We start from the raw sequence: 144,179 nt of genomic DNA on the forward strand, positions 1-144,179 counted from the left end.
GGACAATTCACTGTAAATGTTTAATGAAATGAGTGAAGCATCACATGGTCAAGATTGGAATTCAAATTTAGAGTTAAACAAATCAATTCATTCACAAAGGTTTCAGATTGTACTTGGTGATGTCCTCCGGTTCGATCAGCAGTTCCCCCCCCGACCCCAGGACGTGTGAGGAACAGCAAAAATCTCATCAAATATGCGAATGGCGAACCATAATGTCGTCCTCTCACGAGAGCAGCAGAAAGACAGCAGATACAGAAAAAAAGGAGAGAGCGCCCCTCAAAACTCCGATTGCATTATTTTAATTTTAATGAGAATCTGGTTGTTTATGTTTTGTGATTTCAGGATCATCCACATTAATTACAATTTGACAGATCCAATTAAAATTGTGGGCCCATAATGATGTGATGGGTTTGCCACCAGGGGAGCAGCTTCAAAACAAACAGCACTTGTTTAATGTAAAGGTTGCGGAGCTGGATCACAGATCCTTGAAGAGGAGGCTGGAGTGGGTGCGAGCGCACGTGCACGCGGGCCTATTTTCCCATACTGTCGCTCCTCTCATTCCCCGGAACCCTCATAAAGCTCATAGACAATAATGATCCTGCCATAGACTGTAATGACCCTGCCATTTCATGGGGTATTACACTATAATGATGATAGTCCTCGACATTTGCATCCCATCCAGCCTTTAGCTGCTGTGCCGCACCTCCATCTTACCTGGCACGGGTAATTTATAGAGCAAAGGCATGAATAAGCCGCTCTGGAATAATACAACCCACACTTAGAGTCAACGGAAAAGATTTATTACAGGACTGTAAACCCAAAAGGCAAATAGAATCGTCCGGCTCGAATGTGTGTGTGTGTGTGTGTGTGTGTGTGTGTGTGTGTGTGTGTGTGTGTGTGTGTGTGTGTGTGTGTGTGTGTGTGTGTGTGTGTGTGAGTTTGTAGTCGGTGTTCGAGAATGAAGACATCCATGAAAACCCACCAATGACAGCACATAAAGGATGATGGGGAGGTGGGTGTGAGACCTGGGAGGGGAGGTGGGCTGATGTGGGTGGGGATGTGGGTGTGGTTGAATCATAAAAATATTTGTCTGCAAAGGAGAAAAAAAAAAAGGTAGGAGGCACAAAAAAAAGCTAACTCCACCATAAATATGTTCCTCGCCCAAGAAATTTTTCACCACTGTTCTGTGCAAACAGAGAGACGCGTAACGCAACACAAAGACGACACACACTCAAACACACAAAATCACTGGGAGGGGGGTGGGGGTGGGGAGGGTGGGGGAGAAAAACAACAACCCTGTGCGTATTTTACTCTGAGAGTTAATGGGAATAAAATACCTTGGTGGATGAGTGCAGATGTGTTTGATACAAATAGTCATTTTCCTATTTGCTGCCTCATTGAGCATGATGAATGATGGGAGTCAGGGAGGCGGCGTGATGAATGGCAGCACCTTGGCTCCATTGCATGCCCTATTGATTCTCCTTCTTTATTACTCCTACAACCCAGCTGGCTGCTCCTGCCCTCCCTACACTCTCTCCTCTCCACTGAGGGGGGGGATGAGCTGGAGCGGGAAGGGCTGTGGATGGGGGGGGTTCTCTTTCCTACAGTAAGGCCCCACCTCTTACAGCAAGACTGTGTGTGTGTGTGTGTGTGTGTGTGTGTGTGTGCGTGTGTGTGTGTGTGTGTGTGTGTGTGTGTGTGTGTGTGTGTGTGTGTGTGTGTGTGTGTGTGTGTGTGTATGTGCTCGCAGGCTGCTGGGAGTTGGTGGATGGGGGGAAAAATGAGTTTTCTGATTAGCAGATTTAGAGGCCAACAGTGGGGACATGTCTGGGAGCTGCTTAGTTAGAGGGAGCCCTCAGATGACAGAGGGGAGGCGGGGGAGAGGAAGCGGAAGCAACACGAGATAGAAATCAAACTGGGCTTAAAAAGTGTGAGACGTGGTTATGAAAGTTAAGAGCAGCCTGTAGGGGATGAGGGGATAAAAAGTCCAGTATTTCGATTAAAGTAAGTATTGGGATATAGGTATAGATAGGTATATTTTATGGGAAATAGAAATTGATAAGCACTTGCACTAAAATTTGAACTAAACTAGTGGAGGGCCCGTTGTAAATCTGCTTTTTATAAACAAGTCTGTGGTGCAGTTAGAAAACTTTGAGTTCATCCTACCTGGTTTATCTGCGATGAAGATTTGATATATATTACAGTCAATGTTTTTCATAAGTTAAAACCGAAATTTGCTTTGTTACTGTTTATGTTTGTTGTTTATATATAAGTTTTAAGGATTTACTTAACTGCTGTTATATTTTCATACATTGCATGTTGACTATTTCAGAGGTCTGTTACGCAACCGAAGGAATCTTCAGACCCAAGTTGCCAACATTTCAAAATAAAAGCTCTGTAACTTCACTTAGTATAAAGCATTGCTGCAACAAAACAAGTACTGTGCTTTTACTTTAAGACAATTTGCTAAAGAGAAAGTGACTCTAAGTAAGTAAAGCACTTTGTAACTTTGTTTTGAAAGGTGCTATATAATTAAAGGTTATTATTATTATCAATATTATTATTATAGCTACAGAGTACAGCCTTACTGTATGTGATGTTCGAGATTTCCATGTGCACAGTTTCACTCAGGTCAATTAGCTACAGAAATATATATTTGTAGATTTGGGACAGAGAACAAATGCCTGTAATGTTATGTTGTGATGTAATGTTAATCTTCTTATTGTCTAACCCTAACCCTAAACCCTAACTCTCACCAATATTAAAGTATATCTGAGCAAAATTTTATATCAGAGGAATATTTGGGGGATGTGGAAAATGAAACTGTATTTTTTTTCATACATGTAGAACCGTAAACATCAAACCTGGTGAGTATGAACTCTTTACTTTATGGTTTAGTAAAAATGGTAATCTAATGCCATACCTACAGTACTGGATTGTAGGAAATGAAAATCCTAATTATACAGACATAAATCAGTGAAAATCGAATTTTAGTGAAGTGCAATAGGAACTGTGTGTTTGGTCAAAGCCTGATCTATCTCATTCCTCTGTCACTGAGCTCCACTGTGTCCAAAATGTAGAAGAAACAACCCAATGAGCCACACTGTTGCATTGAGTGTCATGTTCCTCCATTACCATGACGATGGGCACAGTAATTTGTTTTAACTCAGTCCCACTCACATTGTTTTGCTGCTGGAAATACTTAGCAGCAAAATGTGTATTCGTCTGCTGCTAAAAATAGTCCCCAACAAAGGCATGATTTAGTCCATTTAATTTATCCATGTTTCATATTGCAATGATACATTCATTTTCAATAGAAATAACAACAACAATAACAATATATATATAGATATATATATCTATATATATATAACACCATATCAACTGTGCAACACTAACATCGAAGAAGGAAGAAAGGCTTTAGTTTACTGTGGGAGACTTTTGTTTAACTTCCTGTAATGCAGGTTCAAATGAATCCAATGTGCATATAAAAACAACCAGTTGAACAAAGTAAGTGCATGTAGAACAATACAAACAAATGTAAACAAATACAATTTTAGGTGTTGATCACGTATTTATCAAAAACACAAAACTAATGGAGCAGAGGAGAGAGGGTTGATAAATAATTACACGCAATTGAGCGACAGTGGATGCTAGCAGTTACTAACTCTGGCCAGAGCACTAGTTGCTCATTACGTCATTACGTCACAGCGGTGCGACTAGACTGTCCAATTTCGAAGGCTCCTTCAAATATGGCTGACAAATGCTTTCTTCCCAGAGTAACTAAGGCTCCAACGGGTGGATCCCTCCAAGCCAAACCTATCCCAGGATTCCTTGTGCTTCGGTGACAAACCATATTTTAAAGAGGTACGGCGCCAGTATGTGACGAGACGTCCAATGCTTGAGTATTAACCTGTAAACCCTTTCCTGTTCGGATGAGTTGAAGCTTGATACGATGTCTCTTCGCCTGTCGGCACCATTACCTCTTTCCAAAAAATGGTTTGACACTGAAGCGCAATAAACCAAGAGGAGTTAAAACTTTCTCGATGTGTCCGACGTCAGCTCTCTTGCTAGGCAACAGCAATAAGAACGGGACGAGCTGATGATGCCAATCACGGAAATCAGCTGTAGACCAGACCATCTCATCAGAGTCTAGGCGGCCCACGAAGGAGGTGGTCTTCATGGGCCAGATGCTGTTACAGTTCCAACCAAATTACCATGGTAATAACAATAAAGATTGAAATGGTACAACAAACTGTCAGGAATTTTACCAGGATCTACCATTTCAAAACCGTTTCATCCCTAATCTGGGTGTTCTACTATATAATTGTGTTTGCTGACAATAATTCAATGCATTATTAGACAATTACTTGATTAATGTCCTAGCTTTAGAACAAGCTTCATCTGAACCTGGTGGATCACACAGAGCCTCGCGGTGTGTTAAGTGAGAGGTAACACGTGTCAGAGCCGTCTGAGTGACAGCGCTGTGTTTCCTGTCAGACTGGAGCCTTTAGTAGATCAGAAAACACATCTTGCCAGGGACTGTAACCCCAGTCCCACTGGATCTGTCAAAACAAAGGCCTGTTCATTCATCCGTCCTGTCGTCTGAGTCCACATCTGAGGGACTGAGGCCTCGTCCTGCACAGCAGCCCCATGGGGGTTTGGACGTATGATTGTGTTCTCACTGGATTGTCTGTGTGACAAGTGGAGCGACGCTGGTCTGACTCCAGTTTAGCGTGATGTCACTGGGCGAGGGTTTGACACAGAAGATTAGGTGAAGGTTGTGTCAGGAAAGACGCGGAACTTCTAGTCCAACTGATATTTTAGTGTTACGCTGAAGCCAAGCATGAAGAAGGCATGTCAGGTTTTGGTCAATTTCCTTGAGCAGTAGCTGCAGAGCATTTGAAAATACCACAGTGTTCAGCAGAAAGAATATTTCTGTATGCATCACGCATACTGAAATATTCCCATTCAACCAGGGTCAGTAAATCCAGATCCACTCCCTGATTTGAAAAACAATACTCATTGAAAATAATGGGCAATCTCTGCAACTGATGAATTAAATTTCGATTCATTTCCTAAATGGGATAGGCAGAGATAGAAATGATCCCAACCAATAATATGCATACAGATATTACCCTCAGAGGCTAACACACACACACACACACACACATAACGGCTCTCACACACGCAAGCATATACACACAGCCATCTTCCTCGCAGCATGGCCTGTGCAAAGCTTCCCCGACTAAATTACAAATGTTTCAGTGGATTGGAGTTGCAGGACATAATGAAGCAGTGCGGCACGCTGAGAGGTAATTACCCAGCAGCACTCCTGCTGTTCTGCAGCCCTGCGAGGTGAGAGAGAAGATGAATAGCCAAAGTACAAAACCACTGACCCCTCAAAAGTTTCATTTACCATCTCCCCCTTCTATCTCCCTCCCCCTGGTTTTGGGGAGCTTGGAAGAGGTAATCATCTAGGGACAGTTTTGGTAGGTTGATGAATGGTGTGTGTGGCTTTGGTGCTCGTACACAAACGCACACCTATTTATCTGCTCCGGCCTAAACTCAGCCGAGCAGGGCCAGAGATGTGGAGCATGCTGAGCCTTATTGAGTCACCAGGGCTAGTTGAGTGGAGAGACAGGCCGGTTGAGGAGGAGGAGGAGTAGGGGGAGGAGGAGGAGGGACGGAGCGATGGAGGGAGGACAGACCGCCTGGCTGGGAGACGTGGAGCCGATCAATTTTCCCCTCCAGCCTATCAGTCATGTCCTCTCACTCTGTCCGTTTCTGCTGATGACACACTTTCTCTGCCCGTCGGCCCATTTCCAGGCCAGGAGCGAAAAAGAAAGTCTAGGTGTGTCTATTTGTCTTGAATGTGCATGTTTGTGTGTGTTGTCAGTCAGAGGCAGGGAGAGAGAAAGAGCACACACCAGGGAGGGTTGTCCGAGGGGATCAGTGTCGAAGGCGGCGGCGGCGGCAGGAGGGGAGGAGGCTGGCTTCTGTCAAAGTTTCCTCTCCCAGGAGTGTGAACGAGGACTGAGGACGGAGGAGCAGGGAAGGGAAAGCAGAGCCGAGGCCCCTCAGGTGAGCCCGACTCAGCCTCCTCTCCCAGGCGTGCCAGTGAAGGTGGCAGGATCCAAAGCCTTGTCAATGCATAATGCATTAGAGGCCTCCTTCTACTGACAGCCCCCTCTGCCGCCTTCCACTCCGGCAGCCTGCCCGCTAATCAAAAACGACACATCCGAATGTCCAGACATACACACGTGTGCACGCTCGCACACCCAAACAGACGCACACACACACACCGGCAGAAATTTACTAATCAAAAAGTGTATTTCCTAGAGGCTGGCTCCCAAGAGAAATCCAGCTGGAAGAAATTGGAATAATTTATTAGCTTACAAGTTTTCGTTGACAGTTAGCCCGAGGCTATTTATCTCAGTAATAGAGAACGTCTCCAATGTGGCAAAATTGACCAAATCAAACAGCTTTGATCAGAAAATGAATCTGGCAAGGCTGTCTGTCTCCGGGTGTCCCACGAGGCGAGCGGGAAACAAACAAAACTGAGAGGCAGAGAGGGAGAGAGAGAGAGATTATTTAACAAGTCGCCAAAAACGAGAGTGAAGGATAGGCTCACATTGCAAGAGAAATCTCTCACTATATGAATGATTATGAAGCCCCCCCCCAAAAAAGGGCCCTGGCGATATTTAAAACAGAGGATAAATAATGTGACAACAGCAGAACATCGGAGCAATTTGTGGAGTTTACAGTCTCTCTTCATTGAGTTTCAGATGGCAAAAAAAATGTTCTGCTTTTCCATATCACCGCAGCAGAATAGCTAATTCACTTTGTCAGCTACAAAGGCAGCGAGATGGAAAAAACAAAGACAACTGTCTGACAGAGAAAAGTTCACGTCAAACCCAGTGCACGACGCTCCGCCGCTCTTATAGGTGCTTGCAAATGTTTCAATTCAGTTAGAGCAAAACAATGTGTGTTCTCCTGTCCACTGTAACACAACCCCCCCACCCCCACCCCCCATCTGCAATCTCTAAACTCCTGCAGGGATTTTCGAAAGACACTTCTGAGTCAAATCTATTTCCACTTCTGCACAGTGTATATCTGTCACTCTGTCTCAGTGACAAAGACACTGAGGCGAGCTGTAAAACATGCTTTTGACATGATCCCCTGGCATGCCTCTCGCGGTGAGGGACACATTCATTTGTCGGGGAGACTGACAGACGGTTCAAAGGGTCGTCAGGCTGACACCGAAAAAGGGGACAGTAAACACACCACAGCAGTCTCAATTAGCAGCCGGGCCTTTGATTCAAAGCCATCGCGAGGGCATCCCGGAGATAGGTCTCATTATGTTAAATGCATGTCAATCACACACGCCGCAGGGCAACACGGTGAAGGAGGCGGTGATGGAGTGAGTTGCCGTGGTGGTGGTTATAGAAAACTATGTCCTGATGTGTGAGTTTAAAGAAAAAAAAAAAAAAGATGAAGTACATATGTGCAGTGTTTGAAAAGATCAAATAAGTTCCACTGGAGCGGAGTAGAAAACTCAACTCGGGGGTTTGTCTTTTGACCTCGCAGCCGAACGCAGAAGTTTGCAGCGCCACAACAAAATTCGGTCCATAAGCGAGGAGAGCCACACGGTAAAGAAACAATGATTGGATCACAGTGGGAAATTTCTCCATGGACAGGCATCAGCATTGACCCCCATCCTCACCGCCCCCCCGTTCCCCTCCTCTCCACCTGTTCCGCTCCGCACCCCCTCCCTCTCCTCTTCCTCTCCAATCTATCCGCCTAATGAATTTTTACCTGGCACAGACTGTTTTAAACTCCATTTGGACTTGTGCCTACAATTACCTCCTCAGAGTCTCCAAAGTAACCGCGCACGGCCTAATTAGTATGCATTATCAATTAACAAACTTAATAGCTGGCAGATTGATTGGATCCTCTGTAGAAGGGGGCAGAGCTGGAGCGAAACACAAAATGAAAAATCATCTCCCTCCACACTTCTCATTTCTCGTGCACACAAATCCATGTATGTGTGTTTCCAGATGGGAGCAGTTGCATAATGTTGTGCATTTGAACACGTACATTGCTTTTATCAAGTAGACTTTGTACTGTATTGTATCTATATGAAAATACAGAAAAAGTATTCAGGGCCTTAACTTCATTTTAAGGAATATTACCACATTGTAAAAATACATATACATACATGGTGGATTAAGAATTGTATTTATTAATTTTGATTAAGAATTATATTTAATTATAAATAATTAAGTAAAGTACTATCAGCTAAATGTAGTTCAGAATCAAAAGTAAAACCACTCTATATGTAGCAGAGTGGCTCCTGTCAGTGTTATATTTTATATTTGATGATGATTATATTATTACTATCATACTATTATACATGTGTAAGCAGCATTTTAATGATTTAGCTAATTGCGTGGGAGCAATAATAAGTTAATTGCAGGCTTAGTACATATACATTTCACAGTATCTAGTAACTAGTGCTAAATGTGGCACAGTACAATATTTTACTATGTAGTGTAATGTAGAGCAGTAGATGTCTATAATGTATAAACTCCAGTTAAGTACAAGTCCTTCAAAACCTAAGTACAGTAAAGTTACCACAGCTGTGAAATACAGATTTAAGTAAAAACACATACACAGAAGTAAATTCTTATCAACTGGATTTAAGCATAAAAACCCAATACTGCAATATACATGTACTCCATCACATGTAAATGAATGCAATGAAAATGTACTTGAGTGAAAGTACATAAGTAGCAAGAAGCAAGCCTCCCCACAAATAGAAATACTTGTAATCTGGGAAAATCCCATGCCATTAGTAATACTATTATTTAGACTGTTATGTATATCTATCAAAGTGCTTTCAATGCTACATTCAATATTATTTTCCATTCTGAAATGTAGTGCAGTATAAAGTCACGTAAAATTACATTTTCGAAGTAAAGTTCTCAAAATGTCTTAAAAGTTATATTTACATGAGTAAATGTCTTTGCTTCCAACCTCTGTATAATATATATATATACTCTACATATGATAGAATACACATTACGTGCATGTACTCCTTGGTGGTATTCAAATACTCTACTAGTGTGAAAGTAACAATACTGCAATATAGAAAGACTATCCTGCACTAAAAATGGCATGTATGTGTTATTACTAATACAGATCACATTTAATGGTTTATCTTCTCTGATGCATTAGTGTGTAGTATTTAGCTGTTGCAGCTGATCAAAGTGGAGCTAATTTCATCTGTACAGTGGTCGTATCTTAACACTGTGCTTAAGTGCAATAACTGGGTAAATGTACTAGGTTACGTCCAACCAGTGCATATCCTTAATAAGTTATGTCGTATACAGTTTGTCCTCACACTATAAACACAAGTCTGTGCTGTGTAAATATAAGATGAGGCAGTAAAGAGGTGATTCAGTGTTACGAGCTTCATGAAGGAGGAGGGTGGACGACGGAAGCAGCGTCGGTGAAAAATGAGAAACACCGTGTGCTTCCTGGGAGACGTTAAAGTGGCAGCCACGGAAGGTATGTTAGGCAAAAGATTCCAATTTGTCAGGATGATGAAAATCATCGTTAAGGCGAGAACTCGGCCACTGACGTCGCCATTAAATTGTGCTGCCTGACATAAAAGTCGCTGAATGGAGAGGAACGTGTGCATTTTTCACTCTTCTCTTAATGAACGCCACTCGTTTCTCCCCAAAAACCTGTTAGCACTGATCTGAAGGAGAAAACATCCTCAGCTGTGATTCCCGGTGTGACTGCAAAGCCTCAAATCTCAGATTCCAACGGGACTGTTATGTTTGAGAAAGTCTTCATTTTCTCTTATTATGTTGATGCCACTTGGAGGAATGTTCCTCTTTGTCACTGTTAGACTCCTTAACTTAAGGCCACTTTAGTGCAGCTACTTAACAACACTCTACCAGTCCTGACTATTTAACTGCAGCGAGGGAACATAATCCACCTTAATATTGCTCCTTATCCGCGGCACTAATGCCTGAATAACACTCATAAACGCATTACCAAAACATGCTTGACAGAGTCGTTTTAGATGCAAATGGGCCAATACGTCCTCAGCTTTAAGTGCCGCTGTCCACGGGCCTAAAAATGAATGCTGCATTGATTCTCCGCATGCGCCTTATAATGAAATCCACCTGATTCCAATGGTGTGATTAAAGAAACTTGCTTATTTACATAAATATCAATAAGAAGACATTATGACAATTACCCGCCCTATTGGCCACAAACTTTATATGCTTGAAAATATACTTTATTTTCATTAGGAGGCATGAAATCCAGTCATTAGTGCATTAATTAAGGCCACTATAAACAATTATCTGGGTTAGTTTTTTCAGTTATCCTGTAATGGGTCATTGTTGTGATAGAATCAACACCGCAGTGGGACTAATTTCTACACAACGCCACTTAGGGCAGAACAAAGGCTGTGGATTCCTACAGCAGGAAAATGAACAAATAGAATAATGTTTGGTCTTTTACAGGGAAGGAGGGGGGGGGGGGGGGTCTGTGGTAGAAATGGCATCTCAGCACATCAGCAGTGGGGTCTTGAGGATAAAAAAAAACAAAACAATCCATTACCTGGTGCAAACACCGGTTGTCCAGATAGTTCATAGCGTGGTAATACGGTGGCAGAAATGTGCTGTAAATGCGGGGAAGCGGTGAAATTGAGGAGTCACATACAATGAGTGTCACCTCAGAGGGCTGGGTGTGTGTGCGTGGGGGGTGAGGAGGGCAGTGGCCTGAGGTTGGAAGGAGGCCGGGGGAGTTGGGGGTGGGGGGGTTCAGCAGCACCTCCTGAAACACTGCAGCAACTTTGAAGGAATCAGGGAAACTTATTTTTTCTCTATGAAACACAAACAGAAGTGTTGACGTTGGCTCAAATAAAGAGAGTAGAGTGTGAGACAGGGGACACAAATTCACTCACAGGAAAACACTGAGGGAAATGTGGGTACGTTTTCCTCCTGATTACTTTGTCATTCGACTCAGTATTAGAACAATAATCAATCTGCAACAATTTTGATAATCGATTAATCATCTTTATTAGGCAAAAGTACTAATTGTTCTCTGGTTCCTGCACAGGTAAAAAAAGAGTTTAGACATTTCATCAAAATAAAAGTAGCAAAAACAGAAAGTAAAAATATTCTGCATTCATAATATTAGGTCAGTTAAAAATACTGTGTCAAATATTTGTCATCTTGTTGGATCATTAGTAGCAATGCGATGATGAGTATAAGTTGCACCTTATTAGGTGGAGTTTATTTGAACTTGTATATTGCTGAGAATGTAAAGCATGGTAAAACATGTTTATATTGTTTTTAACAATTGTTTTCTGCAATTCAAACAGTTGGCTACCTATACGTAAAGTAACTATCTACATATAATGAATGGAAATACTCAAGTAAAATACAAATATGCCTCAGAATCAATAAATGTGCTTATTCACTGATTAAAGACCATTTATTTGAACTTTTTTAGCTAAAAACAATACATGGTGAGCAATTACCAAGCACAAACACTATGAAGGTGTTTTCCTCCAACATCATCAATGGCAGGTCTCCATGGTGCATATTGTTTATAGGCTGCAGAAAAAGTGGTGTAGAGCACAGACCAATCCAAAAGGAGGCCCACAGGTCCCTGTCCAGTTTAGCTTTTAAATTGTGTCTAATCGACTGCGAGCACATTTAAAAGGCACGAATGAAAGACTTGAAAGACTCACTAGTCCTGATTCGATTTGTAGAGCTAAATGAACATGTGAGGGTTTAAAATGGCCGAAAGGGCTTGTATAGCACAAACCCACAGATGACTAGAAATATAGAATCACAATCAGGATTTTTTTTATTAGGAAAAACTGCATGAAAACATCAAGGCCTAAGAGAGAGTGAGCACTCCTTAGGATAAGATAAGATAAGTAAGATCAGATAAGGAAAGATAAGATCAAACTTTACTGATCCCACACCAGGGATATTAACTTATAGCAGCAGAGAGTGAAAATGAGGTGGACAAGAAAATAAAAATTGGCAATAGAATAAAAATAAGAAATAAAAAATTATGAGTACATAATATTTATCTTTTACTAGACAGAAATAATGTTTGTAGATAAAACTTGAGCAAAGTGCAGTGGCTCATGAAGACTGCACGAGGATGTAAACTGTATTTGTCATTAGTATAAGGAAATATTGTAATAGACAAATAGACAGACAGACAGACAGACAGACAGACAGACAAACAGACAGACAGACAGACAGACAGGTAGATAGATAGATAGACAGACAGACAGATAGATACTTTATTGATCCCCAGAGGGAAATAAAACAGATATATCTATATACATGCATTTAGACTGCATTTAAACTGGGCAGGTATGGTATACAAAATAAATATTAGTATAAAATGCTATGTGCTTTATAAAGGTTTATATTATAATGTGTTTAAATACAAATAATTGTATGATACAGTATATTGTATGTATAACTATATAACGATGTATGTGTGTGTATATATATATATATATATATACACACACATACATACACATATTTTATACTCAAATGTTTTTGTATACCATACACATATATACACACACGCACATATATACTGTATGTATACACACGCAGATATATATAGGTATAAATTCACAATAATATACAATATGATATATATGTATATAATGGATTTATATATTGGTTCAAATGCTTATACAGTGGCATGTGGCTCAGTCCTGTGTTATAAGAGCCTCCCTCATCGTCACTTTTTGTTTTCTTTCTTTCCCTCTTTTTCTCCCTCTTTCCCCCCCTTCCTCACTGATGTATATTTCGTTGTCCGCCGGCTTAATTTTGATTTATAGTCCGTCCATAAATTAGAAAAATATGTTTTAGAATTCCATCCCGGGGAAAAAGCGCGGCCCGTGATGTCAGGGGATTGGCTGATATTTAAGATGTCAGAAATACATATTGGATTAGTGCGCTTTGTTCCCGTGCAACAGCAGGTGTTTAATCATGGCTGATGGCTGCAGCGAAATGCGTTAGGACAGGCCGGGCACCGACAGAAAAAAAACCTGGAGCTGGGTTCCCATTGCGATAAATCATATACAAGCCAGTGTTGTACATTTACACACACACACACACCCCACCCCCCACCCCCATCTCCGTCTCTATCTCAGGTATGTTCACTGCGTCATGCGCCGGCCTCTCACACCTCCTGCACCTGCGCGTTAAACCAACGGATCAGCGGGGTAATGGTCTATTATCAGAGCCCGGTGCCATGACACAATTACGCACTAATATTGCCTTTAATCCGGATTTGCACAGGAACCTCCATGCTGCGTAATCTGCTTTAAATACCTGTTGTTGTTTTGTTCTTATGGCAGTGATATGTGCAGGGGTCTGCTCTTATGTCCTCCTGTTAGCGCGCTTAAAAGGCCATTTAATACGCACATAAATCTAAATTACATAAATGAATCATGCCAAGTTTTAAAGATTAAAAAAGACGTGGATTCACGTATATTTGGAAGTGCAAATCATTATCCATTATTATTATTATCATTAGCCTATTGTTATTATTTGTATTATTATCATTATTATTATCTTTGAGGTGATTGCTGCGGTGCCAGGTACCGGCACCGCCGTCTGTGGCCCGGTCTGAGCGCGCATGTGTTCTCCCCGGGATCACGCAGCGGGGATGGATGAGAGGAGGGAGTGCAGGGAGCGCACGGAGCGCGGGGAGGGAGAGGGAGACGTTCAGGAGAGCAAACATTCTCAAGGTCACCCGGTGAACTGGAACCAGGGAGGGGAGATGCATGGAGAAAATAGTGCGTTTTGACACCAGCGCGCCGTTTGATTAAAAGGCAAAGTAATGGGTTTAAACACACGCACCGAGAATGCCGCAAGACTCTGTTGGCTTTTTTTTCCTCCCTCCGCAAATTACTTAACGGTGCAGTGATGGAAATAAGGTTGTAATGTCTGGTAATGGAAAAGAAAGCCTATATATTCTCCTTTTTTCTGGTCTTCTTGCTTTCTGACACACACAGAATAAATTGCCCGAGCTAATAACCATGGCGCATGAGATTCTTTTTCTTTGTGTGTCTTTGCATTCGTTACCAATGAACAATCATGGTCAAAATGATGAAACATCAATCTTGTAATGTAACATTAACACACATCGGGACTGGTGAGAAACAAAAGCTTCTTGCGAACTTGAAAGAGATGGAATTAAGGAATAATAGAAGAAAAAGAGGAAGGGGGGGGGGGGGGTGTAAAACGTCAAGGTTTGCGTTACAAGCTTGTGTTGCAGGGGGTGAGATAGAGGGTGGGGGGGTGGTGGGGGGGCACCTGCAGAGTGAAGGAACCCGCAGAGCAGAACAAAGAGGATTGCAAAACACAATGGAAGATGATTTAATGGTGGCTGCGTGGGGAAAACAACTTGGAGTATATTAGCTTCCAGAGAAAAGTGCTAATCATGCATGCTCGCCATGTGGGGATATCCAGGCCTGCGAATCAGCGCTAAATATAGACTTTATTGAACATGGAAATTCGATAATCAAAGCTCCCTGAGTGGAGGAGGAGGAGGAGGCAGAGCAGGAATCCACTGAGGGCCTCTGAGGCCGCCGGATGCCTCTGCGCCTTCTCTGTCTGTCTGTCCGTCTCTCTGTGATGGCTGCTCTGTTTATCCTGGAACCACCTCTTCAACGAGTCTCTTAATTCCTCTCTAATTCCGCGTGTCAGGGCCGCGTGTCCCCGCTGTCCCGCCCAGTGGCCCCTCCGTCGCCCCGTTCTCAGCTCTGCCCCGGCAGCATTACTCAGCTCAATGACACACGGCAAATTGCATTTAATAAATTAGCTTAATGGATTCGACGATCGGTTAGCGGGGACAGTGTTTCCTCTGGTTAAGCAAAACATTTATATCCCACAACCTCTCTCCCTCTCTCAAACACCACTTCTGTTACATCACACGCACGCACGCACGCAAGCATCTTTGCAGGAACTCGGACGTGTGCGTAATGAGGCCACGGAGCCGTCCGCAGTCATTTTGTTTGGCTGATTCGGAAACAAATCCAATTCATTCATGAGTTCAGATCTTTTCATACACACTGTATGATTGTGCGTCACGTGGCTCCAGCTCAGCGCACATGTGTCACTCTCCTTTTACGCATGCGTCATTTAAACCCGTGCGTAAAAGTGATTCCAAAACCACCACCATCATCATCATCATCATCAGTGTGAGCGTCACCCTCCTCTCTTGGTGCCACGCTGACTGCTCGCGGTTAAATGTCATGACACACACGCGCGCACACGCGCGCCCCCTCCATCTCTCCCTCCTCCCATACCCGCCACAACAATCCTTTATGGCCTCTGCATGTTTGGTTGCGCAAAACAATCTCATCGGACATTATTGATGTTACAGATGTTGTAGTAATCAAATTATCGGCCTGTGAAGGGCCCCTCTGTCAGCTCGCCGTGTGATGAATTATAGTAAAGGTCACAGGCTGCCGGTGCTTTATGGCGGGTTTGTACGGTAACGCTCAGGTGAGCGCCTCCAGGGCCGCTCGCCCGGTGCCTCACGCACAAACACACACATGTGCACATGTATTGGTTCAGGTTAAGGGGGTCTCGGCCCGCTGGAGACGAGGGGTGGAGATGGGGGGGGGCTTTTTTTCCATAACACAACTTTACCTTTTGCATTTACAGTTAATGGAAGGCTTGACTTCCCATGAGCCTTTGGGCGCTCAGAGAGAAGTTAGTCCGGTGGAACAGGGAAGGTGAGGTTTTCTTTACTTGTTGTTTATTCATTGTTGGTTTAGGTATTTTTGGTTTAGGTATTTTCATAGTTGAAAACTAACAATACATGGATTATTATACTGACTGATATACTTTAATCTTCTGTGCCTCAGAGCTCCACTAACTTTTAAAAACACATCACTGTGCCACAGTGTTGCACTGGTAAACTTCCATCGTTACCATGAACACTGACACATCAATCCCACATATAGGCTATACAAACTCAGAGCCTCTCACACACAGTTGGGGTAAAGTTTATTAAAATACAATTATTATTTTTGAAGGTACTTTTTTTCTCCAGTTTTTAAAGATTCGTGTCTTTAGAAGGAACTGATGGTCACATTCTTGGTTTCAGTATTTTCATGGGATTTGTTGATGAGAAAATATAGAAAAATACCAGCATCAAAGAAAGACAGCATTGTGTTACTGCACTATTTAGGTACTTCAGACTTTTTAATTCATTTCATTTTATTATATATTGCATTATTTATTCTTTAATGCATTTGCCATTCTCATTTGCATAATTTGCTTCTGTGTACTGTGCTGTTAAATATGAAATAATAAATTATATTAAATCTGTACACTAACACCAATACTGATAAAACACACAATCATTACAATACAAATCAGTGGGAAACACTAAGTCTTTTGCTATGTTAGGACAAAAATGAACCTTCACTTTTCAGACAAAGCAGCATTTGAGGATTAATGCTGCCTATTGTTTCAGTCACTTATTAAAGAATCGTGCCAAAAACGAGTATGAATCTATCTGAAGCTTCTCAAATGTGAGGATTTTTATTAATTAATTTTTTTAATTTCATTTTCTGATGAAATTAAAATCTTTACATTTTCGACTGTGGCTGAAAAAACATCAACAATATAATTGTGGGCAAACAGTGATATTTTCTGGTATTTCATTTAATACACCATTAGTTGATTAATTGAAAGAAAATCTACAAACTAGAGGAATGAAAATAAAATAGTTATTTATTAAAGAAGAGAAGTAAGTTGATCTTCTTTTTTTTGTATTCACTGTTATTCAAATTGCAGTCACTTAAGTTTGATCTCATCTCAGATTTGTTAACTTCTCCTCTGACACATTCAGTCCTGTCCGACCAAACTTTAATCATTCAACAAGATCGTTTAATATAAAATCCATCTTTACAGCGACAGTCTCTCATCAAGTTCACAAATATCTTTCACACCAATTGAGGAATGATGATGTGTGAAGGTGATGAAAGAGCTACTCAGAGGCTGCTGGCTGCAAAACACATGATGCTACTGATATGTTTAAAGAAACGGAACACTTTTTTTTACTGTCCACAGCAATGAATGCAACCACGAAAATTCAACAAACCTACAGCTTTCATTTTGATCCTTGATGGTTTTGAGCACTTCTGCTTCTCTTTAGTGTCATTTTACTGAATTTAGTCAATTTAAACTTTTTATAGTTCAAAGTATGTCAAAGTCAACTTTATTGTCAATTCTAATACAGGACAGATGGGATTGAAATACAGTTTCTCTCTGTGTAAACATATATAGGTATACAGGATATAAATACATCTGACGATCTATTGTCTGTATTATTGCACAATAATGTTTTTTCCCCAGTTTCTTTTTTGTTAGTTTGTCTCTTTTTTCTTTACATAATTCAGGTTCTTATTATATAATCCATTCATGGCTTGAATCACCAACTCAGTTATCGCCTTCTTATTCAAGTGTTTACATATTCAACCAGTTGTCAATAAACCTGACATTAGCTGTATATCTCATACAATACTAACTCCTAACAGCTTTCCATCACTGAGCTCCTGCTGAGGCTTGTAGGAGACAGGCCCAGTTGACTGCAGAAGTGTCCCCTGCTTTAAGAATCAAATGCAGAGGACAGATTTCCCCTCTGATGTAAACCAGCAAATGACTATCAGGTGTTTCCAACTAAATAAGGAAGAATTAGTTGGTTTGATTATTCTTTAATAAAGAGTCTGTGTCTCCTGGAGAAGGACAGAAACAACCTCAACACTGATGTTGAGGAGAGTTTGAAGATTATTAAAAGGAATATAAACTCCTAAGGATATAAATGTTACTAATACCTGACCATATGCTTTCTATCACTATTAAGTCATTTATCCTTTCTATCCGTCATCATAAATATGTTTTGCTTTTGTACAGTTTAACAACATTGTGTAACTTTTTTAAGAATATAAATATTTGCCCAAATTTCATATTGTAAATCTTAGTTTATGAATGTGATCATTAGCATTTTTCATTGATTGTTTAATTTATTTTTTTGGCAATTTTTGACTGAGCTGAACAGCAGATGCAACCAATGACTACATGATAAATAAACTAAATATTTAAAATTTTCAGGAAAAAAGTGTCTTTTGATTCACATAACTTCGATACTGTATGAGATGTTATGTTTATATCTATTATAAATCCTTGTATGAGTTGAAATACACGTGTGATATATGATCTAACCACCATAAATCAGCCATGAAACCAAAAGTGACATTGTTAATTTTGCCATGGCTAAGACGCTGCGCACACCTGCACCAATATGAATCCATTGCTGTGTGTATATGTAAATAGATCCAATGAGTGGTTCATGCTTTGTTTGCTTTAAGAGCTCATAAATTCAGCGGCACATTGTCTTAGCTGCAGCGGTGATGTGGCTCTGCGCTGCTGTCAGTCCGGGCCACATTCATCCAGACGCAATTAGGTGTCAGCGCGCCGCTGCTCTCAGTTTGACGGTAGCCTTGGGCTGAGCGCGGCGCACAGAGCCCTAATCAGGAGAGTAAACTCCGCTATATTTCAATTTAGGAGGGCGCTCTTCCGCTCCAGGGGGGCCGTGGCACCGGTGATAAATAAAACGCCCATTTACTCCCCGGCCGCGCGCCTGCACCGCACACATCCACGCCGCGCCCGCCGCCAGGCCCGTAATCATGGCGCGCGTTTGGACGGCGCACATAAATCACACAATGGGAAGCGCCGTGATTACGCGTGCCAAACTCAAACAAATGCAGCGTGTAACCTTGTCAGCCTGCCACGCGGATGTGAAATCATCTCCAATGAGAAATGAAACAAAATGGAACAAGTGACACTCATCCAAACACTCAGCAACTTCAGCCCGGGGAGAGAAAAACTCTCCAACAACCCACACGATCACAGTTTGTAATCCTAACCTAACAAGATTACCACCTCCTCTCGTGTAATCCCCCTGTATTATGACACATCTGTTATTAACGCACGGGACAAAGGTGGCCGCACGAGTGGGCCAGGCCTTGGAAGTCCTTTCAAATGTTAACCAGCATGTTCCCGGAGCCGGTTAAAGTGCTAATTGGCTGATTGAGTCCATTTATCTAATCCCTGAGTTTCCCCGCTGCCCTCAAACCCTCCGCGGCGCCAGTGGATTTGGGTGAAGTGCTGCACACGATCTCTATTCAAATATTTCCATATGACAACTGCTCACCGACCACTCCAATTAAAGGCCAGTCACTTTCTATTTAAGCTGCCTCGGAGGATCGCCGCTGTGTGCGTGGCGCAAACAAAAGGATCTTTCCAAAGCATTTAACTCCCCAAAAGTGACTCGGGCCGACCCATGGATCCGCCCCCTCAAAGCCCCCCCCGCCCCAGGGGATTAGATGCTGGATTTAGGAGGAGAATTGGGGTTGCTACACACTGACACCGACCCCCCCCCCCCCCCCCCCCCCCCCCCCCATCGTCCTCCCCTCTCCGCTAAAGAGGAGCTGCCTGTGCGTGGAAATGAGATGCGCATTTAAAATCTGAGACAAGGGTCCTCCGCCTGTGGCCGCGCGCTGCCAGGAAACCTCCCCGCCCGCCCCGCCGTCCGGCCCGGGGGTTAATTAAGCGGCCGTCGGGGGCTGCGGGAGAAAGGGAGGTGCAGGTTTGATGCTCCCTACATCTGTGATTTCAGAAAAAGAGGAGGATTTTTAAAGAGCAAATTAGCATTCAGATGAGAGGCCGCTGCGTCACGGCGCTGCGCTACAGGAAGAGTTAAAGATTGTAACAGTTCAAAGTGTGGAGGAGGATGCTGAAGACTGAAGCCTGTGACACAATCTGCACCATGTCCTTTCCTAAATTCTCATAAATATCTCACATGAAGTCTTCAAACCTTACCTTAGGTATTCAAATGAAAAATACTGTTATTGCTTAGTCATATGTGGATTAATTTTCATTGATGGTGTCAGACAAATATCACAAATTCCCCCAGCTCAACGTGATTCATTTTCTCAAAGTGCTCTATTTTTACTATAGGCCTACTGCCTTTTAAAAAAGAATTCTATACTTCTATTCCGTATTCATCTGACATCTATACTAACATTTCAGATTAGTTTTGCAGGTTTATAAAATAAAACTCACTTTTAAAGAACGAACCAGTGGTTCTGGTTCTATTTCACACACACTCACATAAATCAGTCCGCTAAATATGTCTGATTGTTTTCATCGAGATCTATAAACAAATCCCTGGGAAAACGTTGAAAAATGGAAAGTTATAAAAAAAATGTATCCTTGATCCGCCCCTTGATCCAGATCCTCACCAAAATTGAATGTGAGATTCCCTGACCCGTTCTGCATCCTTCCACCAAGTTTCATGGTTTCAGTTGTTTTGTGTAATCATGCTGCCAAACAAACAAGAGTCAAAGAATAGAGTAGAACTCCTTTTTTTCTTCCATCTTCACTCACTAATTATCTCTTAACCTCTGGAGGGGCCTGGCCCCTAGAATCTCAACCACTGAACTAGCTATATGAAATATAGTTATAAAATATCCAGTGAAGGATGAAGCCCTGATGCGTCCAAATTTACAATCTTATAATGTCAAATATAAGCATAAATCAGACAGAGGGTCCATTTTACTGCAAAAACAAATACTGTTTATTTGATACTTTATGTACATGTAGCTGATAATGCATATTTTTACTTATGTAGGAGTTTGGATGGATTGTTGTTATAGAGTATTTTTACATCTGGGTATAGTTTTACTTAAAGGTCTGAGCACTTATTCCACCACATGAAATAATCAGCAAATCCTCACTGGAACAGGCCAGTGTTTGTCATTTTTCCTCAATAAATGACAAACAATCGATTATCTGAAAGACTGTTCAACAAGTTTCTGCTTGGCTAACAACACTATTTGTTGACACTGCACTGATGTTGAAAGTATTGTGTTGTTGTACTGAATGACAAAGAGGGTGTATGTTGTTATTTTGTCCAAAAAGGAATCTAATCTAAACTCATCTAATCTAATCCAATCTAATCTAATGTAATCTAATATAATCTTTACTACAACATCTTCTAAAATCAGATTGGAAACGACACATCTGACAGTGGGTGTAGAAATGGATCGGACATTTCTGTACTTGTTGGCACCACATGACACGTTTGTCATCATGTCCACCTCCAGTATTTGACTTAAACTTTGAAAATAGAAGAGGTGGAACCATTGTCTCTGAAGCTTCTTAAACTTTAAACATTAAAACAAATGTCAAACCAGGGCCTGTAACGAATGGTGATTATCATTGTGTTGAATATTTTCTCCACCCAATCGATAAATTATTCAGAGTGTCAGTGACACAAACTCCCGAAGCACAAGACGAGGTCTTTAGATATTTGGTTCGGTCACAGCAACAGTCCAAAGCCTCAACATATCAGATCAGAGAGAAGCTGCAATCTAACATTTGAAAAGATGGAAATCTTGGCTTGATAAATTATTTCGCTGTCAATTATTTCCCTGTTATTGATTAAAGAAACCCTACAGGGAAGTGTTTCACAATGTTTATCCTGCTGTGATAACCCAACTAATAGGTCGATTAATGACTTGTCAGTATATTTTATATCATTTCTGCATTTATGAAGAAAATATCTTATAATGAATTTTTTACTGATCTCAGAATAAGTTTGATAAATACAAGGTAAGTTAACCTGTCAGTAAAATCCAATACAACATCAACTTAATGCCACACTGATGTAAGAGTGGGTTGGTTGGTGTGGACGTGTTTAGACTCAGAAACATCACATGAGACATGTACTTTCCGGACGTCATTTCAAGATTCAAAACAACCCGATACAAATGCAAACTCTACATTAAGGATTGAGTTACGGTTTTTACTATAGATAACTAATGATTTATGTCAGAATTGATCAAGCTGATAATTAATCTATATAGTATAATTTAAAGCCCAACCAATATATAGTAAAAGCATTTATGTTTCCTCATATGAACTTAAAAGAAAATGTAAATGTTACATTTTACAATGTTTCGGTCAAAGACCTTCTTCAGGTGGATGATACTTGACACTGAAACATTGTATTATATGTTCTTTGTTAGGCAGCGATGTGTGTGTGTGTTGCTTCTTCATCACAAAATACAATCAACATGTCCTAAAGCTCAACATCCTCAAAAGTCTTGTTTAATTTGACCAACCCTCCAAAACTCAAAGATATTCAGTTTTTTATAACACAAGATGAAGAAAGTCAGCAATTCCTCACAACTGAAAACACAGTGTTTGGAATTTTCGCTTAAAAATGACTGAAATTGTTAATCAAAATCTGCCTATTAATGCTGTGTCCAGTAACTAATCTTTGCAGTTGATACTCAGGTCAGTTTGAAGTATTAAAACTTCCAACCCCATTTTAAATATGCTGACGATATTGTAATGTTTCAAATACCCTCACAGAGCAGTTTGTCTGGAGTCATGTGTCAGAGTCCTGCAGATACAGGTCAGCAGCTTCAGTTTAGTCAGTTTTTTATATATATATATATATATATATATATATATAAAAAAAAAAGAACTAGTCCATTTCTAAAGTTCAGTCGAACCACTGCAGCTCTAATGATTATGAATCATGTGGAATAAGTAATATGTTCTTAAAGGGCAGAAGCCCATGCAAACATAATGCAACGTGTAACAAGCAGATGCGGCGGTGGCGAGGATGCAAATGATGAAAAGGGAACGAGGCAGATTCTGTTTTTCTAAATGCAAGTTAATTCCTTGAATGAAGAGAACATTCATTCAGAAGAGAAACACGGACAAACACAGAGGCACTCTGTGGCTTTTTACAATCATTGAGAGGACGGAGGCTGGCGCGGATGCAAAGTGTTTGCGGGCGGAGAGGCCCGGGTACTCTGTGTCTTTATTGTGCACTCGCTGTCACATACAGGTCTTCATTAGGAGCGTGGAGAGACTTGGCGAGGGGCTTTTGTGTGCGTGAATCACTGTGGTTTATGTGTCTTTTGCACCACTAATATGCCACTATGTCAGATGGAGTCTGTTTTAGTGCACGCCTTTATGGGGGCAAATTGGTGGCGAATAGGACAGCGGAGCACTTTAACAGCACTCACCTTCTCCTCACCCCTTTTAACTTATTAACTTATATTAACTCATTTTAACCTGTCAACAGCCCTGCAGCTGGATCGCAAATAAATCAGGGTTGTGGGTGTAGAAGAGGTGGCTGCAAAATGTGTTTACCTCTGTGAACACACACACACACACACACACACCTTTTTACCTCCTAGTCACTATTAATGAAGCCAATCTCCATCTTGACTGTGTGATCACTTTTTAATGCACTTGAGTGGTTTTTAAAGTGCAATCAAATGTTAATTAAGGGCTGGTGGGTTTTTGTTCTTGTCGACTGACCATAAAATGCTCTGTTTTCTTTTGTGCATGCTTCCACTATAGGACAAACATAAGCATGAGTCAATTGTTGGATGCACCTGCAAGACGGCCCCCGGCGAACGCTGCGTCTTTCAAAAAGGCACACGGAAATGGGAGGTAAACAATGTGGTGAAAGCACGGCCTTTCAAAGAATTTGCAATGATTCGTTTTTTCCTTGCTCTCTGAGTGGAAGCGAAAACCAGAGCAGTGCATAAATCTGTAAAGCCACAGTCTACTCAAAAAGCTATTTTTTAAAGAATTTGATGTCTATGAAAGATCAATTTAAAGCTATAAGAAAATAATGGTTGTTTTAATATTCATTCTTGCTAAATATCGCTGAGGAAACAACGGTTTGTTATAATTTCACTTGGAAACATCTATTGAATGCTTTGGTGCTTTAACCTCTGAATCAGAGCATTACCATGAAAATGTGTTTCAGTGTGATACCGCTCCCTCCTCATCTCCTCTGGACTGCAGATTGATAAATGTGGGACACCAAAAAAGGAAAGTGAGAAATCAAATCAGCAGGACTGAATGTGTCTGTCCCCCTAATCATCGGCTGATTGAACATTTCAGTGGGGAAACATGTAGCCATTAGTGTCCATGCTCCAAAGAAGCATTTAACAGAAACTTCAGAGGAGGAAAAACAAAATATAATTACAATAGGAGACTGCAGGAATAGTTGTAAAGCATCGTTTTAGGCATAATCACCACAATTACGGCTCCCACGGGTCTGCTGGGGTTACACCGTGATTGTTTTTTGGGGGGAAGAAATGGTATTTGTGCAGATGTGATCCAGTTTTTCATCTCAGATGTCGTGTATTTTCCCGTCATCGTGCACGTCGGCGTTGTGAGTGAGGTGTGTTACCAAGGGGAGATAAGTGTTGCTATGAGGATTAACTGTGTCAGTGACTTGTGAAATGATCAGTTAAAAGATTTATTAGCATTAAACAGTCAGATTTGAAGAAGAAATCAGTCTGCGTGCAGCTCAAATGTCACTTTTTAATCTCCCAGTTTAAAGGGTCAGTTCACCCAAATTAGAAATATCAGAAATGTTTCACTCATCCTCTGGTGGTATTGAATCCTGCAGGTTGAGAGCTCCACAGCTGCCTGACACAAACCACTGAAAACAGGCCGTAAGGTTTCAGCCGAGAAGTAATGAAACCTACTTTAAATCAGATTCACATTTTCCTTAACATTAGCTAAGAAAGCATTTTAAAGCCTGACAGGGTGTGAACCCTGCGTTTCTATCAGATAGTACAGATAGAAGATCTTCACTTCCAAAAGTGTTGTCAGAACCCAGCCCTTCAACTCAGCTGGAGTGAACAGGGGGGGGGGGAAATGAGCATTAAATTAGTTTTTTGTGGGTGTGGTTGGTTAGTATGAGATAATGTGACAAAGAACCCCCCAAAAAAACCAAGAATACTATCCCCTCCAAAGTTTCTCTGTCATGCTTAAGGCGTTTTTCCAGAAGCAAAGAGAAGCCGACATGATTAAACAGGCGTCATCCAATCGAAATCTCATATCCTGACTATACTGAAGGAGGAAATCCATGACTTAACACTGTGCACTGACACTGCCCTCAACGCTTGTGTGTTGCATCTGTGCAGCTCTGCAGCTCGCTGACAGACGAACGAGGGGCTGTGATCAGAGACGTGCTGGCTAATGAGAAGTTGTTCTCAGCGCTAAGGTCAGGCAGGCGTTTCCCCCTCTCCCTCCCTCCCAACCTTCCCTCCATCCGCTCTGTACTTTCTTCAAACAGGGGGCCGTGATGAGACCAGCTGAAGGCGCCCATCATGTCACTGTGCTGCAGCCCAGAGAGGGAATGAAATCAAGCTGTCACAGCACAGCAACGTCGAGCGAGAGAGTGGTGAAGGGGGAGAAGAGACGCAGCACCCCCCCCCCCCGCCCCCTTTCTCTCATTCCCTCCCCAAAGGCCATTATAGCAGGTGCCAACACCAGGAGATGGATCCCTCACACACACACACACACACACACACACACACACACATTGTGAATCTATCAGTATGAAGATGCCCAATGTAAAGGAAGTGTTCTTAAAATGACCTTCATTTTCAAGTTTAAAAGGATAAAAGTCTGTAAACAACAAACTATCTCGTATGAAGATGATGAAATAAGTTTAGGACACACGCAGCCACGCTACCAGCTCTGTGAGACTGTACACAGAGGTCCGGTGTGTAGGATTTGGTTGAACTAGTGCAGTGCCTGTTCTTAATATTTGTTATATATATCTGTTTGGAATGGGCTAGAATGGGTTTCTACAGTGGCCCAGAACAGACAAACCAACCAGTCTCTATAGGGCCTGTTGGGTTTTTATGCTCCTTGAATCATAGGTTCTTTCACACACTAATTCTTTGAGCTGTAAGTTAAAGCGACAATTTTTTTTTCACCATGTTCACCATATTAAATTAGCGTGTTAGCATGCTAACATTCTAGATGTATTAAAAAGAACTGAATAATGGCTTCAAAGATAGCACCTGCTCACTCAAGGAAAATTCTTATTGAGCTGAAAGAAATGTCTTCATTGCAATACTGTCCGTGGCCACTGTGAAACGGTGTCAGTGGCGTCATCATATCCAGTTAGCTAAAATGTGAGAATTAGCATACATTAAAACAATGTATTTGCAAGTATTCGGTCATAAACCAGTAAGAGGGACATTTAAATCGTGACCTGATGATGGTGAAAAGTCAGAGGATTACCTAAATCATTAGGATTCATCTGGAGAGGACCATGAATGTCGTCGTACAAATTTTCAATAAAAAAAAAAAATTGCAAGCAACCAATCGTGGAATATAAATCCCATTTGATCTTTATCCAAAGCCCCCGACCTTTCAAAATATGTGAGTGACCCTGTCGATCGGATATGTTTCCTTTAGATAATCTGGAATCTGGTCCAAAGACAGGAAAGGACGTGCACACAGCCGCCTCTCTGCATTGCACTGGGGGAAAAAAAACACACACGTCCACAACCACAGAATTTACAGACCTGTTTTTCAATCTTGATTATATATGCAGCTATAAAAAGAGACTAATTCAGCTAATTACATATACATTATAGCGATTGAAGTGAAACAAAGAGAAGCTACTATCTGTTCAAACTGTATGTGAGTTAATATACGTCTGTTGGTCTCTAGTTGTTTCTGGGACTAGTAATGATAATAAAACTGGATTAGTAAAAGAAAAGAAGAGTAACTGAAATCCCCCCGCCATCAGCAACACTCTATGTGGTCCTGTTGTTTATGCCGACATGTTCAATACTCGCTGCTCTGTTCTTCTGTTTACGCTCATAATTAATTAAAATAATTACGACGTGGAACATTGTGCAGCGTTTTCAGATTCTGGGTGGGAGTAAAGTGAGTGGTGGGTTGTCAACAGCAGAAACTGGTCAAAGAGGAGCTACCGCGGCACAATGTGGACGCACAAGAAAACTGGTGGATTCAAGTTTCTACATTCACTCCTAAAGAGTTTGTTTACATCAGAGTCATTTGCCTCTAAAGTTACAGCACAGACACAGATCTATGTTGAGTTTCAAGACGGTGAGCTGGGGGGAAATTTCAGTTTTCAGTTATCGTGTATTAGAAGAAAATCAGGAAATGTACTTTTAAAAAAAAAACTTAATCTCATTTTTGTGTCAAACAACAAAATAGATGATTTAAGCCCAAAGTAAATAAGTGAAATACAAATGTATAAAATCTTTCCTCCTGTGATTTAAGCCCCATTTGGATGGGACATATTTCTCTAAGGGTGGTGGGGTTTAAATATTATACCTGTTCTAATCTGGATCACATATGTGGGTAATCTTTCACCGCCTCCCTGGTTATAATTTAGAAAAATTGCCTACTGTTTTTCAGCGTCCCTTAATGCAAAGCCCATCTGGAGCAACACATTGCCATAGGGGAAGGCGAGTATTTTCCAGGGGAAGAGTTGCTTGTCCTTATACCTTCATTTTGAATCAGCTCAGTGTGAAATGAGATAATGTGTAAAAACATCTAAAACGTTTTGCATGTATTTTAGCATAAATGGTACGCTGCTTTCTTCTCAGGGAAATTCTGGATTTAAAAACAGTCAGTCTGTTTCTAAGCAGAATTATGAAGGTTTATTCATGAAATACATCCAAGAGAATCAAAGAGAATAACGTCATCATTGTATCTACATGGGTTTCATGTCTGTGGGTAAAGATTTGATTGTGTTATAATTCAGAGTGTGATTTTTTAACTCATTCATCTTGTGCACTGTCTTTGTCTCCCCCTTCTCCCACAGGGAACAATTTTACCCCCCCCCCCCCTTCTCCCTCTGTGATGCTGTTCCCACCTGAATGAAGCAGTGGGCTTGTTTCAGTCTGTACACCAGCATGTCAGTGTTCGTTTGAAGCCTAAAAAATGGTGGAAGATTGTGTTTTACTTTGAGCACATTCAGAACTTCCCCAACACTCACTGATTTCCATGTGTTGTTTGGTTTTGTGAAGGAACTTGCAAAATGGGTAAACACTTCTGGAAGATGTGTGTATGTGTGTGTGTGTGTGTCAGGCCTGACACAGCGCTCGTGCGTGTGTGTGTGTAATGGGAACAGCTGGCTGAGGGAATGAGTACAGAGGGAGAGGTGATGGATGCGAGTGGAGCTCCTGTGACAGATGAGCTAACAGGTGTTCACCACAGCCCTCAGAGAGACGCTATTTATGAGCCAGAAAAGACAGCCAGACGCAAAGCACACTACGCCGCCGGCTCGCTCGACGCTAAAACACATCACGTACGTCTGCACAACTTTACTCGGCGATGAACAACACAGGAGAAGTGTCTTTAGGCGGTGGGCAGACTTTAGTTGGCTAAAAGCATCTTCACTCGACAGTGGAGCTGACGCCCTTTCATCACTCTCCCTGCACAGCATCCTCAGACATCGACAGAATGTTAACATTAAATGAATTTACACAGCGACACAGCACTTTACTCTGCATTAACGTGGCTTCTTCAGTTTGCAGCTGAGAAACAACCCTACTCTCACTTTGCTGAACTCCTAAAGAGATAGTTCACCGATAAATCAAAATTCAACGATCATCTACTCCCCACTATGCCGATGGAGGATTGGGTGAAGTGTTTGAGTCCACAAAACATTGTAGGAGTCTCAGGGGTAAACAGCGTTGCAGACGAATCCAATACAATTGAAGTCAATGGTGACCACTTCTTCAAATGTAAGAAAACAGAAAAAACTGAAAATGCCTCCATACTTCTCCTGTGGTGTCGTCCAAGTGTCCACAAGCCCCGACATTCATATTCGACTGGAAACGAGGTCATTTACATCATGTTCTAAGCCTAAATGTCCTCTGATATCTTTAAATGTATTGGATTCTGCTGCGACAAAGTTTACCCCTGAGACTCCAGAAGTGTTTTGGGGACTCAAACCCTTCACCCACCCCTCTATCAGCAGAGTGGTGAGTAGATAATGAGTGCATTTTCATTTTTCTGTGAACTATCCCTTTTACACTGGCTCTTCACCCAATGATCAAGTCTCTTTTAATCATTAATGCCATCCCAGTTTTTTGTGGGGGGGGGGGGGGGGCAATACTTCACTGGTGCGGCAGAAACATAAGCACTGTATTTAATTTAAATTTGATAATGTATTTAAAAATAAGACTGATTTCATAATAGTTTAGTACTGTAATTGATGACATGAAGAAATGTATTTATGACAAACAACAAAAGAGAAATTCATATTATTTATGATTTATTTATTCATATTATTTTGTTTGTTTGTTAGTTTGTATGAACGAAAAAATAACAGAAAGCACCCTCGATACAAACACATGTACCTAACTTTTTGGAAGATTCAACAAATATTATAATCAAGTAATTTACGGCGACTGTTTTAGTTTGTATTAATAAAAAGTGTTACAGCTTGACAAACAAGTAACATTTTTCCTTTGCCTTCAAGAAGCAAATCATATTTCTATTTTCAAAAATTGTGCGACTCAAATGTTAAAGTTCATGGGAGGAATAAACTGTGGCTAGAGAAGCTTATGTTATCGCTCATCTGGCGAAATAATAACTTGAATGTAAATGCATGTTTTGTGTCATGACACAAGAGATGTAACTGCTTTATTTATGGTTGTATTTTTTACAGTTTTAAGAAATTGAGCGTGACGTATTTGTGTTTGTGAGAATACTAACCTGCTCTAGTCAAATAGGACATGGAATAAAGCTGTTGAAATGTCTAAATTCACATGTTTATTTGGTTTAAGTAGAATATTTATTTGTTGTTTATGTGATACGTTACTCATGCAGAATGAGGCACAGTAGCTGCAGTTTGCCTGCTTCTCTTCACATGCAGACTCTGAGTCTTACAACATGTTACAAGGTTTATTTAATGAGATTTACACGAAACTTGTATTTGCACTGTTATCTACAGGGGATTTGAGAAAAACCAAGTTGGTTTGTTGTTAATTATGAAATATTTCCTCACAGCCTTTCTCTTGGAGACATGTTTGGACCATGAGCTGTTTTTAAAGGACACAAGACAGTGGCTCAGGATGTAGAGCGGGTTGTCCACTAACCAGAAGGTTGGCAGTTTGATTCCAAGATAGTGAAACCTCACACACACACCGCTTTGTGTGAAAGATAAAGTGCTGCCAAAAGATGCACTATTTGAATGTGTGTGTGTGTGTGAATGGGTGAATGGCAAAAGTGAGTGCATTGGTTTATACTTCAGCCATTTGGCAGAGTTCACCATTAACGTTCTTGTGTTTCAGCCACACTCAGCTAAATGATGATATATCACAGCACCGACACTAAATACACCCAGAGCGTTACCAGCAGCAAGACACAAAGAAAAAAGTTCAGTAAGTTCACTTTTTTATTGTTCAGCAAATGCGATACAAATAAAAAGACCTTGTCGTTTTACGTCTAATCTACATGTTTGGTATTCTAAATAACATTATGTTCATGTGAAAGGCACTTTGACGAATGTGATTTTCGGGCAGTTTTAAAGTTGGAATGTAAAACTATAACACGAACAGAGACTAGTTTGGTTTACAAAGGCTTATAAATGTACGACAATGTTCACTTGGGTTGGCACTGCTACTCTGCTTCTCTTGGCACTAGAAAACTATATTCATCAATGGCTCAGGCACAAATATCAATACAGTCGGACATTGACGCTTCAGATTTCTTTGTGGAGCATCTTGATTTGTAAAGAGAATAAACAGGGCCTGAGTTCTTGGCCTGTAGCGTTGTAACGTAGTGAACTCCACAATATTTCTGGGTAATAATTTACCCTGGGTAAGAACCGCAAACGGTATGAATTCTTCTGAGATGAACGACCAGTTGGTGTGACATTCTCTTGACGGAGGAGTGTCATGTTTATGAAGGACAAAGTTGGACGAACAGAAATAGTTGAGGGCAGTGTCCCCGTTTTTAAAAAGGTAATATCACATGTATGATGCATTATGTGTGTTTTAAAGGGGATCAACACTTAATTCAAGAATGTCACAAAGTTATTCCCGTGGTTCAGGACAATCCTTTCCAAAGTAACAGACCAGAAAAATAAGAATCGCTGATCGCTCATTCTGTGTGAGCGCACAACTTCAAGCTCTAGCTCTTCAGTCTCAGGATTTCAGACGACTAAATCATCCCAAACCACAGAAATATAATGTATGAAATATTTTTATTACGTTTTCTCCCCCTTTACCTTTACTACAAGAACCTGGCAGGGGGGGGGGGTGCTCTATGCTTGGGCGAGGGCTTGTTTGAGGTCTCGGAGCAACATGGACGCCATGACGCTCTTTTCTGTGTTGATCGTAAGAAGGGCACAGGAGGACTCCTTCATCTCCAGCGACACCAGGACCAGGGCTCCACTGCTGACCGTCCGCCCAGCAAACCTGCAGGGGAACGAGATCAGATTCATCAGATTCCAGGGCACACATGTACTGTGGGAGCTGTGGCCTTATGGTGAATGTTGAAAGATTTCACTGGAACTACCTCCTACCAAAGAAATAGTCCCAACAAAAATGCTTCTTAAGTAACAGGGATACAGTTTCTGGAAATACATTCGATGCTGGAAGAACCACAAAAAAATTCCTTTCACCTCTTTTGTATTTATGGATACATGTCAGTGAGAGATATCTAAAACCAATAATTATCATGGTTAGATGTCACTAGACTTAATTACGAAATACGTTTCCATCCACCTGTCAGACTCATTTAAGGGGGATTCATTTGCAAAAGTCAAAATTTGAAAAAAAAAACACTTCCATCATCTTGGTTGAAGCAAATAGGTTTCGTGAAAATGGAAAAGTACATTTCAGCCATTTATCATTAGTGGACAGTTTGATGATGACGGCTGGTGTATTTGAAAATAAAAACAAGGAAATGTACTTTTCACTACTTAAGCAGAATGAGACTAATTTGTACATTATCTTTAATGATTTCTACAACGCATTTAATATCTCCGCCAAGCAGGTTATGTTTTTATCTGCTATTTTTTGTTAGTTAGCAGGATTACGCAAAAACCACTCGAACAATTTCCATGATATTTTGTGGACCAAGACAAAATTTTAGTGGGTATCTGGACCTGTGGGCGGATCTTGGATTTTTTTCCCACTTTCTTTAAAATGGCGAGATTGGGTGTTGATTAGAATATTTCATGGATCTTTATGAAAAAAAAAAACAATACATGTTTTGGAGACTGATAATTATGAGTGTGTGAAATTTGGTGTAAATACAAATAAAAATCTGAATCACTGAATTTAAATCTGGTTTCATAAGGGGACTGTTGGGCCTTGGCGGAGGTATGAACTCCCACTCTTGTGAAATTGTGTTTATATTCTTATTGTACAGAAAATTAGATGAGATAAAAGTGATGATTTCTACTTTGTTTTGCTACCAACATTTTCCCTTTTTCAATTCAACAAACAGAATTAACATAAAAACACAGAAGTGAAGCCAGTGACTACTATATTATTGAACAGCTAAACATCAAGCAGCTTAAAAATAGAGATAAATGTGTTGGCCAGCCATGGACCTTTGCACTTAACTCACATTTCTCACCTCCTCCCATAAATCCTCACATTAGAAAATTCTCTAACATCTCACACCTTGTAATTACCCTAAATTAGGGAGAGAGACAAAGGAGGAAAAACGATGTGACAGGAAATATAGAGAGTGAAGCAACAGACAGTCTATTATTCCAACTGACTAAAGAGCCATTAGGGGTGAGACACGCCCTTCATGCCAGTCAATCAGAATTTAGCCTGTTTTTATGGACTGTGGGTGTCTATGAGTGTGTGGGAGCCTTGGGACTGGGATGGGGGATGCCCCGTCCCACCAGCTCCCTCTGGGCCATCGCTAGAATTCTCAGTCCCCCCCGTTTCCTTGGATACCGTCCCACCGGACCAGGGGCAGATCTGGGTGCACATGGTCCCCATTGAGAGTGCTAACAAGAGGCAGACAGGGGCTATGACCCACTGTGACCCTCTTTGAGGGTGACAGAGCCGAACTGGGCCCCCTCTCCCGCTCCCCTCTGGCCCTTTGCATCTCGGAGCCTCACGTGGCTAACTCCCAGCCATCTGCCTCCATTTAGCACTACATCCCTGCAACAAAGACCCCCCGTGGCAGCCCGCTTAGGCCTGACAAACAGCCCACAAAGAGCCCCACTTAGGCCTGACTAAAGCTGGTGAAGAGGCCCCGCAGGACGGCCTGTGGACAGGCGCTGTCACGAGAGCCCCGCAACCCTGTGCTGCGCGATGGGAGCGACCAGCACGTCCACCAATTAGCACGCACAAGTTAAAGATGGGGACGGGAGGGTGGGGGCGCGGAGGGTACACGCATGCACAATGACTCTGTGCTGGCTCACAAACCCAGTGTGTCTGGGTGTGTCTCTGGGGAGCTGCTAAATTACCATCAACAGAGGGGAGGGAGTTTATCAGCGAGCTCTCAGGGAGAAGAGAGAGAGTCCTCCTCAGGCTTAATTAAAATATTAGCCACTTCAGCAGGAAACACAAGCCATTCAAGAAGAGGATTAATTTCTCTGAGAAACACCAACTCTTTGCTCGGCTCTCGCTTCTTTAAATTATTCAGGGGTTGTGTATTATTCTGAATGACTAACTGCAGAAAAATCCAGGATGTGCTTCGTTCAAACCTTTAAAACCCACAGCCCAAAATAATCCTGTTTTTCCTGTCTTCATTTACATGTTTCAACACACAATCATAAACATGCACGCTAGTGTCCAGCTCCCACAGCCCCCCTCTCGCCCCCACTGTCCCCAGCTTAAGGTGTCTATGTGGTCCCTGTGGCTTTGCTAATGGATTTAGGATATAAATCTATCATTTACTCAGCCAGTTAACACTAGCCTGAGGCTGCTTTCATTTCGTCTCAGGAGACGCTGCTGTGGGCATTTGTTCATGTGATGGAATAAGAGCGAGTCAAAGAAACCGGAGCGTGTTGTGATTGTGTTTGATTTCCAAGCGCATTTCCTTTGAATATTTCTACTTTGCTGTTGGTGCGCGGCCAAACGCAGAGACCGGCTCCACATCACGGAAAGGTCTAACACGACATCAGTGCATTTTTAAGGACGAGATGGGAAAGATTAAGGACAAGCGAGGCCTTAAACGGGTCATTGGTATTCTCCTGCACTCTTCACATACTGGGCTAAACACTGGATTAATTGCAGTGTATGGAAAGAAAAGCAAAGCATAACCCCTGGACTTAGAGCAGGCGGATTGGCATCGATCGGCAGGGCTGCGGCTAAGCATCACTCTCCAATTATCTGTGATTCTCCTCAGTGCAGAGAGCCTGTGTGTGCCATCTGCCTCCCTTCCACCCTGCCACTGCAAACACAAAGTGGGCTTCACCTTTGCATTCACCCTCACACCGAGACGACACGGGCCGCTGATGATTCGGCCCAGCAACCAAGAATGCAGGAGAACACGATCCCACTGCATCTCGAGAAAACGCTCAGCCATGTTTTATCATTCTCTGGAAACGATTAAAGCGCATCATGTTTTCACTTAAATCGGAAACTCGGAAAAGGCTGAGGGCAACTGTGGGGCGGCTGAAGCTGGACGCTATTGTCCCATCCTGGTTCTCGGCCAGGTGGACAAGTGGAAGAGCGTCCTTCAACTGACTGGTCAGCGAGGCCAGAGCAGAGCCGAACACAAGCGACCAGGCTCAGAGCAGGCAGATGGCCAGAGCCATTAGCCCCAATTACAACCAGGCACCCTTCACACATCTCCAGAGCTCGGCCATACGGACACACAGACGGACATGAGAGGTATAGAGGACGTATGGACGACAGAGGCTGAAGAAGAACAGGGACCAGTTGGGAGGAGGAGATGAGAATTTAACTCAAGGGCTTGAGGAAAACACATCACCGATAACTGAGATAAACATGTTGCATCTTCATTGTTGTCTGAAAAGAACCCACATTACATCAGTTTCATGGTGCATTTCGTATCATCTGAAGATAGATCATGTGCCACAGTGTCTGCTAAGCAATCTATAATGGAGAGACCAGACATTTAATTAGTCAGGTTACAAATGACACTCAATTAAATGTTAAATAGGAACAAGAATTCAACTTCACTGAAAAGAGGAAAATTCACAGTGTTTAAAGAAACATAATTTAATTATATCAAAGTGTAAAGAGAAAGCATAGCTTATAAATCAAGGGGTACAGTTTTTTTTTTTTTAAATTAGACTCTAACCAGAGGGATTGGCAATGCATGCAAAATTCGATCAAATTTGCTTTCAAACGGACTGAAAAATAGAGCACATTTATTCTATTCCGCCTGTTTAGACATAAACAAGAACAGCGTTGTCTACATTTGCTTTCCTGCTTGATTTATTGCCATCCTCCTTTCCAGCAATCAATTTCTGTGTTTCTGTGGCATCCCCCTCCGCTCGCCCCGGCGCCTGTTTGGGGAAAAGCAGTGCTGCACCCTGCTGATAAACAAGGGGAGTGCAGGGATGCAGTGGTGCAGAGGGGGGAGGCAGGCTGTCGCTTTGTTCAACCGAACCTGTGTCGTACACGGAGCTGCAGTCAATAACACTAGGTCAGTTTTGAAGCACACTTATCATTCAAAGGCTTCTTATTGAAATACCATCCATTCTACACTAAACCCAAACTCCCACTCCTGTGAGTACACAGGTACTTTGTGTGATCTTATCAGGGAGGCCTGGATGGAGGTCACCTCTCTCGTCATTAGACATGAAGAGAGAGGTGACCTCCACAATAAGCTCTCAGTGGGTGTATCCGATCAGATCGATCAGCCTGTTATTCAAAGTATATGCGGCAGCAATACGCAACAGTGACCGTGATCGAAGTAATTACAGGGCCCTGAAAGGATTAGCTGATTAATTCAACAGTCAATTGTTATTAAGCAGAAAAAATGTCAAACAATCTCTGGATCTCAAATTTTCTAAAAACATAACTATTTGTTGCTTTTCCCTGTTTTATATTAGATTTTTTTTTTGTATTTATTTTTATATTTTGGTCACAGGACAAAAACTGAGGATGTCCCTACTGGACCTTGATTTCTCACTTTTGTCTGATATTAATGATAAAAAAACAACAATCAAAAGATAATAATCCTTGTAATCTTGTTCTCTAAGACTAGTATTTAGATCAACAGTAGGAAAGAGGAAGATGTAGTTTAAATAAAAGCCATGATGATGAATGGTAAATCTAAATGGAAAACTGTTCCCAAACAAAAACAGGCTGACAGAATGAACAAACCTCAAAGCATCGGGCTGTAAAGTGAAAAGAGCCTAATGTTGCTTTGAAATGACTTACATGACTCATTTAGCAAAACTGTTGGGGATTAAGGTTCTGTCTATCAATGAATTGTTGCAGCTCTAATCATAACACAACTAGAATTGCACTAAGTAGAGTCCATACCTTCACTAACAAATTTTAATTCACTAGATTCAGATTTCTATCTAGGTCTGCACCATATTGCACACATATTGATTTCAGTCTAAATATTCAAGATTTTCAACCTTAAATCATTCTCTTAGAAATTATTCTCACAATATTAAAGAATGAGAAAAACTATATTGGATCCGCCCCCTAATCCAGATCCGAGGTCTGGTGGTAATCCGTCCCATGGTTTTAGCTCAATCACGCTAACTAACAAACAAACATACAAATTGGAAGCCGTAATAAAGTCAGTAAATTATTTGATCACCTTAAATTAAATATCCAGAACCAGCACAGCCAATAGCATCGAATCTAAACCATAGATGGACAGATGTAGAGGAACCTCTGGATAAATGACACATAAAAGCACCAAATCATGCTTTCTTCGCATTTCTCAAAGACAAGGCTGTCAAACCCACTGCTTTCAGTCTGAGGAGACAAACACTGAGGATTTTTTCAGTGAGTAACTCCATCATTTCCAATAAGTGGCATGGACACAACCGGACAATATGAGAGTGTCTTTATTATTAGAAGACTACAGGGTAACATTGGGAGACTGTCGTCCTCTTTAGCCATCACTGAAGCAGGAGGGAGATTGATGGCCTGGAGTCATTTGAGTTATTGGTTATTCTGAATGAAGTATGGGCTTATTGGATGCCAGCTTCTCCCACTGGCTCACATTGATCTCCTCTCACTCTTTCAGCTCTCTGTGCCCTTGTGCTGTGGTCTCCTTATCCCCCACCCCCACCCACTCTGACTTCCTCGCTGTCCCAGTCTCCTACATCCTCTAATTCAAGCTAAATCTATAAAGAAATTATCACCAAAGACGAACGGAAAGAGACAGACAAGCAGGAGGAGGACAGATTGTGGCGCGAAGGGATGGAGTGAAAGACAAAGAGGAAGTGAAAGAGAGACAGCGGCGTGGAGGGAGAGACAGATGGGGGGTGGGGTGCAGAGATGAGGCGAGAGAGAGACCGAGAGAGAGCGAGAGCAGGAAACAGAGGGAGAGAGGGAGGTGTAATTATCTATCAGGTGTTCGGGTGTGCGTGACAGAGGAGGAAGCTCATTAGCACACTCTGTGTACACCAATTACACAGCCAGGCTTCTCAGGGCATTCCCCTGGCATGTGTGTGTGAGGGTGATCAGGAACACAGGCACTTTCACTCTCTGATACACGCACATGCACCGTTTGACTAAACTCCACGTAAAGCGCAATTATGACTGGCACATGTAGCCAGGACCATTCATCTTACCGCTCTCTGACACGGGAAACAAAGTCCATGTATAAAATTATCGGTGACTCTCGGAACAGCGTCAAAGTGTGATCTTTGTTTTTACTATTTCTCCTGATGCGAGGGTTTGTTCATCAATCTTGCTCCTGCTGACACACATATCTCTAGGGTTGAGTTTGTGTTTACATGCAATGAAATAAGTTTACACTTTTATTTTCTATTATTTTTTAACTTCCATTATTGTATTTCGCACACTTGTATGTGTGTTACTGCCCTTCAGTATCTTCCATGATTTGCATGTACTCTGGTCTTCCTTGAAAGTGAGATCCTCGCAGGATTTAGCTGATTTAATAAAAGTATAATTTGATATTTACTTCAGACTGTGACATATAATATGTAATATGAAACAAATACAATGTGTTTATCAAAAACAAAATGGGCTTTGTATAAAGAGTATAGCTTCACAGTGGGCTGAGGCCTAATGCTAATACCACACCACATCACACCTTTGTGCTGGAAGATGGATTTTGCTTGGACTGAGCCAGGCTACAAGTCTGTCCATGTTTTCAGTCTTTATGTTAAGTTAAGATAACAAACTGTAGTTCACAAACATACCAAGACCAAGGGAAACTAATTGAATGTAGAATATTCAATTCCTCATCCGTTTTCATTTGATAACCGAACAGAAACATTTTTACTGAATTGTGTCATTCACTGGGAAATCATCCCTCCTTTCCTTATTGCTCTGTGGGTGAACCTTTCCAATAGATGACAGGAAATAGTAAATCACTTAGTGTGAAATGCTTGTCAAGCCATGGAAAAAGCATCACATACTTCACTTCAAGCTGCACATCATCTACATAACAGTAACCTGGATAATAAAATGCAGTCAGATAACTAATACAGTATATTTGAGCAATTCTGGCCTTGGAAAAACCACGTATCTCCAAGATATCAGCTTTTCATACATTTTGTCTTTCCTATCCATTTATTTCTTATCTATTTTAAATGATTTATTTGATGAATGAAAATGTTCCCAATCCATAAAGTTACACTAATGATCCCAGTGAGGAACAGTCACAATATATATAATTAACTTCGCCATGACCAAAACACAACACATTTCTGGACATCTCACCTGTGGACGTTGTTCTGGCTGGACGACACCACCCCGACGTTGGCCGCAGACAGGACATGCTTGCTGATGGCCTGGCTGGAGGTGTTTGCTGTTGCCATGGTGATGGTTTCCGAAGTCTCATTCATGCCCAGGAGCTTACCTGAGGAGATGCAAAAACATTTAACCACAAAAAACAGAGACCTACATGAACAGAGGCTAAAGTTACGACTGTAAATTGAATGTATTTGCACAGTTTAAATCAAGACCAAATATATGCTTGAGTGCTTGTATTACCATGAAAATAATTACAACTCCTGATTTCTGGGCTGACACTAACAGAACAAGTTAAAATAGCATTTAATCATTTATAAAATCGGAAAAGCAAACAAAATGGTGCATCTATCAGTAATGCAAATAAAGTTTTAAAAAAATGACAGTGTTCTTATCAATGAGCAAGAATTTATTTAAAAAAAAGAATGGAGATAAATGTGCACAGGTTTGGTAGAAATAAAAGAGGTCTTAAAGGCAAATATGATGAAAACCTGTTCAATGAAAGAATTCATTAACTTCACTCAATTGCTACAATGTGGCACCGTGCTCGAGAGAAAAGGGTCCAGCAAGGCAACTTGTTCTTCTCTGTTCAATCCACTTTTGTCTGAGTGCCAGTTGTATTCAGCAGAGCTCGGAACACAGTGAATGCAGATTAATTAAGGCGGAACCAGCATTTAGAAGGCACTTAAAGGGCACACTGATGGCTGAGATATGAGTGCGCTCTCGGCTCTGAATGGCTGCCGCAGCGCGTAAGCTCTACAGGTGTGTGTGCTTGTGCTTTGGAGGTTTGTTTTGGAAATACCATTAAGTGCCTCATAAGAAGAAAGCAATTTGCTCTAATGAGTTACGGGTGAGGAAATGTTTAGAGGCAGGCTCGGATTTTATTTTATTTCTTTGTAGAAATCATTTGTGAAAACTGCAGACAATAAAGAAGAAAAACATGACGGTGTAAATATAAGATTTAAAGGGAGATTGTGTGAAAAATATATTTTTATATCTGTAACAATTCTATCACCTATATTTTTTTTCTCTCATGGTAAACAAATCCCATTTCAAAGAACAATCAATTGATTTAAAAAATATATCGTCAGATCGTCAATAGCCTGATAACATTTAATTATCTGTGCCATAAAGCTCCATTGTCGTTGAAACACAGTTTAAAACATGTAAATGAACCAGAAGTAACATTGAGCGACATGTTCCTTCATTACCAGAGCTGAACTGATCAATCTACCAGCCAATTATAACCTCCGCCAAGGAGATCTCATCAAATTGTGGTGTGGATCCAGGTCAGGGGGCGGGAAAGGACACTTTCCAACAGAGTCGTTGATTTCTCAGAGAAACTCATGGATCATGGAGTGTGTGAAATTTGTTGCAGATCCAAATAAAAATCTGAATCTAGTGAATTTAAATGTGGTTTCATAAAAGGGACTGTTGGGACTATGCAGAGTCTACTGAGTGACATTCTAGCTGCACATATTTCAGTATCATGCAGATTGTGGGCTGATGACAAGAAACTAACACTCAGATATGCCAAGGCAGGTTTGAGGTTAGAGTATTAGGCTATTTACATTACATATTTCTGTTAAAAACAAATTCCTGTCTTGATGTTTCTGCCACTTTCTAGCAAGTAAATTATATTTGATAAAAGCAACGAACAGGTTAGAACAGGTCCTGTGATTTTGAATTGGTACAGTTCCAGTTAATATTGAGTAATAATGACGATCTTTAATTTGAACTCACCCTGCTCCTTACAGAAGTCCTCTTCTGTCATGGTACTGGGCATAAACAGCTCTCCTACAGCCGGCTGGATGGACACACTGAACTGGTCCTCCTTGGTGCTGAGGGAGAAAAGACAGGAGTACAGGAATAGTGATGTATTTATAGAATATCTAACATAAAGGGGTAATGAGGATTCTTGTAATTTATGACTTGATTTTCTGTATTTACAACTCATCTTAATCTGGATGAATACACAACAACACGTGTCGTATAGTGTTTGTGAGTGTGTGTGTGTTTATGCTTTGTTTGTGTATGAAATGTTTCTCTTCTGATTGCTTTGCAAACCACGCTCTGTGAATGGCATTTTGGGCCGGATTGATTCCCCCATCCCGAACAGATTTTCTGATAAGGTTATTGATCGGCTGAGCAGCGGTGCCAATGGCATTCAGCAGGTTGATTTGGGTTGGGGCTGATTACTGCAGGAATAATTGTTATCCCAGTGAACCGGGATCAATTGTAGCTGATGTCTCACCTGGGAGTGCTGGCACAGAGCGGGTAGGAAAAGGAGAATTAACAAAGAACAAGAGAAGAGAGAAAACAAATGGACTTAAGAGAAACATAAAGGAGATGTGATGGTGGAGACAGAAAGAGATGTGTAGCAGAGGGTACCAAGTGAAAAAGATGTACACCTGAAAAATCTGAGAGGGAAAAAAACAAACACCTGACTTGAAATGAGCGGATGTCAGGTCGTCTTACCACAACTGGAAGTTGGCTGCTTGCGTCGAGTCGCTGAAGTCAACACCCATGGAAACCGTCACTGAGGCCTCTGGCTCCAGTCGCTCTGAACATGGAAAAGAGGGGAGGAAAGGAGAAAAGGAAGAGTGAGTGACAAGGGCACAGTGTGCATCGCGTTGGAGGGATGGAGCTGCAAAGGGAGAGGGGGGGAGGCAGAGGGGGGAGGGCAGCAGCAGAGTGGAACAGACAGGCATCCACAGCACTTGTGTTTTCTACTTCACAAAGCAAGGCCACCGTGTGTGAGAAATCCATCCTTCAATCTCATTCCCCACACCTCCAGCATCAGGAAGAAAAAAAAACACATGAAGGACTAGCATATTTCCAAAACTACAGGCTTGTCAAAGAGAGCATCAGCATCAAGAGAGACGCGGTAAGGGAGATGGACGGAGTGGGAGAAACGCCAGTTCAAAAAGAGAGTTAAGTAAAGCCAAAAAACGCTGAAGAGGGAGTCTGGACAGCTGAATGCCACAGGAGGAGGACGGGGAGGAGGAGGGTGGGGGGGAGGTTAAGGATGGGAAGAACACAGACAGACAGAAACATCCTCCACGCTCCCCCAGTCGGCCGGTGTTTCTCTCTCCGTGGAGCAGGGCTATCTTACTCTATAACTCTTTCTAAAGCCGGTGCAGAGCAGATAGGAGGCTCCAGAGGAAACCCTCTGAAAACAGAGCCATCATGGACTCACTCCTAATCCAGCCATCACAGCTTCTCTCACACTCCCTGGTCTTCTGTGTCAATATATAAACTACAAGATAAACAATTTGGAATGTCATCTGAAGTCAAAAGTGTTTCAAGTTTAAATGTGAAGATTCAACAAGGGGCTAAAGACCTTTGTTCAAACTGTAAACCAACAATCATTCTTCTTTTGCTATTTCAATGTTAGTTCTAAAATAGTGAGTCACACTGCAGTCAATTCAAAATCTGCTGAGTCTCCTGCGCTGCTTTCAGAAAGGAGTTATGCAATCTGGTTTATGAACTCGGGTCTTACTGTCACATTTTTGATCATTTCCATCACTTATTTATCAGTCTTCTACTCACCTTGTACTGTAGTTTAAGAACAGTGTATTTTAGAAAAGATATACAGGCTGTCAATCAGACAGGCTTTGAGTGAAAAGTTTCTATATTATCAACATCCCCAAAATGTCTAATAATCCCTTATTAGAAAGAAAAACTGTGTGTGCAAAGTGCACAACTACTGTTAGTGTGGTGCATCAAACGAAGCTGGAGGTGAGTCTGTAAACTGTGATAGATGTTAACAATAGATAAATGTATCTCTTAATTTTCATTTCAAACAGTTACAGGCTGTATCATAATGTTTCTTTCTCTGTCAGACCTCTTGCAACGTCACTGGGATTACATTGGTGAGTACAATATTATTATTTCAAATAGAAATGATGGTCAACTAAAAGCCATGTTGTAATAACCTGGAATTCTCCTTTAAAACACAGAAAACTCACATAGCTAATAAACTCCGTCAGGTTAAGTTTTCACCTCTGTCAACTTGTTGGTTTGTTTGGGTTTCAGCAGATTTATGCAGGAACAACAAATCAGATTTATTGGAAACTTGTTGAAAGGATGGGTCATGGGCCAAGACAGAACCCATTCAACTTTTGGGATGGATCCAAAAGAAAAGGGGGCGGATCCTGACGTTTTTCTTTTTTCATTTTCACCCATTTCCAAGCAAATACTGCATGGTTCTCAATGAAAAAGATAATCAGGCATATTTAGAGGTCTGATAAAATGAGTGTATGCTATTTGCTAAATCATTAAGCAGATTTAAATCTGGTTTCATAAGGGGACTCCTCCTCATTTTGGTGTAGGATGTATTAAAGGTAGAGGACGTGCTCATTTTAAACAGTCAAATTATGTGTTCAATAGCCATTAACATGGTGACGAGCAGCACTGGGAAGTTCGGCACCTCGTAGATGCACAGTGCAATATTTCTTATTAAATACAAACCTGTATGTGTTATCCCTTATCTAACACACAACACAACATAAAGCTTTGTCTGTATTCATCGTCTGCAACTTATCCAAATCAACTCCAGCCGCACGCTCACAGTAGCCGGGCTCAATCGATCCAAATTAGCCACTGTTTGGCTGCTTGAGTTCCTTCAATGCCCAATCAATCCCCTGCAATTGACAGTTTTAATGTGCTCCACTGCACACTGCCCGGCTGTGTGTGTGTGTGTGTGTGTGTGTGTGTGTGTGTGTGTGTGTGTGTGTGTGTGTGTGTGTGTGTGTGTGTGTGTGTGTGTGTGTGTGTGTGTGTGTGTGTAAATCTTGCGGGAGCACTGCTCTCAGCCTTATATTATACTCAGTGTAACGATCATACCGCAGTGTGACAACAAATATGAAGTCTGTGTCCGTCGGCCCTGATCGATACTAACGAACAGGGATTAGCTGAATAGGGATTGGGCTATTTGCTGGGCTGACAGCAATCAGGTTTATAGGTTTTTTATAAACACAATAATCATTTAATATCTGCCTGAAAAACCATCATAGTAAAGGCAGAGCTCCATTGTGGAGGAAAGGGAGAAACTTCAGATTGAAATAAATGTGATTGTTTACATTACACGGGAGGGGAAGAAAATGTGTTGTGTCACGACTTAAATCCAAAAAATACACAACTGAGGTCATGCTGGAGTTTGACCCACTTGTCACCCAACATGTATGAGGTCTGACACTAAGTCAATAATAACAGTCCAGTGGCATTTTATAAAATAAAGAGAGGAAATGAGATTATGTGGGAGCTCTACAGCCAAAAAATACACAACTAACAATCATATTATATCTGTTTAAATAGGAACTTGACAACACAGAGATAAAAGATCAAATATCACCACTGGGTTCCTATTGCTCATTTTACTTTATTTACTTATTCTAGATAGAGTTTAGTCAAGGGGTAATGTGAAGTAGTGCTTAGTGATATGCAGATATGCTGTTTATACCAAGGGAACTATCGCTTTCAGAAAGAAACACATATCTCTAAACTGTTCATCTTCAAATTTTGAATAACCAGGGGACCAGTGCTCTGTAGAAGCAGCGGCTGGGACTCATCAATGTAAGTGACGTTGTAGATTACAACGGGCAAAAACATCGGGCAATCTCTTTGTGCAGCAGTGGTGGTGCAGCTTCAAGGTTCTGTGGACTGGAGTCCTGCAGTCAGTCTTTACTTGCTGCAGCTCAATTACAGCAGTTCACTTTTACGGTTTCGAAAGAAAGCAGCAACCAGTATCACCACAAACCAAGCAAACAGCCCAATCCAAACAGTCATGTTTAGAACAGGCAATGTGCTAATTCTTAAAAAAGAAACACCGGGTACTGAAACACCGGGTACTGTTTTTATTGACAAACAATATTTGAAGTGGAGTAAATGCTGCCATTGCTGGGGACTATTTTCAGTGGCGGATTCATACACTTATTTTTAAAACTCCAGTTAGTATCGACAGCAGGGGGAACATGGATGTGGGCTGGACTCAGAATAAACTACATCGCCCATGTTCATGATAATGAATTAACATGTTACCTGGTGCTACAGTGTGGCTCATTGATGTATTTTTAATAGTTTACATTGAGGACACAACTTTAGTATAGAGGAATGACAAACATCAGCATTTTGCTTCATAAAGGAAATTATTAGTATAACTTGTTTTCATGGGAAAATATAAGAAAAATGTATGAATATCATGAGTCTTATCCCTGAATGTTAAATTTGCTGGCAATATCTGACTTTTAGCTGTGGTAGTCTTTATAATATTCATGAAAATATTTCCAAATATGGAAATATGACTGTAGAAGATTTTATTCATGCTGCACACTTGAGTGAGTGAGTTACAAGGACCAGTGGTGATCAGAATCTCAACAACACAAATGAATATGTGAGGACACAACCCCTCTGTCTTTTTGCTGAGGGAACAGTGGATTCATTCGGACGTGCGTCACCTGTACTCACCGATGGTGTTGAAGCAGTGGATGTTCAGGCTGGCAGGGTTTCTGTCTCCTATATGGATCTCCTCCAGGCTGTGATCCGAGCTGTTGGTCAGTATGACCTGCACCGCCACCATACTGGGCTGGTACAGACAAGGCTGCCTGGGGAAGTGGTACTTGGCTGAGAGACCCTTTCCCGTCATGTGGTGAAGCAGCTCATAGGTTGTCACAGGGCCGAAAGATGGAGTGGTGACCTGAAAAAAGGCATGAAAAACAGGGAGTGGGTTTTGTGCGGTAGTTGGGCAAACAAACAATGCTGAATCAAACTTCTTGATAATCATATATGATCATCGTTATGGTCATTAAAAGCTGTGATTGATCCATGAAGTATTAACCACTGCTGACAAAAGCAGGCTGAGACCAGTAGTGGAGACGGAAGTATTAAAAAACCAGACATACAGAACATTGCACAGGAGCTCAGCGCTCTCCACATCAACACAATATCCAGGGACGCCTTGTGCATTACAGTGCAAATGCATCCACACAAGAGAACAGATTAATACAAGAATCCCCGCTCTTTCCATCACATATATTCATGCAATTCATTGTGTCCAATCAGCAGCCAGAATGCAGCACTTTTCTGTGGCGAGGGACAGAACGTTGGCTGATAAAACCTCCACCACCCCCTCCACCACCACCCCTCCCTTCATTAACTCTGTAGGGTAAAGAGGGGCCCATTTAAGAAATGTTCCAAATCAGCTTAGTTAGATGGAAATGGGGCTGGATGCTCGGTCGAACCCGGCTGAATAAAAACAAGCTCTAATGAATAGAAGCACAAGTGCCTGAATGCGCCAAACCTGCCACTCGCAGCCCTTTTTAAAAGGGGCTTTTACCCTTTCAGAGGCAGGAAACTACATTACCTCTGAGAGGTGTGGAAAAGAAAGGTGGTGGAGGTGGTGTATTTCTTTTCTCGTAAAATATTTTTTAAATTCTCATCACTCCGATGAATCTGGTTCACACTTGGTGGCGTTCGTTTTTTTTTCCACTTGACGGTGGCACCTGTCAGCTCTTGTAAGACAGACTGGGTCGGCCCACACAATGCAACACAACAACACGCTGTATAAATATATTTATATATGAGAATATTCCCATAATAGGCATAAACTTGAGGCATGCCTCTGCCGTACCAATACAAATCATCACAAAAGTACGCCAAGCATGTGTAGCTTCTTCTTTCTTCAGTAAGAGTCAGAGAGGTCCTTCTGTTTTGAGTGGCAGCACTAATTAGTTTTAAACACCAGGATGGATAACGCCGTTTCACACCCTCTAAAACACTTAGCACCCGAGTGTACTCACACTCCGACACAGGGCCAACACATCCTGGTGCAAATGAGCATGAGTTAAGAGAAAAATATATATAATAAAATCAGTTCTCAGTGCCAAATATAATTTTTTTTCACAGAAGTAGAAAAAACAAAAGAACAAAGTGGTGGGCAAAAATAATAAGATATATCATGAAGTTGTACATTAAAATCAACAGGCAGTAGTATAAGAACAGTTCCTGTTAACAACAGACTTCAGGAAGAGGCGATGTGTTAAGTAATTACGCTAATTGAATATGACTAAGTATATAACATGAAGAAACACAGTGGAAACATGCAGCCATGATGGTACGGCTCACAGTGTTGAGTGGTGTCAGTGCGTGTTGTTTTGTTGAAGCTGAATGTACCACCCCCCCCTGTTCTGACTCGGGTGAGAAATGTTCGAGGCGTCCTCAGACTTGTCGTGTAGCGAGTGAGGATGAAAAATCGGTTTGACGTACAAGACATGTCGCAGAGACGAGGATTCAGCGCGCTCATTTTGGAGGGTGAGATTGTTGAGCGGAGATCGAACGCTCGCCATCACTGTACTGTGGCAGCGAGACAAGAATAAAGCAACAGGTTTCATAATTTAATGATCTAAACAACTGTAAAGCATGAAACACTTGCACTAACTTACACTCACTAACACTGAGGTGATAAGATCAGAGTCTTCTTTAATATTATCATTATTACTATGTCAAATATTTACTGACCTAATCATGAAACCAGAGAATGTTGCTTATTAAGGTTTGGTTCTTGTATTGGCTACCAGGGACATGACCCAAGGAGGAACACACTACGTTATCAAGCGGAACCAGATAAACCAGCCAATCCAGGATAGTTTTTCCAACACTCTTGGCAAAGTTATGCACTCGCCAAACGCCAACATAGTTTTTTAGTAATCAGTTTGAATTTATTTTTTTACAAGGAATGCTAAAGTACATCAACAAAGAACCTCTGTCAATAACTTCAGATTGACAGGTAGATACATGACAGAAAATGATAAGACAAATATTGTTTATTAGATTATTTTTTATAGTCAGTAAATACTTTGAAAATGGATGTTATATGTATAACCTAAGCTTGATAAAGCTTATTCCGATTTAAAATGTAAAGTTTTATGCAGTTTATTATATGTTTTTAATGCAATATGGAAAGTATTTTTGGAAATGTCTTTTCTAATAATTCATCATGATGGATGACTTACGTGAGCAAGATTTTTAATTCAATTGAATTTTATTTACATAGCTTCAAATCCCAACATACATTGTCTCAAGGCACTTTATATAGTAACATCAACACCTTAAAATCCTGTAAAGAGAAACCCAACAGAAGTTTAAATGGTTTGAAGCAGTGGCCAAATTTGTAACAACCAAAGCCACGATATGATAATTTTACCTCCCTGGACCTTGCATTTCACATCATGCAACTCAATAGGATCTTTCATTTCGCCTTCCTTGCCTGTTGCATGCCCACATGTTTGAAACTCTACACCCCCTGGTTGTAATATTTGTTTCCTCTTAAATATTTTAAGCCTCTAAGACTATTATGTGTAAAATAGTGAAATACACCTTTAATATTAACCCATGGCTGCAAAGTTCCCATTTCAAATGTTGAGTCCTGTGTAACTCCAAAAGTAACGTATATCCATTTTCTCAAATCTACAGTCTATCAAAACTTCCCTTTCTCTAAATGACCTAACCTATTTATGAATGCATTGTCGTTTATTAGGTACACCCTGCTAAATATAATACAGAATAATACAAGAGTGCTGCAATATATCCTCCTTTCACAGAGGTTATAATGTCACTCAATCACTTTTTGTTGAAACTGTTTTAAAGATTCACATGATTTTATCATTTTATGCACCCCATGTATATCAATGGGGATATAGGCTAAATACTGTAACAGAAACACTTCTCTAAATGATGCAACATAGGCTTGAGGTGAGTTCAGGTGTCATACTGGCACCAGCATTTAACAAAGAGTAAACTACAGGCAGCGTAAGTCGTATCAGACACAGAATAAACCCAATCAACAACATTATCTCTTCATCTCCTTGACAGACTAGCAGTGTCTCCTGTGCCCAGACCCGGCACAGTGCCTGCGGAGGAGGTCAAACAAACATTTGTCGCTGTGCTGTAACGCCACTACGCCCTCGCGAGCGCCCGTCACGCCACCGGCAGCCTGCAAATTTATTGGGCCACTTTTGGATGTGTCAGAGCAGTCGGTGTCGATAAAGCTGGCCGTAATGTTTGCCACCCCATCACAACGGAGATTTACCTCCCTGACAGACACATCCTGCTTCAAGGTCCTGTCTTGTCGGCGCGCCCCGAGCAGGAGGCAGCGACATGAGTAGAGGGGGGGGGCGGCGGGGACAGGACAAGGCTTCAAACTGCTTATTATCACCAATTTGACACAGCGGACAGTTAAAGCCTGACACGAGAGCCCACACAAGCCCCTTCACCCTTCCATCCATTGTTGTCTTGTTGCGAAGCACGAGACCATAACACCTCAAGTGTAAATAAGAGAATAAGAGGGATGTAACCTTGACTTCTCTTGTCAGTCCCTCTTTCTGTTTTTTTCCTCCCTTTGGCTCCCCTGGACAGGAAAGAGGGAGGTGACAATGAGGGAGGAAGTTGATTGAGAGGCTCTATTATGCATCAACTTAAAGGAAGCCCCTGTGATGGATGACACAGACACCAGTCACCTTCAGAGCCCGGACGCTACGTTCCCGACATCCTCTCTGGCAAATGACCTGAAAATCCCGCTGACATATTCAAAAAAGGCTAACCGGAGCAAGGCAGCCTTGTGCCGTGTGCACAAGAAGGCCAATTTAACAGAGCGGGTTGCGGGGAGTACAGAGATGTATGGACATATATTGAAAATCCATTTCTGGTTTTCAGACACCGTCTGCCTCCAAAAGCAGGGACAGGATTTCATTATGCTCTACAAGAGTTGTGTGGATGAAGGTAGGGACATGTGTTTGACTTTAGGGCCTAATTGTTCCCTTCAGTCAGAAGATGACAATTAATTGAGGGGCATCACAAAGACCTTGACAGCAAATTGAATTAAATAAATGTTACTACAGCCTTCTAAAACTACTTTAATGTAACAAGAAGTCTCTCCAGCGCATGAAGACAGAGGTTAGTTCATTTACGCTAATTTGTTGGCAAATTAGATGTTCCAAAATGATTAATTTTGAAATTTTCCATTAAAGAACATTAGCAATAATAGAGGACTGTTATTCAGAAACAGTAGCGTCCTTCCTCTGGCTTTGCAAGACTTCTTAACAAAGTGACAACACTTTTTTGTATTAGCATGATATTCACTATAGCTGCAACTGCTTTTTACATCTATTATCGATTATTTGCTGATTATTTTCTCACTTAATTAACGAATCATTTTGTTATAAAATTATTGTATTAATAATGATAATGCCCAAAAACTATTATTAAGTTATTCAAGTTACCATCAGACTAAGAAAATCTGGATATATTCATTTTTGAGAAGCTGTAACAAATGATTGTTTTGCCTATGAATCACAGGTTCATTATTCTTGTTGCTCTCGTTAATCACTACCAGTCTGATAAAAATATATCTTTTACGTCTCTTCTACTACATTTCATGTCTTTTTTCCCCAAATCTAAATCAGTAATCCATCATTTTGTTTATTTCAAGAAAATTCTTGAACACGTCAATTTCACCAGAAAACAATGAACTATACTGGCAGATTTATTTTCACTTATGTTAGAAAAATGACTAATGGAATTGTAACCTCTTTATAATTATGTGATGGATACACATACAGAGACAAGAAACCTGCGCTCACATAGTTACTGAAACTAGTTAATAAGAAAGAGATGTTGCAACACCTGCATTAAAACACAAATATTTCCCAAATAGCTGCGTAGGCCGCAGCACTGACTGGCTATTTCCGTGTGGGCATTTATTCCTATTTAAGAGGCAATCTCTGCAGTTTGAGTGGCAGCGGGAGGTTTGGAGGGCAGGGGCTGCTATATTCGTGGCGCTCGGGGTCCTTCTGCTGATTCATAATTAGACGTGAACCCAGAGCGCCCACTACGGGGGAGGTCAGAGGGGTGAGGAGGGAGACGGGGGAGGAGGAGGGGGTGAGCTGGTGCCCGCCTGATGGACACCAAATGAACAAATTATGATGGCCCCCTCTGGGCGTGATGGGGTCAAACACCCTGCGCCCCGCCGCTGACAGTTCAATTTCCCCCCAACGCAGTCCCATTCGCTGACTGCTAATTATGAATGAAAAGTTATCAGCCTCAGCCACCCCGCCGCACACACGGACAGGGGACGGAAGAGGTTTGGGGAGGGGGGGGAATTTAAGAGGCATTTGTGAGAGATCCTAATGTCAAAATGTTATTAGAGAGAGCCGTAGCATGCAGAAACCGGGGAGAGGAGGAGGAGACAGAGGAGGAGGTGGGTCAAAGACAGTGACCAGGGTTAATCTAAATGCCTTTGATAACCATGCAGTAATTCTCTAAAAGGGCCCGAGCGCTCAGCTGAGACAGACTCGCTGCCTCTGTGGGCAGATTGCTGAGAAATAGAAATGACACTGGGACCAGCGTGCGTGTGCGTGTGCCTGTGTGTGTGTGTGTGTGTGTGTGAGAGAGCTTATATGTAAGCGTGTGCATGTGGAGAGGAGGGGCGTGTGTGAATAAAGGTGAGGTTATTTACCCTTGTCTATGAATCCCGATGCCCATCATGTATTTATGCATAGAATTGACTCTAAATCAGATGTTGATGTGCAAAAAGTTCCCTGCTCTAATCTGCATTTCTATTCTCTATTACTCCCTGGCCTTCACCTGAGGAGGAGGAGGAGGAGGAGGAGGGCGACTAACAACTAACTTGCGCTGCATAAACGCTGGCATGAGAGCAGCTGTCAATCATACTGACTGACAGGCGGGCAGGACTGACGAGCAGACTCAGAATTTAGAGTAACTGGCCACTCGACAGTGTGGAGGCCGCTCACGCTCTGCAGCAGCGGCTACACATTCATCTACATGCATGCAAACAAACTATTCACAATTAGAAGTGAATACGTAGAAAAATCAGTTACTTTGAAAGCATCATTAGCATGAAGCTGCCCAACACCCACAAGTTTACATGAAGCTTTTACTCCTCCATACTTTTACTTAAAGCTCTTCAACTACTTATTAGTTTCTTATCCTTCTGACAGAGTCAAGCTGTTCATTACTTCTTCCAGTCTTTATGCTAAGATAAATAAACTGGCTGTTGGCTGCAGTTTCATAATAACCCTTCAAAGGTGACAGTGGTGTCAATATTCTCATCTAACTCTTGGCAAGAATGAGATAAATTCTCCCCCCCGAAAATAAATTGTAATTGCTTCAATATGTAGAAGTACTTCTACTCCTACTGCTCTTTGAGCCATAATATCTATTAATTGTGGCATTATTTTCAGATTACCCTCCAGAACACTGATAGGAGGGAGTGAATTTAGCTAATGACACCATTAATGACTCATTATTTGAATGATTTTGTATGGCACTCTATGGAGCCAGAGATTATTTGGAAGCCAGACTCTGCTGGCCCTCTGTGGTATTACACTGTAAAGCACTTCCGTATTGTCTTTACTTATCAGACACAGAAGCTAAGTCTGTTTTTAATGTAGAGTCATTTCTACTGTGACTTCTCTTTAGACATGGCACCTATTGAATGTCTGTGTCCCGCAAGATGGATCTTGCCTCTGTTGCAGTTTCTCTTCCTGTTTTTCAACTGTACAAAGGCCGCCATGCGTTGCTCTTTTTTTGCCTCTTAGACAAATATGAGATCTGCACTACATACTACGACAAAATATGAAATGTTAATCTCTGTTTTGATGCAAGATGCAGAGACTGAAGATGCAGAGACTGAAGAAGCAGCATTTATCCTATCATCCATCCATCTGTTATCGATATCGTTTATCCTGTAAGGGACGCAGGGGCTGTAGCCAATCTGAGCTGACAATGGGCGAGAGGAGGGGCACACCCTGGACAGGTTGCCAGCGTATCGTAGGGCCAAGCAGCATTTAATGCTCATCAAAATATTGGTACAAACTTAATTTGAAACACACACTGTGAAACGTGTATGTGAGAACAAAGACATTACCTGGTAAATCTCAGACCTAAAATATCACATTTCCCAGTCTCACATTACAACCAAAAATGTGTATTTAGGACCTAAACTGTATGTTGATTAATGAATGAGTCATGAAGAGTAATTTTGATAATCAGTTAACTGTTTAATTTCTTTGTTGTAGATACAGATCATTTGGGTTTTGTACTGTTCTTTGGAGAAAACAATTACATTTTATAGTAGTAATAAGTGATAATATTAAGTAATTTTTCAGTTTTCTCACATTTATTTTTAACAAATAAATCTATATTTATATACAAAGCAGAAGACATTCAACTAAATTCTAAAATAAAGGCTCTTTTGTGTGCATGCTGAAAAAACAGATTCACACATCAATATTGTGATTGAAACTTGTAGCCTTTTCTGATTTGAGATCTTCAAACAGCAGAGGCACCACAGACCTGACCGTGAAACACAAAATAGATACAGCAACGGCAGAAAGAATGGTCTGGACATTTCCCTCCCGGGGGAAACGACAAGATATAAAATACACTGAACGTGCAGAGCCGCTCACATGCTGAAGAGAGAAAGGAGCCGTCACACTAGGAAAGGTCAACCATCAGATATACACAACACGGAGACACAAGGGACCCAACATCTGACAGAGAGATATGGAGGGTGACAGAGAGGAGAGATGAGAGAGAGTGAGAGAGAGAAGCGGAGAGAGAGAGAAACGGAGCGGGTGGACTTATATGACACGCAGAAATAGAGTTCAAGGGTGTGGAAGAGCAAAAGACTGTGAGGGTGAGAAAGACAGACTATAAGAGATACAGGAAACAGGCGGAGCAGTTGTACCGTCCTGACTGGCTATAAATATAAGAAGGCAGAAAAGGTCAATAGTTGGCATCTGGAGCAGAAATGTTCCTCAAGGGAGAGAGGCTCATTTCACCATCTCATATACTGCTCGGCTGTTCCGTCAGTGTCAGGCAGAAAGGGACAATTGACTCTCCACACATGCTGATGGAGGAAATGTCATCCTGTGTGTTTCTAATGCAGACACACACCAGTAGACTAACCTGTATGTCGGGGGAAACGTTGGAGAGGGACAGGCCTTCGAGGTCGGACAGCAGGCTCGAGGAGAGGACTGCGGACTTTGGTGCATTGGTGGTCGCTGCCGGAGAAACTGAAGAACCCAAAGAAAACAAAGGCTCAAGACAAACACTTTTTAAGCCTTCTACAGCTACAATACAGCTTCGGCACACGTTGCCATATACCACTGTGTCTTTTTTGATACTGCCACTGGTGAGCGCCAAAGGCTTTTTGGGTACAACCTTTAAAAAAACTGCAGCACAGTTTTAAAGCTGTAGGAGCCTTTTGATTTCAATATTTTCAGTTTGTTTTAGTATGATCTCGATTAATTTAAGAATTAAATTGATTTATACGAAAGGTTTTAGGATTGTGTATTTGGTTATTTTACCCATTAATACAGCTTAGACAACTAAATTGATAAAAGCTGATTCATTTTAACAAGTGTATGTTTTGTGTTGCGTTATAAGACCGAAGATCTAGTTATTGGCCATCTTGAAATTAAGTACTGTTGTTATAGCTGTTGCCTCAGATAAGATATCATCATATTATGAACATTACTGTTCGACTCCCAATTGTTTGTAAGATTACAAAAAAGCAGCTTGAGTCACAAAGGCTTGGGGTTTGAATTCATGGGTAACGTCTCTCGTTTAATGATACATTTATTATTTACAATGTAAATTAAGGTGTATAAATAATAAAAAATTATATAAATAAATTATTAATTTATAAATAGTTATAAATAATATGTCTGAAAACGTTTTTGCCAGCATGATACACTAAATGACTGCGTAGCCTGACACAGAATGAGGAGCAGGAGTTGTTGTTTGCACACCACTGTTCATATGGGGGCACTGATTATTATTATAACATGATACAAGGTCAGGTATTGAATTTCACATGAGCCCCATATTTGCATTGTTAACAAAGAAAGAAAAAAACCTGTAAAACGTTTGATGTAAACTATAAAAGGGAAACATTTTCATCGAGGTGTCACACATTTTCGTCTACCCCTGCCCTCTCAAGTTGTTGTGGCATTTGAATTTATTGTTGTAACCTCTTTAGTGCATTTATGTACACATTAAGCAGACATGGAGAAACCCAGGCCTTCATTCAGTGCTGCACATCTGGCCATGTGACAAAAATAAGCCTAATATTCACTCTCATATTAGCTCGTTTTTGGGCTAAAGAGAAAACTTTCTGGGTCAGCAGCACATAGATGCTTCCTCATTAAGAGTTTGTCAACTTCCTCTGTCTTCTCATGTTATTTATCTGAGCTTTTTCACTGCATGCTGCTGATAAAAATGGGGTTTGTAAACAGAATTTGAAAAACAGAAAACCTAATCAACAAACTGAACCAGATTTAAGACTGGAGCTGCCGAGTTGAGCGGTAATTCTTTGTAAATTTGACCCCTTTACATCACACATTTCTCACTACGCCTCAAAACTACAACCCTCTGCTGAAGTGGTTATTTTGATAAATGTTTTTAGCGAAACTCACAGTCATCAAGATCCAGTAGAGAGACTTCCTTCTTGGACTTCCCTTCCACCTGAAAGGCAGACAACAGGAGAGGATGTAAGGAAATAGGACCAGGCAGAAAGATGACACCTCAAAAGAAGAGTACTCAAGTTGAGTGTTGTGCTGTTCCGTGTATGAAATGTCTCAATTTCGCCGACAGTCTCTCAAAATCACGACACATTCATCCCAAAACCGGGCACTCCACATTTATATGTAACATGTCTGAAATTTCCGATGGCCAGTCATGCACAGTGTCGCGTCACAGCCGATTCACGCCGCCTCATGCGACTGAGCCGGGCTTGTCAGGTGTTGACTTGTGGGAATTGCAACACACGCCTCTATCTCGCACCACAACCGGCCCAATAAAAATGCATTTATACATACGAGTGCTTTTATCACCCTTTCTCCACACCCCCCTAACCAACCAGGGCGCCATTCACGTCACATAAAGAACCATAAAATTCCACTCTGCATACTCCGGGCCGAGCAGACGGCACGAAAAAAAGACAACGGGACAGATGAGGGACTGAGGAATGCGAGAGAAAACAAACAATAAAAGTTAGAGTCCGTATCTTATCATATCTTCTCTGATTGACGCCTGGTGGTGGTAATAGAGACGGAAACCTTGTTAGTAATTGGAGGTCTGAAAGAGCATGAGACAGAGAAGTGTAGAGAACGCAGGGGAGAGAGAGCGAGAGAGAGAGAGATGCATAATTCATAGGCTATTGCCAAATAACAAATTGTCTGAAATGAGAATTTCATCGTGCAGAAAAGGAAAGGGAGGGCGAGAAATAATGTGATGAGCCTAACTGGTAAGAAAAAGGTGGTGAGGGGTAAAACTGAGGCGAATGAAAGACTTGAAGATGATTAAAGAAATAAAGCTGATGGAAGCAAAAATCTCACAGTACAAACTGTGATTCCAAAGCTCTGCACATGAGGATGTGAGGGACAGAGACTTCCTGAAACAACGTCTCTCCATTAACTCCCTGCACTGGCTAAAACATGATATTCTACAGAAATTGTAGAATACCTTAAATGAGATATTGAACATTTGGCAATGATTTCAAAAGAGAAACTACCTTGTCTGGCCAAAGAAGAGTGTTTTTTCTGTTGCATAAGTTAAGTGCTATTAAATGTTATAAATCAACAACCTTTGTAAATGGTATCAGATCATGAATTATTAGTGCATGCAATGTGTCGCCAAGGCTACAAACACCAACATACATATAAATAGTTGCATGTATATTTTATCAGACAGATTTCATCTATTTGGATAGCGCTGGATGTCAAGATAACCAAGAACAATAAAATCAGATCTATCAGAAAACTCTTCGGCTCAGTTGATGGAATAAAGTCTGTGGCTCATCTTGGCCATTTTTAAAGTGTTTCCTATTTAAATTATAGAAATAAACTTGCTTTGTTGTTTAATATTTATGATTATGAATTGTTTTAGCTCTGGGCTCCACTCACTTGGAGCTATCTGTAATTAAGCCAGCCATCAAAACAAACTGATAAAATGTAAATCTGTCAAGCCCAAACTATCTTCTAATTGACTATGTTATACAAATCAAAAATACACAGTGATCTACAGCCATGTGTTACATGAGCCAGATTTAAACATGTGTAGGTGATTAATAATAGTGAAAATGTGCAAAAAGTACAGCTCTCACAATGGTAAAGACATTTTTTTAAATGTAGGTAATACTTGTTCTGTTGGTCAGTGATGTTTTGCGGCACAGCAGTCAATAAATCTCAAATTGTGGTGATCAATTTGTTTTCTTTATACGATGCTGAATATTTAGTATCTATGATGATTAATAAGTCTAATGAAGGCAACATATTTATATTCTAGTCACTAGAATATAAATATCAGTGTACTGGGGAGTTTTATCTCTGACAGACTTAGCTCACCCTGGTTTGCATCCTCACTGCATTTGAATTCTCAAATGTACTAAACATTTCTTAGTGGAAACATTTGCTCATCCTGGAACCATAAAGTCAAGTTTCCTACAGCCAAGTAAATCAAAATGTCACCTTGGGTTTGGACTTCACGTCACTCTTCTTCTTCTGCACTGTGGGGGAGTCTGAGTCAGAGTCGTCTTCGGACTCAGTCTCTGAGCCGGAGGAGCTTTCAGCTGATGAGCTGCTGGCATTGGCTACAGGTCCGTTACCATTTTCATCGGACTCACTGAAACAAACAGGAACAGCACAAAACGGCCTCAGACATGGGATCAATACAAGCAAAAGAAAACCTGTACTTGCCTATTTGAAATATTGCTTTTTACCACATCAATTACATAAAAAAGATTTCATGTATATTATTTGTACAAATAATCTAGCAGTCACTAAAGAAAACTTGCTTTTTTTCCCCTTTTCAATCTGATCTGGAAGGTTGAGAAAGACGCGGTCAGAAGAAAAAGGATCAACGTGTTTTTGTTTGTGAAGTTAATTCAATGTTGCGTTCACTCAAAAAAGATTTCTCCCATCTTTCTCCTCTCTCTTTCACTTGCTCCGTCCCTCTTCAATTTGTCCCAATAATGAGTGTTTACTCTGCCTGCCTGGGATTTTCAGCCGTTAAATTAATGAGGGGAATTGTGACGGTAACTGGCTTTTTAACTTGGGCGATGATGAAAAGCCAGTATTAATTTGGCCTACAGATTTCATTTGCTGCGAACAGGAAAAAGTGATATAAATCACTGTGGGCCTGATTAGGCCCTGCCTGAAATGACTGGGCCATAATGAGGGCATTATGCTGTGTTTGTTGTGGAAGCACTGGGGTGAGCTGCTCTAATTACAGTGTGTATGTGTGTGTGTGCATGCTTGTGTGTGTTGGAGCACTGGGGTGAGTTGCTCTAATTATACTCTCTAATGGAGAGAACAGGGTCAGCCGGCGGCCTGTCACACAGCAGAATCAGGTACATTCTGTGCGAGTTTGTGTGTCCGTGAGTAAATGAAGTGGAGTGCGTAAGAAACTAAATTTGCCGCTGTGTAAGAGAGTGCGCGTGAGCATATTCAGTAGTAATGACCTAAATCTCATTCATTGGTAACACCAGGCTGCTAAATGACCAATCAAAAGTCATTATCCATTAGCCATGTAAATGTGGGTTACGCTACAGGAGGAGAATTCTCCTTGATTAGCTTGTTAATGGAACCCACAGTAACGACATTCCAGCAGCTCGGCTGGCGAGTGTGTGTGTGTGTGTGTGTGTGTGTGTGTGTGTGTGTGTGTGTGTGTGTGTGTGTGTGTGAGAGAGTGGACAGAGGAGTGTATATACAGTGTAATACAATAGGTGTGTATAGGCCACAGAGTTGATGTTGTATAATTTTGTTTCTCTCTCCCATCTGAAGACACAGATGTGGATCAGATTTGGTAGAATCTTGTATTTGTCCCAATAATCTGTTGACTAAACCTTTGCTGTTTGTATGCATTTTGAATGAGATTCCAGTCCAATGACTTAATGCCAAACTTTCATTCAAACCCTTTAGTTAAATGATATTCTGTTTAACTACAAATTTACAGGTACTTTTTCATATTTGATTCCCAAATTTCTCACGAATTTCTTACAACTTAAATAATAATAAATTATTACCTATATTAAGTTGTAATGTATTATTGGTATTAACTTGAATCAGACTAGGATATAAGCCCTTAAAGCTGCAACAACATCTATACAGGTTAAACCATCCTTACAATGGACACATAGAAGTCGAGTCTGTTAATTCATGGAGGTGTCCAATGGATTGGGGATGTGCAAGAAAACATTTGCATACAAAAAATGTACTAATAGGAATTAATCATCAAGTTTACAAGAAACAAAAGTAAATAATTGAAGCTGTCTGACACAAGATTTCCATCCACACAGAGACAAATCATATATAACAGTACCAAGACGTGCAGATCAGCAGATATAGGTCAGAGGTGCACACACGGCCCAGTTAGAAATTGGTTAAAGACCATTGCAACATATTTAGACAAAATGTCTACAAGTATACAACCAAAAAAAAGCTGAAAGAGTTGTTCAAGTTTTAATGGAGCATAATAAGCCACATCTTTTGTCCATTCAGGGGAATGTGCCTGAATTCTTTTCCTGAATATGATTTCGTCTGAATTAAAGTATCACAAGGGAAGATGCAAGACTTTGTTTTTCCGCGCTATGTTTGGCAATGCCGTGAAAATGTTTGCATGATTAGGAAGAAAAGATCCAACTGAGAAGAAGGAGGTATCGTGCCAGAGGGTGGGTTGCCATATAGATTAGAAAATGGCTGAAGTTTTGAACAGATGGAGGTTGATGCAGCAAAGCGCTCATCACATTTGTTGTTGCCTGCGACGCCAGTGCTTCTCACAAACACACACCTGTCGAATTAGCTGAGCCGGACAGAGGAAAATAGAAAGAAACAGGCAACACATGGACACAGCGAATTCACAGGGAAGAAAGATGATGCTTTCAAAGTCAAACAGGCAGGAGGGATTTCACTGTACCTGTGAGCAGCAGCTGGCTTGCTTTTCTTCTGCGGCAGCTTCTTGGTCTTCTTCTTCTTCTTCTTTTGTCCTGATTCAGATTCACTGGAGCTCCCCTCAGATCCACTTGAACTCTTTCCAGAATCAGTGGAGGTCTTTTCTGACTCACTGCTTTCCTCCTCACTCTCACTGCCAGACTCTGTACAGACAAACAATATTATACACATTAACATTAACTTATATTTCCATGCAATTAAATCCCGTTTTAATACCATCAATGGCCTGCATTTTCCTTACATCTCATGTTGTTCGCGCTCAGATATCAGAATTGTATTAAGTTACTGCTAATGCAAACCAGACAATTCCTGCTGCTTCATGTGAAGAAGTCAAATACATTGGTTGCACCTCTTTTGTATTCTAATAAAACATGTGCTCAGCAAGTGTTTGGAGTTGGAATAAGGCAAATTATCGTTAACGTTAGCTACATATACAGAAACAGACTAAGCACTTTGTCTGTAGTCTGCGTTCATGCACTTCCTCTATACTGACCAAACAGAGCAGTACCACCAGAAAGGATGGGGGAAGTAGCCAATAGTTCAAGCTAGAAGACTAGGAAGACATTTCAACAGTGGCTGAACCTTTTAAGGGGAGACTTTGCGAGTTTGTAAGAAACTATAGGCATTTAAAGTGATGTTACTGCACACATGCACAGGGACAGTTACTGTAGAACAGCTGGGAGGACATTGGGCTGGAATTAAATTTGTCAAAAACTCTGCGTTACCTTCTAGTGGATGTATAGCTCAACAACCATGCTAACGTACAGGATGCATGGAGGTATGTGGGCAGTGGCGATTACATTGTTTGAAACAGATATATCTTTTTTTGAACATAAATGCAGAAAAGTAGTCTTTAAACTACACTTGCTGTTACCACCAGTAACCAGCAAGTTGCAAAATCATGGACCAGAACTGAAATCTTGAAGGTTATAATTTAAACAGACAAGACACATAAGAAAATAAGTGTTACTGTTTTGTTACTCTCTAAAAAGGATAAAAACTACCAGACAAAAACATCCACCTTTACACACACAGACAGACACAAACCTTCACTGCTGCTGCTGCTGCTGCTTTCTTCATTGCCACTGCTAACAGATCCTTTCTCTTCTTTCTCATCTTCATTGTCTGAGTAGAACTTATCAGCAGATTTGGATTTCTTGGCCTTCCCAACTAATGGTGCCCACTCTTTCACCTACACAGATATGGCGGAGGGAAGAGAGAGGTTGTTAATTACAGCCAGTCGAGATGAATAATTTAGGGATAAGGAAACTTCCATATAAACATTTTTTTTAAATAATTTACTATACTTTACTCAAAGGAATGATCATATCATATTTCTAGAAGCTCAATGTGAATAAAAGGAGTCATTCACCAGCTGTCATGTCATTACCAACTCAAAGTGAACAGTAATGCATCTGTTTGTTAGCAGTGTTTTAAGAGCTGGATGATTGATTCTACTTCAGTTTAATGCTCTGGAATTAGTCAATTAACTAAAACCGTGATTTACAAATTTTTTGTTACCCGATATATTTTCCTAATATACTTACATTAAACCTAAAACTTGGAATAAAAGTTTGACACAACTACTTCTATTCTCCTTTATTGTTTTATTAGGAACCCTCATTAGTTGCCACAAAGTAGCAGCGATAAAGCCTTTAAAGTTAAAGCTGGTTCTGAGAAAAAAATAGGATCAATATTAATCTTTCACTGAAAAACAAAGCCACTTAATTTTTCTAATTGTTTTTAATTTATGGTAAAGGAGTGATCAAGTAAGTCCTTGTCTTTGAGCCTGATGTGAATAGGTGTGCATGTTAACTTTTCCAACACAAACTGATCTGAGAAGTGAGTGAGGAAGGTGGATCCCTTACTGGCTCAATGACCTCCACGTTCCTCACAGACTGGTCAGGAGCAACAGCCGGCCAGTCCGAGAGCTCCTGGTATCCCGTCGCTTTAATATTGAGACTGTGGGAGAGCGTTCCCAGTTGGTAACGGTCTCGATCTGGAGGTAACGAAAAGAGAAAAGAAAGAAAATGAGTCAAAAAAACAACTGAAAAGAAGAGATTGGTGGAAAGACGTGGGTGGCCGTAATGAAGTTGATGAATGGTGAGAAATGGAGAGAGGAGGCCAAATGACATGATGACTTTAGATTAGATATTAGATCGAGGCTTCCTCTCCTCCATTACAAATGACCAGGATACACACATTTCCTCTTCTCTCTCCCTAGTGGTCAACACACGAGGAAAAAGCATGTGCCCTGGAAGGTATAATGCTCTAAAAACTCTGCTTTGCTAACCAAAAAAGGAAAAAAGAGAGAGAGAGAGAGAGAGAGAAAAAAAACTTTACACGTGAATATTAAGAATGACAGGGGTGGTTAATGCTTTCCATAAACATCCAGTAGGTGCAAACCGCCTCTGAATTTTAATGCTACACGAGGCCGTTTCTGTCGCTTTTGTCAACGAGGGAGAGAGAGAAGAGGAGACAGCTAAATGAGAGAGATTATTTTCCCTCTCAGTGTCTGAAAAAGGTTAACATTAGCTCAATAATTTACCCATCTCATTAGTCCAAGGCAAAGGGGTCTGACCTAACTGCCCTTCAGAGAGACAGACACACCAGAATATTAATATCGCTGCCTGAATCAACTTTGCATACTACTGGAAATGGAGCCACTCGATGTGAGATAAAAAAAGGTCCAGTTAATATGTGTTTGGTGAGATGAAATACTAAACAGACACAGGAGAAGAAGAATGGCAGCTAATATGAAATTTTCAAGCTATTTAGAGGATTTCATGCTTCAAAATAAGGGTAAGTGGTTGATATTAGAAATGTATGAACTACCTTTGAAGGCAGACTGAAGCACAGGAGCTGGTTTGGGGGCCAGTAGGATGCGACGAGCATACTTGTTGAGGGCCCCGCCCTTCTCGCTGGGGACTATGAGTTGTCTTATGAAGCGCGTTCGGTCTCTGATGTCGTAATTCTGGTCGTATTTGCCGAGATTCAGGATGTACTGGGTCAGCAGCTTGGTCTGAGGGTGGTGGGGGGGGGAGGAGTAGGGTGACACGTTAAGACAGCAGACAAAGACAACAGGATAACATAAGCAAGGCAGGATAAGTAGTGTGCATGTGGATGACAGAGAGTATCTCGTGACCAAACCCAACTAAGCCCAAAAGAAAACTAAGCGAGCCCGACCCGAACCCGACAAGGTATCCAGGTAAGGTGAGGTGTCCACAAATTAGTGCATAAAGGAATGGTTTGACATTTTGGCAAATGCCAGTCACTTACTAACCCAAAAGTTGTCATCTTTACATTTCTGTTTTTCTTCACATTAACAATACAATACTACAATATGATAAAGTAAGTAATTTGGTGGCTTTAGATGTGTTTTTTTTCGAATTTGGTCACAGTACAAGTACTTCCAAATGCTTAAAATTGTGTATTTCCCAAAATTGAAACCATTCACTATTAAAAAAAAAAAGGAAAATCTAAACCAAAATATGTCTGAAACTCAAGGTTTACCATTCATCTGAGCAATTCCAGATTTTCTCTCTCTGTCACAACGTTTGTTCATAAATCAGCCTGGATAAGTTAAATCCTTTGCAAAGAGCACTTGCATAGTATTTAGGCCGGCATAAAAACACAACTTACTGCTGCAGTGAAGCCAGAATAATAACCCAAATCCTTTACAGCATTGACTTTGTGTCTCCATCGCCCCTCAGCGGCACATTACAAAGAGCAAGAGGTTTAATGATGTGCTCATTTGGGGAGGTGGCGTCTGGGCTCATAAACCCAGCTCAGAGGCCAAAATCACCCCATCTAACCGAATGGGCCTGTGGACACCAAGCTGCGCTACGAGATGCACCATTACGTTAAAGCTGTCTCCTTCACAGCTCTATATTTAAACCAGTCATTTAACTCAGAGTTGAAAATGTGATAAGTTAGATAGGGCAACATAAAGCTTTGGAATTCAAAACCTCACATTTAGATAACACAAAGCTGTTTTGGATCTGAATCCTCACGTGCATATTTATTTCGGAAATCTGCAGACGTAACCCAGCACCACATTTGTTTTATTCTCGAATCAACACAATGAAAGTGTCTTGGTGCTGGTACGATTCATCTGTTACCTGTTTAGAGTTGGTCAGGTAGAGTTTGGCTGCTAGATTGACTATCTGCAGCTTGACTATGTCCTCCTCCACTGTGAATGTCTTTGCCATCTTACGCAGAACATCGGGTGCAATCTTCGGCACCCTCTCGCAGTATTCTCCCATCAGCCACAGGATGCTGGCTCGGGCCATGGGGACCTGACAAAGGGAAAAGATTACTACTCATTTATTTGTTCCTGTCTCGACTTTTCACAGCGAAAAAATATCAAAAGTACAAATAATGCGATGGTGAATCGTACAGAGATGTTGTCAAAGAGCTTGGCCATGTGCTTGATGATCTCGCAGTGCTGGGTGGGCTGAGTCTGAAGCAACTTCTTGATCACCACAACACTCTCGGCCACCACAGTCTCTGCACGGACAAAAGAAGTTCTCACGACACAAAAACAACTAAACTGGACAGTCACAGTGTCTCATTATACTGTGGGAGTTAAACATGTTATGACAATTACTGCATATATATATATATATATATATATATATAAAGCAGACATTTTACCATCTCTGTTGGAAAGGAGCAGGACCAGACCGTTGAGACAGGTGTCTGTCACCTCAGAGATGTCTGTGGCACACCTGCCAATGGCCTGAATTGTGGCTGCCGCAAACGCCTTGTCCTGACTCTTCACATAGGTCTGAAAAAACAAACAGGTCAAGAACAGGTAACGTTTAACAGCACAAAATCTCAAAGTTAGAAATCTAACCCTGGACTGTCGATGTCAATTAACAGTACAAACACAAACCTGAAACTCTCTCAGAATAGTCGAGATGTTGGCTTCGTTGGCGAGGTTGGTCAGGATCTCCAACTGCAAAAAATATAAGGAGAGATTTATTTAAAAGTTGAACAAGCATGAGAGATTAAAGTATAGGTCAATCACATTTTTAGGCCATGTGTCATGTTAGAAAAGGAATATCAGAAGATCAGCCTGTCCCCTGCGATAAATGAGGAAAATTGATTATCTTGTTAAGTTATACTTAGGTATAGTTTTCACATATAACCTTATTTCTCCTAATATTATAAGTCTATTATTGTAATACTACAACGTCCTTCTAAATTATGACTTTATCCTCGTAATACTACATCTTATTATTGTAACATTGTGACTTTATCAGGAGCAGTATACCTACTTCCAACCTCAATGTTAAACTGCAGTGAGTGTCACACTGTGTTAAAACTGAGTTTCACACAATTTTCTGCATTGAACCTGAATTCAGGTGTTTACGAAAGCTGTTCTTTGGCGTAACAACACCATTGATATCCAGTGATGTCTGAACAAATTTTGCTCTACAGCTACTGATGCTTTTTGCAGGTTTACAAAGCATGATGAAATGATTTATAACATCACTGCACAAGCTATAAATCGTACTGACCCTTATTTGAGTCCATAGTGTGGGAGACTATATACAATACTGTATAAAAAAGTAAAATGGCAGGTACCTTTAGTGTTTTGATATGTGTGGCATCTGTAGACCGGACATAGAAGCTCTTCATGTATGGTTCAAACATCCCCTGTTTGAACATAAGATAAATAGATAAATACACATCCCGCATCACTGCACAACACCTTTACTGTTCTGACGTCCAAAAGCTGACTTACTTTTCTCTGAATGGACATAGTGGCGATGTTCTGAAGCACGATGTACTGCACCTCTCTGCAATACAGAAACAAATCACCTAATCAGACTCCAATAACATGGACACAGTGTTACAGTGATCTTGGGGAGGAGGCAAACAAATGAGCAGTATGTTCTACCTGTGGCTTCTTAGTAGTCGCACCAGTGACTTGGTGACAATGGTGACTTCGTGTTTAGGGGCCAGATGCCAGTAGAGCTGAGCCACAGACATCACCACCTGGAAACACACAACACAGTCAGAAATGAAAAGGATTCAACTTCTTCACTGGATCCTCCAGGAACAAACCTTTAGAAATTGCTTTTAGGTAATGTCTTTGATTTTTTCTTTTCTTTCTTTCTTTGATATTTGTTTCAATTTTCAGCCACTTTCTAGAAGGGGCAGCCCTCCAGCTCTATACGTTACTCTCACTTGATTTTATGCTTTTAACACTTTGAAAAGCACTTTCAAACTTTTAAGTGCTTTCTTACTATTACACCACCCACAGTGAAATACCATCTGTCAACCAGTGCTAGAATCAAATACATTCATTCACATGCATGTCATAGGGCTCCACAAAGGCACTCATGACATGACTCTATAAAGGTAATTTTTCAGCGAAGCTTTAAATAGCCAGAGGACGTGTGTCCATCATTGCAGGCAGGATGAAAGGGTTCAGGCGTCTATGAAGATGGAGGATGTCACTGTGTTGTCGTGACTGAAGACACAGCGTGTCACATTTTAATCAACACTTTCATTTGGGAGCATTTTTTCTCCTGCTGCTGCTGCACAGCGACAGAGACCTTGAGACTCCTGGGTGATGGAGATCTGCACTCACTGCAACACTACAATATATGTATATATATATATCCACACACACACACACACAAATCTTGGGTACTGCACTATAGCAGGTATGTGCATGTACCCCTACAAAGTTATTGTATAATAATGAATGAAAATGATTGCATAATTATAATTGTACGTGTTAGATAATTGATGGGACATTAATTTGAAAGTATGAATGTCTAGTTGTGTTGTCGTTTTTTAAACTCCGGAGAATGTTCGCAGAAATGGGTCCAGATCTACACCTTAATGGCTCAAAGACAACTAGCATAAGTCTGTGTTTATGTGAAGCTCACTCACAGCCGTGTTCCTGCTCTGCAGTAGAGGTTTGGTGTTCCTCAGCAGCAGTCTGTGATCCGGATCCATGATGTAAGGCTTGGCCTCCGTCTCCTCTTCTTTCTCCACAGAGTCAGAGTCATAGAACGCCTTTTCATTGTTCTCATCAAACGTAGAACCCTGAAACACAAACAACACATAAACACCTTATACTATCACAGTGAACTATCAAATATCCACCTGACTATAGAAGAAATACCATTCTTTTTTCAACTGATTCACTGTGAACTACAATTGAACAAACTTCAGTTCTGCGCTATGGTTCTAGGTCAAAGGAAAAATGGAGAGTAAGTTAAGAACATTGAGTGACGGTACTACGTTTAAAAACAGGAGAAGAAACACTTTCTTAAATCCCAAATGAAGAAGACAAAACTTCATCACTTAACTTCTCATTTTTGGATTATACTTTAAACAATAATACTTGTGTTATTCTATGTTTTTCTTATTGTTAACAAATCCCATGAAGAAACCAAGACCAAAACATTGTTTTAAGTCCATCTCTAAACAAACTAACCCTAAACTTTCTGAGTTTAGGGTTGTGGTAGTGTACTGATCAGCCACAACATTATAACAGACAACTGATTGTGACTAATCAGTTAAAAAAAGACTTTCCTAAAACAGCTTGGTGCTTATAAATGGATAGCGAATATTACTCCAATTGGAGTAAATAGTGTATTTATAGAGGATTATTTTCGGCAGCAGGACGGACATTGTATGTGAAACTGAGTCAGTATAACCGTGCCTGAGTGTGTTGAAGGAATACAGCATGAGCAGTGTGGCTCAGTGATCTCTTTTCAGACAATGGAGCTCTATGGCACAGAGACTAGAGACTTATCAGCCTTTGGATACACAGACAATTGTTTTAAGTAGGATCTGTTCATTGTTGGCTTTGTTTATCAAGTGGGATTTGTTAACGAAAAGAAAAAGATGAAGCGTTACCAGACTTAAGATCAGACAGATGCACATATTAAACAGGATTCATACTGAGAAAGCACATTCATGATTTGTATTTTATTGTTTAGAGTGCTGCCTGATTTATCTCTTCCAGTGGTGCACATGAGCACATGACATGATGCAGTTATAATAACTACATGGGTAGTTTGCATGACCAGAAGTTGTTAGTCTATGCTTTTGAGGTTCAAATATATACATTAGGTGAATTGTCCCTTTATGGAATTTGTTCCACAATTGTTTTTGGGTCCTTGAGGACCTCAGTGTCTCACCTCCTTCCAGGGACTGACGAACTGAGTCCTGGCGTAGCGGGTCAGCATGGAGATGATGACCACCTGGCCCCACTCTTCCACATCCACCAGCAGGTTACACAGTTTTCTGTAGTTCTTATGGATCAGGTCAATGCGATCTGGACACACCTCCTCGAAGGACATCACCACGCTGCCGGCCACCAGCTAAAGAAGAGGGAAGTGATGAATAGATGAAACAAAACAATTTACTTTTTCCCCATCAATACATCTATTATCTATAGCCCTTATCGTTTTGAGGGTCATGGTTGGGGGCGCCAGTGAATCACAGGGCCAACGTACAGAGACCAACAACCATTCACACTCACGTGGACTCAATCCAGAGCCTCCAATTAACCTAACCCCAGTGGGAGGAAGCCAGAGCACCCGGAGCAAACCCACATAGACACTGGGAGAACATGCAAACCCCACACAGAAAGACCCCGGCCAAACCAGGGTGCTAACAACAGCACCACGGAAAAAAAAAGAATTATATAGATCTATTTCACTCCAGTATTACAATTAAAGTTAAATGAAGTTGTAAGCATGTGTAGCTCATTTTAACTCTTTAACAAGCTGTAATATGATAAACGCTAGTTAACAGATATGACCCTGGTCAAAACAGGTACTATAATTGCACCTGGAGGGAAAAAAAATAAACACAATGCCAATTTACGACTCTGATTACAATACACACAGTTCGGCTTTTGAGTAGATAGTAGATAATTAAAAGGAAAATGTTTGCCTTAAAGTTTTAAGTGACTTATTCTACACAAATCTGCGAAACAAATCCATCAATAAGTGTTTCTCACATCTTCCTCATAGATTAGATTTAGTTTTTCCTCAGGTACAAACCTCATTTTATGTTCAATTCACTGGGAGGACATGGAGGAAGCCGCAGCTGAGAAAGCCAATAATCAACTATATTTCATTGGTAGGAGGGAAAAACCCATTTGGCCGTTGCATGCCCCCCTACCACCTAACTGCCTGCTGGCTCGCAGACTGGCTGTGAGGCTGAGTGAGTGACATGGCTGTGTATTAATATGCAAACAACATTATCACGGGCAGGCAAGGGTGAAGAAGACGAGAAAGGGAGCAGAATCTGGTCTTCCCAATTAAAGCCTTCTGGCCCCCGGTGGCCCTGTGGGAACCCAGTGCTTTTACCCATCAGCGTTGTCATGAGCCTGCATTGATTGTGTGTGCATCACCGTGTGTGTATGAAATAAGTGTGTGCACGGCGCCCGTCTGCAGATGGAAACCTGGATCTTAAATCCGAATGATTATTAGCCTTTCTGACATTCACAGTACTAATACTGATGAATGAATCACTGGAGGATCATACAACTACATTTTATGGCATCACGTTGAGGTAGGAAGTTATATTTATTGAGTGACCCGCACAGAAATCCTACGTACATTCAAGGAAAGACGCTTGCAAGTGGATCCAGAGAGGGTAATTACATGATGAGGCTAGCTTAATGCAGCTAACTAGATGTACAATACGCACAATTGCAATTTGAGGTTCATCAAGCTAAAACTAGTGTAGTCTAATCCAGTTTTGCATTAAAATCTCCCTTCATGAGGTTATAGTTATAGTACTTCATGTTGTTTAAGTGTTGGTTCAACTTGACATTCATTTTGGAGGACGCAGTTTGCATTGTAGAGAGAGGTGTGTTATTCAGCCCTATTGGGATAAATAGAGTGGACAAAATATTACAAAAAACTTGTTAATAAGGCTCAAAAGCACCACAAAGTACATCCTCTCTAAAACAGCAAATACAAAGCATTTTCACCTTCATGAAGGTAGGATTGAATAAAGGACTTAAACATATTAAACTGCATTAGATTAAGCTTTAAGGGTACTAAATAAAGCAGCGTCTAAAGGTATAACTATTGACAATCAAAATGTCTTGAGAGCTAATAGGACTATAAAATACATATTATATTTAGTTTTCACAATCTACACATGCCTTCTGCACTCTCTCTAAGCGTATCGCAAATTTCTGTGATGATATTAACGATATGTCAGAGTACAAACCCTAACCCTCTTCTCAAGCAGTTGAAGCTGTATCTACTAAGTGCTCTTCTATGACTTTATTTCATTCAGCACCGGCAGGACCAGTAAGGTTTCAGGGAGTGAACCTTATGATCCATCTTTGGAAAATAAACTGCGTACAGTTTCTGTAAATATGTGGATTCAGCTGTTGAACACCGAGAAACCAACTCAAGCACGATACTTGATTTTAGCAATATTTGGTTAAGTGTGCTAAAAGAGATTTCACTGGTAATTTAAAGCATAATGTGGACTTTCAAGAACCCTCCTGTAGGAAGTGATACGTTTCCATGGTATATCTACTGATCAGAGTTAGTTTGAATGCTAAAAAAAACAACTCGCAACTCTGTAGACCTTATTTCTCAGCAGAATAGATGCAGGTGTAATTAATGCCCTGAAAAATAAAATGCATTCCACTTAGATGTGACAGTTTTAGGGGCCTCGGTGTTGTGCATACTAGCTTACTGAATCCAAGTGGAACAGAGCCATCAAGAATTATATAGAACTTTTAAACCTGTGCTTTTCCTGCCGTGACACATCAAAATGCTGTGAAGAGGGTCTATCGGTACTTTGCAATTCAAACCGTTTTGGTTTCATTTACCCAGTTTCTGAGATTTATATGCCACCACCCAAATACAAAGGAGGTGAATGTGATTTCATCTGAAGTGCTTAAAGCATTGAGAAATCACATAAAAAAAATGTCAAGAGCAGCATCTGTTTTCAACAGTGTCCCTGTTACTCTAGATAATCCACTAAACACGGAGTAAACTACTTTTATAGGGAACATTAGACAGTAGATTCGCTGAAAACGATTCACAGCGAACAAACATTGCCAAACATTGAGGAGAAAGCAATACTCTGATGCACAGTATAAACACATTTATGAAAACTGAGTAATACAGTCTTGTATCTGTCTTAGGGTAGCTTCACTGCGAAGCATTTCAGTTACTCAAAGTAGTCAATTAGATTATATACGTTCAGCGGGAATTGGTGCATTTTTGCATGAGGGAGCGTCATTCTCGCCTGGCGCTCTCCCCAGACCTCTCCTGTCTCTGAGGCTATTACAGGCAGCACCATTTCAGAGCATGTGGATCCCGCTGCAAGCCTTTGTGCATTCTCTACCAACTTCCCCCATTAGACACAGCTCCAAGGTAAACTACATGCACCATCAACAAAACTGACACCCCAATCTATGGAGTTCATACACCTCCTCCCCCTCCTCCTCCACCCTCGACCATATTATCTACGCTGCGTGACAAGCCGGTAATGGAAAAATCACACTAAGCAAATGGTTCTTCTAATAACAATAAATTTCCTATAAAATTATGAGGGGCCCAAACCGTTTCCTTGCATCTATTTTGCTATGAATTCTAATTAGGGTGCCAGAGAGGCAGAGAGTGCTGGGTCATCACGCCAGAGACAACGCGCGCCTTTTTGATTGATGGCCCGGTGTGGGGTCGGCCTATCCTCCCCGTGCTCGCTCCTCTCCTGCACTCTTCCCTCTCCCTTCTTTTACGCTTAAATTAATGGGCGTCTCACCTAGCCCCTAATCATAGTACCCCTCCAACCCGCTGCCCCTCCTTTCTGTTCTCATTTCAATTTTGCAGAGGGTACAAGGGGGAGAGCATGGGAGGGATCGATCATTTATCTTGTAATGGCTGGATAATAGATCCATCACGGTAAAACAGCTGCACAAACTCCTATGTTGTCTCTGTCATCAGGCCTTCCCATTTTCTCTTTAAACCATCCTGCCTATAAGGAGGCTCCCGTGTGTCACAGCCATTTAACCAAACAGGCACATCTGTAAAGGTAAATGTCAGGAGGCCTGGACAACGCCACGGCCTGGAACAATAACCAAATGTTTCCTCCTTTAACAGGCACCAAAGTGACATCAGCTAAATAGCTTTTACACAAATGATTGTAATGATTTTTGGTTAAATTAATAGATTAACATCAACTACAGCAGAATTGCACGAGACACATAAAAACATATTTGAAAAGCTGGCTGTTTTCAACATGAAAAGATGATGTAAGGTGGCATGCAAGCCTTTATGTGGATATGTTATAACAGGACAAGCAAAGGGGCAATTAATATCATTAGTAACCACTGTTTTTCAGGGCGGACAAGTTCCAGGGTCATGGTATTGTGCACACTAATAAGACTTACTAGGATATTAAATGGAGCAAAGCCACCATTAACAAACTGGTTTTACCTAAAGATCTGCCACAAAAAGATATCTAACCAGCTAACCCATTACAGAAGCCTTGTTAAGTATTTTTGAACACAAGCCATTTGTATTATCTTCGTAAATAATGAGGGTTTTATTTATTTAAGTATTCCAGTAATCAAACACGTACAACACGTGGACCATGAAAGTGACACGAACGCAGGCAGTGTTATTGTTAGAAAAGTTAAGAATAGAATTAAATGTTGCTTAACTCGCAAATAAATATCATCATCTGCTCAACATGTCAATTCATGCAAGTATAGTTAATAACTGGAAAATAGTTCCACTAGTGCATGAATGTTTCAAACACGTCAATCTCTCAATGATTAATTTACTGGGCGGCTCTACAAAGTATCATCACACAACAGAATTATCAGAGGCAATGCAGATGGAGTAAAAAAGAAAGTTAAAGAGATATCCTACTTTTCTTTACTATTACAGGTCCAGAGCCAAAAACACAGTATCCTATGTTTCCCATGATGCAACCTATAGCATATTTTTGTCCTTGCCTTGTAAATGCTCTTGTCAAACTTCACACACACGCACACAGCCTTCCGTTACACATGTATTCTCTCTAAGCCTAAATTGAAGTAACCCCAATGATATCATGGGCCACTTTTTAAAAAGGTTCCTGCAAAAAGCATAATAAACAATTTTAACAGTAATCCTCCTAATGAATAGTAAACTGACCTTTATGTGAGAATTCTGTGTGGTGCCACATTACATTAAGCTACACTTTCCCCTTCAGCTGCACAATAAGAAGACCAGGAGAATCTCACCGCACTGATTCAACTCCAAGACCACCCTCCCATAGTACTGCAGCAAGCTGACCGGAAGACTGTCCAGTGTTGAGGAACATGGTCAGATCCTAATATCACAAAAATGCATTGCTTCATAGCGATTAAGAATCCACCGTGTTTGGGTTTTTTCGCCATGCATCACCAGCTGATAGTGCTTGTGCTTCTGTGTGATGATAGTGCCCTCTCTCTGCGTCCCCACACTCACAATGTGGGCTCCAAACGGGGAGAAGTCATCTGTCTTCGTTAGCGACCGGGGCTAAATATGCTATGCATCTGGTAGTGGGCTCTCCATCCCCCCCTTGGCCTGAGCTGCTTTGTTTTGTTTGTATAATGATAGGTATACGCTATGCATACATAACTACGACCAAACTGTGACTTGCACAAACAAGCGCGACACACTCTGCATTCTACATATTTGAAATTGCCATTTAAACACCCTTCGTTTTTGCTGTGACCTCCGGAAATTAACGCCCTGCCTGCTGACTTCTGATGGGCTGCCTGCATCGTGTCTGCGACTGGACTTAACAGAGAATTTGAGAATCCGACTCTTTTACGGACCCATTTTGGTGAAAAAAAAAGGGAAAAAGATAGCCTTTGAGAGAATTAAGCTGACACTAGCATCAGTGCGAAAAATTCCCTCCAAATGGACACTTAACAAGGAGCATCTGAAGATGTGTGGGTTTAAGTGGGTGTTAACAAACCGTGGCATTGCCGAATGAGCTGTGGGATGGAGAGCTAAGAGGAAAATCGCTTGACTGGGGCGCCCTCCAGTGGTATGCATTCACCAACATGAGACGTGTACTATGTTGCACTTACTGCTCAGCGTGTACTTACCGTGCTTTTATCTTTCAATAGTTTCTCTATCACTTCAATCAAGTGCTCCTTCTGGTCTGGATCCAGGCTGAAGACAAGACAGAGAGAGAGAGACAGAGAGAGAGGGAGAGAGCTTTGAAATAAATATATGTCGACTGAGGAATGGCAATTATTCACATAATATGAAAACTTGATGGACTTACAAATTAAATCATGTCCCCTCTGTGTGCTCAGAATACAGATACATCCGGGTGCTTTCAACAGATCCAATCACTTATCTATCAGCGTGTTTTGTCCTCACCCTCATTTTATTCTCGAGGTTGTGTACGGAATCACTCCAGGATGCCTTGTTTACAACATCCCATAACAGACACTAAACAGTTAACCAATAGTGATCACTAACTAACCAATTTAGTCCTTTTTCAACAACAACAAAAAATATTTGCAGCTTGAAGCTTCTCAAATGTGTTGATTTACTGATTTTCTTGGTTATATCTGACTGCAAAGGGAAAGTTTTGATGTTTTTAAATTGTTGGTTGAATGAAACAAACAATTTGAATAGAACATCTTGGGTTTTGGGAATTCTATGATGACTTATAGAACAACAAAAAACTAAATATATACAGCTAATACATAAAATAAGGAATTGGTTAATACATAAAATAATCAACAATGAAAATAATTGTTAGAAGCAGCCCTAGTATACCATTATCATTATTTCATTGTGGTAATTCTAAGTGCACGATATAGAGCATGAACTTGACACTCGAGATTTGGACAGTCAAATAAAATGGTGCGGCACGTCATAGTAAGCAGAAAGGGATTTCAGACACAGCCCCGGTCTTTTCCTGACATCAATCAGTGAATCAAATATGCAGACTCAGCGGATAAAAGAAAGATAACAGCAAGGCAAAACCCTTTAAGTCAACATTACCCAACATTTACTGTAAAACTCTTACGTCACTGCTTCAGGAATGAAGTGGTACAGACAGAGAGCCAGAAAAGCTAAAGGGTGCAGTCACTGGTATTGGCTTTCCCCAGTGCTTTCTGCAGCTTGTGTTGCAGGCTTTAGAATCTGTACCTGTAGAGCTTCTGGATAGCATGGGCAGAAGTCTTCCTGACATACGGAGACAGGTCGGCTGCAGCCTCCTTTATGGCGAGCATCATGATGGGGACAATTATGGGGACACGGATACTGGACAAAACCCTCAGTGCACTGGCCCGGATGAACTGGTTTGGGTCCTGGCACAGAGAGATGGAACCGCTGAGTGTCAGTGTGTGAAACAATGTTAGCTTTTCATAATGATTAATGCGGCCGAAGCATTTAACAGAACATCGAGGTTACACCCAGATTTTCTAGTGTAGATTATGTTTGACAACAACATTAATGCCAGTTTAGAAAAAAAAGAACATGGTTAATATTTCATCTATTATGTACATTTAAAGATGCTCACACAGATACATAGATCAGCCATTAAAACCTGTATTAATGTTGTGGCTGATGGGTGAACAAGCCACATTTTCTAAATAATGTCAAACCTCGACATTAGGGTTGGGCGATATGCTAAAATCTTTCCATCGGTAACCATCAGCCAACGACTGACGATATATTCATGCAGGTGTGCATGTGCACGTGGCATACACATGCACAGGGACACACCAAAATGCATGGAAAAGCTTGCTGCAAATTTGTTCCTCTTTGGAAATTAATTTTGTTGAATTTGGACGTAACCGTTGAGCTGAAAAAACCTAAGTAAGGTAATTTGTTGTCTTTCCAAACGTAGTGCGGCAAAAACTTCTAACATGTGGAATTTCCCAAATCTATGTGCAAACACCGTCATTTGTGTTCATGACCAAATGATGTTGTTTTTAGCCGGTCTGAGTTTACAGACGGGATAAGGAGGCAGGAAAGAGAGAGAGACAGAAAGAGAAAAGAGAGGGAGCAGAATCAGGAGGGGCTGAATGAATGAATGAATGTAATGCATAAGTGCCGGTTCCTAGGTTAATTATTCATAGAGTTGAATCAATTCGCTAGAAGGCAGATCATTATATTAGCAAAATAAAATGAAAATTTGCCCGGACAATCACGCAGACCATATACTTATCCAATCTCTTCAAATATTACAGCTTCTTTACCATGTTAGTAAAAATAAAACGAGAGAAACACCGTCAAGAAGCAGACATGTTACCTTCAGGGCCCTCTGGAACGTGCTGATGGAGAGCAAAGCCAGGTCCTGCTGCTCCTCTGCGTACCTCACCAGGTAGACGTATACGAGCTTCTTAAGCTGCAGAGGACAATTAAATCAAACAGCAATAAATTGAACCAGCTGCAACAGGGAATTACTGCAGCATATGGAGAAAGCAATCTAGAAAACCAGCTGCGTTTTAAAAACTTAAGCAGATTTATTTGAAAGGATGTGCTGCTTTTTTTTAAACCCCCAATAATAGATAAAAGTCTCGGGCCATAAAAGGGATAAAATAAACAATAACGTATTAAGCAACAAAGGGAGTCTTCTTTCGGCTTGGTTAATCTGTGGGATACCTGAATTTGTTATTTCAGGGGGTGGAAAAAGAAAGTTGATACAGAAAGTTTTCCTGTGTTGATATCACTCGCTGCAGACTCAATCCAGTGTTGTTTCAGGCGGAGAACAAGGTTATGAATTTTTGTTCCTTTCTGAAATTGCCATTGAATTTATTTGCCCCCCGTCTTGTGTTTTGACTTCCACACTTCTTCTTCTTCTTCTTTTCTCGCAGGAAAGCCTGAGATAATATTTGTCCTTCTTTCTGACTAGTTTAAGCAGTGACCAAAGGTTGCTCCATTGCTGATTCACATCAACTATTCAGAATGGGAGGGGGAAAAACAGAGCTGGTTTCTGTCTATAAGGATGTGGATTTATAGACCCTGGAACTGGAAGAAAAGTGGTTTAAAAAAATTAGGACTTACTTTCAGAGGGTACGTATAATTTAATTTGAGAACTGATTTAAGGTTGAGGTCGGGGGTAAGGTCACATCTTAGGCGCAATCACCAAGAGCTTTATCCGCTAATCAGCACCCGGCTTTTCTAAAACAGCGAGTATTGACCTGCAGCAGCGCACCACAGTTCTCAATCATCATTTTGGTCATTACTGCTGGGATTAATGGCATTACTCACTATAAGAGCAGACACAACCCATCTGCCCTCCTGGATCTGGGTTCTATGACCCCAAACTATTCAACTGATTAAATGTTTTAACGTTAGGTAGGGGATTGAAGGATTTACAAGTTGTAAAACCTGTAATTTAAATATGTTTTCAAAATATGACTGAGCATGGAAACATTCACTCGTGTACGATATGTGGTGTTAAAACGAAGTGCAGCAATCATTAAGGACATTGCTATTAAATCACGCGGCATTGTCAATAATCTGCATGCTCTTGTGCTGTTTACTATTTAGCGGGGATCGATGGCAGCTCACAGTGACGAGGACAGAGGGAGGATGTGGGTGGGAACGCTGGAAGAGGCCATGTTTAGTGAGATATGCAGCAGTTGAGGAGGGAGCTAGGAAACGAAACAGAGAGAGCGAAAACATAGTCCAAGACCTCATACTACCTTGGCAGCTGGTGTGTGAGAGAGGTGGGAGAGGAGAGACGTGAGTGTGGGCTCTTTTCTGCCAATTACATCCACCCACCTGCTCCCCTACCCTGCCATGAGTTGCTTCGGCTGCATGCCTTGCACACAGCGCCCGGCTTCGGGCCCCGCGCTCACATGCTGCCCCTCACGCTATCTGATTATTCTGCTGTTGCTAATCAATATTCACAGGCTCTGTCCATGGGAACCCCTCTCGAGCTGTTGCTTAGCGTTGTGGTCACTCATTTGTGTAGCCTGTGAAGACTGGCTCACAGTCTATATGATTGAGTCAGGTAGAATTTGCATTTATTCAGCATTTGTTGCAACACTTTGATTTACAACATAAAACTATTGTGTTTATTATATATTATTATAAATGAAATTATAATCAATCACAGACCTCTAGAGAGGTCAGAATTATTACAAACGGAGTTGTTGCTCACAGGAAGGAAAGCTGCACAACATTTAAATAATTACCTCTTCCAAGGTGGTTAGGTTTTACCCCTGTCCGTTTGTTTGTTCGTTAGGAGGGTTATGCAAAAACTACTGGACAGATAAGGAAATAACTCAATTAATTGTGGTGCAAATCCCGGATCCGGGGGCAGATCCAAGAATTTTTGATCCCTTTCTTCAACATTGTGAGATAGGGAGTTTTTCAACATTTTCCTTGATTTCTCAAAGAATAAGTCATAGATGTTGTTGAAATAAATCAGTTACGAGTGTGTGAAATTTGATGCAGCTTGATCAAATTGAAAGGGACTGTTGGGCCTTGCCGGGGGTATGTGCTATACTGAGTGACATTGTAGTAGATAATCTAATGGCAAATAATGAGTCTAATTCTGCTCTCTGTTTTATGTAAAACCGAAGACGAAACATTGATCTGACCAACTTTTTAGCATGAAAACACAATTTTTAACTGTACCACAAATATTCTTAATTATTTATTCATAGCTTTTGTTAAGTATTTTAGTCGTTTTAATTTTTTGGTAATATATCAGTTATCATTCATTAAATCCGACTTGAGTAAAACCAATAGGTGTGTGTGCTTTTTGTACTTAAATATATAATCTTAACTATTCTTGAGTCACAAGAACGTTTGGTTTTACTTTAATTATTTATGATATATTGTAAAGGTGTCCTTGGGTTTCAAGAAAGGTGCTGTGAAATAAAATGTATTATTATTATGGTAATGATAAATTAGTACTACAGTAATAATAATTGTTATTATAATCATAAAGCAAACAAATGCAAAAACAAGATTTCAAATTCATTCAGTCCACATGAGCCTATTGTTCTAAATGAGGAAATTCCCACTTTTACATCACAGAACCCACGTGCTGTTTGGCACAAGAACTAAGTGAATCATAACAATCAACTGTGGTAATAGGAATGATGAGGTTTACCCGTGATATGTTTATGTGTCATACCTCTATGTTCTTATTGGCGACGTTCTTCACAACAGCAGGAAACAGCTCCGATGCATTTTTCCCTTTGGCAATCAGCTGAAAATAAATCAAGCAATAAAACAATGTTATCCACCAATCTTATTAGTATTATTAAAACAACTGAGAGAGGACTCGCACACAACAGTGTTTATAGTGTGACACGCTCACCCCAACGACCCTTTTCATGGCCTCCAGTTTGAGCGATTCCTTGTTGCTCTCCAACATCTCTTTGAGGTCTTCATTCCTGGGGACAGAAATACTGTTAGTCTTACTATGGTCAACATTAGAGAAGCTACGGCCTGCTGAGGTGACTTGACTAATCTTTTTCAGAATTTAGAGCTTGACCAAAGGTACTGTGAAATCTCCTTGTCTACGACATCTGTGTAAGCTTCACAGATTACAGGGCACACAGGCAAGAGTCACACTGGCCCCATATGACTCTATAGGGGTCACTGACAAACCAAACAGGAAGAGTGCTATCTTTACCAGCAGCACAAACGCTACAAAGCACTCACATGATGAAAATCCATGTTCCTTGGCTAATGCTAATGCAATTTCATTGTAAAGCAACACAGCAGTTTGTTTGTTCCGTACAGAGGCTTCACACTGCGAGATGTAATGTTGGGCCAACACTTTGTTTCAGAGAAGTGAAATATCTCAACAAATACATATATGGATTTCAAGGAGATGTGGTACAGACATTCATGATCACTTTAGGGTAACTTGTGAGATTCTCTGCCCTTTCATCTTGCGCCTCCATCAGGTCAAATTTAAATTGTTGGCAAACTATCATTTTGCAGGTACAGGTCATATAACAGTGAAGTTCCCATTAGCATCTGTACTTGTTTTAACACCCACTTTCTAACTCTCGTTTCGTCACAGAGTTCCCCCTACTTCCGATAATATAAAAAATATATTCCCCTTGTAGGGAGATATGGTAAAGTTAAAAGACAATACCATGTGCCGTCATTTTAAATATTAAATGTGTTGTATTCTTCCTAGATTTTTTTAAAGATACAATAATCTTAATTAAAGTAAAATAATCTAAATAGCTGAACCAATATTGGAACTCTTTTGTTTAAAAGCGACATATTAACAAACAGAAACTTTCTTAGCGTTGCACATAATACAAATCTTGATATGAACAACTGCAGTAACTTAAGTACACACCTTTCAGTATATTCTATAGTTGAAAAATCCAGTTGTTAATGCCTTCTGGTTAAAAAAACTGTCCAGGAGGCCAACAAAAAATGCACAGTTAACTATAGTCTCCAGAGTTGGTTAGTAGCAGTGTGTGTGTGGTCTTACTACAGTACCCGACTTTGTGTGTCTCCGTAGGGCTCCTGCTGCTGAGTGTAAGAGCCTGTTCTTCCTGACTCAGCTCAGTCTTCAAACTGAGCTGCAAGTTCTCAGCAGACACCATGGCTGTCCGCATGGCTCCCACTGCCTCCGATCGCAGAGAGAAGCCAACCTCCATACCAGCTTTCCTCCACAGCAGCCCAAACACACTTCCAACAACCAGTAACTCCTTAGAGGCTAAAAACAAAAAACTAGAGTCCACAAACCCAACTCGGTGTAAATCCAGCAACTCCAGAGTGAAAACAGAGCTGTGGTAATTACTTTCCCCTCAGGCTGGACGCCCTGTTCTCTTGGCTTTATTTATTTAGTTGTCTTCTTGTCTCGTTGTTGTTTCAGAACTGTCAAAGCTGGGAACTTTGGAACAACAGCACAGAGAGCACTGGCCTTGTGCCTGTCATTCACTACTCCCTTCCTCTTCTCATGGGCAGAGAGAGTCACAAGATGCCCGGACAGCTCACCAATGGCAAGTCATCCTCACTCTTGAGGGTAGTGCCTTCTCGCAGGGGTAAGACCTCTGTCCTTAGGTCCATATTCCTTCTGGAACTACCCATCAGTCAGCTGCAGTCCCGTCATATGGACCTGTTAATCCTGTCTTCTTATATATGTTCATTCATTCCTGGCCCTCTGATTGTGTATGTGACTGCCTGTGTGTGTGTGTGTGTGTGAGAGATTGTGGTCACTTCCCTCTAGGGGGAAAAAGGAGGGCCTTATCTACACTGGTGGGTAAACATGGAGCAACTTTTCATCACCTCCACTGTGCTGTAATCCACTTTAGTTTAGCACCACTAAGGGCACATACACTCCAAGTTTGGCCGACAGGGCCAACAGGACAGGCTTACATCGAAGATAACAGCACCGGGCTGAATGTCAGGAAATTACGATGAACATGTGAACAATACAGAAGGAGTTTGGAAGGGAATGTGCCTTTTACGCTTTCTTTTCTGTAGGAGGAAATGACTGATCTGAGAACCTGGCCATGTAGAGACTCCAGTCCCATTTACAAGCTGATAAAGGGGTCAAACAATCACTGTCTTGGTGTGTTGTTGGGAAAAAAAATGATTTCCACAATACAGTGAGTAACACAGAATGGTATTGTTCAAAGTTGACTGACTTCCCGAAAACTTTTATCATGAATCTCAAGGCTTTAAGGTATTGTTGGAGCCACGCCCTTAATTCAATCCACGCCAAAATTGTATGGATTTTTTTCTTGGCCTGTACCCCACCGTTCCACCAAGTTTCAATCAGATCAGTGGAGCAGATTTTGCGTAATCCTACTGACAGACCGATTAACAGCAATGAAAACATAGCCTTCTTTGCGGAGGTAATTAGCCACATCTAACACCTAAACGTATCCAACAGCCATTAGCATCACGCCTGGCTAGTCATTCACTTTATAAATCCTTTCTACATCACTGCTGAGACTGATTATATTATTATATACATTTACCTATGGCAGTTTCCTAATTAGTATCTGTCATAAATAGACCACATGTGCATCCATCTTATTAAATGCCATCGTTACATGAGGACAAAACTCACTTCAATACATGGTCATGTTTTCTCATTACGACAGCTCTGTATTTCACTGTAAGAAGTCAGATATGTATTTCTGCATTTGTGTTCATCCACCACAATCTGTCTATTAACACATACAGGATGTAAATCAGAGTGGTAAGGATGACAGAGACTGCAGAGATTAGTGCCTCCATGTGGCAGTAAGTAAATTAGCCAGCAGCACTAAGGCTTTCATCAGATCACTGTATTTTCTAACAGCCAATACAGTCAGATGCAGGAGATGGATTTTAGAGCTGAAGCGTTAGTAAATAAGACCTGGCTCCAAAACTGTATTATGCCTGACTTTTGTAATTCCCAGATCACTGCCAAGAAACGATACAAAAGCCAGAGGGCAGAGGGGGTGGTTTAGGTAATAAACATATGCCTGATTGGAAAGAACAATAACCAATTCAAAGCCTACATTCAAATTCTTACATGAAAAATTGTTTTAACAGAAGAGATGTGTCCTTCTCTAGCAGAGTGAAAGGACTCCATCAAGGCTGCAGAAAACCAACGAGGGCTGAACACTGGACTGTATTTCTCCTTTCACTCGGCAAGGAATGAATGAGGAAATGCAGTTGCAATTTTCCTAAATGAATTAAAGAAAATCCAGAGCTGTATGCCTCAATTTAAACTATCACCATGCCTGTCCAAAATTACTAGCTCTCTGCAACTGACAAAACAATCTCAACAATGAGTTTGTGCAGATAACACTGAATTACATTTGTTCAAAAGTATTTTTTCTTAAGAACTAAGGAGAACTTGTGCAAAATGTGCGATTGAATGTTCATTCTTGAAGAGAAAAAATACTCAAATTGGCACTTAAAGTGTCTAAAGGTAAGGGTTTATAATAGATCAGATTTCCAAAAAACTGTATATTTGTTTGTATGAGAAGAGAATAACTCTGTGTCTATAGAAATGATCTGAGATAACTGGAAAAAATAAATGCAGCCTGTCCAGCTCTGGTTTGGTGGAGGATACCGAGACACGCCCATCTAACAGTTGCCTAAGAGAGAGTTTGCACAAAAATAGACAGAGTCTGGAGTAATGGTGAGCAGAGTCCGAAAATATTCTAGATGTAATTATGTACATTCAGAAATGGGCTTTTAATGGATTGTGCTACTGCAAAGGGGATTAATAAACTGCAACACAATACATAGCAAATGGATATATCCAAAGTTAAATGTATAATAACAAAAAAGTCATTTTAGAATAACAGAAAATATAAATTCTGAATTCTAGAGTAAGTGGAGAGCTTATATTTGTATTATCTGATAAACACTGGCCATAGCAAAGTAAAGTATTATAGAATCAAATTCACATCATTTTTTTTTAACTGCTAACCAAGAGCCTGATAAATAACAACATAAGGCAGTGAGGGTATGATAATATATCAAGTCAATCAAAGTGTTGCCACGTCTCTCACACACACACACACACACACACACACACACACACACACACACACACACACACACACACACACACACACACACACACACACACACACACACACACACACACACACACACACACACACACACACACACACACACACACACTTCAGGCTTTTGCAGTGCTCCTGGGTTGAAATATAACTGCTTTCTAAATGCCATAACAAACCTCACTCATAATATTGTCTCTGCTAGAAATAAAAGTTAAAGAAACATCTAGTCACAAAGAGTAGGCCTTTAAGACGACAGAGCATTACGTTCAGCCACAACTTGATTTAAATGTAGCAGAACAGTCCATCTATTGACTACTCAAACAAGTCTGGGCTAACTTTAATTAACAAGTATGTAGTACGTGCTGCTGACTAATGGGAGATACTTGTATTAGGATGCACAAGCGTGGGTATTGTGAATTGTGTCAGACAGACAGAAACAAACAGAAGCATCATTCATGTCCCTGCTATTCTCTTCCTGATCTTCTAGCTTGGCCTTGAGGAAAGTAAACATATGACCCAGCATTGCCTGAGTGGGTAGCTAGTCATGTGAGACGGCTTAAAGATTCACTCTAGCATGCTAAGCAACATTTAACACTACAGCAAATGAAAGTCATCAATATAACAAAACTCCATCTTGAATTTCAAGGCAACTAAAAGCTTGCTCAAAAAGAAAATGAGAAGCTGCAGTGCAACACCTTCTTATGAGGTATATACACCTGAAGATTTGATGTGGTGTGTAGCTTCTCGCTCCCAAAGACGAGCATGAAACCAATGCAGCGAAGATGCATAACCACTGATTTTACAATGAGGATTGGCTGCCCTCTAGTGTCTGGTTTCTGAGATGGAACTCAAACCACGTGCCCAAAACATGCTGACAGTCCAGTTTGAGATGTGTAATACTGAAATCTTAAACGTTCATGTTATTAAAATGGTTATGAAAGAACATTTCCCTTTTCTCCCTGGCTGCTTCACCTGGAAACACAGAGAACCCTGGACCCCCACATAACACTCCATCAGTAACCAATATGAGTTATGTTCAAATGTTTTAACAAAAACAAAAGTATCAACAAATTCTAGTCACTCAAACTCTGACTATACAAATGCAAATACATTTTTTCTCGCCTACACTTAAGCATTATTATATTAAGCCTCATCTGAGTATATAAAACAGGTGGTTTAGAGACAAATTCAAACAGCTTCCATGTTTTGCCTAAACTAAATTCAGACCTGCAACAATGAGTTGAGAGCCTGAAATATAATCTAGTAGTTCATGCAAAAATATAAAGGAATTAAGTTTTCAGCCTCATAAACATGAAGGTTACCTGCTTCTATTTGATTGTAAAATCCATATCCATATATATTTTGGGGGTTTGGACTGTAAGTCAGACAAAACAAGATGTAAGGTGTAACTTAATGATTTACTGCTCCTCTTAATGAATCCCTAATTTTGTATATATTTTTATATGATTATCTTTTTCAGGTGATTGCTTTTTACGACTGAGCAATTACATGTGAATGACTAAATAGCGAGTTTTGTCACAGGTGGTCAGAGAGGCCCTGAGGAATCAGAATTAATCTGCAAACATAATTTAATGTGTGCATTTACTTTATAAACCTAGTAAATCTACCATCAAACATACTCCTGCTTACAGTACATGGATTTTCAAAAAGTCTGCTTCTAAAAAAAGGCTGTGCCACTAACTTCAAAAGTGGAAGAAGCTCACTGGTTAATAAAAGTGCACAGACTGTACAAAGTTGGGCTGTGCAACATCTGCCCAATGACTTCATTCTCCACCAGCTTGCACACCTTTTGTCTGCTTTCAATACTAAAAAGTAAGTAACAATATGCAGGTTAAAGGGATAGTTCACAGAAAAATGAAAATCCACTCATTATCTACTCCCCACTATGCCGATGGAGGGGTGGATGAAGTGTTTGAGTCCACAAAACACTTGACGTTTCAGGAATAAACAGTGTTGCAGCCAATTCCAATACAATTGAAGTAAATGGTGCCCCCTCTTCAAACGTTAAAAAACAGGCCTCCATACTGCTCCTGTGGTGTCATCCCAGTGTCCGGAAACCCAGACATTCAAAATCGACTCGAAAGAGCGTAATTTACTCCATGTTTTTAGCCTAAATGTCCTCTGTTATCCTCAGCCCGGAGTCGTGCTCACACTCGAGCACATACACCGCACAAGCTTGAGCCTCTATGATCTAACCCAAGGGTCACGTGCCGGCATCAGCGAAAACTCGCGACAGTAACTGCAGTTAAACAGCAGTGCTACCGCAACTACTGATGCTACCGGAACTAGCGATGCTGCCGGTACTTATTGCGAGTTCCCCGCTGATCTCGTCTCGCACACCTTTGGGAAACAGCTTGCGTGCAGTGTGTGCACGCAAGCGTGAACGTGGGTCCGAGCTGAGGATAACAACAAACTCCAAAAGTGTTTTGTGGACTCAAACACTTCACCCGCCCCTCTATCAGCATAGTGCTGAGTAGATAATGAGTGGATTTTCATTTTTCGGTGAACTATCCCTTTAAGGATGAAGTTAGACCTTTACTGATGCCATTTTATATTAACCTCTACTGTCTATTGTAGTCGATTGTGTGAGCTGTGTCATTTTATGACACAGCTCACACAATCTGTTCTCATGATAAATGTTGAGTCCACCAGTGACAATGGCCAGAGGGAAAAAAAATACCACTGAACTGAGCAAAGAGAGAAAAAGAGATATAACATATTTCTGGACTCAAAGCTGCATGGATCACCAACTTGGCACCGCAGTTAGCTGTAGATTCAACTTTGGCCATTTGTTGTAAAGATGCGTTTTATGTTTCTCCGAGTGTCAAGCAACCATCAGACAGGGACAACTGGGACATGGTAGTATTTCTCCAACATAAGGTTGCAACATACAGGTTTCTCTCTTTGATAATCAATGCATTTTCAGTGCATAAAATGACAGGAACATCCCCCATAATTCTCTGAAGCCTAAATTAGCAGAGGACGTTCTTGACTTGTCTGACCTACAGTGAAACACCTATGCTAAGTTTGCTATGAAGCAAGTTGGACAGTAGTAAATACTCTTATTTTGGAAGCTACATTCAGGACATTTCTGCTTGAAAAGTGACATAAAGAAAAGTTATACTAATGACGTATCTCTCTTGAGTACTGGTTATGAATGACTTGGGAATGAATGAAGCTGCCGTGTAACTTACAGGAGGGGGGGGGGGGGGCCTGAAAACAAACATATTACAGGGTTGTGCCTGCTCTCCTTTGTGAATAGCGGGTTTCTACAGACGCTGATAAACATAGATTACATATACCAGTACAGCAGATGTGTGATCAAAGCCAGACATGTCTGAACAGGCTCATTCTTCATATCTATGACAGTTGGATATTCAGGTGCACCATGGCAGAGAGCTAGCCGACCATGGCCCCCGCTGCCCGGCTTCTGACTGATGCTGCACCGCGGTGTTAGCTCCACGGAGTGGCCTGTGGTGGTGCTACTTCACCGCAGGTGAACCGTGCAGACGCCGGGCGGAGGGACACGTCGGACCGTCTTACTTTTTGAAGTCGGTGCTGAACAGTCCGAAGGCAGCTCCGGAGCCGGAGGAGGTCGGGGTGCTCTCCTGTCCCGCTTCCACCGCAGCCTCCGCTCCTCCCTGGTCGTTGTACAAGGCGGTCGTCGACATGTTGGATTAGTCACCGTCTTCTGCTCGTCTACACAACAGCAGACTCTTCATACACGCGAGAAAACGTTCGTGGCGTTGGACCGAGCGGCAGCAAACTTCTCCCGGATTTCACCCAACTTTTCTTTTTTACACGCAGCAGCGGAAGTGTGAGCTGGACAAGCGGGTGTCACATGACAGGGCCTCGGCATCACACGGCTCATAGATCCGCGGCAGACAGAAGAGACAGCGCGGTGATGTCTGCCGGAGCTGCGCGTTTACACCGCGCAGATCTATGTCTGGAATCCTCCGAGCCTCTGAGTTGCCACGGTAACAACGTTACTACGGTTTTTGTCAAGGAGGAAGAAAAAGGACAGAACGTTTTACGTATTTTACGTATTATTTTACCGTATCAATCAAACTTTATTTATATAGCAGCTTTAATGCAGGTTAGTGCTTCACGTATGATTGACAATGTCATAGTAATATAAAAATACACAAATGAATAAGTAGGACAATAAAAAAAAGTATATAATATAATAAAAGTCTGGAATAAAAACAAAATTAAGAAACTTAAAAAAGCCCACTGTACTGTTTGCTTACTCACTTTTTTGAATACTTGTAGTTTTAGACACATAGACACCATATCAGTCTGAAAATAAAAACATTAATTACAAAATACAGCACAATAATATTACTGTAAAATCATCACACTACAGTACTTTGGGACTAAAGGTTTTTTTCAACCCTAGAATGAGCCTTTTATATTTAAATACTTTATATTTACATCAGGAGCTGGTCCTCTCTACGGACGCCACCATGTTTTTTACATTAGCCAGAACTGGACAAGCTAAACACATTTTGAGTTTTTATGACAACTGAGGGGTATTCAGCTGCAACATGCAACTTCACCAGTAGATGTCACTAAATCCTACACACTGAAGCTTTAAAACACATATACACTTTTGTTTCAGCGCTTCCAACAACAAGATGAGTACCATAGTGTCGTCTTTGTTCAGGCCCTTATCATCACGTTGTTTGACTCAGTTAATCGAAACATAAAATTCCTCCGCAGACCAAAGGTGAAAGGTGAGGATGTTGCCAGTCACAAATATGTGGGTCATACTTATCCATCCTGGAAGTTTGAGCGATATTCTGAATGCATCATTATTATATGCCACCCGGAGCCTCTTCAGTTTTGCACTGACAGCACTGACGCTGTTCATCATCATCATCATCATCATCATCATTACGTAAATCCCTATAGTTCTTTAACAGCCACCACTTACTTTGAATATTGAATAAGTTAAAAAATACATAAAAAGACAATGCTTTGTTATACATACTGATAATAACCTATGCTGTTACCACATCAAAGCCTCAGCAATAATAACAGTAATCTACTAATATAATGGATAAAAAACAGAAACAGGAATGTCTGCACAGTGGGTCACACTCAAATGTCATTTACTAGTAACAATGTTCACTGTCTGTCTCTGGGAGAGCCGTGACGTCACTGATGAGTTCAATAGCCACAACAAACAGCCGGCGTCTCTGTGTCTCATGGTCCCATGGTCATGGTTACTCTCTGTTAGTGGGACAGAGCTATTTGGGATCTGCAACATAAATCTGAGGACATTTTGCTTAAATATGATCTTTTAATCAAGGCCTTTAGAGCTAGATACCAGATACCAGATTCCAGATACCGATTCTATCTATCTATCTTTCTATCTATCTATCTGTCCGTCTGTCTGTCAAACAGATAATGAGATAAAAACATAAAGCAACACTTCAAATACTAAAACCTCAAGAAAAGACATAGCTATGAAAATAAATACTAAACAACATAAGAATACAAATCAAATGACTGAATTATGTTAAATACAGCTAAAACTCTTTCAGAATAAACATTATTGGATATGAAACTTTGCTGGGATCATTCTAAATCATTCATGATGTTTACTTGTAAAATGAAACTGATGCTTCAATATGATACTGAAAGTTATGCAAACCCCAAATACAAATGTTTAGTTTAAAGGACACCCTCTGGTGGTGACATGTGGAACAGTGATGACCTCCTATTAAAATAAAATAAAAATATAATTTGACAAATAACGAGGTCGAAATGAAATTCATATTAGAACATTTTGCAAATGACACCCAGACATTTTCGGCCACAATTCATAGTGTTGTTGTTTTTTCTTTGTCTTTTTAAAGTATTTTTCAAGTAAATTGTACAACATTAGATAACAAAACATGTCGGCATAAATAAATAGATAAATAAACAAATAAATAAGGCAATCAATTGAAAAATTGTCAGAATTGTACCCAGTGCAACTTGATGATCAGAGGTAATAAGTAATTACGCTGTTTTTATATTTAATTTTTTATTTTTTTTTGTAATTCAAACTTTTACTATGTTTTTGTGAGAAAAGACAATGCATGACACCACATAGCAGATACAGATCATTCACATGGTAAAGGACGACCCTCCATCAACATAAAGTGATATAAAATAACATAAAACGACTTTTTGGCAGCTGTGGCAGCTCTTTGAGGTCAGAAGATGTAACTTTAACAGATATTTCATAATAAACAACATGATTTAAGGGATGTACTTCCTTGAGTAAAAGTACAGATGAGCTGTTTATGTTCTTGGATGTAACTAAGAGGTAAAATGATAAACCCAATAAGGTGTGAAGTAGATTTATTTTCAGTCTATATGGGATTGAGCCATAGACTTGTTTATAGCATTGAGCTCAAAGCGAAGTTTTGTTTTGACAACCGGGACGTGACGTATCGCTACTTCCGCTGGGTTGTGACTCATGTGATCCGCTGCTGGTGACCAATCTCTCCCCGCGGTACAGTCCCTGGAAGCTGCCCACACTTGACTTCGCGTCGAACCGTGACACCTCCTGCGTCTGCTCGCCTCACAGCGAGACCTAGCGGGGCTTTATCTGCGGCGACAGTCGGTCCAGACGTTGCTCTTTAAACCAGTGGAACACACCTAACGGGGAGGACTCACACCACGAGAATGTCGGATTTCGACAGCAACCCGTTCGCGGAGCCCAGCTTCAGCAACCCGCTCCAGGTAACGTTAGCTAGCTGAGGTAGCCGCGTTAGCGTTAGCTGCTGAAGTGTTACACATTAATAACGAGCAGAGGGAGTGTAGCACCGGGTGATATGAAGTAAACTGCTGTGGTAACACCACTGTCTGATTTTTAAAATGGTGTCTTTACTCTGACTGTGACTTTCTATCTGTGCTGGTGCACTTTGGCTGCCTGTAGTGACACAACAACCTGAGGTGTCAGCCAGTGTTGTGTGTTAGTCTTTCAGCTGTTAAAGGTCCAGTTAGGTGAAAGGGATCTATTGGCAGAAATTGAATATAAAATAACCCTAATCATGTTTTCACTAGTGTCTGAATTGTATGAATTGTGATTTTCTTTACCCTAGAACGGGCCCTTTTTATTTAAGTACTTTATATTTACATCAGGGGCAGGTCCTCTCTAGGGAGGCCGCCATGTGTTTTTTACAGTAGCCCAGACTAGACAAACTAAATACCTTTTTGAGTTTTTATGACAACGGAAGGCTGCCACACGTTCTCTTTCATGTTTGGAAGATGAGGTTGTGGTGAGGGGTATTCAGCTGCAACATGCAACTTCAACACTAGATGTCACTAAATCCTACACACTGAACCTTTAAGACTACAGTTGTGTTTTATTAAACCATTTAGTTTTCTCCACGATGCCCTGTTTGTACCTTTCTGTTATACACACTTCAACACCTGTCGGTGTCTCCACTGATTTCAACTTCCCACATCCAGTCTGACATCCTTCTCTTTCCATACTTCTAAAGTCAACATAAGCCATAATCAGATATAACCTCCAGAGAATGTCCGCAGAAATGGGTCTGGACTTTCTCCGGAGGTTGCCTCTCGTACATGAACAACACATCAGGAGATTCTCCACTCAGACGCCTTCCCAACTATACAGAAATCTCAGGTTCAGGTTAGGGCTGGTGCAGCGAGCAGAAGAAGGATGTAAAGTGTTTATTCTGCTGCTGAGATCCCACGTGTTTGTTTAGACCGAAGTGGATGACGCCTCTTATTTACACTGAGACATCTGTACTGTTTTTATTGCGTCTGTCCTGTTGTAGAATTGTCATCTACACGACCACAGGTTTACATGAAGCCTCTGGAATACCTGCTGATGTGTTCTCACCGGGGCTCCTTCCCACATTATCCATTATTTATTATTATCCACCCAGACATTTGGATTCTCACATACAACCCCTCCGGAGAATGTCAGGAAATAATCTGGAGTACAGTGCATGTCTGAAAACACCTATACAGTTGTATTTAGGTAAATAAACTGCTGTTCAAATGTTAAAAATGGCCATGGATTTTTACACACTATCTCTCCAAAAAAAGTACAACATTGTAGTTGTACATTAACCATGTTATTTATGTTTTCATAGAGCTGTTGGCTTCGGTTAGGCCTCCACCCTTATCTATACTCAGTGTTTTCCTTATAGTGTCTTGTCATGGTGAAAACATTTGATCATGTGCTCCCTCTGTGTCCTCCCCTCCTCTCTGGATCAACACCTCAGGTGCACTATGCCAGTACAAATGGCAGCAGATAGTTCACATTTACATCAGTTGTACAGTTGATTAGACTTTGAACAACATAACATTAACCTGCAACTATTTTATTCATACATTTGTCAACCAAACAATGCCCATACATTTTCATTTATTATGTTTCAGACCAATCTTTGTCGATTAATTGATTAGTCAATGGAAACAAAATTAGATATCAACTTTTTGATCACTGATTAAAAGTTGAAGTTATTTTTGAAAACACAAAATCAAACATTTGACAGTTTACATTTCTCAAATGTGAGAGGAGAGGGAAACTTAAGTACTTTGGGAAAATGTAACATTTTATTAATATATTAAACAATGAAAGAACATTTTTGATGCCACTACCATCACATCAGATATATACATGAATAGTCAGGTAAACATCGAATTCATTTTCTTTTCTGTTAATAAGTTTAAAATACCACAATTGACTAAGTATTTGATGAGGGTTACGGGCATATGGTGTCACACCTTGTTAAGCCCTTTGAGACAAACTGTGATTTGTGAATATGGGCTTAACAAATATAATTAGGTTGATTGATAATACATTATTGTACACACATATTCCTGTTTATGATGATATTGCCTCATTTTAGAAGCTTTAATTTATTGCATTAACTAAAAAAAACCTTCCACCATTTTTCTCTGTCAGCGCGTGGCGACGGAAAGTGCTGACGGCACAGTTTGTCCGTACAGACGCACAGAGAGTGAATTATTCACGGGGTCCCCATTAACATACAGACATGACTAATGAACCCCTTCCCTTCTGCCATTTTCCTGTCACCCGTTGGCCTGCACTTCATTTTGTTTTTGCCTGAGGAGAGATGGAGCTCCCTCCACTACTCTGAGCTATCTTCAATAGTTCATGAAATCATATGGTGCCTTCATGGACGACATGTGGTGCTGGGATTTGTTCCCTCTGTTTTGGCCTATTTTTGCATGCGGGCTGATGACAGAAAAAATGAAAGGCTCTATATGGAAGTGTAGATGTAACATTTGATTGTGTCGGTAGCTCAATCAAATGTGGGATTGTTGCAGTGACTATTTACTGTTCTAACATATTGCAGCTTCACCATTGAACGCACAAGAGTATGCCCAGTGTTGAAGTGTCACCACATGTTAGATTAATGCACCTGCTCACACCGAACTCTGCCAGTTTTGTTTTCACCTACGTCAGGATCTCTGTGGATTCAATTTCACTTCTTTTATATGTCGCTATAGGAGACAGGGAATCCGTAGGCGTTTTTATAGCAGTTTTCATACAGACAAACATGCAACAGGTGGACGATGCATGGTGTAAACTGCAGACTTCAACCTGAAAACTCTACACTTGGTGAATATGTATGTATTTGTTTGGCTGCGCAGTAGAGCAGCATTAAAGTTTAAACACAACATAGACTGAAATATTAATGACCCCGGTCTGGTGACAACTTACCATCACCAAGCCGTGTGTGTATGTGGGTGTATGTGGGTGCACCAGCAGAAGAGATGCTCCCAGAAATGTAAGTCAGACCACACTGAGACTGGATGAGAGTAGCACTTCAGGAAAAACGCAGATCGGATGATAAGCTTGCGCTGCAATTTGAATAAAACTAGGGCCTGACTGACAACAGCTCATGGTAAGAGTGTTATTCAAAGAAATGTATTAAAATGTAGCTTTTGTGTTGTCATGAGGAACAGGAAGTTAACATGCAAGTGCAGGTGGAAGATACTAAACTAATTCTGTTTAATGTTTGACCTGTTCCACAGTACAAATAAGTAAACATAGGTGATTGTAGTTGTGTTGCAATATTATTGTCACTCACTAGTAAGGTATAGTACAGATTGTCTTAACATTGCAGGTCTGCTGTATTAAAACTCCTTTACATATAGTACAAAAGTATTGACAGAATATACTTTAATTATTGAAATTAAAATTTCCTGCAAAGTGTTTTATATTTGTATTTATATTTGTTGTTCATATATTAGTGGAGGAAGATGTATTAACATGTTAGTGTTAATGCTGTCAAGGTGAAGTCAGTTTTAAACAGAAGTATATATTTTATACTCTTGGGTAGTTTTTATAATAAAGTTGAATAATTTTTCATTAACTAATCTTAAAATATAGGAACTATAAGGACAATCTTAAACTGAAAAAGTACAATATAGTAGTAACTACAGAATTTCCCTCTAAGATGTAGAAGAGTAGAAATGAAATGTAGCTGAAAATCTCAAGTAACCTACAAGTACTTAAAAATATTTATGCAAGTAAATGTACTTTGTTAGATTCCACCTCTGGTGTCTGGATGTTTTGGCTTCATTCTTTTATTTCAGTTGTTGTGCTCACATAATTAAACCGTCATTCTCGGCTAGTCCTTCGTGAACAAGGTTGTTCAAATATGCTTGTCATGCAGATCAAGAATGTGGTTAACGGGAGCTGTAAAGTGCTTTAGCAGGTTTTGTGCATAGCGTAGCAAACTAGAAAAACACAGTCTCCCTTTTTATTTCTGTCGTCAGCAGCCAGAAGCATTCGCCCTGCTCCCGAAAGCGCCTGGACGTGGCTATTTATAGACGTCTTCCTGTGAAAATTATTGGAATCATCCCGTCTTTGTCAGTATTGAATTATAGGCCCGTTGCATTTCAAATAACGAGGCCTGTTTGTCCTTGATTTGACAGAATAATGGAGGGTTTTCACACTTTCATGAGGTATTCTTTTACTATAGAGATTTCCACTGGTGTCCTTGGTGCAAACTCAAAGATAGTCGAGTTAAGACTGGGATATTCTGATGTCAGACTTGAGCTGTTTGCTGCTTTTACTCAGCCTCTCTCCTGTTCTTTTTATTCTCTTTTCTCAGGATCCGTCTGTGACCCAAGCAAGACCGACGGCTCCTCCTGGGTTGGAGGAGTACAACCCCTTCACAGAAGCCAAACCAGTGAGTGCTTTTACAGATTATTCACTGAGCTCATTTATCAAACAGTGGTGCGGAACAACATTCACAGGATTTTAAAGTAATCCTTGTTATTTCTGACTTTCACATGATGCAGTAGCGATGGGAATAGGTTGGTCACTGTTGCGTTGAAATATTGTGTTAAATGGAAAATAAAAGAAACTGAGGAGTGTGATAAATTCATCCCCTCTGCTCATTAGTCCGACATATTCTCTTAGATGTGAGATGCAGATTAACAAGTGTGCCACCAGAGAGCTCTGTAACTGTAATTCAAAACTGACCTGCATGGAATAGTCTCAAACAAGGAAGTGGTAATAATTCAAAAAGCCAATCCTTGTTAATTGTTCAGCTCTTGATGACACTATTTTAAAGATAATTTATCAGCTATTCACACTTCTCCACTCATGGGACGCTTTGCCCTGATTCTAGCTGCACAAAGCATTTTAGGATCCAGATATCACAGAAACGGCTGTTCATACTGGTTTAGAGTTGTTGCTCCACAGCAGAGGTACAACTACAGGCCTTTATACGATTTAAAAAGATAAAAAAAAAACGTCCCACTGACTGCTACAGAGCGCTGGTCACCTGTTTATTCAATTGTTATTAACATTGAAGGTACAGCTTGTCCAAATCGCACCAAACTCTGCACTTTACTTCCCATGATTACGAAGAATACGAATGCCAAGAGTGACGTTTATCCAGATAAATGTTCCACAGACAGACAGACAGATGGACGTTTGTGGAATTAGTTGGTAGATTTCCAACATTGAATCATTGAATTGACTGTTGGTGATTTTTTTTTTAAAGTTTTGCAGTGGCTCAGCATTGTGGGGCTCCGTCTGCTGTGATGGGGGGGTTTTTGATTATAATTGTATACGTGTGTTTCCCTCCATAGGCGCCTGCAGGGATGGCACCCAAGACTGCTGCGCCCACCATCAACACACAACCCGCCATCATGAAACCCACAGAGGAGCCTCCGGCCTACTCGCAGCCTCAGGCACAGGTATTACTGACCCCAGCTGGACCTCACCCTCTCAAAGAACTGCCGCTTTTCCGGCAACTTTATACTTCATGGTCCTCGTCTTTTTCTTATGTGCTGATATTATTGGGAGTAGGTGTTAAAAGCAAGCAGGCTGTGAGGCTGGGACATTTCTAATGGTTTTGTACTGAAGGCAGAACATGAAGTACAATGACAGCTGGTTTCATGCTGAGTTTGTGGACAGAAAAGCAGCTCAGCAGGAAACTGTCTGTATCCGTAACGGGGCTCGAACAGGCCGACACAGGAAATAACTTGCGATGCTGCATCTCATTTGTCGGCATGTTGTTGTGATGTCTCTCCTCCTGCTGGCGCGGCCCCTCTAGAGAATTTAATTCATTCCAAAAGTAGAAAGAATTTGTAGTGAGCTGAAAAATAATAGCCTGCCAAAGAGTCTCCTGTACTATCACCATTGTGTTGATGGCTTTTCATTGTGTGTGTGTGTGTGTGTGTGTGTGTGTGTGTGTGTGTGTGTGTGTGTGTGTGTGTGTGTGTGTGTGTGTGTGTGTGTGTGTGTGTGTGTGTGTGTGTGTGTGTGTGTGTGTGTGTGTGTGTGTGTGTGTGTGTGTGTGTGTGTGTGTGTGTAGGAGCAGACGCGAGCAGCTGCCGAACTCTTGCGGCGACAGGAGGAGCTGGAACGGAAGGCTGCGGAGCTGGACCGCCGGGAGAGAGAGATGCAGTCACTCAGTGCTTCAGGAGGTCAGCACCAGACACCGGCATACAGCTCCAGATCAATACTGGCACCACAAAAAGATGAACACAGAAAAATAATTACCCTTTTAATCAGGAAACAGATTTTCTGTTAGGATCAGAACAGGATTCGGTGTAACAACTTGTTTATTTTTGTCATACTTTTAATAACTCGTGATCTTAATTTGAGGGAATAGTGAGACACTATTGTTGGATGAGAACATCAATATCAGTCTATGTGCTAAATATGAAGTCTTTTCATTACCATGTGGCCCGGAGGCAAGCAGCAATGATGCCATGTAGTCACTGCACCAAGCTAATAAATGGTGTCAGTAGAAATAGTGGTAATTAGTCAAATTTAAAGTTTTACCTTCAGGCAGAGCCACGTTAGCTGTTTCCCTGGTTTCAGGGCTAATTGCTTTCTGTCTCTCGCTTCATATTCAGGCTACACCCATACATCTACATTCTTGTTTCAAAACAGTGTTTTCAAACTCAAACAATCTCTGTCCACACAAGTGATTTGGCTCCGTATCAGTTTTAAACCCTGTATCATACTAACACACCTGAAAGGGTATGTCATATGACCGCCCGTGTTGTTTGGTTGTTAGTTGCAGAATTGTCGCACATTTTTTGAAGAACAGCTCGTCTCCTACACATGTAAGCCGCTGTAACATTGTAAAATGCTGAGTTTAACTGCACAACAGCTGTTAGCAAAAACAACAGGGTCAGCAACGCTTGCAATTGATGATCCATGTTCCGTTCTACACTGGTAACCAAGGCTGGGGGTCATGCTATTGGAGCCTGACTAATCACAGAAGGTTACATTATGATTGAAAACTCCCAATCAGCAAGCGGTTGTGAGTGTCTTGATCAGTGCTATCAATCATCTCTGTTTCTGCCCGTCCAGACTAAAAATGCAGCCCCAGAATTTTCAAACTAAAACAGTGCCAGCAAGCTTCTCTGTTTACGCAGCTGTTAAACTCAGGAGTAGTGTGGGTGCCAGGCGTATCTGTAGCAGATTCATTTATTTTCAAATGTAAGTAATGTGGATACAGCCTTACTGTACAAACATGAAAGGTGATATTATCACCTAATTCTCAGCAAGAGCATATAAGCAGATTTACCCGAAAGAACAAACAATTCCTTTAAATGATCATAGATCATCTACAGAGAAGGCAGCTTGAGGTTTCTCTTTGAACCACATTAACCACAATATACAGCTTCTCTTCCATGTCTCAGAGCCGACATCTGTATGAAACATCAGCTGATGACTGTGTTAACATGCACACAACAATCCAGGCTGGAAATCAGAGAATGAATTTACTGCACTGCACATGTTCTGCAGTAATGTAGTTACTGTGAAACACACTTAAGTGCAGTTGGCCTATAAACAGACTCATCCTTGATAGTAGTTTTGAACCTTAGGTTCAAGAATGTTATTCGCACACATTGTCCGTTACAGCCGCCACATCAAAATGATTACTGCTACTGCTTCAGGATTAGGACGCACATTTGTCCCGGTTGGTTTGAACCATGTTGGAGTATCCTGTCATAGTACCCTCCCTTTACACTCCCTCCGCTGGCCTGCACTCACTTTACATTTTAACAATAAACACCCGCACTAATCAGAGGTTATTAGGACCTGAACAGTACTTGAAGGGATTACTGTGCGGAGATTGCAAATGCGGTTTGCCCCCACTGCTTAAATCCTAGAAACACTGTAGTGAATAGTCTGACGTGTCCCGAATGAAACATGAACTCATAATTTCTTTTAAAGCTTTACTGTCGGTCACAATCATGTCTTTTATTGTCCTGTTTCAGGCAGGAAAAACAACTGGCCTCCTCTCCCAGAGAAGTTCCCTATGGGTCCGTGCTTCTACCACGACATCACCGTGGATATTCCTGTAGAGTTTCAGAAGACAGTCAAGATCATGTACTACCTCTGGATGTGTGAGTTGTAGTTTTTTTTCCCCCTGTTGTCATGGTAACAGTCCACCACATTTGTCTAGACTGAAATAGCTACAGGATAAAAGTGCCATGAAGTTTTATGTACATTCCCCAGAGGATGAATCCTACTGGGTTTTCTAGAGTTCAGTACTTGTAGTCATCAAATAAATAACTGTTGCGCCTTCTGGAAGATTCTCGCTCCTTTTTCATCCAGATATTGTTGATGAGAAAATCATCAGATAACTTAATCAACCTTGTGACTCCAGTTAGTTTCTGGTGAACAGTATTCGTATGCCCCTTGTAGAGTAGTATACTCTCGGTTCCTGCGTTCATGTTTATTCTAGGTTATTGCACAAAGAATTATTGTTACCTAAGCGGGGAAGGCACCACGAAATTGTTTTACTTCCATATTGCCATATTGTTGATGGGGGTGTTATGTTGTACCAGTAAGACAATCCAGTGAAATACAATCCAAGAATTCCCCTTTTAGAAAGAGAAAGAAAGATTTATCAGACAGTGGACACTTCACAGCAGTTTGTTGTACTCACAGGCGGGGTTTTACAACTCTGGAAAGTTTTCTTTTATTGTGAGTGATCTACCAGGAATGTGCTCTTGCATTAGTTTGATTGGCCAAACTCCGAGCCTGAGGGCATCATGTTGAAGCAAAAGTAGAGCCAGGTTCACCTTATCTTTTACCTGATGACCCTGAACATGGTTTATTATAACTTGTTTTTAATGACTGCTGTTTCTAAAATGTGATAATTTTCCATATTATCATGATTATTATTTATATTATTATTATCATTATCATGGTCTGTCTACAAAAGTTCTACATGGTCCATAAATCACAAAAAAAAAGACCTGCCTAGTTAATCAAATCTGATTTAACATCTTTGCCTTAATAAAAAAACAAAGTCTGTTTTATAAATGACTAAAAACTACATTTTCTCCCTCTGCAGCCTTTATAGCTCGGCCCTAATAGCGTTTAAATAGTCACTGGAGTGACTGGAATTCAGCAGGCACATGACGAGGACATGTTGCGCAGTCATGTGGGCTGATGAAGGGACTTGGTCAGATGATTGCTAAAAAGATTTGTTTAGATACACACTTCAGAAAAAATGGCAAAGATCCTTTCTCTCTCATTTTTGTGCTTTTATTTTATTCACAGAATACTTTCTGATTTTAAAACTTGGAATTTCATACGAGCTGGATCTTTTCCAGGCTCAAACAGAGACGGGTCTCGAGCACAAGTGTCTACCCCCCCACCCCCCATCCCCCACTCAGCTGTGGTATGTCAGCCAGCAGGATAATGTCATATGTCACACTGTGATGTAAAATCCACTCACTTTTACAGACCCCCGCTTTAACCACACACTCTCGGTTAGGACCCCAAGAACAAATGGTAACGCTGAATTATTGAGAGAGTGTGTGTGTGTGTGTTTTATTGCATCAGACCTGTACAGTGTTACATGTTGAAATATTAAGCATCAGCGTTCCCTGCTCCTCCATAATGAATCTGACTTGGCAGGACACTGGAGACTCCTGCTCCCTGACACTCAGTATACAGTAACCCACAGTAACGCACCAGGGCTGTCACACTGTCCCACTTTCACTAAAACCACCATCTGCATATTTACTGTTATTTTTTTCTCTCTTTTTCCCCCTCACACCTCAGTTCATACCGGGACGCTGCTCATTAACATGATCGGCTGTCTGGCCTGGTTCTGTGTGGATGCGTCGCGTGGGGTGGACTTTGGCTTGGCCATCCTCTGGTTCATGCTCTTCACGCCCTGCTCTTTCGTCTGTTGGTACCGACCACTCTATGGAGCCTTCAGGTGAACAACACAGCATCTACCTACTAATTCCACAAACGTCTGTCTGTATGTGTAACTCATTTATCTTATCGTCCTTGATACGTTCCATATTAATAAATATGGTGAACAGGCAAACAACATTTAGCAGTTGGCGGGTCAGGGCTTAACAGTCAGTCTTCTTCTAAATCCTCTAGTAAGTTATACCAGCAGCCAGCAGTTGGCGGCCTGCAGGTCAAAACTGTCTCACCAGCAAAACTATCTATCCCGCCAGATTATTTATATCATTTGATTCTTTTCATTTCACCATATTTGCCTGACGAGTCATGGGTGATGATCTCCGTCACAGCAGTGTTATTTACTCTTTTGCAATTTCTCTACAAAGTAAAACACATCTTTCGTTATTTTCAAAATGCATTTGCCACGATGACATTACATAAAAAATCCATTTACCTTGGATGTACTAATAAACTCATTATTCACATCCTTCTTCCTCTTTCTGCAGGAGTGACAGCTCATTCAGATTTTTCATTTTCTTCTTCGTGTACATCTGTCAGTTTGGAGTCTACGTCCTCCAGTGTATCGGCATCTCTGGCTGGGGCGCCTGGTAAGACAACAAGGCATGAACACACTCGGGGAGAAAAAACTGGAGGCAACTTCATTTATTCTTAGTGCCACAATCCTCACAAGAAAGTAGTTCCATTGATTATAATATTGTTATTAATGGCTTAGTTATGTTTTGGGGGGGGGAGCAGCATAAATCAGTCACTTCTTCTTTTAGTTCTCAAACATCCGAGAGCAATTATTACAAAATTTGAACATTAATGTAAACATTCAGAACTTAGTTATGTGGTTGATTGGCCCTCAGCCTCAAGCTCTTTTGTTCATATTGAGTACATAAACCATTTGAACAGAAATGTTGACTTAAATGTTTGAAAATACTCAGTAATTTTGTTAGTTTTACAAAATTAATCAAACAGGAGGAAATAATGCATATTTTCAGCAGCGGATTAATCCACATTTGAGGCAGCAGGACGTGTTTGTGTGACTGAGACAGTTAAACTGCAGCGTGGGTGTTCATGATGAACAACAGTGTGTCTCATTGACGTGTTTGGAAACAATGTAGCTCAGTCCCATCAGGCTTTGACACACACTCTGTACTGTAGTCAGATCAGTTTATGGTTAGTTTTGGTCTTTTCAAGGGATTTATTGACAAGGAACAAAACCCAGACTCTTTAATGAATGTCTTGTTCTTAGTGGGTGGATCGCGGCTTTGACTGGCCTGAATACCAGCATCCCAGTGGGCATTATAATGATCCTGATCGCTGCTCTCTTTACCTCACTGGCCGTCCTGTCCCTCATCATGTTCAAAAAGGTACAGTGGACGCACCACAAGCCCAGAGATATATTCAAGTAGAGTCTGTTACAGCCTGTTCAGCTCCGTCTTCTCTCCTTTCATCCTCACCAGGTTCATGGGATGTACCGTACCACAGACGCCAGCTTCGAGAAGGCCCAGCAGGAGTTTGCCACCGGCGTCATGTCCAACAAGACGGTCCAGACGGCCGCCGCTAATGCCGCCTCCAGGGCCGCGCAGGAAAGCTTCAAGCAGCAGATCTGATCGGCCCCATAGAGCTCGCTCAACTCTCCGTCCAACACCCGCCCATCTGCCCCTCCTCCTCTTCTGCTCACAAATGCAGCCCCCAGCTTCCCTTGAGCCAAGTGGCCTGTTTGAACACATGGAGAGCCCCCCCCAGCCTTCTGACACTGTCAGAGTGGTTCATGTGAGGGTGCGCCGCAGTCACCCCATGATCTGTGATCTGAGAGAAAACCACTACTGGGATGATTCAAACCGGCTCATGGCTCCACCGACAACATCACACACACACTCATCTCTGACTCTGGGAACCCCTCATCGACGCTGCACTCACACCACTCAACCAGCGGGCTCTACTATATTTTTGTATGTTTGTTGTGTGCGTGTGTGTATGTGTGTGGCCAACTTAATGATTGTTTGTGTGCCTATATAAACGTCTGTTCAGCCTTGAGGCCTGTGTGTAGACTGATTGTAATGTAGATTGAACCAAGTCCGACTCTGAAGTTACTCGGGCATTTCTCAGCCGTCTTTGAAGCTCTGTGTGTTTCTTTAATTTATCAACCTAATCACTTCTTCCTGTTTTTAAAATTAATTTATTATCGGACAAATAGAAGTCATGCAGCGCTCTCTAGCTGTCGGTGAATGCTCATGCGGCAGAATTCTGCGATTTATTTTGCTGGGGTACATAATTTGTCACTGCTGCCCCCCGGTGGAGGGATTTTGTATTGTCAAAGATGAATGCTGTGCATTCCAGTTCACTACCTTGCCTTCTGCTTTCTGTTTGCTTTTGTCAGAATTGGATTTTTAGAAGGTCTGTAGTCTTTCTCCTTTTAAAGTGACACTTCAACGGAAGTCTCATCTGTTAAGTATCAAACACTCACTCCTGCAGACTGTAGGGATAATGTGTTTTTTCTCCGTATCAAGGAGAAGTAGCCAGTTATCATTCGGATTAATCAGTTCATTGTTTTTTTCTGAGAAATGCACATCATGATTTCTCGGAAAGTAAATTCAAAGTGCTTGGTTTGTCCACGATTATGCTACAAGTTCCTTTTTAATTTGTTTAACCATGTAAATTACAACCAATCAGAGCTCTTACCACCTCTTTCACCTTCCAGCAGTGTTTGATACTTAGAAGCTGTTTTTATTTTGGGTGGAATATCACTTTAAAGTTTGCTCTCCAGTATCTCTGTTTTCTTTAAATCTTTTGCCTATACTGATCGTCATATCCACAGTGAAATCCCACCGAGTTGCACTTTAAATCCGGTCATTAGATTGTTTATAAAAATCGGTGCAATTGATATTTATTACAATGGCCTCACGCCTTCCTGCTCATTCGTGTAATTCATACGTTCTAACATGCACCAGCTGAGTTCAGCATAGTTTCACATGGAGCCTACAACACACACTGTTGTGTGTGTATATACAGCTGCATGTTTATACAGTCTCTTTGAGAGGAACGTTTCATTCTTCTCCAGCTTTTCGTGTGTTCTGGAGATTTACCTCAGTTGTACTCAGGATGTGCTCTTCACTTGCATGACAAGGATAAAAGTCAATTATACCAGGCCGTACAGATCTAAACAGAGACTGATACCTAGATTTAAATACATGTGCTGTAAATTTAACATGTTGCAATAAAAAAATGATTAAAAAGACCACGAACATGGTCAGTAATGTTCATGTGATGTTCTGATGATTGCTTGCTTTTTAATAACTGGAGAACTGTGGAATAAACCACAATCAGATGCACAATCACATCTAAAGTTGAGGTCATTCGTTTAATTACCAGTTCTTGGTCATTAATAATGTTCAAATGCATTTTACCTGCAAAAATGTCTTAGAATGCGTATGTGGAGTTTGGGAACTGGGAAGCAGCTTTTCACTGAGTCTTATTTCTTTCTGTTGCATCTCGTGTTAAAGCCAGTTAAGCCTTTTGTGAGTGCGTGATGTGTCGGCATGTAAATAGAGGGACTGTGGAGCCTAATATTTGTGAAGGGCAGAGTCCGGAGTCTTCTCTCTGGAGAGGAGACATTTTTTTTTATTCTACCTGTCAACTTCTCCTCCAAGGCTGCAACATGCCTTCTTTACTCTCGACCCCGTTTTGCCTTTTTTATTTCACATCGGCTTAATTTGAACCAGTACATTTCTTTCTGCCTAAGCACATGCATGTACAAAGCATCATGAGATTGTTCCTTAAAGAGATTCCTGCTGATTTCTGACTGTAAAAACTTTCTGGCTTAAAAAAAACAAACAACACATGTGAGGAAGGCGACAGATCGACTGTGATGGGAACTGTGGCTTTAAACTGTGCTTATGATAAACACGGTTTGTGTTGGAAACAGCGAGAACAAAAAGAAAACTTTCAAAAGCTTCTCTAAAATTTTAATACAATGATTCAGGATTGTTATTATTCAGAAACATACTATGGGATGTTTGTATATTTTGTCTGATTTACTGATGGTTGGCAGTTTGCTCAAAATTTGTGTGTGATTTAAAGATGCACTCTGGTTTCACCTTCAGTCGCATGTTGAGCAGTTGAGTTTTGTATATTTACTGTATAAGCACTGAATAAAAGTCTTCTTCTGTAACGTTTCTCTCATATTTGTCTGTTCTTCAAATCAATCCTCCATGTGGATTCCATGTAGATTGAAATAGCAGCTGAAAACCAGAGGAGGTCAGTAGTGACCAAAGAACATGGACGTCCACTGCAGATGTGTTGCAGATCTATCTATTCTAGGTGAATCCTCCATCTTCATATTTAGAACAACAAAGTTCATTGGTTGTTACATGGAAGTAGTTGAGTAGTTTTTCCATAATACTGTTCTAACAAACACTCAGACAAAGACATGAACTTTAGCACTGTCAAGACTACAGATGAGGAAGTCACTGAAGGGTTGTATGAGGTGTAAAATGATGATGATTTGACAAACTCCTTCTCTTTTTAAAATCCTCTTTTAAATCTCTTAAAGAAACATTTTTGTAGGTGTGATTTCTCAGAGTTGAGACCATTTTTCATCATTTTACATTGTTTATTTTGATCTTGTTTATACTCTTTTCCCCGTCTGTTAAACGATTTACTTTTGTATTTGTGCTCTAATGCTGTGCGATCTTCAAATTGTTTGCCTTTAATTTTCCATTTTCAACTTGTAAAGCACCTTGTAAATGTGTTTTTATTATTAATCATCAATACTTATCATCTTGGAAACAACAGTAAAACTATAAAGTCCCTGCAAGTGCACACTGAGCTATAGAGAAGAGCCTTGATAAGATCCCTGTTTCTGCTTCATTCATCATCTCACCTAGTCCAGTTTTTAGTGCATCTCTTTGCGTACATGCAGAACATTCACAAATGTTGTTATCTTGTTAGGACAATTCATGTTGCACACTGACAATGTGATGCAACAAATTGAGTTGTTTTTAATCCATGTTAAAAGTTACACAACAACAAGAAAAGCTGTTCCACAGTGGAGCGTGAAAATCCCATGAGATCAGCAAAATTTCAAAGTGACTCAAACCAGCTCGTCTGGCTCCACCAATCAAACCACAGTCGTATTTGTTTTTTTGACACTTTTCCGATTCTGAGGGGATCTTACAGTAAACTGAAGCTCCTGACCTGTGTCTGCAGGACTGTAACCACTGCACTGCTGCCACCTGATTGGCAGATTGGCTGATTCCCATTTGAATAAGCAGGTATGCAGGGGTTCCTAATAAACTGCAGAACTAACTGATCACTTGTTTCACCTCCCTGCAGCGACAAAGCACTTCTCCTTTCTGCTTGATGGATTATGTTTAATACAGTTTAGACAGAGGGAGTGGCTGCTGGCACCACCCTGGCAGATGCGCTTGTTGTTTTTTGGAGTAAGGCGGCACAGTGGTGCAGTGGTTTGCACTGTTGCCTCACTGCCTCTTGGTTTGATTCCCAGGTTCAGCCAGCGTCTTTCTGTGTGGAATGTGCACGCGCTCCTCGTGTCTGTGTGGCTCACCTGGGTTTAGGTTCATTGGAGACAAAATTGACCCTGACTGGTATTGTGTGAATGGGTGTTTGTCTCTGTAAGTTGGGCCTGTGATACACTGGCGACCCCGCCTCTTGCTCAATGTCAGCTGGGATTGGCTCCAGCTCCCCCGCGACATTTTGCCAGATAAGTGGTCTATAATGGAAGGATGGTTTTGAGTAACAGAGTAAATTCTGCCTGTTTTTCACATTATTGGAGCAGTGGCAATAACAGACCTGTTAAAGCAGCTGTAAAATAAAACACACACACAGTCTAAGACAATGCCAGAGCCTCTGCTCTCAAGCAGCCCAGTGTGAAATAAAGCAGAGCAACACTCTCACTAGAGAGGAAACTGGGAGCAGACTCAGTTCACTGCCAACAGGAAGGGGCACGGATGAGGAATAACAATCTGTCACTGGCTTGGGGGGCTTCTCTTCTGCCTCTCGTCCATTTCAGGACAGTGTGTGTGTGTGTGTGTGTGTGTGTGTGTGTGTGTGTGTGTGTGTGTGTGTGTGTGTGTGTGTGTGTGTGTGTGTGTGTGTGTGTGTGTGTTTGTTCTGCTCACACTGTGCTGTCACAGGATGAATTCAGTTGAGGTGATATAATGCGTTTGATGCAGGTGATTTCATTACACCCTGGGAGGTGAGTCCCTACAGTGAAAACGAAATGAGGCTGGACGGAGGCAAATGTCTCATTGAGCTCAGCAAGTCATCTGTACTCAATCAGGGTTTAGGTCCGAAACTGTTTCTCGAATTGTATAAAGTTTGGACGAGTGACCTTGAATTCATAGTTTTTCTTAATTTTGTTATTTTTTCAAAAATAACTTGATCATATCTCTTGTGGGAGCTGCATTTACATTTATTCAAATTCATTATTATTCATCATGTTTTTTGGATTTTGAGTTTGTAAGCACGCAGCCTCCTCCCTCCTCAAGTGGGGAGGGCCGGTGTGTTTGCACTTGCTTTGGCACACGTGTGCACAAGAATAACAACAATACACCTTTTTCACAGCAGCATTCATTTAAATCATATTCAATAAGGCTCTATCAAAATAGAGCACAACCTTAATGAATTAGTAACACCTACAGTATGTTTACCTACTATTTCATGTCAAAATGGCTGTCTTGAAAAGGGTCTATGTCTAGAATTTGTACAATAACCACTCCCTAATCAAAAGTGATGAGTTGATTCTCTGTGAAAATGTCACAACTTCTAAACATTCTTCCACTGTGACGCAATTTAGGGCCTCAGCATATTGCCCAAGGAAATTGGAGGAACCAGGAATCGAACCACCGACATTATGGTTAGAGGAAAGGCCACTCTTCCTTTCACAGTATTGTCGTTGCTGGGGACTGATTCATCTTAGGCAATTAGAAAAATGAAACGGTTGGGACAGTAGCACGGACAGTTGAGAGAATGTCAAGACTGTTGAGACCTGCCGAAAGTGAGGAGGCGGCTCCTGAGCTTGAATATATGTATTTTTCCTCTCCCAGGTTTGAAAGGAAGCAAAACTCGGAGGCTGTGTCTCCCCGCGTTCTCGTCCCCCTCTGATGCTTTCTGCAAAAGAGGAAAATGAGAGGCATGACTAAAAGCCCCTGGCAGTGAAAACAGGCCTGAATTTGGGATTGCACGATTTGTCATAATCTGGAAGTCATCAGGCTCTGTGTTTAGTTTGAGTGCACTGGTGGAGGACGGCGGCCACAGGGTTGTGCCAGAGATTTCTCTGTCGTCCACAGGGAGGGTGGAACATCTGGGGAGGGAGTCGACGGACACACACACACACACACACACACACACACACACACACAGATACAGTACATAGTAGAAAGCAAAACGGAGGCTAGAAGTGGAAAGTGTATGGTTGTAATTTTGAAGATTTAAGCAATGGTGGAGAAAATAGTCAAATGTTTTACTTTAAAAAAAAAGTATCAATACAATGATGTACAAACACTCAAAAGTGTACAGGTATTATCAGTTAAATGTACTAAAAGTATCAAAAGAAGAACTCAATCTGCAGAATGATTGCAGTTGTAGCTGCTCATGGTGAAACTAGTTTGATGTAATTCATACAGTTCATTTGTCTAGTAGTTCCCAGGTTCAGGCCCCTCAGTGGTCACCAGATAATCCTGAGGGATTGTGAACTGATTAAAGAAGAAAAAAAACAAGTTCTGCTGAATATATTTGTTGAAATGTGTTAGTCTGAAAAAATGACCATTTCTTTTTCTGTAAAGTTCTTTTCATTCTTTCAATGAATTGTGTCATAATCAAAGTTGTAAAATCTACACAACATTTAATATTTTTTTATTCTTAGACTGAAATAGAACAAGGGACCCTGGTTGAATTGTGTTGTTAATCATCTTTTCTATATGTTAATCTTCATATTAATTTAAACTACTACAGCTGTTAGATTAATGTAGTGCAGTAAAAAGTGCAATTTTTACAATCATGGACTGGTTACTGAACGAGCCTGGACTACACCTGCAAAATGTCCCTGTAAGAGACACAAAACAACCACAAAGAGATACAGAACAACCACAAAGAGACACAGAACAACCACAAAGAGATACAGAACAACCACAAAGAGACACAGGACAACCACAAAGAGACACAGAACAACCACAAAGAGATACAGGACAACCACAAAGAGACACAGAACAACCTCAAAGAGATACAAACAACCACAAAGAGACACAGAACAACCACAAAGAGACACAGAACAACCACAAAGAGATACAAACAAACAATCTCTTTTAGTACAAGGGGGGGGGGGGGGTCTTGCTCCTGCAATGGCAGAACGGATGGGGGGGATTTTCCATGCCTGTGCCCTGGGGTCCAGTGTCTCACGATCCATCCATGTAGTAGAGTAAAAGTATAAAGAGGCGCTAAAACAGAAATACCCAAAGTACAAGTAATCAATGTAATCAGTTACTTTACACACACACACACACACACACACACACACACACACACACACACACACACACACACACACACACACACACACACACACACACACACACACACACACACGGCGAGTTCAGTTCTGCATCAGTGGAAAAACTGATCACCCGCTGGATGGAAAACGCTCCCACCCCCACCTGAGGCCAAACCGAGGTCTCGGCACCAAACTGGATACATCCCCTCCCTCCTCCTCCTCCTCCTCCTCCTCCTCTCCCCCGCAGTGCAGCTTTCACTCTTTAAAAAAACTGAAACAAACTTGATTTTTCTCTTCATCCCCCCCGGTCTCTTTATTCATTTGGCAGAAACAAATGAGAACAGTTTGGACACTATCCACGACTCGAAAGACTCCCTGAAACCAGACATCACTAGAAACAGCAATACTTCATTTTACGTGTCCTCTTATCTCAGTCCATGTCTCTGTGCACAGGTCGCAGGATGTCCGCTGAAGGGGGGGAGCAGGCGGAGACCCTTCACAAGTCCCACCTCTCAGCTTAGGCTAGGATTACGTTCATTTCATTTTTCGACACGGGAAACAAAATGCACCACAGAGCTTCGCTTGCTCGTCCTCGTGCAGTTTCACTGATACATTTCAAGGGTCTGCAAACACATCAATCATTCCTATAACAGTACATTCTGTGAGCTTTAAGGAAGTCCACTCTGAGCTAAAGGCCTTTTATTCTGCGAGTAGTTTATTCTGACTGTGTAGTGGTTCCCTCGAGTTCATACTCAAACAGTTAAAAGATCCAGGTTGACTGGTCGTGGTCTGCAGGCAACACCAGTGTGTGGTTCTTTTCCTTAAGGCAAGAGTGACATCATCAGCCCAGCTCGGATCATTCTGTGATCGTAACTATGTACAAAATATATATAATCACACGTATTTACAGAGCATGTGGTGACGGACAAAGCCTGTCTGGGCGTCCACATGGTTACACATGAATACAATAACATACACAGCACCCCTAGTGGCAGAAAGACAAAGACACACACTTGAGAAAAAAGAACTTGGCACTTGTAGATTTCTCCCACATCAACACACACATGGACAAAATGAGAGTTTTAGTTTTAGTGGTAAACAATTCAGGGGTCTCCATTTCAGGAGCCGGCCTCATGAGAAAAGGCAGGAGAGCAAGTGTTGATGGTTATGGCCTGTCTCTCCTCCTCTTCTTCTTCTTCTTCTTCTTCTTCTCTTCCACAGGACTTTAGTATCTGAGGCCTCAGAGGAGGCAGATCAGGCTCTTGCCCTCCTCGATCTCCTCCTGCACCTTGTCACTGGAGGTGGCGATCTCGGCCTGCGCAGAGAAGATGGCGCAGATGAAGGTGAGCACCGTGCCGCCCATGGCCGTGTAGAAGGCCCAGCCCATGGAGCAGAGCCCGGCCCGGTACGGAGCCGCGTCCTGGCCGCAGTACAGCTGCACCTTGTCTGAACCCCAGCCAGCGGGATACAGCATCAGACCCAGGATCAGAAACAGGCCTGCGAGACGGGAAACAGGGAGGAGGAAGTCAACTGATGGTAGCATATTGAAAGAGTTTACACACAGCAGCCCCCTAGAGGCTATTGTGTGCAAACACAAATGTAAACGGTTTAAAAAAAACATTCAATAGATCAACTTTGCAAACAAAACCTTCAACATTAGACTTGAAATTTAAAACTATTTCAAACATTGATAATACATTTCAATTTTTTTAAATAAAAAATATATATTTTTGGTTTAAGTCATGCCTGGTCGAACAACATTGGATCTCAAGGCGCCCCTAGTGTTTTCAGAGTAACTATTTGTTGTGTTTGGACATGTTAGAAACTTATATTCAAACAATGAAACAAATCACTATTTGAGTGTGTTATGGTTTCACACATAGAGCTAAAAATCTAAAACTGGTTGTGAGGGTGGTGCTAAAGGAAAAGCCAATGGGGCATTAATAATAACCATTGGAATCTATCTTGGACTATCTAACACAATGTTCAGTGTAATCTTGCCAGTAGTTTGAGTAGCTTCAGATACAGAAACTTAAAAGAATTGACCAATGTCAGCATCCTCTCAATAACTCAACCCTAACCCTCACAATCAATCAAACATGTTTCACGTTCTGAGGGAGTCTGTTAATGATGACAGCAGCAAATGATCTGTGAGGCCCCCGCACAACACATTTCCTGCCACAGTGCCATCCTGACATTCAAAGCATCTCATCAGGCCAAAAAAACAGAAGTTGTACACGCACACACACACACACACACACACGCACAGTTTCCTGACGACCGCCTGAAATGTGACTGAAGACGACCACGACGACTGAACGCCTGAATCTTGGCACCCGGTCCTGTCGGGTCAGCGCACAGCGACGAGAGGAGAACAACAGGAAAAGGCGACCGAAGGGTTTCACCGTCTGCCCCAGTCCCTAGCTGACCCTCCGGCGTCCTGTGTCTCGGTGGGAAGGACGGGGGGGTCACTTCCTGTGTTACCGTGACCCACTTCTGCTGCCGTGCTGACTTGACTTCAACACTCTGATAGTATTTCTGACACACACTGCTCCCACACATCGAAAAAAAAACAACCTTCCCTCCTCAGGTGATTTAACATCATGAGGATTCTGGCGTGTTCTACAAATTAAGGAGTGGAACATTTTTAAAAACCACAGAGAATGTATGGAAACAGGCGCAGGTAGCGTTTTGCTCGTCTATGCCCAGGGGCCCGATAACTCATAGTCTGACCCTGGACCCAGATATGCTGCAGCAATTAAAAAATAAAAAAGTAGACTGATTATAAATTAGTGAGCTTCCTATCCACAACCAGAGTGTATAATTAACTTTCCTGTTCATGACAGACAGGAACAATATTCAAGGTAAATTAAATTGAAGGGTTTTTTATCTTTTAAGGAAGTGACTTGAATGCATTTTTCAGATACCCTGCTGCTCTGCACAGTCGAGGAGCAGTGAGCTGGAGGAGCCTGCCACCAATCAAACCTCAGCAGGAAACATTTACAATAATAAAATTACTGATAATAAATGAATCAGGCAGCAGATGAGAATTTCAGACCTGAATGTTTTCACCTGACTCGCTCTCCTCCACCGAGCAGGTCTCTCGCTGCTGTGCTTCATGAAAACAAGCGTGGAGGTGAAAGTCTTTCCTTTCATTCTCACCTAATCTCCCCCCCCCCCCCCCCCCCCCCTACTCTCTCTGATTCCTTTCTTTCTCCTCCCATTCTCTTGCTCCTGAAGCACCCAATATCGTATTAAACAAGGAAATGAAAACTAGGTCATAAATTCTTTCCACATGTTGCTGCATTGCCCTGACGTCCAGACTGGCTTCAGTGATGGATTGAAGGTATGGTTTTAATTCCCAACCCCACCCCTCCGAAGACCCCCACCCTCCTCCTCCTCTCCTTCCACAGACACAGACACACACACACACACACACACACACTCGTTCCCCGAGACCCGAGACCCTCGAACCTAATATCCCACTGCACTCCACCCTTCCAGCCTCACTACTCCCACTGCACTGGCTCTTGTCTCGGTTAACTTCCAAACTGTCAATTCTTCACCATTAATCTATTTCTGGTAGCTGACTCCCTGCCACCAAACAACCAACCAACTCAGAACCAATCCCCTCTTCCCGTTCCAACCTCTGCTCCCCCCGGCCTCCCCCTTGTAGCACAGCTCTGCACTCTGCTCCAAAATAATATGGCCACCTTTCCCCTTTTCAGGAAAATAAAGAAGAGAAGCCATTCCCACCTCTGGGATCCAGGAGAGAGAGAGAGAGAGAGAGAGAGAGAGAGAGAGAGAGAGAGAGAGAGAGAGGCATTGGGGTTTTTCCCTTTCTGCTTTTCATGCTTTTGCAAAAGTGATGATGGCCTTCTTATTGGACATTACGCCACTGGTAACTGGGTTAAAGTATTCTGATCAAAATATTATGTTTGTGAGTCAAATCCCTGAGTTATCTTATATATTGATGATGACTCTTATCTATTGGTTGTAAAATGCTTAACACTGTAACATACAGTATATGTATGTAAATGCTGCAGGTTAAGGAAAAGATTTTCTAAAAGGAGACATATTATACTCGTACTGGTTCATAATTTGAATTTGGGGCACCACTTGAAAATGTTTACAGCTCCAATGTTCAGAAAACACTTAGTTTGTTAATACTGTCTGTTGCTGCAGCTGCCTCTGACGCCCATTATAAAACTAGTCACATCTCCACTGTAAACACAGGTATCCACAAACAAAACAGGTCTGTTGTGTGTTTATCAGTGAGGGCTGGTGATTCAGCCTTCCTCTTTTCAGTTACACAAGAGTCAACGTCATCACAAGACAGTAACGCTGCTCAAATTCCTGTAAAGGTTTTGTTTCCCTTCTTCCCTCCTCACTCCCAGCCTGGAGATTAGAGTCACCATCAGCGGTTACACTTGTGATGGGGGTGTGTGACTCACGGGTGGAGGGAAAGTTTACAGCAGGCAATAAAAGCATTCGACACCAAACGCACCAGATTTGGAGACAGCTTTACGGCCGAGTTTGTTTGCCGTCTTGTCTCTAATCCTTTTCGACGTGAATGAGAATACGTGTAAACGTAGAGAGAATTCCCTTTCAGGTAGTCCAACACACTAACTGGAGTGTGTAAGGAGTCTTCAGGGGCCCTTAAACGTGCGCCAGCAGGACGCAAAGTTTACTCGACTGACCCACAGCAGAAGAGTCTGTTTTCGCCATTCTATTACGTAAAGCGGGAATGAATATACCCCCGGTTGAAATCTGAAAAACCACCTGAGCTCAACCTGACCGCCAATAAACTGCCATCAGAAAGTGTGTCCCAGGGGACGTCAACGAGTACAAGTGACATCAGTGTAAGAGAAGACTAGGTTAATGGGGTTTTGGAGGTACTCCAGTGCAATGACGTGACCATCTCTGGCAACGGCGTCGCACTCTTCCCATCTGAGGTCAATCACTTCCCCAAACATCTGCCGTCTGGCTCCAGTTTTCTCATTACCGGAGGGTCGGCAGTCGCTGTGGAAATAATGATTAGGAGAATAGTCGGCGTGGTGGTGGATATCAGGGAGAGTGATATCATTCACAGGCCTCGTGGAAAGACGGCGCTCAAGTCGAAGACGGTTGTGTGCGCGCTAAACGGAGCGATGATTAATGCTGGTGGAACAACAAAGAGAACATCGGCTGACGAGCCGTATTGATGGGCCTTATCTGCCTCTGTGGTTGACGGGTTATCGGCCTCAAACTCCAGAAGGAAACCCTCCCACCTCCTCTGCTGTTTGATGCTTCTGTCGCCCCCTTTCCTCTTCCTCTTCCTCATCCTCTCCACAATGAGGAGACTCAGCAGTGCATTTCCCTACTTTCATTACCTTGTTCTCTCAGGCCTTTATATAGATGGTAAACAGCAGGATTTCAAGTGATGACAATACCATGCGTCGAAGAATTTTTTTACAGCTACAGCTATTTAGAGTCAATACTGTACAAAACGAATTCTGTGATGGACCTAAAATATGAAGTACAGTTGAACTGTGCACTTAAGGGAATACTCCTCCAAAGATGTGTCTTCTTGTGGCAACATAAATAAACCCATACATACAGTACATCTTATTAAATCAACACTTCAAATAGTATAGTCCCCTGTTTTTCTGTATGTTCAGTCTGTTTCAAACATGTCTCCATTACATACTGGAGCTATATAAACTCATAGCTCGGCCAAAATTACCACATTTATCAATTTATTGGCAAAGCGATGACTGATTTAGAGCTTGAGCCCGACCAATAAATCAGCCAATGCTGTTTAAAAAAACAACTAAAGGAATATTATGTTGCTAAAAACTATAAAGAATATGATGTAGAAAAGCCAAATATATGTTTGTGGTAAGTCAAAAAAAGTTTAAAGCAAATATTAAGCAATATTCTTGTAGAAAAATTTAATAAAAAGTAAACCCACTACTTCAAAAAAAAAAGTGTATTAGGTTTACCAGGCTTTTAAAGCTTCAGGGAAATAAAACAGCTGCTCTTACCACCTCTGAAAATTAATTTCCTGAGAGAAATCCTCAGCTATTTAATATCAGTCCTGATATTAACCTGAGTAATCTGGTATTGGACTGATTATTCTCTGAATATTCATTCAAACTACAGTGAAAACCGCCTGAACACAGCTGTTGTCTTGTTTGCAGGAGACGTTCAAGCCTTCAGCTCGACAGTACGCGATACTGGACTTTCTCCTTTTAAAGCCTCTTAGTCAAACAGTGTAGAAAATCCATTAAGAAACTATTTACATATGAAATAAGCAACGAGGAATGTCTGGTGTTGGCTAATCCATCTGATTAAATTAAAGCACTTCATCACATTGATGTGAAAACCACACATTAATCCAACAATGCCCTCGAGTCCTGCTTGTTGATTTGCAACATCGGCCACAATTGCCTAATACAGTCAGTATTAAAGCGTCTGTTCCCTTGGTCTGAACGTTACAGCAAAATCTCTTACGTCATCTAATCAAATAAATCGTCATGTCACACAGCCCCACACGTCACACGCACAGTTTCCCTGTTGCCATTCATCATTCACTGGCTGAACGGATTCGAACCATGTTCCAGGTCAGAGGGGCCGCACGGATCTGGGTGAACAGTTCGCCATCTCCCTCACCACACGCCCACCTTCTTCTGTTTGGGCCTGCACCAAATAAACAACTGTGGGGGAGGACAGCCGTAATCACCAGAGAGCCCAGAGCTACAGTCTCTGAGAAAGAAATTAAAGAAGGAGGTTGAGCGGGCCTGATCTCATGGCCTCCTCCCTCCCATAATTCACCACAGTGAGTCAAAGTGGCCCCATAACCACAGCAATACACACCCTTCACACATAAACTCTGATACGCATGCGTGGTCAATCACTTTGTTTTAATTCAATCTAGGGACACGAGAGCTCAGACCGACTGGGCAGCAGGTAAATATTTGGGTGGCAGCAGCAGCAACTAGTGACAAGAGACAAGTCACTGTGTCTTTTAGAGTCCTGACCGGTTGGTTCAAATTTCACTGAAGGCTCCACAACAACCAAACACACAATTGAGTCAGTGGAAGTTGTGGCGCTCGTAATGAATGTGTTCAGCTGAGAGCGTAGCTTTTCATTTACCTTGAGGAACGCCACGGACACAAACAGGAACAAGGGTTTCATGACCTGAGTTAGCTTCAGGACTCCTCGGTCCTCACGAGTTTAGACCAAAAGTCACGTTTCTCTTTAATTCTGTCTTTCTTAATAGTTGAACCGTCCCTTAAACACGTCATTCCATTTAAAAATACAAGTTTTCGAGCCCAAATCGGATGTTCATCGGAGGAAACATCTACAGAACAATGAAAACATCAGAGACAGTTCTGAGTGGGACTCGGAGGTGTGTACTAATCCTGCAGGTTGTAAACACATCCACCTGTTTAACTAAAGTCTGATTAAAGAGAATCAGTTTGTGAAGATGTGATGTCATGTTAGAAATAAAATGTGTTTATAGGTGTTCTGTACAAATACACACAAAACAGCCATAATGCACAATACTGTTTAAATGTGGTGATAATGGTGCATATTTTATTACCAGTCTCTCCTGGGGGGCATTCATAGTGTTGCACTGGGTTGTAAACAGGGCAAACAATGGAAGTAATTATGTAAAAATAGCGGAAAGAGTAAGTTTAACCTTTGACTCTTTTCTCGCCTCTACACAGTTGATGTGAAGAGTCAGTTTTTTGGAAAGGTAAATTCAGAAATTCACTCTTACAAACCTGAATGTGTTTGATATCAGGAGCCAACTGAGGCTGGAAACCTTTAATCTAATATGACAAAAACTTCAAAGGGAGAGTTCAACAAGTGTTTGGCAGGCAGCAAACCCTCTCTAGATCTGCACCGAAACCATTTCAACATGTGTGTTATCGTGTGTAAATCTCACCTGCGATCCCTTGCAACAGTCCGCACACATTGAAGATGCTCTTCTTCATGATGCTTTGGAAGCACATGGTGAAGACCGAGATGAACGCCACGGCACACAGCAGCAGGATCCCTGCAGCCAGGAAGATAGAAGTAGCCTGCCAGAACCCGCTGGCAATCTCCCCAAAGTGCACCGCGTACGGCCCACACAGGATCCCACGCTGCAGGTGGGGCAGTTTTATACAGCGGCCGTAGATGCCTAAAGTGGGCCTGTAGGCCTCTCCGGCTGTGGTGGCCCCATGGGGGCCGAACACGGCATCTGGGGTGCGAGGAAATCCCACCAGCCAGTCAGTACTCATGAAGGCGATGAGCTCTCCGAACGCAGCCACAATACTCAGCAGAGTCCACAGCATGGAGCGGCAGGTGACAATGACATGGCACATACTGACGGTGGCTGGAGTCTCCCTCTGTTCAGATTCACTGAGAGGTGAAAAGGTGTGAAACTGTGGGTCGGACACCCTCAAAAGGACCGAGAGCGAAAGGTGTGATTCTTCTCCGGCTGAGACGTAAGAGCGAGTGTACGCTTCACAGGAAGGAGTAGGTTACCCTGCTCCACACGAAAAGTTCACGTCAATGATTCACAGTCTGCTGCTTCCCGCTTTTTCCTCTCTGCTTCCCTAACTTCTTATCTTCTGCTGCTGTCACTTCGGCACAGCTGTTGTTCCTCCTCCCTGGACTCTCCCTCCTTCTGTCGGCTCGGTGCTCAGACTCTGACTCCGTCTGCTTTTTGGTGTCTACATTGTACTGAAGTTCAGTTCCCCGAGCCAGCCCGCTGGCGTCACATCAGACACACCTAAGAGATAAAACACAGAGACGGAACAGGGTGAGTCCTTTGATTACATGTATAAAATGGAACCGTTTGATCAGATAATGCTCAGAGAGGATTATTGATTACTGTTGTCTGAGGCAGAAGTGTGGAGAGGGAGGAAAGTGTGGAGGAGGAGCAGAGGGGGGAGGACGGGAGAGAGGGGGGGGGGGGGGGGGGGTCTAATGAGTTGTGTGGGGATGTGTTCGTTTGAAGAGAGAGCCTCCTCTGTTTCCAGTGTGTTTATGTTCAAGGATTTGTAATCAGGGTATTCAGTTTACTCTCTACTGCCAGTGGATCCTCATGACAGAAGCTAGAAAAATAAGGAATCATTGAACAGAAAGTTTATATGACTTCCAGACTAAAATGCGACCCCTGAGTGTGTGTGTGTGTGTGTGTGTGTGTGTGTGTGTGTGTGTGTGTGTGTGTGTGTGTGTGTGTGTGTGTGTGTGTGTGTGTGTGTAGAGATGGGAGGGTTAAAACAAATGTGGAAACAGCAGAATGAGAAGCGGATGCAGACAGAGAGAAAAACAAGCCCGAGGCCTCTCATCAAGCAGCCCACACAGCTGACCCGGGGTCAGCCAACGGTTGATAACACAACGTCCGTCCGGCCGTCACATGACCACTGATAACCTCTGTGACTTCAACCCCGCTGCACTGCACCGCACAGTGACACCACAATGAGGAAGCACCAGATAAACTCATGAAGGAAAAGTGTCTTGTCTCTGACAATGAAATGTCAGAGAGAAGACACTAATTTCCCAGATATCTTCGAATAACAGTTTTTTCCCTAAGCAACAGTCCAAAGCACAATACAGTGACTCAGCACTAACCACTTCATTAACAGACAACACAGTGAGATTATGAACAAGGAAAGGCTGATACAGAGTAAAGTTAAAATACAAAGTGAGCTTTTATACATGAGACATAGTTAAACCTGAGCAGAACATACTCTAAGGAAACATCCATATGACTACGTTTGTTTGAAAATGGCATTTTCAAACTAAAACGATCTCTGTCCACACACTCCATTTACGGAAGGGGGGAGTGTGGTAGGAGCCTGACGAATCAGTGAAGGCTACGTCATGACCGAAAAGACCCAATCCTCAAACGTTTGAGTGTCTACCTCAGAGTTTCTAAACCTCTCAGTTTCCACCCTTCCAGACTAAAATGCGACCCCTGAGTTTTCAAACTAAAACAGGGTCCGCAGCATTTCCAAACTTCTCCGTTTTAGCGGCTCTAAAACTGGAGTAGTGTGGATGCCAGGCGTCTGGCATCCACACTACTCCAGTTCAGGAACAGGTTTTCCAGAGAAGATTTCCAGATGCATACAGGCCTTTGTGCTCATGTTATAAATACAGCTCTGGGCCAAAGCTGACAGTTGTTTCTTTTCTTTGAGCCCCTTCTGCTCTGGTTTCCCTGCTGTCTCCTGGGTGTCTGTAAGTCATTCTCTGACCAGTGTTTGGCAGGGCAGCAGAGGGAGCCGGGGGCCGCTGTTGACACGTGTGCCGCCTGCGCAGCGAGGTTCCCATCACTCGGCCCCCGGTGCGAGAGGGGCGGGGAGCCACGGTCATCCCTCTGCGGTCACATCCCAGCAAGAAAGACTCACTGAGTGAGTAAGAGCATTACACAAACTTTGATCTTTGTCATCCTGTCGAGATATCAACAACAGTTCAGTTTCTTTCCCCCCCCCCCCCTTCTTCTTTTCCAGAGGAGAAAATGACCCTGTGGTCTCAAGGGTGGTGTGTGTGTTTGTCTTTGTGTATGTGTGTGTGTGTAGAGTATGTTTGGACTGTGTAAAACAGATGACATCAGAACAGGCACGGACAGCCGCCTCTGTGGATTTGGACCAAAATTAATTTTATGAATCACAAGCGTTCTCATTGCCTCACCATGAACAGATGCAGGAACAGATGCAGACACGCATTCGCTAACTGAACTCTCTGGAAACACTCCTTCAAACCCCCTCACACAAAGGCTGTTGACGTTTCGGGGGGTGAGTCCCAGAGGTCCTTTGACAAGACTGATGTTTGACGTTAGGGTTTAAGACAAACGGCTGTTCAGGCACGAAGCGCGGGCAGTCCAAAGTTTTAAAAGGTCAAACATTTGCTGGCACGCGGCAAAGACTAATTCCTCACTGACAGGAATATTGTAGCAGCTCACACAACTCGAACCACATGGGGAGATACGCAGCTTTGAAGACCTGGACACTTAACCTTTGACCTTGCAGCAGTGTGTTAGCATCACGTGCCTGTTGATTGCATAGCACCTATGAGGGGGTCCGACTTGAATGTGGGTTAATAGATCTGAAACATTTCTGGAGAAGCCTGCTTCTATTAATGTGCCTGGTATTTGTCACAACATGTGTCCAGACGTCTGCTCACTGTTCCCAGATTTGAGCCATTATCATGAACAGGAGTTTCCCAAGATAGAGTGAGGCATGGCAGTCATGTGGAGCTCTAGATGGATTTATGATGACCCTCATAGGATTATTTGGGTTTCAGTTTACATACACATAAGAGTTTACAGCCCTCAGAGTACACCCCCCCCCCCCCCCCCCCCCCCCCAGTACTAACACACTTACACGACTCCCTGGCTTCTTTCACAAGCTCCCCAAAGAGTTTGACCTGTCGACAGTGCAAGAACAAAAGATGTGGAGAGTGTGGCACAGGAAGAAAAGTCAAAAAAAAAAGTCAAAGTGACTGGGCTTCATCCTCTGGGTACCATGAATGTCTTTACCAAATTTTGTGTCCCATCGCTTCGAGGAGATGTTGAGATATTTAACAGGATAAATAAAAAATAATTGACACCCTGGTGACACATGGAGAAAGTCAGAGAACACCAAGCTGATGATGATCTATCCTCTAGGCACAATGAATTTGTCTGGACTGAATCTTGCCCCATTCCTTCTAGAAGATGCAGAGCTTTTTAACATGATGAATAAAATACTGACATACTAGTTGAATGGAAAGAAAAGTCAGAGGATCACCAAGCTGCTAAGGCCAGTGATCTGCAGACAAAGTCAGGAAATCACAGATCAGTAAGTGTCTATAAAGTCTCTAAAGAGAATCCTCTGGGAAACCCGAATATAGGAACCCATCAAATCATCATCAAGATATTTAGTTCTGAACCACAGAGGCCAAATTGACTGACACAACACAACCACCCCTGTAGCCATGTTGCTATTGTGGCTGAAAAGCTTAAGCTAAAAAAATCCTGTTCAAGTGTCAACTCAGCCTTTCTCTTATCACAGCAACAGAACAGCAGGAAGCGCCTTTCTACGCTGCCGCTGAGAGGAAACAATCTACATGTCTATGGATACGCCACGAGTAGTCATGTTTCACCATGAAAGGGGTTTATGGAAAGTCGACCATACTGACAGGACATCAAGAGAAAGCAACTAATGCAACCTGCTATGAAGCATCTGCAGTTCAGCTGCCTCATTGTGGTTAATATGACTCAATGACAGACTCTGACATTTCCAGCTGCCTTCTGGAGGCCCTGCATCTCCAGCCCTCACCCCCTTTGCCTCAGTGACCCAGCAAACAGCAGAGCAAATTTAAAAACAACTGCGGCGCTCATAATCTGTGAGGATCCGTTTGAATGAGAAGCCCCCGCAGCTACTGAAAGGGAATGTGGGAGCTGATTGGTCACGGAGGACCTTAAATACTAGTCCGGGAACACTTCCTTTTCTAATATCAGCTCTGGAGTCAAGATGAACCACGTGAGAGAAAAAGGTGCTTCTACAACAACCAGGTCGGTGACAACAGCCATGTGAATCAATCACCTACAACAAAAAGCAAACTGCATCTTTTTTGTGTTAAAGGTTAGAGTAAAAAAATCTTCTCATTACTTCAGGGAAATTGCAGACTTCAGAAGTAATGGTCAATAACAAAAGGAGTTCATAGTCATCGTCAGACTTTCCACTGCAAAGGAGCCAGCCTTTCCCGAACACTTCTGCACATCTGCTCAGCATCCTGGAGAACGCTACTAAGAGGTTTTGATTAACACCTAAAACACAATTTGTATATCCCATTGCATCAGCTAGGAGCCCAGCTGACAGTTCATATGAGGAAGAGTACCATCGCTTGGTTAAATGGGAAATGAATGCAAGACAATTAAGAAAAATAAGACAGTTGTCCAACCTGTCTCCATTGGCCTGTGGGTAAAGTCCAGTTCTCCTGGAGATGTGGCTCCTCTGCCCTGACTCTCCTCCACCGCTCACACTCTCTCTAATGCCTCTTTCAGACTGTGACTCACAGACCCTCCCCGCGCCCCTCCTCCTGGAGCGCCGCACTCTCCTCTGATTGGCCGGGCCCACACTGGAGCCACACTTCTTCAGAGGGTCCACATGGTGGCCATATTTCAGTGCTGAATCTGGGTTAAAATAACAAGCGCTGGAGCTCCAGAGGGTTTCTCTCCTTCTCTCTCTCTCCGTCTCAGTTTCTCACACCTTCTCGTCGTGTTTTCGTTGCTCTCTGCACTCTTTCAATCAGCCAACGCCAACATCTGACTATCAGCCTCCATGACAACTGCATTTTCACTGCTGTTCAAAAACCTCAAGCAGACACTATACAGTATACTTCTGTGAATAAGTACAGTTGCGTTGATATATTGTTGGATTAACTCCTGGCATTCTTGGAAGTGGACGAGTTTAAGACTCAGACTAACAGTTTACACTTGTACACACGTGTGTATCCACATAAATGCATCTCTGTCGGCCAGATGACGAAACTGAATCCAACTTTATTTTTCATGGGCAACTTGCAACACAGTAATGGAACATTTCTATAAATCTCCAAAACAGAAGATATGACATTGTTACGTACTTCACGCAGTTCCAGGCCAGTAGTACAGAGGCGAAAGTGAAGCCAAGGTCTATACTTTTTTTTTCTAGCTCTGTTTTTCCATTTGTCTCACACAAGTATTTGTGGCACTTCTCATGTGAACAACTGTGTTTTCCTAGAAAGACTGTCTGTCCATTTACACAATTATCCACATTTATGTTTTATCTATGACATCTGTAGCTTTTTGGATCAGGTATAAAACCTCAGATTTCCGACATGGTCCGACAGCACATCTCATGGACAAGTTCTGACGGAGCATAAACAGGCTCTTACAGTTCAATGCTCTCTCACCCACACAGCTCAGCTCAGTGGCTGGGCTGATCAGGGATCAGATAAACGCTACAGCAGCTCAGTGCGCCTTGTATTCGATCGTATGTGTAGAAAAACTGATGGAGCAGTTTTTTTCCCCTTGTTGCTTTAAGGAGACGAAGAACAATTGGAAATTTCAGAGTAACTGAGGACAGAGGAGACGGACCGAGGACGTGTTTAGAGAAACAGACAATGTGTGGCTATTTCCACAGACCGACACAGTTACAGTATATTATGGAAGGAATGAAGCTCACGTATGCCTCTTGAAAAGACAGATGCATTTTCATGTTTTTCAACATCTGGATAGAATACGTCTTAAATTTTATTGCATTGGATTCTGAGGCTGAAAGCTTCATGATGCATTTACAATCAGCTGTTTGTAGATCAGATACACATCTGCTCAGCACAAGATGCATGAAGTGACGTGTAGATGGAGTCAAACTTGGCCCAATATTTAGTTTAGTTTATTTCAAAGGTTATTGTAGAATACATATATGTCCTTTATGTTAAAGAACTACTAGTAATATGTCTTTTTGTTGTGAAAAAACACTTCTGGCCAATGAACAGAGAAAGAGTGCAATTGTTTTGGAAATATTGTGCGTTAACTGAAAATGTATTAAAATCTTCAACTAATGCGCAGTTTAAGCCTCAACCTTTGTTTAAAATATTCCTAAAGTGACCCTGAAAAGCAATTGTGTGTGAAGATTTTACTCCATTTCAGCACAAAGCTTGTGTGGTTGCTGCCATTGCTACATAAATCTCAACAAACATGTGAACGGCACATTAGATAACTGTCTGGATGTCTAGTTAACTGACTGATGGAGCAGTCACTTCACTGTCTGACTAATGGATAACCTCTGGCTGATGGGAGAAGTGTCCCAGGATTGCTTGCAGCAGCACAGGGCGCTTTGAGCCAACACTGAAGTCAGCTACAGTATTTGTCTGACTTGTGTTCGCTCACAAATGACTTCCATATGAAGACGGAGGGGGAAAAAAAAAGTCGAGTGAAACAGGAAGACGAGCCAATAGGTCAGCCAGGCAGTTGAGCGCAGTGTGGAAGGCCCGAGGAAGAGGCCGTCCTTATCAGTTTGAATGGAAGTTAGACCATGACAGCTCAAAAATAGATCCTTTCAGCACAGATGAATCATTCCCAGACCTACTAAAACATCTCATTTGACCCATTTCTAATAAACCCCCGGTGACTCATCCTCTCCCTGTTGCTGTGAATTGGTGGGAAGCAGTTAATAGACAAGTTTAAAGACGACTGGCTGTTCCCTAAACCCTGCCCTCTTTGGAATACTGTTGTTATGGCTGTCAGACTTTCCTCTCCGCTGCGGATGTTTACAAAGGTCACGGTGGAGGATTTACAACTCGAAACGTCATCTTTGAAAGAATAGCTCCTTGATTTCAGACATAAGCCGCTTCTCGCCTAAAGCCCACGACACACAATTTGGAGCAAGACACACAAATTTGGAGCAAGATGGAATCGTCACGCTTATAATGGCAGCAGACAAACACACACATTCCTTACCCTTCTGCTCTTGTGGTTTTTGGTTTATGGGAGGCTGAAATGACACCACCCTCCAAAAACTCCCCAATGCAGAGTCTCAGTATCACCAAAGCCACATGCACACCACTTCACCATGTGGAGAAATCCAAAGCTACACACACCTGCTGTGACTGGTTAAGGGCGCTAAGCTGTGATTGGACGGTTTAGGGAAAGGTGAAAGTGAAAACTGTATTTCTTAAACACACCAGTCAATGAGACTTTAAGTTTATGATCTGAGCCGTGTGCACATCACACCACTGCACACTGATAGTAAAGGAATTTCTATGGCATTCATTCTCTGCATGTGTTTGTTTTTCGAAGGGTTAGCCTGAGCCCATAGTTCCCGAACATCCCTGTTTCTGTCTGTCCAGACTAAAAGGGTCAGCAGCGTTTCCTAACTTCTGTTTTAGAGGCTCTAAAACTCCACCGGTCGTATCCGTTGCAGAGCTGATGCGTAGCCTTACGGTAGCTCGTGTTTTTGCGACCCTGAGATACAGAAACACGTCAGACAGAGACTGACTTCACATCATTCTTCAGCCTGGTGGAAAGCCTCGCGGTGCTGCGGGACTAAAGATGCGGCTGGAGATTTCTCCTGGCAGCTCCGACACAGTGCAGACCCCTCACATCAAAGACCAGAGGATCAGAGAGGACAGGGGAGAGAAAAGATCCTCCGCAGTCCTAATCCTCTCAGCACATACGCACACATGTACGCACCAGACACATGCCGGCCTGAATCATTCTTCATACGGATTCGACAGAGCTATAGCTAGAGTCTGGTCGTAGCCTGCTGGTGATTCATCTTTCCCTGTCAGACTCTGATCAATAGTATCTTGTAGATCTGAGGAAAGTGGATGAGTGTGAAGCGAAGCAGGGTCACAGCTGATAAGAGTCAGATAACAGGCGGGGCAAAAGAAATCCAATCTAGCGAAGGTCAGCCTCATAACTCTTTTACACCCAAATTTGCAAGTATATGCAGATTTTTTTTAAATGCGCACAAACTCGCAAAAAAAGAGTCCTTTTCCCATTGTCAGTAGAGGGGTTTGCCTTTCTGTATTTTTTCCCCCTGTGCCACATGTTTGACATCAAAAATGCACCGAAAAAAAAAACAAAGGCACTCTCACTCGGGTGTCATGTTCCATAAAACCCGTTTCTACTGCAGAGTTACTTGACCCGGGAGTGAATGCTGATTGTGTACATTCCCATTGCAGACAAAAGCCAGATGTGAGCAGATGTTATGGGGTGTTTTGACCAGTGGAAAAAGAGGCTTTACTCTGAGAGATCTCTTCCATCACATCACAATCAATTTCTTCTCCATTGATTAATCGACAAGTTGTTGCAGCTCCTTGACTGTCAATCAATTCTAATCAAACAACACCGATTCAGTCCTGAAGACGCAGTTTTCAAATATCCTTGTTGCCTATTCAGCTACATTCAAAGCTACACAGATCGATATATTTGCATCAGGTCAAAGGTTTTACTTATAGAGAGAAACCCACAAGCTCCACAGTTTCTCACTCTACAGAGCATTTCAACATCTTTCAGCCTTTCGGGTTTTATTACCCTCAACTTTGTTGTTTTGGTTCAGTTTCACCGCCCTCATCCCCCCAGTTCAGCCATCAAAGAGCAAGACAACAAAGTTAGCAACAAGCTGGTAAATAAAATGGAGCATGTTTTTGCCAAACATACCACAAGTCTTCACTTTATGAGTTGGTGGAGACCAAAACTGAGAATAAAAAGGGATCGGATATCGGATTTACATTCACCAGGCAAACAGAATGGATGTTGATTTAAATTTAAAGTCTGTGAATGTTTGGTTCTTCAGGTGGTTTAACATATTTTCCATTTTCTACACATCACTATCACATCCCCTCATCTGTTTTCCATTAGGCTCGTGACAACATTTAGCAAGATTGCTATCATAAGGAGGATGAAAGGCTGAAATGTCCTGTTCCAAACTAGCCACAAAGAAATGTCATTGGACACATGACACTGTGGAAAGTTAGTCAGGGGACCTACAACTCCTCAACTTGAGTATATCTGCAAGATAGGCAGCCTTACATAAAATATGTTTGGCTCATGTCGACACATGACTCCCAGACGTGCCTCAGATATCTCAATGAGGTTTTTATCGCCACGTGTTTTCAATCGGAAGTGGGCCTGCATGTGTTGCGTCACTCCACCGCCCAGCCACGCTGAAGAGGCTACACTTCACTTTCTAAAAGCCTCTGTGGAAAAGAGATGGCAGCGGAGGAGAGACTTGGAAATCGGTGGAAGCAGCGGACGGACAGATTGTGTGTTTGGCTCAGATGAGAGCTCATGGAGTTTCCACTTGAGGAAAAAAAGTAATGGCCGCTCACTGTGTGGTGAAGTCAGATGCACAGAAAAACTAACAGATGCAAAAACAAAAGTCTAGACAAGTGGAGAATCTGATACCTGATGGTAGCATATGGATGTTAACAGTATACCCTTCTCATTATATCTTTCAAATATGTCAGGCATTTCTCTACACCCCCAAAGAAGGACTGTCTCAATGCAGTCTAAAAGCAGATCTGAAGTGACAAATGGATGCTGGGGAGTTCACCGTCGTACATTTGCTTCTTCGTGCAATCAGAGAAGTCTGAGCTCGGTTAAGAATGCCACAGTGGGAGCAGCTACGACCATCTGGCCACTTACACCACATCTGGCCTTCCAACCATCACGCCACAGCTTGATGGGTGTAAGTCCCATCAACAGGCACATGGAGACATATGTTCAACATGTTCACACAGGGGAAGGGGCCGGGTCGACCGAGAACTATATATTTTCTAACTCACAAGAGCAGGGTTGGGCTCACACCGATACAGTTTCAGAACAAAAACCAAAGTGAAACTTAGTTAAGAGATATTTTTCCTTAAAAAACATTTTCTTATTTAACAAAAGAGGTAGAAATCCTCAAAAATCCTTTGCATGAATAAAACATTAATCTTATTTTAGTCCTTGCTACAGACACATTTTGGTCCGAGCCAAAAAGATCTGAGTTGAACCCTGTACCACCTCATTATTAACATCAATGCTGAGGGTGTAAATACAAGTGCAAGTAATATCTTCACTGACAACCTAAAGCTGTAATTCATATATTTAACACCGATCCATTCATTTAATACGACAGCTGAGGTCCAGAGACAGATCAATTTCCCCGGCGAGGTCACGCCACATCATTTTTATCCATTATGCTTTTGTGAACAGTGGTTTTATTTCGCCGTATCTTTGTAAAGGGAGTGTTATCTCAGCAGTGTATTTGCTAATTTATGAACTTTCTGGGGAGTACCGCTGGAGCATAAACACACGGATGTGTTGAGGGTGAGGAAATCCCAACACTGAGCTTCGGGGGGGAAGCAGGACGGGAGCGTGGGAAAGAGAGCAGGGGGGAAAGGGAATATTGCTGCAGAGACCGGAGTGTTGACCAGATTCCACAGCTCGTGGTCAGCAGGGAGTACACCTGCGAGAGGTGTGGAGCTAACATGTCGGCCACAAAGTCACAGAGGACTTATAACAGCTCCGACTGAGAGCAGAAGTCCGAGGAACTGTTGAGAAGTATGAGGGGTGGAGGAAAGAAAACTATTTCACCTATCCCAAGAGCCTTTTTTTGTCCAAATACATAATAAAAACACAGCATAGCAGTGCACACATGAACACATGTGGACCTGAGTGCACAAAACATGCACACCTCCATTTTATCTCAGTGTGAGTGGTCAACTGTTCCCCCCCCCCCCCCCTGGAAACATCTGTTCACACAATCTGAGTGGCTGTTTGTCAGTCTGGTTTGAGCAGTGAAGTAGGAGTCGCTCCAGTAGGAGGGACATGGGAATTCTTCAGCTGTGCTTCTGTGGAGGACGGCCGAGGTCAGGCCCTCATCTTCTCGTATTGACCATAACACCAGTCGCACGGCGAGCCCACGCCACGAGGGTAAAGAAGGTGACGGAAAACAAAGACCATCTGACACATCACAGCCGGGCCTCAAAGTGGGTGGCCGACTGATCAGCCGCAGACCGGGTGGTGGAGGGAGGGAGGGAGGGAGGGAGGGAGGGAGGGTGGGGTCACTGGATAGGCATCTTGCGAAAAGATCGCTCCATGCTGCTTGTCACAAAAGAGTTTTATTTGTCACCGGTCTGACTCCATGTGTATGGCGTCTGCAAGGAGTTAGATATCAGCTGGTGCTCAAGGAGCTGAGGATTAAAGAAGCACAAAACAGAGATAACATCTATCACAACAGAGGGATAACAACAGCAGAGCTACAATCACTTATGTTTGTAGTGTTGGAACCAAAACAGAAAAAGTTGCTGTTGCATGACTGTACAAGCACTGAACTCAGGGTAATTTGAGTCAAATATCTTTCCTTTTATAAAGACATATTTAACCAAAACAGTGTTGTTGTTTTTTCAACACAAAAGCCCCAAAAATAGGGACTAACATATTTTTGCCATGTTTGCAGCGTGACTCAATGGATGTTAAGGCATAAGGACGTAGCCACAGTGCGACAAAGAATGCAAATTTGTTTTCAATCTTCTGTCAAGTTGTTTCTTGGGAGTCTGATTGTTCTTGAACTAATCAGTAGGAACGTGTTCAGGACAGCATCTGCTTGAAGCAGAATTAGCACACAATGATAAGGTCATCTTGATATAATGTTCACTGTGAGAGACTGTATATCTCAAACCTCTATCAGCAGCAGCCAGAAGGTCAATCACAATGAAACAGTGCAGAGAGGATCCCTCTGGTCCAGACTAGTATCTGGACATTGTTAAAAGTGATACAGTATATGATATGGAAAGACTCACTCAGGCTTCTAGGATTCAACAATCTGAGTATGGACTGCTTATAAAACACATCACAAAGACACTACAGGGACTGAGATGTTTGTACTAGTGTCAGTACGTTGTAGGGCTGCAGCAAAAAAAACAACTCATTATTGACTAATGGAATAATAGCTTGGTCTATAAAACATCAAAAGACATTGAAAATGTCCATTGTAACATATTTGACCACAAGGTGTCTTGTTTCCAAATGTTTCCTTTTGTCCAACCAACAGTTCAAAACAGAACACAGCAGATTCTCGATGTGATGGCGGCACCAACAGCCCCACACTGAACCTCGGCAACATGGTGGTAACCTTTCTTTAATCTGTTTACTTTGCTTAGTTTAAGTTTCTTTTTGCACACACTTAAAATGCCCACACACGTCACAGATAAATAACTGGACACATACTGTAGATTTTGGTTTCATACAATATACTTCATCAATTTATTTATATTTTTTATATTATTTAATCAGGTTTTCTTTGAGTTACCAGTTCCTGGAGGTCGCTGCTGGAGGCGTCTGGCTGGCCATCTAACGGAGGTCCAGCTGCAGCAGACAGGCTTAAAAGGTCTTGAGAACTGATTGGACTGCTCCATGTTCCTCGTAATCATGGGGAGGGACATTCTTTCCATATTTAGACTTTTAGTTTTTTGACCACTGTTTGATATGGATGTTTAATAATTTGTCCTTAGTTAATATTACATGGCCTTATACTGGTGTGTTTTGTGGTTGCTGTAGTTTGTTTAAATGTTAGTATGTCTTGGTCTATCCCCCTTTTGTGTTTGAGTGGCTTGATCTGCCACTATAGATGTTTCCCCTGTGTTATAGCTACCAGTCAATTTATTGGTTGTCAAAATAGTTGCTGATTAACTTGCTAATTGATTGTTTGACTAATTGTTGCATCTGTATTATGTTATATACCTCACTGAGACTAATTTACATCTGTAATAACAAACTACAAAGCAATAAAACATAGGTCTTGGTCAGACTAATGTGATTTTCACGTACTTCACATATTCATCAGATAATATTCACCAGGGTGAAATATCAATTATGGGCTACATTCTTCACACCTATTTCCTCTGACTGCTGATGGACTGGGGGGGGCCCCGAGGAGCCTCAGCACCTCTGCTCTGTTTCCCACTGTTAGAGAGCTGTAGAGTTTGGGGGCCCTCAGGCATAACACTGTCTCCATTATGCTTAACCACTTCCAGCCCCACCTTAGGCCTGGAAACAGCCCCCGGGGTCCGTAAAAGGTAGGGGGTCGCAGGAGAAAACTCCTTCCACTTCAAATTCCCATGTTTCTGTTTTCCAGGCCCGACTCTGCTGAGCTGGGTGGATGGTAGGTATTTGGCCCTCTTCTCTGGAGGGGCTCAAACCATTGTTCTCACTGTGTTTTGTGTTTGGGATGAGTGCAGTTTAATCCTAACTTCCCTGTGGCTCTGACCTGCTGCTCCCAGCTGAGTTTCCCACTATAGCACACACACACACACAAAAACCCACAAACCCCCTGCAAGCTGAGACCTCGCTGGCCGCTTTATCCAAACGCCCCTGGGGGCACAGCCATAGCTGTTGTGGGCACTCGGAGCTCAACCTGATACTCCGCTCAAAATCAAAAGTAAGCACCGCTGACGAACGTTGGCACCAGACTCCCCCTCTCTTGAGTTTCAGATAATAAAAGTATCAAGTGATATCATCCCCGGCTCTTGGGCTCTTGGCAAAACACGTTACCGGCATGTGTAGGAGTCGGGGAGGCGAAGGACGGAGACAAACGAGGCGAGACGCCGGGTGAAAGCGAGACGCTGCGGACAGAAAGGAGAGGTGGGAAGCTGAGAAATGAAGAAGCGTGTTGCTTTTGTCGGGCTGGTTTCGGGGGAGTAAAGTGAGATGTGTAAGGTCTTTCACTTGCAGACAAAGAGATGAGTGTCGACGAGCCTTTTCCTATTAAACCCTCACAAAAACCTGTCCATGTCAGATTATAACAAAACAGGACAGATATGGACACCAGCGCTGTATCCTGCAGAGACAACAGGACTAATCTGGTTGAATTACAGCTGACATGGCAGGATATATAAAAACTGTCAAGTCTCATCTTTCCAGATTACATGAGCGGAGAAATTCCTTGGACAACAGCTGAGAAGATACAGATTTTTACTTTTATCCAAACCCCCGATAAAAGTAATTGTTTGTACTTGTTACATCAAAGCTCGGCATATTCTAATTGATGTGTCCGATACAGAGCATGAAGACAAAAGAGGTTCAGGAGAAAACACGTGTCAGATAACAGGAAGCGGGGCCGCTGACATGAAGTCTCCCTATTTTAGGAAAAATGACAAACGATAATTTTGTTTATTATGTTAGCCGGTGCTTTCCACTTTGCAACGACCTTCACAGATGGTCTCTGCTCAGTATCTCTCTCTCCATTGTTTTCCTCCATATTGGAAAAACATGGAACCCCCCGCCTCCATCCACCCACCCACCAACACCCCCAATTTCCGACCTCGTTCACATAAATACACCAGACTGATTTCAAAAGTGAGGATGGCAGATGATGAAATTACAATTAAAATTACTTGAAGCAGATAAAGATGCTTCAACCAGCTTCAGGTAACCATTCACAAGTGGCCTTTAGACTTGGATGATATCACGTAGAACTCACTTTTCTAGCATCTAAGAGAGTATAAAACATACAAATATAAAACATTCATGGATCTAAAAAGTTGTAATACACAAGACTAACAACTGTCAAACGTTCTCCTCTATAATGCTGGTTTGTTATGAAAATGTATTTTGTGGCAGCAGGGGATTTTTTTCGTCACATTACCGAAAAGTACTATCTTAGCATCTCGCAAGTTTGGCTAAGTAAGTCAAAATTTAGTGCCATAATTTCAATGTATAATAACCCAGCCGTCACACAGACACGTTGCTTTAAGGCTTGACAGTGGACGCTCCCTTTGCCTCGTGATGACGCAATTATCCTCACAACAACGACCAGTGTTTCCCACTTGGGACACACAACTTAGCCAGCTTTTTTAAGCTAGTTCCTCATGCAACGCAACAGGCAAGTACACAGGGAATAAAGTCCACAACCACATGAACACACACCAGGTCCACCCTACTCTCTCCAGGCTCAAACTGACATTTGACATCAGTCAGGACCTGTGGTAGAATAGCTTTTCTCAACTTCTATCGAACGCTACGCAAGAAACGTGGAGAAATGCAACCACAATGCAGTTCGGCACCCCATGGCGTCACTCCATTCAAAGTGAATAAGCAGAATTTCCATTGAAGCCTCCAACGCAGTAGTGTGAGTGCTCGGTGTGTATTATTATCTACTATGCTTAACTTTTCATTTTTGTTTTGGCAGAAATTGTCCTCCATAGATTTACATTACTTCAACTTTCTGCCATTTGATGAATGAGTCTGACAGGAAACAACCACGGGTATTCATTCAGTTTCACACATTACTTTGTCGGAAGCAATTAGTCATAGTTGGAAGCTGAGTCAGAAAAAAACAACAGTTTTCAGGGTGTTTAAAGGAGCGATGTTAGGTAACACCTGCCCGGAACAATAGGAGTCATGGGAACAGCTTGGGTTTCCATTAGTAACAGACAGCTGCCAGGAACCCCAATAATATCATACAGAGAAAAGCAGGAAACCAGTGTCTGTTTGTTTTGTTGGTCCGCACAACTCCAAAGACACACACACATCTCCGGAGGAAAAAGTGTTTACTGGCGCGGACAAAAGAGAGCAGATAAAATTAAAGGAAAAATACACGGCATGTTACGTAGATCTACTCATTTACAGAAGTGACGACACCGACCTCTTGTGTGGAGTCTCGAGGCGAGCACAGAGGCAAATTTCCTCAGCATAAATCCAGATGTCGTGCGAGTCCTTTCTCACTCTTCACAACCTGCGGAGACAGTAGAAACGAGGCAATGAGTCCAAATCGCAAAACCATACAACCTCCTGAGAGGCAACCAGAGTTCAGTCATTGTTGGCTCCTCGGCAAGAATGAGCATCATTTTCTCTTTGCTCATCGGTATTTTCCATCCGAACCTGAGAGTGAGCAGGACCTGCACCTGGAGAAGCTTTTAAACTGTTTCACATGTTCGTAAAAAAAAAAAACTGAAGACAGACAGACGCTGATGTCTGCATCACTCACTTGACGTGATTGTGGGTCCTTCGGGCAAAGTTTTATCATGTTTAGCACAACAAAACACACTGTATGTGTATTATGTAATCCAACCAAGGCACTAAGTGGGATTAGTCATAAACCCTGTGTGAAGGGTGCAAGTTTCCCCACATGCTAATTTTAACTCAACACAGACCAACTGAGATTAACATGAGTCCTACTGGTTATAAAGTGACTTCAGACTCACTTCGACCCAAAGCTTAACCCCACTTTGATACTGAGGAAATCTTATTGAACGGGTTTCTGTTTGTTTTTTCTGTTTGACGATATGTTTTTGATGATTCACTCTGGAAATGCAAGTCACGCTGAATCTAAAAATAGATTTTTTTACAGTCACTCAGACAGTTTTAAAGAATTAAATCACCAACTCATCAATAGGGCGTATGTGGCAAGACACCAATCATACCTTTGGAACTAATCAATAAAAACTCAAGACACTCATCATACGTCTTCCTGCTGTCAGCAGCAGATTCAGGTCACTCTGCCCTCCTCATACTAAAGCCACACATACGTCAGGATGTAGATAATTAACTAATGGCCGACTCTCCTCCCTCTCACTCAGCGCTGCTGAGGCCCTTTAATGGATTCTGTCCAGCGAGAGCAGCACTCAGCTCGGTTAACAGTCAGGTCACAAATCTGACATCAATAGTCACGACGTTAACAGGATTGCAGAGCTTTTTCGCCGTCAGTGCTCAACAACATTAAAATAAGATAAATGGAAGGGATTACAGAGGAAGGAGACAACAAATTTAGGTTTATCTCAAAAGGACGCTAAATGTGGAGTTTTGTGTAAATGGATGAATGACATGTGACAGTGAATGAGATTTCAATAGCAACATATGACAGTGGACTAAATCAGTAGGCTCACTAAAGTCATTACAACAACACACAGGTACACACTCAACAATATGGGTTTGGAAAGCCGTGTGCATTTTGGTTCTGGTTCCAAGTTGGTAAAAATCCCTTATGAAATCGTTTATTCCCAATCTCTCTTAGTCTATTGTCCCTCTTTTGGATTCACCACAAGCATCTGTAGAAGAAATGGTGACGTATACAAATTAATGCTTAAAACCAATCTGACAAGAGTTTGTTGATAGGCCTGTGGTTCTTTGCACCATGTCACAGTGTATCATTGGTGACAGAGTTTACCACAACAAACGATTTGTCGATGATTTGTAAAACGATTTTTCCCCCTCGGCTGCTTGTAATTCCTCTTAACAGACTATAAAACGTAACATAATCCAGCAACACTAACAATAACAGTTCTTAACTGAAAATAAACAGATACAAGAGATTCTATGTTTTATGGTTTCATGATTTCACCCCAATTGCATTTAGCAATATTAAGATTCACCAAAGTCACAGAACAGCTGTGATACACTTGCAGGAAGGTTGTTGGGACAAAGGATGAGATGTAAAAGTAATTGTGTTGTGGCCTTTCTGATAACTTAAAAAGGTGCACCACCTCAGCCCACCACTGGGGCTATATGCTGAATTATATGTGACGAATCTGAATCTGAGACTTGCAGCGGTGCAATGACCACTTCCCTTTCAGGTAACCTCAAGGGGATCATGTGAGGATCTACTGTATGTTTGCTGAGTGATAAAGTTGAATGGGTATTCCCCCAGGAAGGCCTCACACTCACTCAGCACAGTAGAATCTCCATGGTTAAGGTTATTGAGGGAAATACAAAGACGCACAAAAGACTTGATGATGGATTTGACTGTAATGATATCAAACAGCTCCTTTAATTACACAAACCACTCCTCACAACTGTCTGAGTGCCGGGAACAGCCACAGATACTGACGTCAGTGTAAACCTGACCTGTCCTACAGCAGCAGGTGTGGACAAGAAGGTCCTGGAGTCTGTGTCCAAACACCAACTGTGTGCTTTGAGTTATGAACAGTGGAAAAACAAGCAGTATTTTACCACAATAACTCTGAGATAAGCCTGAAATAATATAATTCAACTCAGCAGCTTCACTGGGATCACTACGACTTCCATACGCTAATAAACAACATACCAGCCACATACAGCAGGCATCCATTAAAGCTTTTTAAGTTTTCATACTTTTAGCGTTTCTCTAATATTTGCAGTCCTCACCGTTATTAATCATGAGAGTCTCCAACACGTGCAAACATTTTATTCTTCAGGCCTTGTGATCAAAATCAGAATGAAAGAAATAAACACAGAGATTGATGTTTATCAAGCTTTTCACTCAACACAAAGTGGGAACCAAATATATGTACACAGGCGCCAATGAATAATTTAGTGGGGCTCAATTAGTATATGTAACTTTTCCGGCACCACAAAAAACAGCAGAATCATTTTCAACACCAAATAAACCCTTGAAAGCCTCTGCTATAGGTTTATTTTCACTGTGTATACAGAGCCTCGCTCCACTTGCCAAAGGTGCACCAGAGAGCCTCTGCAAGTGAAACCAGAACTTGTGAGAAAACCTTGTAACTATGATAACAACTAAAAATCCAGCTTTAGAACAGAGCCTAACAGCATGTCACGTGGCTCATCCGCTAAGAACAGGAAAATAATCCCATGTCGTAGAAAATAAAACCCGGATCATATATTTCATAACAGCACAGGCTCTCAGGTTGGGAAAGCTCTCCGCACTCAGCTGCTGCTCAGGTGTCGTGGGAGACTCATTGTTAATGTAAAATGCACATTGATCACACAATCACACACATTTCAATAGTGAATAACATAAACCGTCTTCAACATATTGTGCAAACTAAGACGTAATCTTTTAAAACTTTTAATTGCTATATTTTATTACTTTTATTATTATATTGTTTTCAACTACACTTTTTATATTTTTGCTATATTTTACTATTTTATTATCATAGTGTTTTAGCTAGACACTTTCTTGTTTTATTGCTTTATATCATTATTTTTATTTTGCTTTTAGCTAGACATTTGTTTGTTTAAGTTTTCATTTATATTATCCATTGTCTCTTCCATTAACTTGTAAAAATTGCACTGTATGTATTTTCTGCTTTTATGCCTGTGAAGCACTTTGTAAACCTGAAAAGTGCTATGTTCTTTATTAGTAAAATTATAATATATTATTATTATCATTATCATCATGAGGTTTTATCTAAATAAAGTCTGTTCACGTGCTCAGGTCTCCACTTATGTAACAGAGCTAGCAGAGGTTAATGAAACACTGACTGTACACACATGCTGTGATTTTGTTTGTCAGTGATTTGGTGTGCGTTCAGCTTTGAGGTAAACGTTTCAGGTTGCATCTTATTACAAACTGTTTGCACACTGTGTTCTCACACCGTGATCTGGTGAAGCCGGGTGGATGAAAACGGGAACCTCCATTCCGAGAGAAGGGCAAGAACAACATGACACATCGTATAATAACTGTAGAGTGTTCCACTGCTCACCGTCTGCAGATCCATGTTCTCACTTGAGTTTGGTTCTTACGTAAACCTCAGCGGTGTGAATACTTGTTGAGCATTTAACTAAATTGGAAAATTTGCCAAGCTGAGGGTATTTTTCCCCAGCATCACCAACCACCTACGATTCTGGCCTTTAAAAGTAATGCAGAAAATAATGCCTGCACGTGCATTAAACTTGGGAATACCTCTTAGTTTGGGCCGTGTTAGGTGCTGGTGTTTGAAGCTCAGCTGTTGAACCTTAACACAGCTGGGGGGCGGGCTATTATGTGAGGACTGGGGGGGGGACGTCTGTAGGTATGTTCACTGCTGCCAGGCCCCACCACAAAAGGCTCTTTCTTATAGTATTTAAGGGCTTTGGGAACAGGGGAGCAGGATGGAAGGGAAGTATGTGGGTTGTTAGCATTTAAAGAAATAGTTTAACATTTGGGAACGAGGCTCCTGTGCTTTCCTGAGGGTTAGATGAGAGGATCAATGCTGCTCTCGTATCTGTTAAATATGAAGCTACAGCCAGCAGCTTAGCATAGCATGAGGATGGGATGGTTAGCCTGGTTCTAGTCAAGTGCTTAGGTAAAGTATTCAATCAAACTGTAAAGCTCACAAATTAAGGAAAATATTTTAAAAAATTGTGGATTTGCATCTGACTTAATAAATTAGTTGCAATGCTTAACTGTTTTCAGACAGCAACTCTGAAAAATGTAATTGGGTCCGGACATTTACCGGAGTTTGCCGACTCCGACCCTTATCGCAAAAAGCTCTAAAACATATTCATATTCATCCAGTTTGGCATCTGTTTCATGTTAGAAACATCATCAACAAACCAAGTTACTGCTGTGAATTATCCATCCCTCTGCATTTTCAAGTTTGAGAAAATGTCCAGAGAAAAAGTCCTCAGCAACCGACTCTGACATGTGCGTTCTCACGATATTTGGAATTCAGTGCATGTCTGAAGGGAACTCTACTTTGGCTAAAGCTAGACTAGCTGTTTCCCTCGGAGTCTTAATGCTGAGCTAAGCTTTTGTAGCTCCTGGCTGAAGCTTCAACAGAGATATGAAGTAAAGCAAGAAACTACCTTAAACTACCGTCGAACTATTTGTTTAAGTGGAGCTGCACATTGAGGCCAAGATTGACCAAGTGTGCTGTTTAAACAAGGTCAAAGGTCAAGGCTGGGGCATATCAACCACTACTATTGTGTCCTGGCAGAGAAGAAAGAGAAGCAGTATAGGTGAATCAGACGCATCTTCCACTGCCATCTACACGTGCTTTTGTCTTCTCTCCGTAATGAGAGGCATGTGGGGCTGTAGCAGAAAGCATTCTCATTAAAACAACCAGCTCAGGAGTCGCATCCCTCAGGCTAACCAACACAACACAGGTGTTAGTGGATGGAGCTGGGCACAGGCTGCTTCTGAACACTAATCACCGCCATGCAACTGCTTCTGCAAAGTGCTCAACGAGCGATTTATTGGGACGATCGCTGAAGAAGTCAAACATTTCCACAGCACTGAGGGCCTGCAAATAGAAACAGGGATCAGCCACAAGCGAATCCACAAGTCCACCTCGTCCAACTAATCTGAAAGGGTCAAATACTTTGTTTATCTGAATTGAGAGGGAAAAGTAAAAACTGGAGACACAAACGTTCAACATGTGGGAACATCTGTTTCTGGAGTTTATAAAAACACAATACATATTGTGAGTGTAAACTGGGTTATACAAGTCCCCTATCTTAAGACTGGAACTGAATGGGCATTGCAGCTGCTGTCTACTCATTCAATACAAAACAGATTTGACCAACAATGACTTCATACTTGCACTAAGCAGCCAGTGTGTGTGTGTGTGTGTGTGTGCGCACATGGGCGTGTGTGTTTTGCCTGTGTCACTGGAACATTTTTATAGGCCTAGCGAACTGTTGCTGCATCAGCACCACAGAAACCGCTCAATGGCTTGGATTCAGGACATGTGGGACAAGAGGATAATATTTTTCACGACTGTTGAGTCAAGGACAAGTGGCAGTTCGTAATCATTCTCCCATTTGTCATGTAAAATGTATGGAATGTGCACCAAAAATGAGCCAAACGTTTTAAAAAAGGATAAATCAAAGCAATTATTGTTCTTGAGAATAATAAGCATTGTCTGTTCCTGCTCAGCTGGGCAGCTGGATTACATTCACCACACATTATTTTAGGAGCCAGCGTTGAGACAGAGGGGCTTTGAAAGCTTTGCCAGGATCTCTTCAAAGAGAGGAGGGAAAACCGTTGGGTTTCTGGTGCCTGTGCAGCTTCCGATTTGGGTTTAGACGCAAGCGCGGCCTGTTGAAGGCGACTGCGAGGCTGAAACAATGACGTTCCACTATCTGCATGAAGGTTTGAGTCCAGTTGACCATTCACAACACCAATCCCAACACCTTTTAGTTATAGTTATAGAGCACTTATTGAGTTTACCATAGTAACATTGCCAGTTTTTCCATCAGTGCATCTTTGATTCCAGACAGATGTAAAAAAAAAGCTGAATTCTGGTTTCGAGCTGCCAGCCATCAACTTGCACATGAATTGACATGTACACACTACTGTCAGAGTTCATTAGTTGCAAAAGCCATAGACTGTATATAAGGATGGATGTAGGCTCGCCATAAGTGAGGCCAAAGCATCTCTATCGCCCTCTAGTGGCTGGCTGCAATATAGGTCATAAACCCCACCCCCTTAATGTTAGTAAATGGGACATAAAAAGTTAGAATACACGTCACTAACCTCAAATATGAAACGCTACGATTGACAGCTGAGTTTGACTTGCGATGGTCAAGTTTGTGTTTCGTCAGGACCTCGTCACTGCGGTTCCACCCCCTGATTACTGTGAGTGACAGACTCTGGCTGCAAATGGCGTCTTGGGGGCAAGATGGTAGCGTTCATACCCAGGATATGTTGGCTTCATTTCTGGATAGTGGAAGGAAGTGGAGAAACTCCATCCATTTTATTTTCAGTCTATGTAATGAACAAATCAGGCTAACATTAACTGTACGAGTTGTTTGAAAACACTGTCTCCAACTAACCTATTGTGATATCAAGATGGCGCCTCCCGAGTGGCAGCCTGTTACAGCAGCTCTCGCTCACTTAGAGTTTTTTTTCTTTCTAACTAAGCAAATTTCCCCACTGTGGGACTGATAAAGGAGAATCTTATCTTATCTTCTCTTTCAGGTATTTTCCAAAGAGAAACCACATAAAATGCGTTTCGAATGTAAACATCATACTAAAAGCCTGAGGCCAAACATAACGTGTCCCAGGCAAAACGTTAGCATCCTGACAAGTTGTTGATCCGTGCAGGTGACAAGTTGATAAAGAGGCAGTGTTGCTCTTGTATTAAAGTGCAAAGTTGGTTGGTCCTCATATTATCAGTGAAAATCAAAGATCAGACTGTTGTTTCATTCTAGCATGGCGCTGTTTGGCTGACATCATTTTTACCTTTTCAAACTCTGTGTATTCAGTTTTAACATAACAAACAGAAAAGACTTTGATGATGAGGACTAACTGGTGTTTTTGGCAAACGTACTGGGAACGTTTACCACAGTTGCTGGAGAGTAAATTTTCCAAAATCCAATACAGAGCTGGAGAGAGCCGCTAACGCTAACAGCATCCACGTTCACACAGGAGAGAAAGTTGTGAGCAGGTCTTTTTTTAGCATAACCTTTAACCCCACAAACTAATTTACTTAGTAAATGATGTGCTCCTTGGAAATGGTTACTACACTTGGTTACTAGGTGGTGAGCTACGGTTTAACAAACACTCGATTAACGTGCTGAATGCCAGACTGTCAGTTTACATTTGAGTGGACGATTCAAAGACATGGAAAAAAATCAAGATTTGACTTGGTATGGATCTTTATCTCTTTTTATATCATTTATTCCTGGAATTCTTTAATACGATTATCTGCACATGAAAACTGATCCTCTGTGACATTGTCCCCCCTTTTCGATGACGTTACGCCACTAACGTCCAGCTCCATCTCCTCGGCTCGCCCCTAATTCCTTTGACACAAACGCACACCCCCCCGTTCCACTTCCACTAAAAAAAAAAGGCACACACAAGCCGGGCCATTAAAAAAAAAAGCACTCGGTGTGTAAAAGTAAAAAAACAAGGTGTGTTTTACTCCCTCAGGCGCACGCTGATTACACACTCTGCACTAATGCAAAGATTATCCACACTCTATCCAATTTCCTCCTATGTGTGTGTGTGTGTGTGTGTGTGTGTGTGTGTGTGTGTGTGTGTGTGTGTGTGTGTGTGTGTGTGTGTGTGTGTGTGCATGTCCTGCCTGTAAACCACAGGCCGCACACAGAATGACATCACCTTGCAGTGATTAGTCCGTGAGCTCAAAGTGAAACGCAGCAGATGGCCGCATAGCGTCATTCAGCAAGACTGGGTTCTAACTCTTAATGCAGATAAAGGAAAAACAACAGATATGGAATCAAAGAGGAAGAAGAGGATGAAAAACAACAACCTTTAACCTGCTTTGAGTTCATGTGTGTGCAGTTTTCTTTGATCTGACGTGGTGAAGTCATCACTGCGCTCTCTCTCTCTATATGATAAAAGACAGGTGTATTAAGTGCTCTATAATGTGAATAGGAGGGTCATTTCTCTGGACTGGATGCAGGCCAAGTTTCTCCCAGACTGCGATGACAGACATAATGGGCAAAGGGGTTTCACATGAGTTTACACACAGACACACAATCACATGTTCACACACACACACACGTGCACTCACAAACGCACACAGTGCACGTGTTGCTCATGTTCCCCAAATTACATTATGAAGGCTTAAAGACGGAGAGGCATGGTCTTTTCTGTCTGGCCTCTGAACCTGTGAACCTGCAGTCATAAAGATTCCCATTCAGTGTCTCAGGCCACTGGCCCCCAGGAATCCGATGGCTCTGCACTAACTAGCCCATAACGGCCTCTTTAATGTGTCTAACCATCCTGAGAGGTGGATAAGATCATGGAAGTGTTTACATAATCTGGTTAAGTGCCTGCCCGCTGTTAAACTGTCTCAACTGAGCAGCGTCAATACAACTGCAGATACACGGATAATTTGGGGTTTTCAGTTTAATGGGTCTGTTCTCAATTACATGTTTTCTTTAATACCTCTAGTTGTATCTCAAAATGCAAATGTTTTAATATTAACTCTATTTGACTTTTTTAAATAGTCAAATATTAGTCACGTTGCTTTTTATTCACATTTGACACTATATTTTACATTACTATAACTACTACTGGATTATATAATGCTGTATTTGTTTATTGTTGCACTATACTATATATACTATTCAATTATATATTTTGTGGTGCTCCATAGACTATCCATATCACGTTATACTGTAGGTTTCACCTTATATTTTATATTCTTTGCTATATTTTACAGCACCAAATTATATTAAATAGTATGCTACTATATTTTCATTGCACTATAAACCAACTATTATATTATATTATATTATATTATTAGAAATTGTGATTTTACCATAGTCAATGGTTTATTTGAACACAACTCAACAACATGGTTTCATATATAAAACTCATCAGTGCGCTCCTCCATCATTCCTCAAACTAACTAGCTGTAATCTCTGATGTCTGGAAAGCCCGTCTTCGTCTAGAGCTTATTAGAAATGGTGTTTGTTAAGGGCCCCTTAAAACATAAATATCCAACAAACAGCAACATCAGACTATTTTTCAAAAAAACTACCATATTGATCACACATGTTGAGAGAGGCTCTTTTCTGAGTCTGTTTTTTTTTATTATTTATTATGATGTACATCTCAGTGGGGTTTTAAATGAGGTTTGATTTTCCCTTTAATCAAATACTGTAGTTTCGCTTCAGCTCCCCCCTGTGTGACCAGGTATTTTCAAAAGCATCCACCTCAGAGACCTTTTCCCAAAAGCTGTCATACAGTCGTGTGGAAGGAGAACCAAAACAGTTCTCAATAATCTTATATTATCTATGATGACTGCAGCTCTCCAGTGTATTTTAGGGATAATTGACAGATGGAGGGATGAATATATGGAGGTCAGAGGCAGCTATTAAAAAGTGGAACCCCTGGAGTCATCAGAGCTGGTGTAAGGATGGGGGGGGGGGGAGAAAGGATGGATAGAATCAGGCAGCAAGGTTACAAAGGCAGCTCCAGACTCCTGCCGAAGAGAGACTGGGTCACAGATGTCTGACCCAGAGCTGCTCCAGTTAATTGTGAAACAAAAGCCTCACCTTCTCTTTCTTTCTGTCTCGAGTTTCCAGCTCTTTGTTTTCCTCTTTTTCATCTCTCCCTTTCTCTTTTCTCTCTGAAATTTGTTTTCCTTTGTGTCTGTTTTCCGTCTCCCTCCACTGTTATTACTGCCCTCCGTGATTCCCTTTTCTCAGGCCTGTGTTTACTCCCCCTCTCCACGCAGCGAGCGACGCCGTAATCCCTGCTGTCTTCAGACGGCAAATACCACTTGGCTGTCGAGGGCCGCCCCCGAACGACAACAGCAAACAAAGAAATGCCTCATTCCCTGCCTTCTTTTTTTCCCCAAAAGCATGTGTGCAAGCTTCATAAGAACAGAGCAGAAGTCAATCACAGAGAGAGAGTTGAAAAAAGTGAAATCATAGCACTCGCGTCTGCAATGAAAGTATAAACTTTGAGACAACAGCTGATTCACAGCTGGATTGAGGTGTTGTTGCGAAGATGCTTTCCTGGCAAAAACAGATGAACTTTACACAGTGGAGATTTGAGATCAGTAAAGAGACTGTGGCTCCATCCTAACTAAAATGTTTTAGTAAGCATCCATACTAAGACCCCTGAAAACGTTTATCACATGACTTCACATACACTGGTCATGTCTAAACAACAAGCGGATTGTCTAATCTGCAGGTGGCTGCTTGGGCTACATCCACATCACTTGTGTCTTTTCAGTCACAACGTAACCTTCGCTGATTCGTCAGGCTCCTGTCACATGACCACCTTCCCGAAAAAAAACAACCAGCATCAGCCTTGACTATCAGTCTACAACGAAACATGGATAATTAAGTACAAGCATATCTTTTGAGTGGCATACAGATCTCTTAAAGGGATGGTTCACCCAAAAATGAAAATTCACTCATTATCTACTCATCACTGTACCGATGGAGGGGTGGGTGAAGTGTTTGAGTCCACATAACACTTTTGGAGTTTCAGTGGTAAACAGTGTTGCAGCCAAATCCAATACAATTCAAGGAAATGGTGATCACTTCTTCAAACGTAAAAAAAAACAACAGAAAACAACATAACATGCCTCCAAACTGCTCCTGTGGTGTCACCCGAGTGTCTGTAAGCTCCGACATTCTCGAAAACATGTACATTTGCACCATGTTTTTGATAGTCTGCTGTGATCCACGCACTAACGCGGCTCCGGAGACGGATAACAGACGGCATTTAGGCCAACAACACGGTGTAAACGCCGTTCATTGGAATACAGGGGCCTACGGACACTTGGATGACACCACAGGAGGCATCTTGTGTTTTTATCCATTGTTTTTATACATTTGAAGAAGTGGTCACCAGTTACTTTAATTGTATTGGATTTGGCAATAAAAAACAACAGGAAAGAAAACTTGCAAAAAGGCACATGTCTGTTTGGTCCCACGGGGGCTGTAACAT

The 144,179-nt window shown here is 41.6% G+C and overlaps 3 protein-coding genes across 6 annotated transcripts in view; 1 reads left to right on the top strand and 2 right to left on the bottom strand.

Annotated features, from left to right (window-relative positions):
- Positions 1 to 30,362: 30,362 nt before the first annotated feature.
- Positions 30,363 to 87,293, bottom strand: ap3b1a (adaptor related protein complex 3 subunit beta 1a). Of its 2 annotated transcripts, none has more exons than XM_034602566.1 (27): positions 86,924 to 87,293; positions 79,168 to 79,243; positions 78,982 to 79,056; positions 76,138 to 76,233; positions 75,030 to 75,190; positions 73,970 to 74,036; positions 68,040 to 68,222; positions 66,781 to 66,936; positions 65,777 to 65,874; positions 65,621 to 65,675; positions 65,461 to 65,532; positions 64,766 to 64,828; positions 64,525 to 64,657; positions 64,268 to 64,377; positions 63,990 to 64,166; positions 62,704 to 62,890; positions 61,737 to 61,867; positions 60,916 to 61,060; positions 59,834 to 60,011; positions 57,388 to 57,541; positions 55,336 to 55,384; positions 53,825 to 53,931; positions 45,308 to 45,536; positions 41,318 to 41,402; positions 40,583 to 40,680; positions 38,810 to 38,948; positions 30,363 to 31,402 (listed from the first exon to the last, which is right to left on the bottom strand). In XM_034602566.1, exons 1-27 carry the CDS (start codon positions 87,049 to 87,051, stop codon positions 31,249 to 31,251), a joined length of 3,306 nt encoding a protein of 1,101 aa, XP_034458457.1. In that variant the 5' UTR covers positions 87,052 to 87,293; the 3' UTR covers positions 30,363 to 31,248. The 2 variants fall into 2 exon arrangements, with proteins under 2 accessions (XP_034458457.1, XP_034458456.1); XM_034602565.1 differs by lacking the exon at positions 86,924 to 87,293 and adding an exon at positions 80,316 to 80,997 and having other exon boundaries at positions 30,365 to 31,402.
- A 2,566-nt stretch (positions 87,294 to 89,859) lies between these two features.
- scamp1 (secretory carrier membrane protein 1) lies at positions 89,860 to 104,259 on the top strand. 2 transcript variants are annotated; one of them, XM_034602174.1, is made up of 9 exons: positions 89,860 to 90,118; positions 94,504 to 94,581; positions 95,492 to 95,599; positions 96,220 to 96,331; positions 98,144 to 98,272; positions 99,945 to 100,104; positions 100,586 to 100,687; positions 101,338 to 101,455; positions 101,549 to 104,259. In XM_034602174.1, the coding sequence occupies exons 1-9, from the start codon at positions 90,062 to 90,064 to the stop codon at positions 101,696 to 101,698; spliced, it is 1,014 nt and encodes a 337-aa protein (XP_034458065.1). In that variant the 5' UTR covers positions 89,860 to 90,061; the 3' UTR covers positions 101,699 to 104,259. The 2 variants fall into 2 exon arrangements, with proteins under 2 accessions (XP_034458065.1, XP_034458067.1); XM_034602176.1 differs by lacking the exon at positions 89,860 to 90,118 and adding an exon at positions 92,995 to 93,288.
- Positions 104,260 to 108,897: 4,638 nt separating this feature from the next.
- Positions 108,898 to 144,179, bottom strand: part of lhfpl2a (LHFPL tetraspan subfamily member 2a) — a 41,832-nt gene continuing 6,550 nt past the window's right edge. Inside the window, exons 2-4 of one of the 2 annotated variants that reach the window (XM_034602177.1) lie at positions 132,738 to 132,827; positions 116,534 to 117,364; positions 108,898 to 110,094 (exon numbers count right to left, since the gene is read on the bottom strand). In XM_034602177.1, the coding sequence (XP_034458068.1) occupies positions 109,838 to 110,094; positions 116,534 to 116,954 (678 nt within the window). In that variant the 5' untranslated portion in view covers positions 116,955 to 117,364; positions 132,738 to 132,827 and the 3' untranslated portion in view covers positions 108,898 to 109,837. Of the gene's footprint in view, positions 110,095 to 116,533; positions 117,365 to 121,521; positions 121,638 to 132,737; positions 132,828 to 144,179 lie in introns of those variants that run through there. The other variant, XM_034602178.1, reaches the window with a different exon arrangement.

This window comes from Hippoglossus hippoglossus, chromosome 12, assembly GCF_009819705.1.
Source record: "Hippoglossus hippoglossus isolate fHipHip1 chromosome 12, fHipHip1.pri, whole genome shotgun sequence".
NCBI lineage: Eukaryota > Metazoa > Chordata > Actinopteri > Pleuronectiformes > Pleuronectidae > Hippoglossus > Hippoglossus hippoglossus.

Bases quoted from the DNA above. Each gene is read 5' to 3' on its own strand.
- ap3b1a (XM_034602565.1), bottom strand. From the start codon at position 80,476: ATGGAGGTTGGCTTCTCTCTGCGATCGGAGGCAGTGGGAGCCATGCGG. The intron at 76,234-78,981 runs GTATGACACATA...TGTCCTCTGCAG, and splicing joins TCGCCAATAAGAACATAGAG to CTTAAGAAGCTCGTATACGT. The intron at 40,681-41,317 runs GTAAGACGACCT...TTTCTCCCTCAG, and splicing joins GCAGCCAACTTCCAGTTGTG to CACCAAGGAGGACCAGTTCA.
- scamp1 (XM_034602174.1), top strand. From the start codon at position 90,062: ATGTCGGATTTCGACAGCAACCCGTTCGCGGAGCCCAGCTTCAGCAAC. The intron at 96,332-98,143 runs GTCAGCACCAGA...GTCCTGTTTCAG, and splicing joins GTCACTCAGTGCTTCAGGAG to GCAGGAAAAACAACTGGCCT. The intron at 98,273-99,944 runs GTGAGTTGTAGT...CTCACACCTCAG, and splicing joins CATGTACTACCTCTGGATGT to TTCATACCGGGACGCTGCTC.